This window comes from Myodes glareolus, chromosome 5, assembly GCF_982192425.1.
Source record: "Myodes glareolus chromosome 5, mMyoGla1.1, whole genome shotgun sequence".
In the NCBI taxonomy this organism is placed as follows: Eukaryota; Metazoa; Chordata; class Mammalia; order Rodentia; family Cricetidae; genus Myodes; species Myodes glareolus.
Window position 1 is genome coordinate 77,983,549 of NC_142030.1, and position 144,179 is coordinate 78,127,727.

The following is a 144,179-nucleotide window of genomic DNA, read 5'->3' on the forward strand; positions in this document are numbered from 1 at the left end:
TTCTGCTGTTTACAAGAAACACACCTCAACCACAAAGACAGACACCTACTCAGAGTAAAGGGTTGGCAAAAGGTTTTCCAAGCAAATGGACCTAAGAAACAAGTGGGTGTGGCCATTCTAATATCTAACAAAATCGACTTCAAACTAAAATCAATCAGAAGGGATGGAGATGGACATTTCATACTCATAACAGGAACAACTCATCAGGAAGAAGTCTCAATCCTGAATATCTATGCCCCTAATGTAAAGGCACCCACATATGTAAAAGAAACTCTTCTAGAACTCAAGGCAGTCATCAAACCACACACGCTAATAGTAGGAGACTTCAACACTCCTTTCTCACAAATGGACAGGTCAATCAGACAGAAACCAAACAGAGAATTAAGAGATTTATTGGAGGTATTGAATCAAATGGACTTAACAGACATCTACAGAACACTCCACCCAAATAGGAAAGAATATACCTTCTTCTCTGCAGTTCATGAAACCTTCTCGAAGATTGACCACATACTTGGTAACAAAGCAAACTCCCACAGATACAATAAAATATTAGTAACCACCTGTGTCTTGTCAGACCACCATGCATTAAAATTAGAATTCAACAACAACGCTACCCCCAGGAAGTCAACAAACTCATGGAAGTTGAACAGTCAACTACTAACTCACCCCTGGGTCAGGGACGAAATTAAGAAAGAAATTAAAGTCTTCCATGAATTTAATGAAAACAAAGACACAACATACTCAAACCTATGGGACACTATGAAAGCAGTGCTAAGAGGAAAGTTCATAGCAATAGGTGCCCAACTAAAGAAAACGGAGAAAGCACACATTGGAGACCTAACAGCACACTTGAAAGCTCTCGAAAAAAAAGAAGCTGATTCACCCAGGAGGAGTAGAAGACTGGAAATAATCAAACTGAGGGCTGAAATCAACAAAATAGAAACAGAGAAAACAATCCAAAGAATCAATGAATCAAAAAGCTGGTTCTTGGAGAAAATCAACAAGATTGACAAACCCCTATCCAAACTAATCAAACGGCAGAGAGAGAACGTGCAAATTAATAGGATCAGAAATGAAAAGGGGGATATAACCACAGACACAGAGGAAATTCAGAGAATCATTAGATCTTACTACGAAAGTTTATATGCCACAAAGTTGGAAAATGTAAAAGAAATGGACATTTTTTTAGATAAGTACCATATACCAAAGTTGAACCAATAACAGGTGAACAATCTAAATAGACCTGTTAGTCGCGAAGAATTAGAAGCTGTTATCAGAAATCTCCCTGCCAAAAAAAGCCCAGGACCAGATGGTTTCAATGCAGAATTCTACCAGAACTTCCAGGAAGAGCTAATTCCTATACTCCTTAATGTATTCCATAATATAGAAAGAGAAGAGTCATTGCCAAACTCCTTTTATGAAGCTACAGTTACCTTAATACCAAAACCACATAAAGACACAACCAAGAAAGAGAATTACAGGCCAATCTCACTCATGAACATCGATGCGAAAATTCTCAATAAAATCCTGGCAAACCAAATCCAGGAACACATTAGAAAAGTTATTCATTATGATCAAGTAGGCTTCATCCCAGAGATTCAGGGCTGGTTCAACATACGCAAATCTATCAATGTAATTCATTATATAAATAAACTGAAAGAAAAAAACCATATGATCATTTCATTGGATGCTGAAAAAGCATTTGACAAAATTCAACACCCATTTATGATAAAGGTGTTGGAGAGACTGGGGATACAAGGATCATACCTAAATATAATAAAAGCAATATACAGCAAGCCGACAGCTAACATCAAATTGAATGGAGAGAAACTCAAAACCTTTCCACAAAAATCAGGAACACGACAAGGCTGTCCACTCTCTCCATACCTCTTCAATATAGTGCTTGAAGTTCTAGCAATAGCAATAAGACAACATAAGGAGATCAAGGGGATTCGAATTGGAAAGGATGAAGTTAAACTTTCGTTATTTGCTGACGATATGATAGTGTACATAAGTGACCCCAAAAACTCTACCAAAGAACTCCTACAGCTGATAAACACCTTTAGTAACGTGGCAGGATACAAGATCAACTCCAAAAAATCAGTGGCCCTCCTATACACAAATGATAAAGAAGCTGAGAGGGAAATCAGAGAAACATCACCTTTCACGATAGCCACAAATAGCATAAAATATCTTGGGGTTACTCTAACCAAGGAAGTGAAAGACCTATTTGACCAGTTATGTTTTAAGGGGTTATTTATTTTAGGGGGTAAAACTTACATACACCATAAACTGTCAGAAAGGGAGCCTAGTTGCTGGAGCAGGAGCTGGGAGCAGGAGCCGAGACCAAGTGCAGGAACCAAGGGGGCCTGATCCGGGATCTGTGGCTCTTTTTAAAAGAGAAATATACCACGCCCCAGTGGGCTGGTATTTCAGCGGCTATTGGCTGACGGAGCGGAAGGCGCTCCCTGCCGCACTGTGGGCTCATGCTTCAGCGACTATTGGCTGAGGCAGCGGAAGATACTCCCACAACAGATATCCACTGAGGAAAATTTTTCTAGCAAATTGTTTTTCAAATGACTTAAATCTTTATGATCATATCTTTAATTGTGTAAACCAATGTTTCTCTGATACAAAAAAGTTCATTTTAAATTACTACATTTTGCTTCATTTTAAAAATAACTGTAAGTTTGAACAAACACAGTATATTTGTAATTTAAAATCATTTGGTGATAATTATAGAAATTATAGGATTCACTTATTAAAAATGTCATAACAATACAAAAAAATGAAATAAACATATTTGATGAGATTGTTTTTTGTGTGTCTAGAGTGCTAAAGCTTTATCCCCTGACTCATTCAAAAATACATCGTTTTTGGAAAATGACGCATAAGTGAAGACAATGACTATTCTCTCTCATGTTAATTAATTGCCAGCATATGTAAAATTAGATAACATTTTTATGAAACTATTGTTTTTATAAAATATATGTGAACTAGAATAATTAATACTTCTTATTTAGAAAAATAAATTTCAGGAGATCTATTGCAACATTTTCCCTTCAACAGAAAAGTTAAATAAAATCATTATTACCTTGAAAATCATTTTTAAAAAGATCTCCTCATAGAGACATGAAATGACTGAGTTTGGTGTGATCGGATCAGGATCGCTATAGAATATCTAGGGAAGAATCTTATATTTAAGTTCCGTACGGTACAGCAAAGATAAGAAACAGAGAAACCTTAGTGGCACCTCTACAAATTATGTTTCTGTAGAGACTTCATCAACTATTCTTTTTGGTTTTGTAACATGCTATGTAGGCATGCACAGATTTGAATGACTGCATAATTCAAAGAAATGGTATGGTTACCAATCTAGAGGAAGTGAAACCTGGGAGAATGGAGCCAATAAATGAAGTGGAGTAGCTCATGCAATAGCCAAACTTAGTCAGAGACCCAGATAATTTATATTCTAAGGAAGGGTGAAGAAAAGTCATATGGTTAAAGTCTTCATGAGTTCAAGCTGGATATCATCATAAGGATAAGTCACATGTGGCAAAACACGTTTTTCCATAGAGACATATAAAGGACAGCTTAAATATTTAATTGAATAATATCAACAAACAATCAAGCAAACTCACTTCTATCTAGTACAATTGGGAAGGGCACAAAAACACATTCTAAGAAAAATTTTGTTTTTAAGAAATTAAGGAAAAGATTCTTGTCTTATTTCCTTGGAGTGTTCTCACAAGCATGCAGAATTCTTTTCACACAACTCCATTCTCATACACTCTTACACCATATTCAAACATGCTATATTTCAATCAACTCAGATCAAACTACTCATATATTTATACAATATATACAATAATGGGCATTAGAATACCAAGAGGAGATTATAAACACACAATTCACATTGCTCCTTGTGATCTCTTAACCTTTTCTTATGAAACAACGATAGCTAATTACTATTTCCCTAGAAAAATATTTTTCAAAATTTATCATAATGTAATCAAAGATTGTAGAGTCCTGGCCTTTAAATTCAGTTTTTCATAATTCTCCTCTTAAATATGTGTTAATTCAATGTAGTGAGAATATTTTTATGACACACTATATACAACAGTTTTGGAGAAGCTCCTTCTCTTAGCATTTCTCAGTTGCATGTAATTCTTGTAGGGTTGAGGCCTCCTGGGCTTTCCCCCATCCAAAAAAAACATGTCTAGTGCTGTTATTTTTGTGCAGTTCATATTTGGGCAGTCATGATGGTGAGATTATAAGGCTATAACCTTTAATATTACTGGTAGATATAATCTCACAGCAAGCTCTCTGATTGTCTGACTATTATAATCTTCCTACTCACTGAAATAGACACACCAAGTATTTCTACTTTACCAATAGTCATTCTTGAAAACATACATACAAGTAAAAGTATGTAAATTGAGATGGTTATATTTATTCATGTAGGAATGTATATAAATATAAACATATGCATACAAACAGATACATCTATAAATATACAATGCTTGTAAAAATACTAAGGAATGAAAAAGCTATGAATTTGCAATATCAAGGAATGACAAGGACTGGAGTAGAGAAAGGGAACAAGATATGTAATAAATTTATTGCAATCTCAAGACACAAAAGAAATAATAATTAATAATGATAAATAATAATAATGACAATAATAAGGCTGCAGGAGCTCGTGTCTAGAGTTCCAATGACTGAGAGGCTGTAAAAGGAACATTGTCATGAGTTCAAAGAAAAAAAATGAGATACCCTGTCAGTTCCAGGACAACTGTGGTACAGTGTGAGACCTTGTCTTGATCTTCATTTCCCTTAAATACATCTTGATATTTATTTATCAAATTTTCTGAGTTATTTTACGTGTACTTTATTTTGATGTTAAATTTTCCAATAATAACTCAAATAATCTTATATCCTTTGAATTTCTTATACTCAATTTAAAATATATTATGAATACTTGGGCAATAGACAGTCGTTTATATTTGCTGCTGTTTATTCTGACTTCTTAGTTAAGTGAATGCACAATAGATGGATGGATACAGAAAACAATGGTGCCCATTGGGATGCTAATTAGTTATAAAGGAAAATGAAATGTTATCATTTAAAAAAATCCATGCTCTATAATTGTGCTTGATGTCAGGTTTTGATGACTATCTTAAATGTCGTCATAGAACCTTCATCCAGCAAGTGATGGAAACAGAGGCTGAGACCCTCAGAGGAGCACTGGGCTGAGGTTTCAAAGTCCAGTTAAAGGGTGGGAGGAGTGAAAATATTAGCAATGATACCCACTGAAACAGTGCGCCTAAACTAATGGGAGCTTACCAACTCAAGACGGAGAGGGAACAAACCAGCAGAGCACCAAACTAGACACTTGAATGTGGGTGATAGTTGCATGGCAGTGACACCAGGATATCCCTGCTACTTCTATTGGCTTTTTAGTAAATAATTCCCTTTTCATGGATACCTTGCTAATCCTAGATATAGTAGGAAGAGCCTTCGATCTTCCCCAAAGCAATGTGCCTTATCATCTCTGAAGAGAAAATGGGGGGCGAATGGGGGGGTAGGGGGAGGGAATAGGAGGAGAGAAGGGAGTGGGAACTTGGGCTGGTATGTAAAATAAAAAAAAATGGTTTGTTTCTTTAAAAAATAAAATAAAGAAACTTTGCTAGAGTAAGAAAAAAAGTAAATAAATAAAAAAGAAAAAAATCCATGCAACTAGAGAATATTAATGGTACGGGAAATAAACAAGATCACAGAGATGCTTCTTCTACTTGATAAAAAAAGAAGAAAGAAAGAATGAAAAAGAAAAAGTAACATAATAAGAATAGTACCTAAAAAGTCGACTTGAAGATTAAGCAGTGATTACTTGTAATATGAAACTGCTCATTTGTTTCCAAGCTACCCAGACCCAAATAAAAACAAAGAAAAATATATTAATTACAACATTGTTTGGCCTATTAGCTCAGGCTTTTAACTAACGAACTCTTACATCTTAAATTAATCCATTTCTATTAATCTGTGTATCACCACAAGGTTGTGGCTTACCCAGTAATGTTCTGTTCTGGTGACTTTCTCCTTCGGCAACCAGGGCATCTCTCTCACTTCACCCACTCTCTCTTTCTCTCTCTCTCTTAATCTCTGTTCAGATCTCCTGCCTAGTTTCACTGTGTTAAGCCATTGGCCAAAACAGCTTTATTCATCAACCAATAAAGCAACACATATACCGAAGGACATCCCACATCAGTTACTTGAGTAGGAAGATGAAAAATGTAAGGATGAGAGAAGTGAATAACTGAACATTGCATATTCTGTAGGTTTGAAAATATCACCCATAAATCTAATAATATTGAAAATAATTGTGTTAATATAAATCTTCCTTTAATGATTTTTATTTTACTTTAATGTCCCATTTTCATGAGTAGCTCCATGACTAGGATGCATATTATTTATCATTTACTCCTTTCATTCCTGGTTCTATGCAAATGTATTTTTTCTTTTCCTTCTATATTTCACTCTCCATGCTCTTTGAAGTAAATATTTCACTAGGAAGGTAAAATTTGTATTCCCCCTCTCAAATACCTCCCCACACATATAATTTGTTGTTACTTTAGCAATTGTTGATCTTAGTGTTTCTGTGATGCTCAGGAAGAAAGTCAAAGACTTCTGTGTACTGGGAAGATCTCTAACAGAGTTATATTATTCAGCTCTATATTTTTATTTCTATTAATATTTTCACAGACAAGTATTTATCCAATATTTGTCTTTTTCTTAGTCATAATAATTCACTCCTCATTTGAACTGTTTGTGTCTTTTATGGTTGATCAAGTACCCACTACTATCTTATGTGTAATTCCCTCTGCATTTTAATACTAAGAATTAGTTATTCAAACCAAGAATTAGTTATCTGTCTATCTATCTATCTATCTATCTATCTATCTATCCATCTATCTATCATCTATATTAGTATATTGTATTTATAGATTCTACTTCATTCTTGTCTTAATTCCCAAAGCTGTCAATCTACTTTTACACATTATACTTAAAACATAAATATTTCTTAATTGTATAAAAATATCATTTTATCAGAACTGAGTAGCCACATCATTGGATAAGCCTGTTTGCTGAAAAGACTGAAGACCTAAGTTTGATCCTTGCAACCCATGTGACGGGAAAAATAATCAATTCTTCCACCTCGTCCTCTGATCTCCACATACTTACTCTGGCATGTGCACCCAAACACAATCCTACAAAGAATTTCATAAATGTGAAAAAATATTAAAATTCAGTGTTTGAAAATCTTGTATTTTAATTGATATGAATACTCAATTAATTTGAGAATCACAGGTGTTAACATTCAATTTCTTTTTTTATAATTTTTTTATTATTTATTTATTTATTTATTAAAAATTTCCACCTCCTCCAGCCTCTCTTTTCCCTCTCTCTTCCCACCTCCCACTTCCTTTCATTTCACCTTCCAGACAATTATATTAATTAAATCTATCTTGTTTCAGACCACATATATTTATAAAATGCAGATATATTAATATATATTATGATAACACATAAATGTCTACAGTAAGTTTTGGATTATTTTGAAGAATAATATAGGTTTTACTTTCAATATGTTAAAAAGTAGCAACTTAATGATGATCAATAAAAATATATCTGTTCTAAGTTCTAAAAAGAAATAATTTTTATCATATAATTCCATAAAATTTGGATCTTGAAAAAATATAATTGTTACATAATCTTATCTTCAGTCTATAGTTCTGTACAATTAGTCCAAACAGGACACAGATGGGAAGCTCTTTTTTATATTTCAGAGTGGGAATGCATCTACTTTAATCCTGTCTTCATTAAATAGCAGACACTTTATCGTTTTCCTGTTACTTTCTTTCAAATTTGATGCCATCCAATTATCTCTCTCTTTCTGTCTTTGAATTAACATGCATTTATATGCCCATGTAAACTGATTGACTTTCTTCTACAATCTTTGGAGACTAAAAGATTTCAGAAACATATACTTATGTATAAGCCAAAAAGATATAGTGAAGTTTGTAGAAATGAAGAAATATTAGTAGTTCAAAAAATTTAAATAGTAGGGTTTCTTTTCCTCTTTTTATTTATTAAAAATGTCCACCTCCTCCCCACCACCTATTTCCCTCCCACTCCCTCCACTCCCTCTCCCCCTCCCTCTCCTGTCCTAAGAGCAGTCAGGGTTCCCTGCCCAGTGGTAAGTCCAAGGTCCTCCCCACTCCATCCAGGTCTAGGAAGGTGAGCATCCAAACTGACTAGGTCCTCACAAAGTCAGTCCATGCAGTAGAATCAAAGACCAGCGCCATTGTCCTTGTCTTCTCAGTCATCCTCCATCATCAGTCACATTCAGAGAGTCCGGTTTGATCACATGATCCATCAGTCCCAGTATAGCTGGCCTTGGTGAGCTCCCATTATATCAGTCCCCCATCTCAGCATGTGGATGCACCCCTCATGATCCTGAATCCCTTGCTCACGTTCTCCCTCCTTCTGCTCCTCATTTGTACCTAGGGAGCTAAGTCCCGTGCTCCAATGTGGGTCTCTGTCTCTATCTCCATCCATCACCAGATGAATGCTCTATGGTAATATGCAAGATATTCACCAGTGTGGCTATGGGGCAAGGCCAGTTCAGGCACCCTCTCCTCTGCTGCCCAAGGAACAATATAGGGGCCTCTCCTTGGACCTGGGAACCCCTCTAGAGTCAAGTCTCTTGCCAAGCCTAACATGGCTCCCTTAATTAAGATATCTACTTCCCTGCTCCCATATCCACCCTTGCTCCATTTTAACCATCCCATTTCCCCAAGCTCTTCCCAATCCTCCCCTTCTCCCTTCTCCCTCCCCATCTTCCCTTACGCCCACCCCACCCCCACCCCCGTGTACCCAACTTTTGCCTGGCAATCTTGTATACTTCCAATATCCAGGAGTATAACTATATGATTTTCTTTGGGTTCACCTTCTTCTTTAGCTTCTCTAGGATCACAAATTATATGTCCTTTATTTGTGCCTAGAATCCACTAATGAGTGAGAACATACCATATTCATCTTTTTGGGTATGGGTTATCTCACTCAGTAAAGTGTTTACTATTTCCATCCATTTGAATGCAAAATTCAAAATGTCATTGTTTTTTACCACTGAGTAAAACTCTAAAGTGTATATACACAGAAAATGTACTAAAATATTCTTTTTTTCATTTACTATATGAAAAATATATAGGATTAAAAAAATCATTTTACTAGTGGCTGACTAATTATTGGGCATATACCTATTATTTTATTTTCTAAAACAATAAGCATGGTTAATAATATTAGGAATTAGCTTATTCACAATAGAAACTTTGGATATATATATTCATATTTCCATTAATTTGTTTTTTTTCCAAAAATATTTTTAAAGATTTCAAATTTTCAACTGCATTTTTTTTGTCATATTTGAAAAGTTTTCATCTTCTGAAATATTCTAAAATTGGGAGACCGCTTTTCTTTAGTAAGCACAAAATTGGTACCAGTCTGTGCAATATAACAAAAGTATGCCCTGAAGACAACAGTAACTGTAGATTCAGTTAACATACCATTAAGTAAAAGTGTCCACGTTTACTTTTGCATCCACTATTCTCCCTCCCACAGCTTCAATCACTTATTCTGTCTGTTTCAATATTCACTGTAACAGGCTATTAAATTGGATCCTTTTACTTAACTTTCATAAAGTTTTTTGTAGGCCTATTTGTACAGGTGAGAGTAATTAGTAATCGTCAGTCTCCAATCAGCAATTAGCTCCAATTAAGGCTTGCCAGCTGCTCAGTCTTGCCTATGCTGGCTTCCTTCATGTGGTTGCCAAAGCTGGATCACAAGTTAAGATAAAAAATTTTAGAATCATTCATATCTCATCACTCTGATGTACAAACTTTTTGATTACACTGTACCTCCCATTTTCAAAGCTAATTGTGTACTGTGTGGGGTCTCAAACACATGCAGCTGTAGACCCATCAGTATCCAGGTGCATGAATTAGAGAATAACATATCTATTTCAGTTTGATGGGAACGACCCAGCAGAAAGAATTCAAGTAAGGCAACGGTCGAAACTTTCATAATGTAGCACGAAAATTGGAATCAATGAATATTGTCTGAGTTTCAAGTGATATTAACCCAAAGCAAACAAACTGTTAACTTTTGTTATTGTCACAAAATATCCAGTAAAATCAACTTGAAAATAGGGAAAGACTGATTTGGCTCACTGTTTCAGAGTTTCAACTCATTGTGGAAGAGTCTCCTTAGTTTGGTGTTTTGTCAGTGATTGTCATGGCAACAATGTAGAGTGGGGTAAAATATGTAAACATGATGGCAACCTGGAAGCAGAGAAAATAGGAAGGAACATAATTCCCATTATCATGTTAAAGCATACATGCTGCTTTAGGACGTCCTCCAGCTAGGCCTGATGTCAAAGACACTGCATCACTTCTCAGTAGCAACTGAGCCTTCAATCAATGTGTAGGCTTTTTTGGAGATTTTTGCAAATTATAACCTTGCATAAGTGTAAAACACAGATTCATGAATGAAAGTAAATCATTACAATAAAAATTAATATAAATGCAATGAGATAGCAACTACTTTATTGCAATAGGGGTGAACACACTAGCTAATGTGGAAGGCAAAGAGGAACAGATAAAAGAAAGCAGGAACTCCTTACATTTTAAGGCCACATGCAATTGATTTTTTTATTATTTTCAATATTTATTCGGTTAAGTCCATACAGAGAACTTTCAGCTGAAAAGGTCTAAATTGAATTATAAGAAAATAGAAACAGATGTGAAGTGAGAATATTTTTAAATATTAAACACTTGCTAAAACCCTTGACAACACTGTTGCGTTGGAAGAGTCTAATCCATATTTTTCCTTCAAAGATGTAAGATGTTGGGTGTTGAGTTTAGGACAGTGAGTCATAATATTAGTTACTTATCTGTTTCTATGCTGAAAATACACAGACAGAAATAACTAAAGAAAGAAACAATTCATTTTGGTTTATTATGTTCATAGAATGATAAGCAGAAGAAGAGTGAAGCTGGCTGATGACAATTTCATTCACACAGGAAGCTGGCATAGAATAGGAAGGGAGTGGGTGAAGCTGGTAACCTTCTTGTCTTCCCTCATAACCCTAGGCTCCACTCCCAAAGATTCTCTAACCTTCATAACAGCACCAGCAACTTCAGTCAAAATAAGACTGTGAGGACATTTACTATTCAAGCTTCCACAAGCATTTTGAGATTGTGTGTATGTGTGTGTGTGTAAAAATATAAAACATAATCTGAGAATGCAGCTCATTGATAAAGGAGTACTTTTCTAGTGTATGAGGCCCTGAGTTCAAGTCCCAGGAATCACACAAGGCACAGTGCCTACGTCTCTAATTACCTTTATTGCCTCTGAATGTCAAGGTCATTTTCAACATTGTGTAAAAGCCTATTTCTCTTCTGTTGTGTTACCTTGTTTTGTTGTCACACATTGGGGACTATGTTTGGGGGTCAATAGTTTGCCATAATACTTTTTAAGTATTTAAGTAGCTATGATAAAAATCACATGAAAATTAAAATAAACAACCTTTTCAGTGTAGTTTCTCTATCACTGAACACATTATACTTTATTAGTATAAAAATATTATATCCAATTCAATAAAATTTTTCATTATTACTAAATGATTATGTTACAGAAGTTTTAAATGTTTCCTCACAATAATTATTTCACTTTAAATATTATTTGTTATTGGTTTAGGTCTTATTATTTATTATTTATTTATATTTTATAGTGTTTAAAATAAGATGCAGCAAATTTATTATTTGTAAACAAGAGGGTGACTGAATTTTTTGAGTTAATCTTGTAAACTACCACATTACTGAAGGTGCTTATCACCTATAGGAGTTTCTTGGTTGAGTTTTGGAGATGACGTATTTATATTATCATATCATCTGAAAATAACAGAAGTTTGACTTCTTTCTTTCCAATCTGTATCCTCTTCATCTCCCTTTGTTGTCTTATTGGTCTAGCTAGGATCTCAAGTAGAATATTGAATAGACACACAGAACAAGTGGACATCCTTGTCTTGTTCCTAATTTTAGAGAAATAACTGAGTTACTCTTCAGTTACTTTGATGTTAGCTGTCATCTTGCATTATATTGATTTTATTACATTTAGCTATGTTCCTTATATCCCCAATCTTTCTAAGACATTTATCATGGGGGAGTGTTGGATTTTGTCAGTGGCTTTTTAAGCATCTAATGAGATGATAAGGTGCTTTCTTTTTCCTTTCAGCTTGTTTATATGGTGGATTACATTGACAGACTTTTTTTTATGTTGAACAATGTCTGTATCTACTGATGAAACCTACTTGATCATGGTGGATGATTTTTAAAGTATTCATAAATTTGGATTGCCATTCATTAATCATTTTTTACATCAATGTTCATGAGGAAGACTTGTCTGTAAATTTCTTTCTTTTGTTGCACCTTTGTGCGGTTTGTGTATCATAATATCTGCAGTCTTATAAAAAGAATTTGGCAATGTTCCGTTTTTTTTTTTTTCTATTCTGTGGAGCAATTTGAGGAGTACTGGTATTAGCTTTCCTTTATTTTTGGTTGGGATACTTTTAATGAATGCTTCTATTTCCCTAGGAGTTATAGGTTTATTTTAATTGTCTGGTCTTTATTTAATTTTGTAATGTGGTATGTGTTTAAGAAAATTGTCAATTTCTTACATTAATATCAACAACTCATAAATGGGACCTCCTAAACTGAAAAATGGCCTAGTGGTGGTGGCACATGCCTCTGATCTCATTACTCAGAGAGGCAGAGGCAGGCAGATGTTGCATAAGGAGAAGCGGGCTGTGTTCCTGCCCAGATCCCGGCTAGCTTATCCCCAAAATAATTACACGGAAACTGTTATTCTTTTAAACACTGCCTGACCTGTTAGTTCTAGCCTCTTATTGGCTAACTCACACATCTTGAGTCACATATCTAATAATCTTTTTGCCACCATGAGGTTGTAGCTTACTAGGAGGATTCTAACTCATGTCCATCTTGGGTAGGAGAAGCATGGCGTTTGCCTGACTCTGCTTTCTTTCTCCCAGCATTCAGTTTGGTCTAGTCCACCTACCCGTGCTCTGACCTACCAGGCCAAGCACTTTTCTTTATTGACTAACCAATGAAACAACAGATAGATAGAAGACACTCCTACATCATTTCCCCCTTTTCTGTTTAAACAAAAAGGAAGGCTTTAACTTTAACATAGCAAAATTATATATATAACAAAACAGTTATAAAGCAAGAATTACAGTTACAATATTTACATATATATTATCTTTTATCATAACTAAGGAAAATTCTAACTATAACTAACCATTCTTCAAATCCATCAAAGACTCCAGTAGGATATAATACTACCTAAGGAAACAAGAAATAAGCAACTTTAAAACTCTAGAAATGACTGAGACATCTCACTGTCTGGACAGTCACTCAAAGTTTTTTTGTACCATTGAGGCATCCATCTTCAACCTACAGGCCCATAGTATCCAGCAGACATTTCCATGAAGCAGGAAAATTTAAAGACAGTTCAGTCAGATTTTGCTGTGTCTTGCAGAATATCTTGTAGACTCTTTCATAAATCAGGAACCCAAAAAGACCATTTCACCTTTAGGCAAGTTCAGCAGTCCTCTCTCTGCGGGTTCTTCATGTCCAGTTTATGCAACAGTCCAGGCAAGAGCAGTTTCTTGCTCAAATTATTCATGAAGAAAGTGATAATATAATTCGGACAAGCTGATTCCCAAATAGGAGCACCATATCACTGGGAAATGTCCTTGGATTACAGCATTTTGTTTTGGAACAGATCTGCTAGATATGGGAACCAGTTTCCTCTGTTTCTTCAGTAAACTTGAGAAACATGAAAGCACATTTTCATTGAGATTGCTTATTGAAATCTATGCACAATTATACAAGGATCCAGAATATTGTACTATAATCTAATCTAAAATAATGTAAACCAAATTTCTTTGACTTCATTCCTCAAATGTATAGAATAATGCCACATCCTCATCAGTGACCCACTAAAATTACTAAGACATTTCCTATAATTTCTGGTTTATACAGTTTTGGAACATGTTCTGATATTAGAAGATAATGTTACAGTAAGCTATAAAATTTTCTTCAGAGAAAACTGAGGCAGAGAAATCAGAAAAAAATGAGGGTAGTCTATGAGAAGAATGAGTTCATCTCTAGAAAAGAAAGGACATGCCTGTCAGTAGTAGATTTGTTATGAGAAATCACATAATCAAGCGACAGGAACTCAGCATGTATAATAAAACAAAGCACAAAGCACACTGTTTCCACACAACATGAATGGGGGGGGGTTTCTATGGAAATGACCGTATTTTTCCAGGGGACTTTAGTTCCTAACTTTGAGAACAAGGAGTAAGTACAGTGACATATATACAATGTTAAGGGAGAAGTAAAACAAAAGATGGCATCTTGTGATTTTTATCCAGTTAGAACACCTTCAAAGCAGAAGAAAAGACAGGCTCAGATATACAAAACAGAATAAGATAAAATAAAAACCAACCATAAAAACAACAACAAAAAATAGGACCTTTGTTATTAAAATAACTACTTTTCAGTAAATTTGAGGTAAATATTCAAAAAATGTCATAGAGCAGAAAATCGAATCAAGAATTCAAATACAAATTTAAATTATAATAAAGAAAAACAAAGAAAATAAGAATGTCTTTTGTTAATTGATCTGAAAATAATACTGTACATAAGCAGCCATAGTTTATTATATAATTTTGGCATTTAGGGATGAAATTAATAATAAACATTTCCTTAAGAAATAATAGGAGTCTAAGTATCCTGCACCATATGTGAAGCAATATCATGTTACTTTAAAGTATGCTTAAATTAGTTAAAATGTATACTACACACTCTAGGGAAGGCCTGGAAAAAGGCAATAAAAATAACTGCACAGTGGATGTAGCAATAGAACAGATGAAGGACAGAAAACTTAATTAAATTAAGGTAAGGCAAAGATATTTAGACAGAGGAAAAGAAACAAAAGCAACAGAAAGAATATAGAGTGTCTACTTAGAGAAATAATGATCAAATTAATGTAAGAAATGCATCACATGTTTAAGCTTGAATTATATGACTATTTCATATGTACAGGGATTACCAAAATATATATCAATGGATTTAGCAATATGTTACCTTTGAAAACACTTTAAATGTAAAGGTTCAGATATTTAAAATTCAAAGAGATAAAGGGAAAAAATTGCATGAAATTAGGTAAAAGAGAGTCTTCTGTGTTAAGGCAGACACAAGACTTCAGAATGCAGAATGTTGAGGGAAGAAAGGGAAGGGAAATAAAGAATTTAAAAGAGGTAAACTATAGGCAGAGGCTGTTTATTTGTTTCCCAGTCACCCAGACCTGAAATAATCACACAGAAACTGTAATAATTAAAACACTGCTTGGTCTATTAGCTTATGCAATATATATATATATATATATATATATATATATATATATATATATATAGCCCTTACATCTTAAATTTACCCATCTCTGTTATTCTGTGCATCACCACAAGATTGTAGCCTACCAGCAAGTTTACAACAGACATCTTTCTCCTTGGCAGTGATGTGGCATCTCTCCAATTCCGCCTTCTTTCTTCTAGCATTCAGTTTAATTTTTCTGCCTAGATTTACTCTACCATGCCACAGGCCCAAAGAAGCTTCTTTATTCACTAAAGGTAATAAAACATATTCACAGCATACAGAGGGGAGTCCCACATCAGTAAGTTTTAGAGTACACAGACACACAAACATACATACAGACAGACAGACAGACAGACAGACACACACACACACACACACACACACACACACACACACACACACATGTTCTCCTCAAAATTTAACAGTTGAAACTGAAAAGGTATGGTGACACACACCTGTAATCACTCTTCTTGGGAGTCTGAGGCAAGAGCATTGAATTCTTAATCAGCTGTGGCTACAGTGCAAGTTTGAAACCTACATGCATGACAAAGTGAGACACAATTTTCAAGTATTGAAACCAACCGAACAAGCAATTAATATCAAAAAATTAATAATTAATAACTTAATTAATTAATATTAGCTGAAATAGAAAGAAAAATCACATCAGATATCATAATCAAAGGCAATCAGGACAGGAACTCAATCAAACAAGGCAGGAACCTGGAGGCAGGAACCGGCACAGAGAACATTAAGGAATGCTGTTTATTCAGCCTGCTTTCTTATAGAAGCCAAGACCACCAGCCCAGGAATGGCACCCACTCACAACAGGCTGGGGGCACTCATAAAAATGACAAATTAGGAAAATGTCTTAAATGGCTTGCCTACAGCTGGGTTTTATACAGGCAACTTTATCAAGGTTACTTTTTCCCAATAACTCCAGCTTGTGTCAAGTTGACATAAAAATAACCAGCACATGCAACTTGCTAACTCATTCTATAATGATAGCACTATGTTATTATAAAGGGAGATAGAACTGTGTTAGAGGATAACTAGTGGTTAAGATCTCATAAACATAGATTCAAAACATCTGACTAAATTGTTAAGTGACTCTATCAATGTATAGAATGAGTCCACATCAAGTTAGATAGTGTTCTGTGTAAAATGTTGCTTCAGAATTAAATACCAAGTCTAATGTACCACTGATAAGCATGCTAAAGAAACATAATCATCTACTATCAATTACTAGGGAAAAAAAACTCTGCCAAAGTCTAACACCCAATCATAGAATGCAAACATAAACATTTGAAGCACTAGCAATAATCAGTAGCCAGCACAGTATTTAAGATCAGTATTAACCTACAGACAAAGTTATCATAGACAAGGTAATATAGATATGGTGAGAAGTCAGTTGCAGAAAACAATGATATAGTATCGTCTGTACCTTTACAGGCTTCGACTCCAGTAGGCTGTCATCTGGCAGAAAATACTTGCCCTATGGAAAGCCTTTGATTATTTCAACAAACACTGTGGCAACATTTAAACATCTCTCTGGAAAGAAATGAACAAAACAAGCAAAAATTAACCTAAACACAAACATATTTTTTATTAAAATTGTTGTGAAGTATATAAATACATATCCATGAATTCATGCTGGTATGAATAAATTATTGCTAACTAAATAACTGTATAAGAAGTTATAAATTCATTCAAAGCAATTTTGAATTATGCATTACGGCTTAAGCTCCTCCCTGAACACGCTGTTGCATAATTTCTTACTTCTTGTGTGTGAGGTGTACAAACAGTCCCTTCAAAATATGAATTATATAAACAAGAAAAAAATAGAAGACAGAGGAACTCTGAAGGAAAACCTGACAAGCATCTCTTCTGTAAGGTGATCAAACTTAACATCAACAATGGGAAGTCACTAAAATACCTACAAAATGCCTGTCATGTTCTCTTCAGAACTGTCATATCCATAAACAACAAGAAAACACTGAAAACCTGTCAAAGCTGAGAGAAGTCTAAGGAGACAACACAAATTTAATATGACATCTGGTGTGGGATTCAGGAATGGAGATGGGCATTTGGGTAAAATTAGTTAAAGAGTTTTTAAAAAACAGACTAATGTATGGCACTTTAATTAAGAAAAATGTTCTAATGAATTTCTACTAATTGTATCAAATGAACTGCATGGCTATATATAATGACTAAGACCATCTTGGCGCAGGAAATTTGATAACATTCTGGGCTGCCTAAATTCTTTTAAGTTTTTAGAAAATGCTTGTATCTTTCTAAACTATGGTTGTTCTCATGAAAGAAAACTACATGCTGAAATCCTATACCAAATTTAAAGTTTCTCTTTAATGGTATTCCATACTGAATTTAAAAGCTCCATCAAATCAATATTTCATCACAGCAAGGACATTTTTCCTCAATATCTTTTAATTCTTCTTTGCAGAAATATAGTTAAGAATGGGGATTAAAGGCTACTTGAACAGTAAAAACATGCAGAATAAATGATAAATACATTGTTTACTTCTATACTACATTGTTCCACATGTGTTGAGTTGTTGCAAAAAATGTTCTCTTAACTCATTATAATAAAATGTTCACACTGTGGCTAAATAATTGTGGCTAAAAGGACATACTTTATATCATATATAGAACATGTATTAGTAAAATTACTATTGATACATGTATGAAAGCATCTCAAATGATTGAAAATAAGATTGCCATATCATCATGCAATCTTTCCTTTTGATCTCACCAGAGGGATTTTAAGTCATTTCATCCCAGAAAGTACCCCCTGTGCCATATCTTCTGTAGTGCTGCTGACAATAGTCCAGTTGTGAATTTAATCCAGATGCTCAGCATTGGATGAATGGGGAAGAAAATTTGGTTACAACTATTATTAGAGAGCTGGAAGCAAAAGGTTACTTTTTTTTAGTATTTGCAACAAAATATCTCAAACTGGAGAACACCATCCTATATGAAATAACCAGGCAAAGGCAGCCCCTCATGTTTTCATGTGCAAGGAGAACTCAAAATTTCTAGAAACGAATCTGTAAGCAAAGACTGTGACAAATGGGAGGATTATTTAGGTCAGGTGTCAGATACAAAAGTCTCAAGCAGGGGAGTTTTGTTTGTGATGCATATCCACTTAATAGCACAGTGAATATTGAAGTTACTAAAAGGTTTGATCCAAAACATTTTCAGGCATTGATATATTGGCTGTTTTAAGATAGTTAATCAATTTTATTCATAAACCATAATATCAAACTTTGGTTCAAATGAAACATATAATAATAAGTTATTAATGTAGAATAGATATGTTAAAACATTGAATAAAGATGCTGAGATGCCATGTTCAGAGAAAAAAAAACTCAGAATTCTTTTTTTTTTAAATTTCAGGTTTTTTTTTATTTTCCATCCTGGCCACAGTTTCCTCTCCCTCTTTCAGTCCCAACCCTTTCCCCAACCTCCCCTCTGCACTGTTCAGAAAGGGCAGGCCTTCCGTGGGTATCAACAAAGCTTGGCATATCTAGTTGCCATAGGATTAAACACCTCCCCTTGTTTTAAGGCTGGGAAAGGCAAACCACTATGAGAAATGGAATCTCAAGAGCCAGTCAATTTCTCTGGATATCCTCTCACAGGAATTCCCAGAGGTGGATCTCCTTCTTATTCGTTAACTTTTATATTAATTTAACCCATATATATCCATCTGTATATCACCATGTGGCAGTGGTTTATTGGTAAAGATTCAGCATGTCTTAATCTGGTGGCAGATCTATGGCATCTCCTGACTGTGCCCTTCTTTCTCTCAGCATTCAGTTCAGTCTTTCCTGCCTACCTAAGTTCTGCCCTATCAACAGGCTAAGGCGGTTTCTTTATTCATTAATGGTAATCACAGCACACGGAGGGGACTGCCACATCAAGGGAGTGATGTTAACTCTTCTTAAAGGTCTGGCTTCTATTAAGTTTTAAACTTTCATAGGAAAATGAAATAAACTCATTAGTAACATTTTAAAAGCTAACATAATGCTTGAAAAAATTGTCCACTACAGTTAAGATAATTTATTAAATTAAAATTATTTATTTATAAAACCTGTCTCTCAAGACATAATGCGACTCAGTAACCCAGGCCTCTTTTCTTGAGTTTACCTGGCTTTTCTTTCCATTTTTTCCTCACTTTAGCAAGCTCTCTTCCAATTCACTTTCTCAAGAACTACACTTCCAGGCTGGTTAATGAATTGTGCCAGATAATGAGTTTAAAATAATAGAGCATCATACAATAAAAAGAGCTACATATCAAGAAAATAAATGCTTCTTTTATGTAGATCTTACATGTGAAATCAGAATCTTGAATTGCATGAGCTATATTCAACTTACCCTCTCTACACATATCCAGTCATTTTATGAAATTTGGCCAACTGAAGCAAGCAGCTGCTCTAGAGTCATTTACCTGAGGTGATGTTCTATGATGCTACAGCCAGTCAATAGGTCACTGGCCTCCAGGCCACTAGAGAAGATATTATGATACAATGACCAAAGAAAAATGGAATCAGAGGTGTTTTAACAAATTTATTTGTTATTTTCCCCTTACTTGTGACAAAATTCCTAACAAAGTGACTCAGAGACCGAAGGATTTAGTTTAAGGGCAGAGCATGTCTCAAAAAGGAAGTGATCTATAAAGGTGAAGGAGGATCCAGATGTGGGATTAGGAACATGAAGACCATCTGTTGATATTCAGTCTTCAGTGAGAAAGTAGGAAAGGGTGAACATCTTCTCTTCTCAAATTTCCTAATTTTATTCAAATTAGTTTCATTGAGGGTGGACCTTACTTCCTCAGGTCAATCTCTCTGGATATCCTCTCACAGGAATTCCCAGAGGTGGATCTCCTGGGTGATACTTAATTGTGTCAAGTCAATATTACGGAATAACCATCACATTAAGTTCCTGGAAAGTTAAAGGTTTATTGTGTGCACAATACAAGTTGGCAGGTACCTCATCAAAGCAATTGGCACAGCAATAGCAAAGGGAGTACCCCATCCTTCTAGAGAGCATTATTTAAAGGCAAAACCTAAAAAAGCTATACTACCAGGTGTAGGGTTACAGGTTCCTAAGGTTTAGAACCCCTGATTGGCTGGCATTTGTCTAGGGATGTCCTGGTAAAAAGCAATGGGTGTGTGGTAGTAGGTGATCCTATCTACAATGATTGGAACATTAGGAATTTACTTTAGATGGTCTGTTCCTGGGTGGTGTCTGGGTAGTCTAAGTTTGTAGTCTTTATTGGAACCAGGTATTACCATAGGGTAAATTTCTGAGACTTAGATCTCTATTGAGCTTGTCATGTCTAGATCCTGCACCAGGCAAAGAAAGAAATATAGAGGTATGAAGGATAGTATGAAAATGGGTAAATATGTGGAAACATTAATAGAAAGTAGATGAGTAATGAAATAGTTCTATAGTAATATCTGTACAACTGACTATGTGTGTCTTTATCTATATAAACATATACCCATATGTGAATAAAAGCAAAATAATGGCATTTCTCTTTAATCTTTTGATTTTTTAACATTCAAATATGTATTGATTGTCTGTAGTATATAAAACATCTGTAGACTTTGCACAATATGAAATCACTATCATTTTTCTACTGTATTAAAACTTAGTAGTTATTGCACCTTGGGTTTTAGTTTGCTGTGTATCAGTTTAAGCATCAAACTTCTATTTTATTCTTCAACATTGTAACCTTCCTGAAAAATCATTTTCTACTCTATGGTTCATTTAAATTAAGCAATCTTCTAGTGCATTATAATTATTTATTTTGGAAATATATCATTTTTATACTATCACTAGGCTGTATTCTTTGTAAAAGTAAGTCAATATCTAATTAGTTTTTCTGGAATTACTCTTATGAATCATATTAACATCAATACTAGAAACTATTATTAATGTAAAATAATCGCTGGTATGTTAATGTTTGTCATTAACACTATAAAGACCTAGTGAGAATTATTCTAAGTATATATGTATTTGTAGCTCTAAGAATACAATAGATTTTATAGCATTTCTAGGCATGTTCATTAATCCATTATTGAATAGAATCTTCCACAATGTTTTGTTAATTCAGGTTTCTGGTTCTGGATCTGATACACCACTATGTGCAGTAGTTGAGGGTATTTTTTTCTTTTAATTTATAGTTCATTATTTTTATAAATTTCATTTTAAATTCCAACCACAGTTCTCCATCCCACCCCTCCTCACACACTTCCCTCACCTATCCCCAGCCCACCTCACATCCACTCTTCCCAAATGTTAAGGATTCCAATGGGGAGCCAACAAAATCTGGCACACCTCCACCCCTGGAATTAAGGCTGAGCATGGCATCCCACCAAAGGGAATGAGTTCTAACAAGCTAGCTCATGAACCAGGGATAGTTCCTAATGCCAGGGGCCCTACAGTTAATCCAACTACACCACTGTCTCCCACCTATGGAAGGCCTAGTCTGTTCCCATGGAGGCTACACAGCTGTCATTCTAAAGTTCATGAGTGTCCACAAGCTTGGTTCAGCTGTCTCTGTAGATTTCTCCATCGTGATCTTGACCTTCCTTCCTCATATATTTCCTCATTACTCTCTTCGACTGGATTCTCAAAGAACTGTCTGGTGTTTGGTTGTAGATATCTCCCTCTGGTTCTGTCAGCCGCTGATTTAAGGATCTATGAAGACAGTTGAGATAGTCACCAATCTGATTAAATGGGAGGCCAATTTGTTCTCCCTATCCACTATTGCTAGGAATCTTAGGATCATTTTTCTGTATTGTTGGGATTTCCCTGAGTTTTAGTAGCAATGTAGTTCTGTCATTTTTTGAAAATTCCATCACACATAAGAGTTAGATTCAGATGAAGATAAGAATTGTAACACATCTAAGAAGAGAAAGACAGACAATTTAAAAGAGAGAATCATAGATTATAAAATAGAGTTTTAATATAGAACTGAAGAATACAATATTCTTTCTTAGGAGAAAGCTATCTTTAAGTCTTGCCTAACCAAAAGCCTACCAGGCTTCTCCTCAGGCTTCTGCAGTTCGGATATAATGAAATGCTATACCAATATCATACTTTCACATCTTACTTTTACTTATTCTACTGTGTAACCACCTAGGTAGAATTATTGAATGGTTGAAGAGTTGCTATATATCAGCTGGAATAAGGAAACCTAATTTCAAATTCAGTGACTTGTTTGGTCATTTTCAATATTCAGGCTGCAGTCTGGAGGCTTAGCTTAGAAAATTTCTGCATTCTTCTAGCTGTCTATTGAACTTGGTGTCTCTAGGATGTGGTGATTTAGGCTGACTCACAGAATGATGGAATCAGCATATTTAAAGTTTTACACTGTTGTTTGTTTCTTGGACTATGGAAGAATAAGTGTGCATAGACCCAGAAGCATCACAAGACTCGATTAATGCAGATCATAGACCATCTGGATTGGGAGAGACAAGGAGAAGAAAGTCTTCCTTGAGAATCATTTCTTATAATAGGCTGTTCATTTTCCCCCTTAAGATGCAAAATGCATTCAACACAAAGAAAAGCCATTCATAATCCGTCATCACAGTAGTGCTTAGTTTTAAAAGTCTTACATACTCGGTAACTAAGGTCTCTCATTATCTCCCCTCCCCTCTCTTCTGGTTTTCTTTAATCTCTTCTGCCTCCAGTTTCCTTCTTCCTCTCTAACTTCTAACTTATCTGACCAAAAGCCTACCAGGCTTTTCCAGTTCAGATATAATGAAATGCTATACCAATGTCATACTTCCACATCTTACTTTTACTTTGTGCTCTTTTCTTCTTCTGTCTCTTTTTGCTTCTGGTTCCCATTCGATGAACAGCATTTGTCTGAAATATATTTTGGCATGGTATTCTACCTCACCACAGATCCAAGGAGAAACCAAGGCACCATGACTTGGAATCCTTGAATATTTTGTATTTTGTTTCCTTAGATAAAGTACAGGATGAAAATTAACTAAGAGCACACAGCTTTCTTCAGACTGTAGCTCACAGGACCCATCCATCAGATTGGTAGGTAGAGCTTCTCAGCAGTGAGGAGTCTCTCTTTTGCCATTGTTAGGTACCATAATTGATTTGACCAATAAATGACCTATATGGTTAAGTTGCTCATATCCTTTGACAGGGCTATACCACTACACATTCCATTTGAGTGCTTAAGGTCAGTAGAAAGACCTGGAAGAAAGCAAATATCGCAGCATTTGGTGTGAAAAGAAACACAAGACTTCACCTAAACTTTCTCCATTGCTTGGCACCTTTGTCCAGATTTATCAATTGGGTCTATATTCTTCAAAAGATACTTCAGATTGAGGCAGTGTGCCATCTGTCTTCTCATGATAATGTGAATGTGAAGGTGTTTGTTCTGTTCTGCCTTTTCTTCTTGAATGATATAGCTTGATGTCTCCTCAATGTCATTTTCAAAAATCTTACTAGAATAAAAATACAGAGTTGCAGAGTCTACTTCCAATAGGTCCATCTATGAAGTATCTTACTTTCAGGGATCATTATGGAAGAGGGGGCAGAAAGATTATAAGAGCCAGAGGAACAGGAAGTTTGCTGGGAGACAGTGTCATGAGCCGTGTTGGGTCTAGTGTCTTTTGACTCAGTAAAATAAAAACTTATAATTGTCTGTGGTTGTATTTCCTGCCAAGACACAGATGAAGGTAGGGAGGGTTGAGGACTGTATAGTCTCTGAGGTTTCATATATGATGTAGGAGGGTCATCTGTCAATGTGTTACTTTCATTGGTTAATAAATAGACTACCTTGGCTTTTGATAGGACACCAGCTTAGATAGGTGGAGTAGACAGAACATAATGTTGGGAGAAAGAAAGCAGAGTCAGTCAGACACCATGTTTCTCCTGCCCAAGATGGACGTGGGTTAGAATCCTCCCTGTAAGCCAGGATGTCGTGGTGGCAAACAGATTATTAGATATTGGTTAAAGTAAGAGGTGAGAATTAGCCAATAAGAAGCTACAGATAATGGGCCAGGCAGTGTTTAAATGAATACAGTTTCCATGTAATTATTTCAGGTAAAGCTAGCTGGGAACCAGGGAGCCAGGTTGTGGGACGCAGCCCTCTGTCCCCTTTTTTCATCACATATAGTTGAGTCTTAGGATGAACAGGTGGAAAGAGGCTATCTGGCAACTATCTCAGGCCATAAGATTGTAGATCGACTCCATGATTTGTGTACTAATCACTCTAAGCTTTGTCCCTTTTATTTGTGTCTATCTGATCTAGATTTTCCATAATATAAGAGTTCTGGTTCTCCTAAAAAAATCACTTTGGCATTGGGAGAAATGGATGGTGATCTTACCATCTTTCTTTAACTACTATAGTAACTGTCTGTTCTGTGAAATCTTGTTCACTACTTTGTCAACTTGGGAAATAAGTAATGTTGTCACAGAGAGATCAGATAAATCATCCGATTCTTCTAACACATAAGTTAGATCAACATTTCTTAACCTGAGGCTGTGACCACCTTTACTTACATGAATAGGTTCTCTAGGTCAAGTCTACTCAATCATTCTCTGAAAAGACAGAAATGTCTAAAAATTTATACTCATATATTCTGCATATCAAATATTAACATTATGACTCATCACAATAGCAAAATTACAATTATAACATAGCAAAAAAGAAATTTTATATTTGGGTGTCACCATAGCATGAAGAACTGTGTTAAAAGGTCACAACAATAGGATGGTTGATAAATATTATAATATTATAGTAGACAGATAGACAGACAGGAAGATAGAGATAAGTATGAGCTCTGTGATCTGCATGGTGTTACGGTTTCATTCATAATCTTTGTATTTCCACAAATTTGCTTCCCTGAGTTAATAGTTGCTACTTGTGTGAGGCTATGAGAAAGGTTCTAGAAAAGTGTGTCACTAAGTAAAGTGTTTCCTGGAAAAGAAGCATAAAGATCTGAGTTTTATTCCCAGAATCCACAAAACAACAACAACAACAAAAAATGGGTATGATAGTATGATTTTTTTCATAGAGAAGTGAAGACAAGCAGTTTCTTGGTGGTCATTGACCAGTCAACTGAACTTTTCTGTTGTGTCCCAGGTCTTATTGAAAGACTTTTCAAAAGAAAAATAAATAAAATTAAATAAAAGGAACCTAAATAAAATGGAAGGAACCTAAGGAATGACACCCAAGGCTAACTTCTGGCATACACATAAACAGGGACACAGTTAGACACACACATGCACACACATCCATACACACACTTTCAGATACATACACATACATGCACACATGCATATTTATACACATATACATATACATGTACATACTCAAATACATACATACACACACATAAAATAACAATAGGTGTAGTTGTGTTTTTATGCTAGAGAGAAAAGACAAGGTAGGGACCTTATCTTTTATTTTACTGATATTTCAAATGAGATTCTAATTAAATTGTCTACAATAAATATACTAAAACTATTCTACACGTATATTTGTAAAATACAAGTGAAAAAAATTATATCTAATTCTCCATGATTGACTCCCTAGGTCAAGTCTACACAATAATTCTCTGAAAAGAGAGAAATGTCCACAATTTATATTCTTAAATGTAACAGTCAGTAGCTCTATTTAGATACTGAACAATGAAATGATCTGCTGTAACTGAAGTACTGATTTATTGTTAAGGTATTTGAATTGCTGAATATGCCCTGCTGCTATTTATATTAACTGTCATAAAAGTCATAATTTCTTAGATACAATCCTTTAACCTAGAGCAGAATGTAGATGTTATCTTTGTAGTTTAGCCTGAATGGCTACACATACTTTATCAATGTACTGACTAAACAAAATAAGGTAAAGGTACTGGTGAAATGTGTGTTTGCTTGCTTCCATCACAAAGTTTCCCAAAATGAGTATATTCAAACATTACAGAGGTAAAAGCCATGATGTGGACACCCACTAAGACAGTTTATTTACCTGAGCTAAATGGGAGGTTACTAACTCCAGGCAAACTGGGAAGGAACAAGCATAGGACCAAACTAGAGGGTTTGATTATGGGTGTAGACTGAGGGGGCCACTGGAAGTGGCACAAGAATTTACCCCTACTGCTTGTATTGGTTTTTTGGAACCCATTTTCTTTTGATGGATACCTTGCCCAACATAGATATAGTAGGGAGGGACTTGCTTGGAACTTCCCCAAATCAATGTGCCTTACCCTTTCTGAGGAGAAGATGGGAGGTAGAATGGAGAGTAATTGGAGAGAATGGGAGGAGATGAGGGAGTGGGAACTGAGATTGGTATGTAAAATGAAAAAAGATAGGTTTTTAACTAAAGAAAATAAAAGAGACATTACAGACTTATTTTCTCATGGCTCTGGAGGCCAGATGTCTAGGAAAAATTGTGGACAGGTTTTTTTGTTTGTTTGTTTTTGCACTATAACTTTAGATTTCAGACTTATCCCTATTTATTTTAAAATAAGATTTAGTTTTAGTTTATTTATGAGTATGGATACCTGCAGAGGCCAAACATAGTGTTAACTCTCCTAGAGCTGGTATTGTAGGAGGTTCTGAGCCACTATATGTGGGTACTGGGAATTGAACTCGGTTCTCTGACAGCAGTGCATTTCCTTATCTACTAAGCCTTCACTCTGTACTTCTCCCTACATGTTTTTCTTTAATCTTACTGTGTGTATGCTAATTAACTTGCCTGATAATGTCACCCTCCAAATTCGCTTAGGGTCATTTAAAATAAATTTCTTTTCACTATAATAACCTTTGCTAAAGGCACTAAATTCAGATACTGTAAGAGTAAAAAAAAAATGAATTTTGAGAAGATACAGTTTTGTTCATTAAACCACCTGAGTCATTTAGGAATTTTTACACAGCACAAGCATTTCCAATTTGGCTGACAGGATAAACCTTGCTTCAGTTACCTGCTCCAGTATAGAAGGAAGTCTTCTTTTTTCCCCCAAGCTGGAGAGGTGGGAATCAGTCTTCCATCATTCTCTTAATAGGGATGTCTCTAGAATGCAAATGTTTCTTAGATTATTAAATAGTAACATTCATTCACTATGTAAATCAGTAAATTTTCTTAGGCTTAGAATCAGAACTTGTATTCTTTTGTTTCTGCCCACTGATCTTTGGCCACGAAGATAAAGAAAAAGATTAAAGGAGTAAATGGTGATGTGATGCAGAGTACTGGGTTCATAATGTTGAGATAGGATGAATATCAGTTTAGAGCAAGATAAACATTTGGGATGCCTCCTGTAACTGACCCATCAGGTTTCCCATCCTGTAAATTGAGCATAATCAAATGAAAAGGCAATTCCCTTTACCAAAGGGAAAGAAAAGTTAGTGCATACAGCTAAAACCCATGTATCTGCAATATTTATAGTGACTGGAATGAAATTAAAGAGGTTATGGAGGAGTTTCTTTGAAAGAATTAACAGAAAAGATATTCATCTTACAATGCTTATTTTGTCACAGAAGAACTAACATAATTAGTGAAAGCCAATTATTGGAGGCAAAACAAAATTATTTTATTAGGTGTTTTAGTTGGGTTCTGGTTTAGTTTCATCATTATTGAAAGTAAGGGCAGCACATTAATGTTTACTGAGAGATGTATTTAGATAACTTTAGTTTTAAATTATTCTGTAGAATTGAAGACAAATGCCTTGTTATTTTACATTAAAGAAAGTAGCTACAATTGAAGTGTTTTGTAACCATGTATATTCCTAGTCTTCATGAATTGGAGAGCACAGGAGATTTGCATAATACTATACTTAAGATTCCTTCTTATGCCTATGTTTGTTTTTCATTAAATATGTAAGATCCTCTAAAACCCAACATGCTGCAGTCTGAATTACAAATTTTCATTTTTTATTCCAAAGGTGCACACAGGTAAGCATGTTCCCCTAGAGAAGTACTGAATTCAGTCACTAGTGAATCAAAAAAACTTGCATTGTTACTACTTAACTATTACTTAGGTATCAGTATTGTCCAAAATTCAGTGTGCATTACTCATCATCTGTAACATAAGTTCCATTAGATTAGATAATGATATGCCATTGTGAATCTGTGAATTCTGTGAATTCTTTCACATCAAAGGCCTCATTGCCTATTTGATTTCAAGCCATGCATTGGACATATTATTATGAGATTTTTGAATTATTATGAATTTTGTCATTATTCTTATATATTTATGTTGCTTTCCTGTTGTTGAGACAAATTCCCATTTGATTTGATTGTACCCAATTTACAGAATGTATAGCCTTTTGTATCAATCAGTATAGCGGGCTCAATTTTTTGTCATTCTCATGATGCATACTAAGGTTAGGTTTTTCAGAATCACAAAACAATTTCTACAAGAAAATAAAGTGATTTTGTAAAAGTGATTTCTTAATTTTCTTAACAAATACCATTTACTGTTTCTGTGTATCCCTGACTCTCTCCATTTCTCTTTCTGTCTCTCTGTCTCTGCCATGTCTTTGTTGCTATCTATGTGTGTGTATGTGCATGTGAATATGTACTCACACACAGACATCTGTGTATGTAATCAATATTAGTCTAAAATTATCATTTATCACAGTTTCACATGGTTTCATTTTAACTTCAAAAATGTATAATTGACTTCATAATTACTTTAACACTCTCTGTGGATAATGTAATAACTGAATTCCATCCTCAGAATGCTTGGTTTCTTGACTATTTTAACAAAGAACAGTATTTGATACCACTTTAGGTGATCACCTACCTACTCAAGACTGGACACTCAGCAGGGGTGCTTAAGAGACTACAGTGTTTGGCTGAACCAATGTCCCTATGACCTCCATTGCTGTTGTAGCTTCTTTTACAGTGTGTCTTAGTGACTGCTCAGTCATTGCAGTGACTGCTGTTCTGCCAGCTCTGCCATGCAGCTGTCCCTGGTGCCTCCTTGCTCTATCTATTCCTTTTTTGGTGTTTTTTGATTAGCTGGTATTACTGCAAGTATTCAAGGGAAGATCACTCTAGAAAACACATTTTTGAGATCTAGCCTTGGACCACCAAAGAAGAAAGTATGGGTAGTGGCTCCCAGCTGATTCATTAAATGAGCCTGGGCATCTGTTGAGTTTGAACACTAACAGCCATTTGTCTGAACCAGTCACAGCTTTGTTTCTTCACAACAGTCACAGTAGTCTCTTTTCTAGACCCCCAGAGGAAGTGTTTCCCTTATTGAAAGGATGGTAATGGTTTTAGAAACACCTGGATTTTATCTGAGCTTGCTAGAAGAATGTTCGCTGCAAAGTTTTCAGGCAGCCGATGCTGAGGCTCTACCTTCTCTAGCCAGGCAACCAGATGCAATCTTTCGTGGTTGAGTTAAGGTATTCATAGACCTGTCAAGATGACAGTGCACTAGGTGCAAAGGATGATGGCTCTTTTGGTCAAGGAAACCTAGGTAGCAATGGGGAATCAAAAGGGACTATAATTTCCCATCTCCAACATGTTAGCTTATTTGCATGAAGTGAAAATCAAAGGAATGCTTACTATACAAATTGAAAGAACATAGCATTAATAGCAATTGCTATTTTAAAAAACCTTAATCATGTTTAATACCTGCCCAGTGTCTCGGGGACAATCATACTAATTCAGAAAACTAGCCTAAGGGGCCATATTCTGTTTGAAGTCTTCCTAAGGTTTGATTAGTACCTTGTGAATTAGTTGCACAGAAAGAGATCCATAAAAAGCTAGATATTACAAAATGCTTCTGTACGTTTCTTGTTACTTTTAACTTACAAAAGAAAGTAGTCTACCATCAGGTTTATAAGATATTATCATTTGAAAAGATGCTTTAATAAAGGTCATAAAGTGACAGTAGCTGAAGATGCAACGTCTATGAAACAAAGAAATAATGACACAGCAAATGGAAGTTGAAACTGTTCGTATTCAAATGACAGCCAATGGATATAGTTGAACTTTGGAGAAAAAAACAAAAAGAGAGTGCTGATGAGGAGAAAAAGTAATATAGAAAATTGAAGGAGAAAGAAGAAAGCAAAAAGGAGAAATATAGGACCAAGCGAAAATATAGAAAAAAAAAGAAGAGGGAAGAGGAGAGAGAATTTAGGCTACATAATTAAATATTAAGTCATGAGCACACATTTGCTATGACACAGCAAGATATTCTGGTGTCTGATGTCTTGGCTTTATGGTTGTAATGGATTTTTCTACCACTTCATTTGTTGGTGGTAAAAGAAGCTAACTGATAGTGTCTCTGAAACTTCAGTTATCTTCTTTTGTACTCAATGATACCCCCAAGCTAAAATTCCCATGAAAACAATGTGTTCAGTCAAGACAACAAATATAGCTTAATTCGGTAAAAATAACTCTTTAATGCCATTGTTTGAGTATGTATCATGTTTTATCAACATTACTGAACAAATGTGAACTTAAAAAGAATGACATCACCGTACATGTCAGTGTGGATAGGAAAAAGCCTGTAAGTCTTCAAACTCCAGAAAGGGCTATAGACAATAAGAGAAACAATGAATAAATGGGACCTACTGAAACTGAGAAGCTTCTGTAAAGTAAAGGACACTGTCAGTAAGACAAAACGGTTACCTTCCGACTGGGAGAAGATTTTCACAAACCCCTCATCAAACAAAGGTCTGATCTCCAAAATATACAAAGAACTCAAGAAACTAGACACTAAAACTCTAATTAACCCAATTAAAAAATGGGGTACTGAACTGAACAGAGAATTCACAACAGATGAACTTCGAATGGCCAGAAGACACTTAAGGTCATGCTCAACCTCCTTAGCGATCAGGGAAATGCAAATCAAAACCACTTTGAGATACCATCTTACACCTGTCAGAATAGCTAAACTCAAAAACACCACTGATAGCCTATGCTGGAGAGGATGTGGAGTGAGGGGAACACTCATCCATTGTTGGTGGGAATGCAAACTTGTGCAGCCACTGTGGAAATCAGTGTGGCGGTTTCTCAGTAAACTGGGAATCAATCTCCCTCAGGGCCCAGCAATTCCACTCTTGGGAATATACCCAAGAGATGCCCTATCATACTACATAAGTATTTGTTCAACTATGTTCATAGCTGCACTATTTGTAATAGCCAGAACATGGAAACAACCTAGGTGCCCCTCAATAGAAGAATGGTTAAAAAAAAGTGTGGAATATATACATTAGAGTTTTACTCAGCGATAAAAAACAATGACATCTTGAATTTTGCATGCAAACGGGTGGAAATAGAAAATGCTTTACTGAGTGAGGTAACCCAGACCCAAAAAGAGGAATATGGTATGTACTCACTCAGTAGTGGATTCTAGCCATAGTTACACGCCTTTGAGCCTATAATTCGTGATCCTAGAGAAGCTAAATAAGAAGGTGAACATGAAGAAAATCTTATAGTTATCCTCCTGGACATTAGAAGTAGGCAAGATTGCCAGGCAAACTTGGGTGCACGGGGTCGGGGGGTGGTGGAAGTAAGGGGAGATAGTTCGGGAGAGGGGAGAAGGGGAGGATTGGGGATGGCTTGGGGGAATGGGAGGGGGGAGGGAGGAAGGATGGTTATGGGAGCAGGGAAGTTTATATCTCAACTAAGGGAGCCATTTTAGGGTTTGCAAGAGACTTGATTCTGGAGGGGTTCCCAGGCCCAAGGAGAGGTCCCCAGATTGTACTCTGGGCAGCAGAGGAGAGGGTGCCTGAACTGGCCTTGGCCCATAACCATACTGATGAATATTTTGCATGTCACCACAGAACCTTCATATGGTGATGGATGGAGATAGAGACAGAGACACATATTGGAACACTGGACTTAACTCCCTAGGTCCAAATGAGAAACAGAGGGAGGGAGATCGTGAGCAAGGAAAGCAAAATGAGAGGGGGCCTTCATCCAACAATGGATGGAGATAGAGATGGAGACCCACATTGGAGCACTGGAAGTCAGGACCGCGAAGGGTGCATTCACCCACTTATACAAGGGGACTGATCGAATGAGAGCTCACCAAGGCCAGCTGGACTGGGACTGAACGAGCATGTGATCAAACCGGATTCTCTGAATGTGGCTGACATGGGTGCTGACTGAGCCCCCAAGGTCCAAATGAGGACTGAGAAGCCATTGACAATGGCACTGGGTCTTGTTTATTCTGCATGGACTGGCTTTTTGGGATCCTGGCCTGTTTGGATGCTCACCTTCCTGGACCTGGAGGGAGGGGGGAGGAACTTGAACTATCCACAGGGCAGGAAACCCTAACTGCTCTTGGGAATGGTGAGGGAGGAGGAATGGGAGTGGGGGGAGCGGGAGGGTATTGGGAGGAGGGGAGGAAGTGAAAAGAGTGTGTTCGGATACTTGAATAAACAAGTCTAATGGGGAAAAAATGGGCTATAGGTAATTGGGAACATCTAGGAATGGGAAAGTGGTCTTTAACAGGGAAGAATATAACCATTGGTATTTTAGTGAGTTCAGTGTCAAATAACCATGAAAACATGCATATAAATAGCATCATATAGACCAAACAAATTATATTTAAAATATATGAATAGGTATATTTAGGGATATATACATATGTTCATGCAATATCAATTAATTAAGAGACTATGATTTTGAAAGAATTCAGGGACAGGTACATGAGAGTGTATTGAAGAAGGAAAGCAAAGAATTGTTAAATTATAAAATCAAAAAAGAAATGGAAATTAATTTAGAAAATAAAATACAATAGTATTAAAAATCATCATATAAAACAATTTGACATTTGTATTATTATTTACATTGCAAACATGTATGTGTGTATCTTGGCAGAGGCTGCTTGTTCATTTCCCAGCTTCTCCTACCCAAAATAACCCCACTAAAACTATAATATTTGCAACACTTCTTGGCCTACTAGCTAATGCATATTTCTAGCTAGCTCTTACATCTTAAATTAACCCATTTCTATTAATCTGTATATCGCCACATGGTTGTGGCCTACCAGAAAGTTTCCTTCTGGCATCTGGCATCTGTCTCCTGCTGTGGCTACATGGCTTCTTACTGACTCTGCCTACTCTCTCTCTACATCACTGTTTGAATTTCCCACCTGGTTTATGCTGCAGGAGCTCCTTCAGCTCCTTCAGCCAATAGCCTTTAAGATATCAGTCCACTTGGGCGTGGTCTCCTTTGCTGTTAAAAAGCAGTGGCAGCCCTGCTCTCTCTCTCTCTGTCTCTCTGTCTCTCTGTCTCTCTCTCTCTCTCTCTTTCTTGCTTCTGGATGTGGTTCCACTTCCATCTACTAGACTCTGTTCCTGGTCACTCAGAGGGCTGTTGTCTAGGACAGTAATCTGTAAGTTTTTTTCCTTAATTAAATAATCCTTTTATTAAACATAATTCCAAACTGGTGTGGGGTTGTTTTATGACTTATGTCTACAGCTTTCCTCTGTTATGCCATTGGCTGAAGGCAGTTTTATTCATTAACCAATAAAAGCAACATATGTGCAGAAGGACTTCCCATACCATGTGTATGTGTGTGTTTGTGTGTGTGTTATGAAGCCAGAGAATGATGTTAGGTATGCCACTCTAATTCTCCTTAAATTTAAATCTGGAAAATGGGGTCTCTGACTGAACCTGACGCTAGAAAACAGTCAATAGACTCAGGTATTCTCCTGTCTCTCTGACCCACAGTGTTGGGATTACACGTGTGCTTGAACATTTTTCAAAATTTTGTGTGGGTATAGAACACTGAACTCAGGTTCTTTTTATTTATTTATTTTGTGTTTTTTGAGACGGGGCTTCTCTGTGTAGTCCTGGCAAGTCCTGAAACTTACTTTGTAGATCTGGTTGGCCTTAAAGTCAGAGATCTATCTGTTTTTGCCTCTTGAGTTCTAGGATTAAGAACATATGCAACCAATGATTCCTGTTTTCATAGCAAGCAGCCTTTCTCAGTAAGATATTTCTCTGACCCTAATCAATACATTCTTGGAAGCCTGTTTCACTACTGCCATTAGGATGTAGTCAAAAAAGAAAATGAGAAGGACTGGTAAGGATTAGAAAAAAATGAAGCCCGATGTACAGCTACTGGAAATGTGAAATAGTAGAGTCCCTATGAAAAAGAGTATAAAAGCTTCATGCTTTATTAATCATAGAAGTTCTCTATAACCAGACTGTCAAAATGGATCAGCAAGCAATTACAGATGCCCCATGAATCTGATAAACTGATATCAGTTCTGAAACCTGTGGTGAAAGGATAAAGCCAACATCTGAGTATTTCTCTCTGACTTCCACAGGTGCAAAATGGCACATATATACATATTATATTACATACACATGCATGTGTATATTAAATACAAATCCACATAGACATATATATGCACACACTTATAAATATTAAAAATAAAAGCACACATACTTCTGAAACTCTGTGTTTGTACCTCTATTTATTAAAAACAGGAACTTGAAGAGGTGTTTATATATACATGTCCATAGATAGCATTACTACTAAGCACCAAGGAGTGGTAGCAACTCATTTGTGTACTAGCATATGAATGGACAATCAAAACATGATTGATATTCACAATAGAAAGTTATTCATCTTGGAAAAAGTATATTCTGACACGTGTTACAAAATATGTGAATCTTGACAACACTGTGCTAACTGACAAAAGACTTTCACAGCAGGGCCATTTTAAGCTGTTTATGTGGTATATGCTACCTCAGTACAAATTCAAATTCATATAACCAAAGGAAAATAAAGGACAGAGATATGGGTGGCAGGGACTAGTAGGAGGAAAGAATTGACACACTTGCTCTAGAAATTCAAGATCATGGGACTGCAGAGATGAATCAAGTATTTGAGAATGCGTATTTCTCTTGGGTAGAAACCACGTTCAGTTAACAGCACCTACATAGAACCAACATGTTGGAACTATAGTTCCAGGAAATCTGACACCCTTTTACCAACTCTGAAGACATCTGCACTCAAATAATAAGAGCAATTTTAAAAAAATTAGATTATTTCTAGAAGTCAAAATATTTGCAGGACACTGTTAATGTACTCACTATCACTTACCTGATTTTTAACAATAATTAATGTGATAAATATTATGGTACATATATTTTTCCACAATTTTCTTTCAAAATATAAGATTGGGAGACTTATTGTTGCATGGATTAGTGACTAATGCAGAGAAGCATTACTGTACAAAGTGCTCAGAATAAGCAAAGACAAAACTTATATTTCAATCTCTCCCAGCCAAGGCTTAAGGAACATCCAGGAAATGGCAAGAATGGAAAAAACAGAAGATGTAGATGAATGCAGTGAAATGCTGTCCTCGGGACTCGACAATGCACATATACATAGAACGCACAGCATCTGGAGTTACATGCAAAATATTAATTCATGTAAAAATTTCAACATGGAATAGGGAGAAGTTCATGAGTTTCCACCAGTGGTATGGGAAGTCCTTCGGTATATATCTTGCTTTTATTGGTTAATAAAGAAGCTGCTTAACATAATATATCCAGAAAGAGAGAGAGAGAGAGAGAGAGAGAGAGAGAGAGAGAGAGAGAGAGAGAGAGAGTCAGGGAAAAGCCATGCAGCCACCACCAGAGACAGATGCCTCTGCTGAAGCCTGCAGAAAATTTGTCAGAAGGCCAATGCCTCAGGTGAAGGACAGATTAATGGAGATGGTTTAGTTTAGGATATAAGAGCTATTTGAAAAAACATTAAAGTTATTGGCCAAACAGTATTGCAAATAATTTAGTTTCTGAGTGATCATTTCAGTAGTCTGAGTGGTGGGAAACGAACGAGCAGTCTCACACAACACACCAGTTTCTGATGGCTGCTTTAGGAAGGTGAGTCACTTTAACAGCAGAGCCACTGGTAAGGTCTCCTCGACACAGTGAATGATGCCACCTCTTTGCACATTTGACTGGCATATTGGACCCTGTGAGGATTAACATAAATAATAATTAATTGTAGAAGAATGGTATAAAGTTTGGAGGGCAATGTAATGAGAGGTTCAAAGGGGAGAAGGAAACTAAAACTTGGAGGTGTGAACATGATTGAGATCCATTTTATACATTAATGAAAATATCAAAGACTACTTTTGCTTCAGAGTGTAGAAATAAGCCATGACTGTAAAAATACTAGATCAGGGTTCCAGGACAGCAAGAACTGTTACATGGGACACTCTGTCTCTAAAGAAGAAAGAGAAGGAGAAGAAGCAGCAGCTAGATCATAGGCTAAATAGTTTCCCTAGTTTGAATTTATAGCTTCCTCTAAGATCTATAAAGTAATTGTTTGCCCTAATTGTTAGAATGACATTTTAAATAACTACTAAAAGTGTTTCACTGGTTGAAGGCTATTTTACCCATTTGTGCTGCATATTATGCTATCAAACACTATTTCTAAGAAAAGCCAAAGCCAATTTATGACAATATTTAGCAACAGACTGACATATCTATTTGTGGGTATGTCTTTTGGGGTTAATAATGCATAGATGTTAAAGATCAGGCACTAGGATCATCGTCTGTGCACAGTCTGCAGATCCAGATGAAAGCACACATGTGTAACTTTGATCTTAACTGAGGGAGAAATGTCACACTGTTCAGAACCCAGCAACTCATTGGTTGAAATGTCACTTCCTCTGTGGAGGAAATGTACTTATTGCATTTATAATTCACAGACTATATGGAACCCGCAATGCTCTCAAGACAATACAACCAAGTTTTTAGTTAGAAATATATTATATACACTTATTATGATAATATATTTTTCATTTTCATTGTGCACCAGGACAATTGACCTATTTCTCCAAAAGTTTAAAGGGGAATTTTCCCTGCTTGTGTCTAATTAATAAAAGTTTCTATTTTCAAGTAAAACATTTTCTGAGGAAGAAGAATGAACTTTTTATGACTTATTCAGTGTAGACATACATCCAGTTGTCACTGAAATGAATTAAACTATGTATCAATAAAATCTTTATATATGTTTGGAATTTAATTGTTCATAAATAAAGGAATATTATAGACAGCATTAAGTGCACTCCTTAAATAAGAGGTCTTATTAAGATCTGTATTAGGTATCATAGGTCTATTCTTACAAGAAAAAAATTGTTTAAAATTGATTGATTTTTTCAACATATTTTAATGTGAATTAAACTTAATATAATATTAACAGTAAATTAAATATAATTCAGGAAAATGTTGAAACATTTCATTTTATTATATGTATGTGTTCCTCTGGGATTTATGTTGTTTATGTTCATGTGTGTATACATATGGTTATTATACCAAATTAGCCTACACACCTTATACAACCTATATTCCTCAATATTATACACTTTATATTTTGATATCGAAGCTCTCATTGTACCTAGAATATGACACTTTGGCCAGAGTAACTGGCCAGCAAGCCTTCTAAATATTCCTCTTTTTGCCTATGTTATTCTAGGATTATAGACACAAGCATATATATATATATATATATATATATATATATATATATATATATATATATATGTATGTATTCTTTATACTGTGGGCGAAATGAGCTTATAGCTTCACATTTCCACAGTGAACATTTCATCCATAGAGCCAGCTCCCTAACCCAACTGATATATTTTGAATGCAATTTGACTATTGGATTTACAAAGAAAAGTCACAGCTACAACAAGACACTGAATTTTTAGTTATTTATTAAATTAGAAATCTTTCAAAAAATAGACTTATAATACTGTGCTGTAGTTTTGAGAAGAATATGTGTATAACAGAAATTCTTTGTTATTTCTACTTATTCTTTCTTTGCCACTAGAACTCTGACTTTGATCAGTTCATAGCCGTAGGCCTGAATTGGATTTAAAACTAATCATTACACTCTCGTTCCTTTTGTCATTTGAGAACTCTCCCAGCCTGCCTTGCAACCACAGATGTCCAGCTGTGTGTGTTCTAACCACTGGTTTATAAAATTGGTATTCCAATGTGCTGCAAGTGTTACAAAGCTCTCAAAAAATAAGGGTAGGAGTGTTTTTAAAGGAGTTAGAGCAGAGGAGCAACTTTAATCCCTGTAGTTATGTTTCTGTTCACAAAACTTGTTAGTGGCAGGCAATGGTTCAGAGTGCTCAACAAGGAGTCTTTCTTGGATACTGAAAACACAGTGAGAAGCTATGCTGTGTTTGGTCAAAGAATAGTTGGAAATGAAGCAAAATCCTCAATATATGATGCTCACAAGGTTTGCATTTAAATAATTTTATCTAGTTTCATCATTTGTGTTTAATGAACCCTAAAGTGCAAATATGTTAACAAAAGTCTAGCAAACCTATCAGTGTATGTTAAAAACTCATGAATTAAGGTTTTATGGAATAAATTTTAATTTATATGGAACTTAATGCAAATATCTTGTGGCCACTTTGATTTTAAAATGCATACTTAAAACTGGATATATTTGTAGAAAAAAATAAAAAGTTTTCAATAGGACTACCATACTTGTTTAAGCTCTGTAAACAAGAAAATATGAGGTTTAATGGGTTACAACATGGATTTTAAAAGCATCATTATTAAAATGAACAAAAATCCTTAATAGAGATGGGATGACTGCTCAGTGAGCAAAGTGTTTGCCTTACAACCATGAAGCCTGGTGCTCCATAACCATGCTGCAATGTAGAGATACCACGTATGGAAGTGTGTTGTTATCCTAGCTATGCAGAGGTTTGTGATCAAGGAAACACTGTTGAACTTCTCTAACATCCACACACATGCTTAGACATATACATTGGCACCTGTATACACATTCATGGTCATGAAAATACATGTATACATACATTATCCCCCCTCACATAAACATTGATATATATATGTGAATATAAATATTGAATTGAATTCTTCTTGTACTTCTCCTTCCCTGTAATGTATTATTCTACAACAAAAGTCTTCAATGAAACAGAACTTTAAGCCAGTATCTTGAGATACTTAATTTTCTTTAACTTTTGAGATAAGAAGATAATTAAATTAATCCTTTCTTTTCCTTACTTTATGATCTCCCATTATTCTCTTCGTGAATTCTTTCAAACTCATTGCTTATTTTTTGAGGAATTCATAATTCATAAATGTCTATAATACATTCAAACACATATATCCTATATACAACCTTATCAGTAACTTTTAACCTGATATTTATTCCTGTAATGTATATTACAGGTAACAACTAACTTTATTTTTCCTTCTTTGTCAAACTATCTTTTAGTATGGGTTTTACATGTACATGTTCTTATAAATATCCTCTTACTGAGCTAAGACTGATAATATTTTGAAGATCAATTTTCATTTGACATTTCCTAGGTTTATATCTTATTAAATAAGATAGAAATTTAAATTTCATTTTTGATAAATGAGAAGCTCACTTCAATAGTTGGAGTCTACTTTGGATAACATTGAAATCAGATTAAGTATTAATATCAGATTAAAAATGAAAATAATTTGTGAAATTTCATCTCTTTTCTAAATAAGTGAATTAATAACTAAATACATCTAAAGTAATTTGCTGAGTATTTGTTTCAAGCTGTCCTAAATAGATTATAAGAACCTGTAGTCATTCCATTTACTATATTACATAAACTGAAAAAGCAGGATATTGATGAAACTTTTCAAATTACTTATTTATATGTTTATTTATATATGTATGTATATATTATGAATTTATTTAAGATCCTGACTGTAGCTTCTCTTCCCCCCTTTTCCTCCCAGTCCTCACACTTCAGTCAAGCTCTGTTCTCTTCCCCAATCCACATCCCTTACATTTCTGCTTTAAAAAGGGAGGATTTCTATGAGTGTCAAAAAATATGGCATATCAAATCTCAGTAAAACTAAGTACCTCTCCATGTTAAAGTTGGATAAGGGGACACAGTATGAGGAGCAGGGTTCCAAAAGTTAGTAAAAGAGTCAGAGACAGCCGTTGTCTCTAACAGTCCCATAAAATGACCATGCTTTACTAGAATCTTTTCTAAATACATCTTCATTCCTTTATTACTTAATAATATGAGATCACTTAAGAGCAACAAGGGCTCAGTTTAGTCCTATTTTGAACTCAAGTTGACTAGATGTTTTTGTTTCCCCAATGAATTTTTTCATATGCTAGAAAAATTTTGCTTCTTCATATTCATAGAATTTATGGGTATAAAATTTTTGTGGTGTGGTATGTTTCCTACTGTAACAAAAATTATAACCTTCCTACTATAGATGATAACGTGATCATTTGAAGAAATATCATGATGGCTGTCTTCTGTACAGTTTGGTATAGTTTACATGCCTTTTTGATAAATGGGGCCTGCCTTTAGAATAAAAAGATGCATTCAAACCTGATGACAAGATAAAATATTTTTGCAATCTCTGAACAGAGTATTTATGCGATGAGTTTGTAAGTAAACTGTGACAGAATTTTCAATCTTTTTTAACTTTGATAGGTGACGAAATTGGGGATCTGTTGTCAACCTTAACAGAAATCAACAAAATAGAAACAAAGAAAATAAGACAAAGAAACAATGAGACTAAGCTTTGTTCTTTGAGAAAATCAACAAAATCAACATTTTTTATTGAAATTAAACAAAATTCTAACATAATTCTAAAAGACTTAAGTTGGAGTTCTAACATAATTCTAAAACACAGAGAGAGAATATCCAAAATTAACAAAATCACAGATGAAAGGGGACATAACAACAGACATGAAAGAAATTCAGAGATTCATCATGTCAAACTTTGAAAGCCTGTACTCTACAAAATTGGAAAACTTAGAAGAAAAGGACCATTTTCTGGATAAATATCACAAAAAATTAAATCAAGACCAGATAATCAAATTGAATAGACCTATAACCACTAAAGAAATAGATACAGTCATCTAAAGTCTCCCAACCAAAAAAGCCCTGTACTAACTGGTTTCAGCACATAATTCTACAAGATTTCCCCCCAAAATTACCAATACTCCTTAAATTGTTCAACACAATGGAAATAGAAGGAACACTGCCAAACTCTTTTACAAGGCTCCAATTATCCTGATACAAAAACCACAAAAAGACATTACCAAGAAAGTGAATTTTAGACCAATCGACCTCATGAACACTGATGCAAAAATAGTCAATAAAATACTGGCAAACCAAATCCAAGAACACATAAAAAGTCATCCACCATGACCAAGTAGGCTTCATCCCAGAGATGCAGGGTTGGTTTAACATATGAAAATCTATCAACGTAATCCACCGAATTAAAAACAAAACTGAAAAAAAATGCATGATCATCTTATAAGATACTGAAAACCCCTTTGACAAATTACAACACAAATTTATAAAAAAGGTCTTGCAGAGATTAGAGATACAAGAAACATACCTAAACATAATAAAGGCAATATACAGTAAGCCAACAGTCAATATTAATCTAATTGAGAAAAACACAGTGATCACACTGAAATCAGAAGCAAGTCAAGCTTGTCCATTCTCTCCGTATTTATTTAATAAAGTACTTAAGGGTCTAGCTAGAGCAATAAGACAACAAAAGGAGATCAAGGGAATGCAATTAGGAAAAGAAATTAAACTCTATTTGCTGATGATAAAATAGTTTACATAAGTGACTCCAAAAATTCTACCAAGGAACACCAACAATTCATAAAAACCTTCAGTAATATAGCAAGATACAAGAATAACTCAAAAAATCAGTAGCCATCCTTTATACAGATGATATGTGGACTGAGAAATGAATCAGAGAAACATAACCTTTCACAATAGCTACAAATAACATGGAATATCTTGAGTAGCAATTCTAACCAAACACCTGAAAGATCTGTATAAAAAGAACTTTAAATCTTTGAAGAAAGAAATTGAAAAAGATGCCAGAAAATGGAAAGATCTCCCATCCTCTAGGGTAAGTAGAATTAACATAGTAAAATAGCTATCTTACCAAAAGCAATCTACAGATTCAAAACTTTCCAATAAATGAAAAGAAGAGCTACAATGGTGAAATAATATACAGGTGCTATCTTTTGCAGTAGCCACTGTTTTATTGGAAAATGTAGATAAGAAATATGAAAGGAGGACAGAGTAGTACAGAAGAGAAAAAGCTAAGCATGTTCAGGGAGTAAAATAGTTACTCCCCACCCCCAAAGTAAATGGTGAACATGATTTCTTTCCTTTCTCTTTTTTCTATTTTCTCTTGTAAAAAAAGTATACTGAGGATCAATATTGTTTTTCTCAGTGTGTGACTCTGGTGTGACTGATTAAGAGATACTAATATAGAACTATCTCAAAGAATGTCAGAATCAATTTGTGGAGCAAGAGGAAAATCAAGTAGAGTTGTGGTCTTCCCTCTCCTTCACAAGACTTGCAGAGGCAAATAGTGGAATACATGTGGAAAATTGTGGTCAATGCCCTAGGATAGTAATGAAGGAAAAAAAAAAAGTCATTCAGAAAGGCTGAGGATTTCGGAGAACTAAAACAGACAGTGCCTTCCATTCATGTCGCTGTACATACTTTTAATTTTTCACTAAACTAGTGAATACAAGTTTAGTGAGGTGTTATTTTCCCCAGTGCTATAATTGAGTAATGCTTTAATGTTGTTTTTATTTTAAATACTATTTCACTGAGTCATTGATCCCTGGATGAGATCACATTTGATCAGAAGACACTATGGTAGGTCTTCTGATAATCTCCCTACCCTGTGCACTAGAGAATAGTTATATAATACTCACCCGTGAATATCTCACAAACTTGAAAAATCAAATGAAAAAGGAGCAAAACCAGACATTAAAAAAAAGTTTGATAGAGGAAACCCTCACACGGGGTAGAGGACTGAATTTTCAGAAACCATAGAGTTGCTGAGTGATATACTCCTTTAAGGAATACCACAGACAAGGTCCTATAAACATGTCCCAACGAATTCATTTATTGACAGATTTAAACATCAGTAAAACCATTTCTTTAGTCTGTCATCAGTGCTCTGTGTTGGGTGAATAGGTGTTTGCTCACATCGTTCCAGAAAAAAAAAAAAATTAGATGATGTTAGTTATCTTTACATTGTAAATTAGCATTTCCTACTTGGTCTTGTCTGTGCAAGGAAAATATCTTCTCTCTCCACAACAAAAGAGACATCAACTATTGAAAACACCATCTTCAAAATGGTTACAAACCATAAAAAACTTGCAACAGAGGATGTCAGTATGTTGGCATTTGTGACCACAGCACAAGAGGTACCCACTGCCTGCCAACCACCTATTATTCCATTCACTCGCTTTAGAGGACAGACATATAGATATTTACATTTCCCCAAAGGTGCCTTGGAAACAGATGGCTGAAAATGGCCCTGTTTATTTCTCACTGTGTAGCATCCAATAACATTAGAATTAGGAAAAATTATGACTCAGATTTCTATGACAAATCTCTTCCACTATTCCATGTTTTAGCTTCCATATTATACTTAGGTCATTAAAAATCTTAAAAGGAAAAATGGTCACTCTTTTTCTGTCTTTCTCTATCTGTGTGTGTGTGTGTGTGTGTTTACATGCATTTTGCATATATATGAGATAAAATGAGCAAAGTTATGTGTCTTGGAGAGTTATCAAAAGTAATTGTTTTAGAAATTAAAGGCAATCCTCTTGAAGGTATTGTGCCAACAATGAATTAAATCTCCATTTTAAACCCTGGACATAGAAAACTTCCTGCAATTCACTAGACAAAAAACAGGGTATAAAAATATACACTACTCAACACACTTATTCTATTTTCCTATATATTTGCTTCAAATCATTTATTTTTGTTGTTCTTCATGTGTGTGCACAATTTAAAAATATGATGAAAATAATTCATAAATAAATTCTCCAGATTCTCTTAGTTCTCATAATAGTTTTTATGATTCCAACAAAAAACAATTAGCCTTCAAAGATAATTATAGAGTCACACTATTGTTTCAAAACTTTGGTTTTCTCTAACTGAATGATTGGCTTATTTGCACAGTTGTATGTTTTGGCGATGTTTGTTTCTTTTTGTTTTTAGTCTCATTTATTTTAATTTTCTTCCTGAATACCTATGAAATATTTTTGATTTGTCTTTGGAATTATGGTGAATATATATTTGAAACTCAACACTTTATTGGTGACTCTGTGACCTTATACAAATTTTTCTGCCTATATTACAGACTCAATGTATTTTCATATACATAATATCAAAATTTACCTCATTTTCTGTTATAACTGGGACTTCATGTCTTCTTAATTTATTTATTCCTTATTTTTTGCTATTACATCTTCAACTTACCACTTTATTTCTATTTGCCCTTATATTTCCTACATCATGTTCTGTGAATTCTCAGAAATTTGCAAGGATATGAAATTTATGTGCCTTGAGCCATCAAAGTAGAAAATAAATTCAAAATAATTAAAATTTCATACCAGTTAAATAGCTCAGCTGTTAAAGAAGCTTGCTACTGAAACTGACATGCTAGTTCCATCTTGGTGTCCCACACAGAGGAAAACAAAAACAGACTCCCATGACTTTGCCTCTGGCCTCCACATGTGCCCCATAGTATACATGTATGTGCACACATAGGGAAAGAAAAGATAAATTTAATGAAATATTTATTACATCATAAATTTTAATGATAAAATTTATTACATAATAAAAATATGATGGTTCATGGGAAATGGAGAGTCAAGTTTCTTTAAAGATGCCCTTAAGATATTGCCCATACTCCAGTAGGTATCACCACAGCAAGGTAAATATTTAGAGCACTTAGCAGACTCAGTGACTTAAGGAAAAACACAAGAAATTAAAAAGGAGTGGTGGTATATGGCATAGGGAATGTACTGGAAGGAATAGAATGGGGTGTATGTGACCAAATCCTACTATATGAATGTATGATATCTTCAAAACAAAAGAAATTGAAAGATCAAATAATTGAATGGTGTTTCTCTTTTTTTCTTTCTGTTGAACTAACTGACTATCTAATAATAAATCAATTTAAAATTTTTTTATAGAATGATCAAGAAAAGCATGTTTCATTATAATCATATCATTTATGAGTTTTGATATATCATTTCTTTGGGCAAAAAATGAGGCCAAATGTATTAATCACTTTTGGAATTAGCTCAAATAACTTATTTTTAAAAGGCAGGATGGTTTATTTCTTGAATTCTAAAGCATTCACTTAAATTCAATATGAAGGTGGTATAATCAATATAATTCCCTTTCTAAGGGAAATAAGGGAAAATAAATTTTCCACAATGATAAAGCAACTTTCAAACCTGGATATTTGTATATGAAATTCAAAGTTTGTCGTAGTCACAATCAATGAGGTTCCCTAAGCCTCTGTATATGCCCATTCAATGCCATCTCACCTAATAAAGTTCAGTTCTGTCAATCTGTGTTTAAGAATTCCTTAGCAACACCTTGCAAGTCTCCCAGAAAGACACAATCAGGCTAGTGACCACAGGTGACAATAATACACCATGTCCTGAAATCTTACCTTGACCTTGGCATTTCAGTTTTCAGTAGAAAGAGAGGCAGTCAGTCATGTCAACATCATTCACCTGGATATGGAGTGATTTAATGGAAAGTAACAAATTCATTAAAAGTCTTGATGGCTGTTCTAGAAGCCTTTTCTGAAATAGGTTTGATAAAGGCCTTTTAACAATAGACTCACAAAGTAAGTAGGACATGTGAGAGGAAAGAAAACATGCTGTAGGGGATGATTGATGGGGCAGCTCTGAACATTATCCTTGGGAAACTAGGGAAAGAGTGGACAAATCAGTAGACCCTGAAGTTCACAAACTAAAAAAGCTAAGACCTCTGTCTTTGCAAATTGGAGGTTACACGTTACTCAAACTTTATGATGCTGCAATATTCAGTTTCCTTGGGTCAATGGCAAAATTTTCCATACTTTCAGATTTTCCCTTTGGTAAGTTAGTGTGCTAATTCACATTATTCAGACTTCCATGGTAAATTTACCATAAAATTTGAATATATTATTTTGTCTTAATGTTTGCTTTTTGTTTTAAAGAGTGTTCAAAATATAGGAGATTAATATGAGAGAACAAATAACAGGCTACTGTTTTGCTATTGAAAATTATAGTAAAAATGTTTTTCAATGCATGTTAGAGTTGTAAAAGTAAACACAGCATATTAAAATTTCTGCATTAGAATTCAGTACAGTACTTTTTCTTAGTAATATATTCACAGTCATCGAATTTCCCACTTTATAATTTCAAGCACATTTTTATTCAATATGAGAGAATTGGTAAGAAGAGTCATTACAGTTTGATTTATACAACTGTGTTTGTATGTGTGTGTGTGTGTGTGTGTGTGTGTGTGTAGTATTTGGCTGCTTTGCTGCTATATGATAACAAGATAGTCAAATGGTGATGTCTTTCTGCAATGATCAATAAACTCATTTTCGTCAAGCATTGCTTTGGCAGTTGTTATGATTCAGCAATTAACAGAAGTTTAAATGAACGCCATGAATATCAAACACCTAATCATGGTGTCAATAAATATTCATTACTTTTTTCATTTCTAAAACAGTGTAATACACTCAAATAGAAATTGCCAAAACTGCTTGGAATAAATATCCAGTACAATTTGTTAAATTGCAGCAAAACTATCCAATGAGAATTTCATATATATATTGTTTATGTTCCTCTTCCTGCCCCATCTCCTCCACTTAATCCACTACTTCCCACCCAGCTTTATATCCTCACTGTTGTTAACCTTATTGAGTACAATTAGTGCTAGCTATATACTTTTGAGTCGGCATCCATTCACTGGAGCATGCTACAAAACAAAGAGAGTAAAACATAAAAGGTTTTCTTCAGATCTTGTATTACACTTGTAACAGACACATTTAAAAAATATCCAGTGATTCATCATATCTCAAAGAGGATTTCAAACATTTAATCTTTTCTGTAAAGGTCTTGGAATAATTTTAGATAATTAAACCACTGCTCTAAATCTAAGAGAAAGTACTCTTGTAATTTCATCCTTTTGGTGTAGTATATTTAAGAGGTTAACATGAAATGGTTTTAAGCCATGAATCCACAGGTTAACAAAATTTTGACTGTAACTTGAGTTCCTGTTTGACATTGAATCTGTTGTGTATCACACCATACAGTAATGGTAGCTAGACTTATACATTAAGTATTTACTTCAGTGAGATGCCTATGATACGTAATAATTCAAAATCAGTAGTGATCATTAAGTCTAAACTCCTGAGTATCTACATCAATGCCAAAACCACAAGAAAAATTTTATTTGCTTAATTTCTAAGTGTATTCAAATTTGAACAATAGATAATGGCAAGCTATAAGATATAAGACATTTAAATAAAAATATTGGGGGAAAGATGGAGGAAGAAGAAAGGAAGTTCATTTAATTTTGATTATAAGCAAACCAAATGTTAATACTAATTCTTTGATTTCATCCCCATCACTACCCACCAACAACATCAGCCTTGCTTATTTGGGAACACTCCAGACTCAAATCGAGGGATTCGGAAACAATAAGTACTTATCCTATAGACTATACTCTTTAAAACTTTCCCAGCTTTATAATGTACCAATCCTGTTATCTTTAATCAATGTAGATTATGGACTTTCTATTCCCTAGTTACTGTTATAAGATCTTACCTCATTTTCCAACTGCTGTTTGACCTTGCTTCTGGAAACTGTAGGAGCTTATATTAAAGCATATCCCCAGTCTCTCCAACACCTTTATCTTAAAAGGGTGTTGAATTTTGTCAAATGCTTTTTCAGCATCCAATGAAATGATCATATGCTCTGAATGTGGCTGACATGGGGGCTGACTGAGAAGCCATTGACAATGGCACTGGGTCTTGCTTCGTCTGCATGGACTGGCTTTTTGGGATCCTGGCCTGTTTGGGTGCTCACCTTCCTGGACCTGGAGGGACAGGGGAGGAACTTGGATTTCCCACAGGGCAGGAAACCCTGACTGCTCTTGGGAATGGTGAGGGAGGAGGAGAGGCAGTGGGGGGAGCGGGAGAGTATTGGGAGGAGGGGAGGAAGTGGAAATTCTTTAAATAAATGAATAAATAAGAAAAAAACAAAATAAAGCATAGAACTCTCTCTCTCTCTTTCTCTCTCTCTGTCTCTCTCATTTTTCAGTAGTTTCTTTAAAGTTTGGATAACTTATTTTTAAAGTGTTCTCCTATTTTTATGCTCATATATTACTTTTAAAAAGTGAAAGTGATCTTAACTACTTAAATTTATTGCTTTCAAAAGTTTTATCCTAATATAACTCAAACTTTTCCAACAAGATGAACAAATTTAAAACCAATAATAAATAGCAATCATAGTATTTTATTTAACAATAAGAAAAATATACAATTAATATAAAATATCACAAGAATGTTACTAATAATTGAGATGCCAGTGAAATGTGGCTAAATACTTTAGTTTTGATCTAAAGAAGTTCTAAAGATTATTACAATTATAAATATTCTTTAGTAACATTAGACACATGTAGGTGGTATGAGAATCTGGGACAGGAGATCCAACAACATCTCAAAGAAAAGATATGCTCTTACTTTGTAGACATTACAAGAAAGGCTCTCTGAATTTAAAATGTTAATGAAGATACAGCATTGATTTTCTGACCATAAATACATACTACCTTGAGCCTGGGTCAGAAGAATAGTAATCAATCCTGTCTTCCACCTACCATGGAACTACTATGTGTTACAGGTTTAGCAGCACTGTATAGGTGATAGATAGGATAGAAGACTGGAACTCGGGGAACCTCAGGCCTCTGATAAGGGTGAGTGGCAAAAATAATTTTGAGCCATTAATACCATTTTGTATAATGTTTTTCTGGTGGAAAACGAGACATAGTTTATTACAAAAACTGTAAAATAAGGCCAATTCTGCTTTAGGAACATAAGAAAATAATTCATTTTATGACAGTTGAGCTACTAGGTCAGAGAATGTAGTATCAATTTACTCAGAATGTCATGTCCACTGCATAAACAATTATAAACAATTACATCAGCATTTATAGTCACAGAAAAGAAAGTCACAGAGTCAATGTTTATTCAAATTTTCTCGGTGAAGTCACAAGTAGGCAGGCAAGTTACAGCAAATTGTAGAAATAGGTACAGTTTTAGATGTTGTCTGTATCACACACACACACACACACACACATATATATATATATATTTCTTTAGGGTTGATGTAACTCAAAGGTATCATATTTAGTCATACATTCCAATAGATGATTTATACAGCAATGAAAAGAATATTAATTTGAAGAGTCTGATTTTTGCCAAAGACACCACAGACAATTTTTTCTCCTGACCTAAAGTTTTTCTTGTCTCTTCAAACATGGGTTTCTGCTTAGTCAGTATCCTGTAGTCTATAATATCGTTTATATATACACAATTTCTCCAGAGAACTTTACTTGATTGGCTAAATCTGTGGTCCTTATGTTATGGCACAAAGTAAATTTTAATGTAAATAAATAAAATTATTTTGAAATATTTGAACTCAATAAAAATTTTAACAAGACATGCCATAGTATCTATAAATATATGAATTTTTTTGTAAATGGATGTGGGTGCCGGAAGTTGTTGCTTTAAGCCTCAATGTACATAAGATTTAGACAAAAAATGAAAGCAAAAGAAACATTGAAGTCTATCTACTTCAACTACTGTGGGTTTCCCTGTGGAAATGAATGTTAACTTTTCTAGAGGAGAAAGGGTTTTTATATATTATATTATATTATATTATATTATATTATATTATATTATATCTATGCATATATGCACATGTCTGGTATTGAGCTGTGAAATGAGAGTATGAGAGTATGGTAAACAATGAGAACAAAGTTTCTCTTTTAGAATTAGAGTTTATATAAAACCTAAAAATGACTAGAGTAAACTATATTTGAGAATAGTAGAGTTTGAAAAATCAGTAAATAGTATCAATATGCAACAGGTTATTATTAGGCCCCAGACTATAATCTTCATATAGAGATATGAAAATATTTATATATAAGTCATGTGATTGTATAAAACCTGTAATCCCACCACCTACATGAATGTATGAAGCAGAATCAACATGAGTTTGAGGTTATACTCTGAGGCCAGCATACTTTTTCCTCAAGAAAGAAATGTAAATGAAAGAATAAATAAATATTTCAAAAGAAGAAAAAGAAAAGAAAATTTTTAGATAAAATGCATGGTATTGGTGCTTTATTTCGTCTATTAATAGAAGAAAGTAAAAAATACCAAGAAGAACATGCAACCTTTTATAATGAAAACATTTGAGCAAGAAAGTATAAGACAAATAATCAAAATGAAAAAAAATATATAATCATGATTGTACTGTCTTCTATAGTATGGATAAGTGTCCCCAAAAGAGTCACTTATTAAAGTTTCCACCTGAAAACTGTGGCACCATTGGGAAGTAGTACAACCTTAAAGAGATAGAGAGTAGCTTCAAGCTTTCCACTTACATTAAGATGAGCTTTCATATTATTGGAGAACTAGTTAGTCCTCTCTGTTTCCCAGACACCATGAGGTAAATCAGCTTCCTCTGTCATGTACTCCAATTATTGTTACCTTGCTATAGACTCAAAGGCCATGGAGTTAGCCATTGTGAACTGATGTTTTTGGAACCATGAGTCAAAATAATCCTATCATTCTGAAAATGGTGATTTCATGTATTTTGACACAGTGAAAGAAAGCTGGGCAAGTCAACCCTTTAGACAAGCAAAGAGAAACTTATCTGTGATTTAGAATTCAAAATGACGTGTGCAGTTTGTCTGTCATTAATCCAGGAGACCAGCAATCTCCACTTAGTGTGAGATAAATTTAAGGACTTCCATTCAGAATCCAGGAAGGGAAGAAGAGAGCTAAATAGCTGCTACATTGGAGAAACCTCCATAGTTTCTCCGCTCTAGTTTTTAAGGCCACACGAATGGTCACCATTATGTTAAGGACATGTTTTTCTATGATAGTGCATTGAAATCTTCCTCCTTGAACAGAATCTCAGTTAAATTATGAAAAGTAAATAAGATAAAGCTCATGAAGGACATGACCATTGGACCTGAAAATATAGGATAATCAAAAGTCTGAGAACTGGAAATCACTTATCAGGAAACTAAGGAGACATGGTAATTGAATGTACTGGATTAGTCTGGTGGACTTCCGAAACAAAAATAACATGAGGTTACAGAGTGAGATGTGAGGAACTGTGAATTAATTACAAGATTTAATTAAAATATACAATTACCTGATTAATTATTTTCACCAATGGGCTGTACTAATATGCATTTTATGAGTAGAGTGTATATATTAGGAAGGTGGAAGTTTTCTAATAACCTTCACATTGTTCAAGTTTCAAACTTTTCTAAACAAATGTCCTTGTAATTTCATACAATGCTCAACATGATACATATACAACGTCATCTTTATATTTTACTACCCATCCTTTTCTCAGTCTCTCCAGTCAGTCTGTCTCCATAGTGAGCCCCATACAGGCTCAACTCACAGGGGTTTCTGAATAATTTTTTGACATGCGTTTGCTTGACTCGTATTATTAGTTCTCCCGTCTTTGTCAAAAATAACAAAATATATTTCTTTTTATAGAAAAAATTCTTATTATTATACACAAAATAAATACTCCCTTACATTTCATCTTGGGCATACCCATATTTATTGATCAATTTTACTATACCAAATAGAATTTATTAGAACTGGACATGTTATACCTTTATGTGTCTATTTATCTAAAGTGTGTTTGCTTCTGCTATGTAATAAGCAGCATGGAGCCAAGGATGACTGCTTATTCATCACTCTATGTATGCCAGACTTAAACATAACCTGCCAATGGATGACATTGTTCAGTCACTTAGTCTCATCAGCATGAGACTGATGAGTCCATATGAAATTTCTGTAGTTACCTATTTACGTAATATATGTAATATGCATATGTGAAATACTTCTTATATCAAAACTTGTTCCTCTTTTCTTTTTTACCTTTTATTCCAGTGTCATCCATTACATCTTGACCAGTGCTTCTTCTCATCTCACTCATCCCAGTTTCTTCCCGCACCTCCCCTCTCCATCCCAAGTATAACCACCAAACATGGCTTTAAAAGATCCTTTAAGGGCTGCTTCCTGGCACTCTGAGCCTGAGATGTGGGCTCAGCTGGGCAGGGGCAGTTCCTGTGCTTTGAGAGCCTGCCTAACAGGCAGGCCCTGAATCACCTCAGCCACATTCCTGGCCAGCAAGAGACAGTGATCTTCTAGCAGACATCCATTGGAGGAGGGATGAGGTTTCTCCTGGCCCAAGGGCTTCAGCTAGGAGGAATTCAGACTTTCCCCACCCCTCTCGAATTTCTGGTTGCCCTGCAGTGGTGGCTATACCCTGCAGAGCTCTCCCGAATCCCATCCCAGCCCTCATCCAGGTACACCTCCCTCACTTTCTCCCCTGCCCCTGGGGCCACAAGATCTCCCCAGAGCTGCTCCCTGGCACTCTGAGCCTGGGCTGTGGGCTCAGCCGGGCAGGGCAGTTCCTGTGCTTTGAGAGCCTGCCTAACAGGCAGGCCCTGAATCAGCTCAGCCACATTCCTGGCCAGCAAGAGACAGTGATCTTCTAGCAGACATCCATTGGAGGAGGGGTGAGGTTGCTCCTGGCCCGAGGGCTTCGGCTAGGAGGAATTCAGACTTTCCCCACCCCCCTCGACTTTCTGGTTGCCCTGCAGTGGTGGCTATACCCTGCGGAGCTCTCCCGAATCCTATTCCAGCCTTCATCCAGGTACAACTTCCTCTCTTCCCCCCTTCACCCTGGGGCCACAAGATCTCCCCAGAGCAGCTCCCTTGCGCGCTGGGCCTGGACTGTGAGTGCAACCTGGCAGGAGAAAGCGCATGTGTTTCAATAGACTGCCTGAGGGAAGGTAGACCTTCTGTCAGGGAAGTCCCTGCCCAACAAGGGAACCTGACCTGGTACCAGAAGATCCAATATAGAGCAGTTGAAGGAAAAGTAGGGCAGACGCCAAGGCAAGAACTCCTCCAACAATCTAAAAAAAACATGAAATCACCAGATCCCAACCACCCTACAATAGAAGGACTTGAACCACTTAATTCAGAAGAATTGGAAAAAAATGCCATGATGAAAGCAATAGAGTCCCTTAAACAGGATATGAATAATTCCCTTAAAGAACTGGATGAGAAGTACAACAAAAGGATTGAAGAAATGAGTAAAGAAATGGATGAGAAGTATAACAAAAAGTTTGAAGAAATGAGTAAATCCGTGAATGATACACTGGGAAACCAAGAAAAAACAATCAAACAGGTAATGGAAACAGTTCAAGAATTGAAAACTGAAATGGAGGCAATGAAGAAAACACAAACGGAGAACCGGCTGGATATGGAAAATCTAGGTAAACGAACATAGACTACAGAATCAAGCATAACCAATAGGATACAAGAGATGGAAGAACAAATCTCAGAGTCTGAAGATACCATAGAGAAAATAAATGCTCAGATCAAAGAAAACAGCAAATCCAACAAATTCTCATCACAAAACATTCAAGAAATCTGGGACACAATAAAAAAAACAAATCTAAGAATAATAGGGATTGAAGAAGGAGAAGAACTGCAGATCAAAGGCCCAGAAAATATATTCAACAAAATTATAGAAGAAAATTTTCCCAACCTAAAGAATGATATTCCTATGAAGGTTCAAGAAGCATACAGAACGCCGAATAAACTTGATGAAAAAAAAACATCCCCTTGCCATATAATAATCAAAACACAAAACATACAGATTAAAGAAAGAATATTAAGAGCTGCAAAGAAAAAAGGTCAAGTAACTTATAAAGGTAAACCTATCAGACTTACACCAGACTTCTCTATGGAAACCATGAAAGCCAGAAGGACCTGGATAGAGGTACTGCAGAAAATAAAAGACCATGGATGCAAACCCAGACTACTATACCCAGCCAAGCTATCATTCACTATCAATGGAGAAAACAAAATATTCCAGGATAAGAAGAAATTTAAACAATTCGTAGCCACAAACCTAGCCTTACAGAAAGTAATAGAAGGAAAATCAAAACCCAAGGAATCCAACATTGCCAACACTGCCTACAATAACTCAGATATCTAGAAATCCTTCACGAGCTTAACTCAAAGAAGGGACACATACAAACTCTATCAAACAAACAAACAAAAAATAATAATAACCAGAGTCAACAACCACTGGTAATTAATATTACTTAATATTAATGGACTCAATTCACCTATAAAAAGGCACAGACTAAGAGATTAGATATGAAAACAGGATCCAACATTCTGCTATTTACAAGAAACACACCTCAAACACAAAGACAGACATCTACTCAGAGTAAAGGGTTGGGAAAAGGTTTTTCAAGCAAACGGACCTAAGAAACAAGCATGTGTAGCCATTCTAATTTCCAATAAAATTGCCTTCAAACTAAAATCCATCAGAAGAGATGGAGACGGACATTTTATACTCATAACAGGAACAATTCACCAGGAGGAAGTCTTAATCCTGAATATCTATGCCTCTAATATAAAGCCTCCTACTTATGTAAAAGAAACACTTCTAGAACTCAAGGCAGTCATCAATCCACAGACACTAATAGTAGGAGACTTCAACACTCCTCTCTCACCAATGGACAGGTCAATCAGACAGAAACCTAGCAGAGAAATAAGAGAATTATTGGAGGTATTGAATCAAATGGACTTAAGAGATATCTATAGAACATTCCACCCAAATAGGAAAGAATATACCTACTTCTCTGCAGCTCATGGAACCTTCTCGAAAATTGACCACATACTGGGTAACAAAGGAAACTTCCACAGATACAAAAAAATATTAGTAACCACCTGTGTCTTGTCAGATCACCATGGATTAAAGTTAGAATTCAACAACAGTGCTACCCCCAGGAAGCCAACAAATTCATGGAAGTTGAACAATCAACTACTGAATCACCCCTGGGTCAAGGAAGAAAAAAGAAAGAAATTAAAGTCTTCCTTGAATTTAATGAAAATAAAGACACAACATACTCAAACCTATGGGACACTATGAAAGCAGTGCTAAGAGGAAAGTTCATAGCAATAGGTGCCCAAATAAAGAAAATGGAGAAAGCACACATTGGAGACTTAACAGCGCACTTGAAAGCCCTAGAAAAAAAAGAAGCTGATTCACCCAGGAGGAGTAGAAGACAGGAAATAATCAAACTGAGGGCTGAAATCAACAAAATAGAAACAGAGAAAACAATCCAAAGAATCAATGAATCAAAAAGCTGGTTCTTGGAGAAAATCAACAAGATTGACAAACCCCTATCCAAACTAATCAAACGGCAGAGAGAGAACTTGCAAATTAATAGGATCAGAAATGAAAAGGGGGACATAACCACAGACACAGAGGAAATTCAGAAAATCATTAGATCTTACTACGAAAGTTTATATGCCTCAAAGTTGGAAAATGTAAAAGAAATGGACATTTTTTTAGATAAGTACCATATACCAAAGTTGAACCAAGACCAGGTGAACAATCTAAATAGACCTGTCAGTCGTGAAGAATTAGAAGCTGTTATCAAAAATCTCCCTACCAAAAAAAGTCCTGAACCAGATGGTTTCAATGCAGAATTCTACCAGAACTTCCAGGAAGAGCTAATACCTATACTCCTTAATGCATCTCACAATATAGAAACAGGAGAATCATTGCCAAACTCTTTTTATGAAGCTACGGTTACTCTGATACCAAAACCACACAAAGACACAACCAAGAAAGAGAATTACAGACCAATCTCACTCATGAACATTGATACAAAAATACTCAATAAAATACTGGCAAATCGAATCCAAGAATATATTACAAAAATTATCCAATATGATCAAGTGAGCTTCATCCCAGATATGCAGGGCTGGTTCAACATACGCAAATCTATAATCCATCATATAAATAAACTGAAAGAAAAAAACCATATGATCATTTCATTGGATGCTGAAAAAGCATTTGAGAAAATTCAACACCCCTTTATGATAAGGGTGTTGGAGAGATTGGGTTTACGAGGATCATACCTGAATATTATAAAAGCAATATATAGCAAGCCGACAGCTAACATCAAATTGAATGGAGAGAAACTCAAAGCCTTTCCACTAAAATCAGGAACACAACAAGGCTGTCCACTCTCTCCATACCTCTTCAATATAGTGCTTGAAGTTCTAGCAATAGCAATAAGACAAATAAGGGGATCAAAGGGATTTGAATTGGAAAGGATGAAGTTAAACTTTCGTTATTTGCAGACGATATGATAGTGTACATAAGCGACCCCAAAAACTCTACCAAGAACTCCTACAGTTGATAAACACCTTTAGTAATGTGGCAGGATACAAGATCAACTCCAAAAAATCGGTTGCCCTCCTATACACAAAGGACAAAGAAGCAGAGAGGAAAATCAGAGAAACATCATCTTTCATGATAGCCACAAATAGCATAAAATATCTTGGGGTTACTCTAACCAAGAAAGTGAAAGACCTATTTGACAAGAACTTTAAGTCCTTGAAGAAAGAAATTGAGGAGGATACCAGAAAATGGAAAGACCTCCCCTGCTCTTGGATTGGGAGAATCAACATAGTAAAAATGGCAATTCTACCAAAAGCAATCTATAGATTCAATGCAATTCCCTTCAAAATCCCACCAAACTTCTTCACAGACCTTGAGAGAACAATAATCAAGTTTATATGGAAAAACAAAAAACCCAGGATAGCCAAAACAATCTTATACAATAAAGGAACTTCTGGAGGCATTACCATCCCTGACTTCAAACTCTATTACAGAGCAACAGTGTTGAAAACAGCTTGGTATTAGCATAACAACAGAGACGTCGACCTATGGAATCGAATAGAAGACCCGGGTATTAACCCACAAACTTATGAACACCTGATTTTTGACAAGGGAGCTAAAGGTATACAATGGAAGAAGGATAGCATCTTTAACAAATGGTGCTGGCATAACTGGATGTCAATCTGTAGAAAATGAAAATAGATGCATATATATCACCATGCTCAAAACTCAGGTCCAAATGGATTAAAGACATCAACATTAATCCGACCACTTTGAACCTGATAGAAGAGAAAGTGGGAAGTAGTCTACAAGATATAGGCACAGGAGACCACTTCCTAAGCAGAACCCTAGGAGTGCAGACAATAAGAGAAACAATGAATAAATGGGACCTACTGAAACTGAGAAGATTCTGTAAAGCAAAGGACACTGTCAGTAAGACAAAAAGGCTACCTTCCGACTGGGAGAAGATCTTCACAAACCCCTCATCAGACAAAGGTCTGATCTCCAAAATATACAAAGAACTCAAGAAACTAGACACTAAAACCCTAATTAACCCAATTAAAAAATGGGGTACTGATCTGAACAGAGAATTCACAACAGATGTACTTCGAATGGCCAAAAGGCACTTAAAGTCATGCTCAACCTCCTTAGCGTTCAGGGAAATGCAAATCAAAACAACATTGAGATACCATCTTACATCTGTCAGAATAGCTAAACTCAAAAACACCAATGATAGTCTATGCTTGAGAGGATGTGGAGTGAGGGGGAACACTGATCCACTGTTGGTGGGAATGCAAACTTGTGCAGTCACTGTGGAAATCAGTGTGACAGTTTCTCAGGAAACTGGGAGTCAACCTCCCTCAGGACCCAGCAATTCCACTCTTGGGAATATTCCCAAGAGATGCCCTATCACACTACAAAAGCATTTGTTCAACTATGTTCATAGCAGCACTATTCGTAATAGCCAGAACCTGGAAACAACCTAGGTGTCTCTCAATAGAAGAGTGGTTAAAAAAGGTGTGGAACATATACACATTAGAGTTTTACTCAGCGGTAAAAAACAATGACATCTTGAATTTTGCATGCAAATAGATGGAAATAGAAAACGCTTTACTGAGTGAGGTAAGCCAGACCCAAAAAGAGGAACACGGTATGTATTCACTCATAAGTGGATTCTAACCATAATTAAAGGTCTTTGAGCCTATTATTCGAGATCCTAGAGAAGCTAAATAAGAAGATGAACCTGATGAAGATTATTTAGTTATCCGCCAGGAGGTAAGAAATAGAGAAGAGTCCCAGGTAACCTCGGGTGCATGGGGGGGGGGGGGGCGTGGGAGGGTTGTTGGAAGGGGAGAGGGTTAGAGAGAAGTGAGTAGGGGAGGAATGGGGAAAGCTCGGTGGACCGGGATGGGGGGGAGGGAAGAAGGATTAATATGGGATCAGGGAAGAATATAATTCAACTAAGGGAGTCATTTTAGGGTTTACAGGAGACTTGATTATATATGGGATCCCAGGTCCAAGGAGAGATCCCCAGATTGTTCTCTGGACAGAGGTGAGGGTGCCTGAACCGGCCTTGGCCCATAACCATACTGATGAATATTTTGCTTATCACCATAGATCCTTCATCTGGCGATAGATGGCGATACAGACGGAGACCCACATTGGAGCACCGGACTGAGCCCTCCAAGGAGCAGAAGGACGAAGAAAATGAAAAAGGAAATAAGGACTGCGAGGGATGCTATCACCCACTGATACAAGGGGACGGATCTAATGAGAGCTTACTAAGGCCATTTCGACTGGGACTGAACGAGGACGTGGTACAACCAGATTCTCTGAATGTGGCTGGATTCTCTGAATGTGGCTGGCCTGGAGTCTTTCTGAAAAGCCATTGACAATGACACTGGGACTTGTTTCCTCTGCATATACTGGATTTTGGGAATCCAGTCTGTTTGGATACTCACCTTCCTGGACCTGGAGGGACGGGGGAGGAACTTGAACTTCCCACAGGGCAGGAAACCCTGACTGCACTTAGGGACGAAGAGGGAGGAGGAGAGGGAGTGGGGGGAGTGGAAGGGTTTTGGGAGGAGGGGCGGAAATGGAAACTTTTATAATTTAATAAAATTACTTTCTAAAAAAAATCCATTAAGACTGGATTCTCTTATATCATGGCTTAATGTAGTAACCAGGTAGAAATTAAGGAGTCCCAATAACACGCCAAAAGAGTAAGTGACACCCTCATTCCCATTTTGGGAGTCTCACAAAAACACCAAGATACACAACCATTAAGCATATGCAATGAACCTAGCTCAGCCCCACATAGGGTCTGTGTTTGTCACTTTAGTTTTTCTGAGCCTCTATGAGCTCTTCCAAATTTTTGTCTTAGCATTTATGTGTGAAAAAAACACAAACAACAGTATAAAAACTCTTTATCCCCAGGTTTGTCTTCCCAACTTAATAATTTTTTTTTGTTGTTGCTGTTGTTTTGACAATGCTGAAGGTTGAGTCCAGAGTTGTGACTATGCTTGTGCATGCTGTCTGAAAAGAAGATTTATAGCAAAACTTCCAATGCTAATTTTCTCCTTGATTATCTTTAATTTCCACGAATTTTGCACAGTTGAGGTTTGCATTTTATATCTGTACAGCACTTTATAGTACTTCCATTATGAAATCTGCATGAGGTATAATGCCACTTGCAGAACAATGTGGATCTCAATCTGGAATATGTAATGTTTAAGCCTGTGACTGAAGTGGAATATGCAGTTTAGCAAAATGTAGTAAAAATGTTCATGAGCTTGACAATAAAATCACAATAAAATATTATTGTCAAGCAGACTTTTAGGATTCATCTCAGAGGCATCTTGAGTGTATGCTAGAAAAGAAACGCTTTACTAATACCCAGTTCATGAACTCTACCTTGCACATACACAGGCAAAAAAGACAATTGGGTTACATATTAGCATGACAATTTGGATGTAATATAAAAGTCCTAGAGGATATGAGAAATGAGAAATAAAATAATGTGTTTCCTACTGAGTACTTAAATCTGTTTTAAACACCAAATGAACCCATCAAATTTCATTTAAATTTTTTCCAGCTGTAAAATGTTGGAGAAAAGCTGTGTTGCAGACTCATTGTTAGTCAGTGGACAGAATGAGATGTAAAACGGGTGACCCCGAAATGCTTGTTATTGGGATGCAGACCTGGGTGACATCTTGAATATTCTTTTACACAGTCTTTCCTTGTAACTAAAACTGCCACTGTGAACAAACAGAGCACTGACAACTTTGAACCATCATTTATATGCTTCATATAGATCAAAATCACCTCATATTTCCTGAACATCTGTCAGTGGTGAGGTTTCCACAGAAATTCACAACACTAATTTAGAGCTGCCCAGTTGCTGAGTGTTAAGTCTTGAATCTGACCTACTTGGTTTTTATGAAAATATAAGGCACTGGTGAATACTACTTTTTTAGGAAATATTAATGGAAAACCATGCACATTTCTTAAAAAATAGTATCAGTCAAGAATTATAAATAAAGTATGTACTCTATGGATAGAAAGTATGTATTTCTATGGAAAGAAATCTCTCAGAAGCTGTTTGAAAAGTTATGAGGTAGATGGGTTTCATTTAAAATATTAGCTGTTAACATACCCTTTGTGGTGGTTTGAATAGCGTGTCCCCCACAGACTCAAGAGCTCAAATGTTTGGCACATAGGGGTTGGTACTGTTAAGAGGTGAGGCCTTAAAAGAGTTATGATATTGTTGCAGAAAGTAAGTCACAATGGGGTGGGTTTTGAGGTCTCATACACTCAAGCTGTACCCAGTGTGACACATAGGTTTTCCTACTGTTGCCTATGAATCAAGGTTTAGAACTCTCAGTTCCTTCTCTAGCACCATGTCTGCCTGCATGCCGTCCACCATGATGATAACAGGCAAACTTCTGAACTGTAAGCAAGCCCCAACTAAGTCTCTTTATGGCAATAAAACCCTAATAAAGACACCCTTTTAATACATTTGAATAAAGGTCTATAATTACATAGAAAAGCATATAATAAATATAGATTCTCGGTACCTCTTACCCTAATTATATTTAGAATGTTCTCAAAAGAAGAAATTATCTAAATTTAGAAGAGTATTTCATATTAGCAGAAAACATTGTAGGCCTCAGTCCATCAAGAATAAACAAACAGACAGACAGATAGAAACATACACCATCTCTCATGTGTTTTTAATTTTCAAGTTTCATTGCTTATTGAGTTTATACGGCATCATAAATTATATGAAGGCTAATGATAGAAATTTGTGTTGTAAAATGAATAGTAGTTATTACAACTTCTTTTTTTCTTTTGTCTTTGTTCAAGACATTTTTCATAAACCTTTCAAAAATTGATTCTATTTAATATTCACATCGTTTATTTCAGATATTGTATTTAAAAATTCAGAATTCAACAGAAACAATGGGGCAGGTGAAATAACAGACAAAAATACAGTAAGTATTTGTTATAAATCAGAATAATGTATTCAAGAAGAAAAAAATGCTACAGGTCAGTAAGTTCAGCATTTGGAAGGCCCTGGCAGTTTGATGGAAAATGTGAGGCCAGCCTACACAGAGTACTCTAGGGTAGCATGAATCCCAAATACAATTCTCTGGTATTATCTTATTATGCTGCTTTTGTTTAAAGAGAGAGAGAGAGAGAGAGAGAGAGAGAGAGAGAGAGAGAGAGAGAGAGATCTAATGATCTAATCCTCTTACATACTTAGAGAAATGATTATGAGTTTCTTTGGCTGGAGAGATGGCTCAAAGAGTAAAAGTCCTGACTCTTCTTTCAGAGGACCTGAGTTCCGCTCCCAGAAACCACATGGCAGTTCACAATCATCTGTAGTGGGATCTGATGCTCTCTTCTGATATAAAGTCATACATGCAGATAGAGTACTTGTATGCATTAAATAAACAAATATGTGTGACTCAATAAAAAAACAGAACTTTAAGATAAGATTTTAGTTTTAGAAGTCTTATACCAACAATGACATTTCATGTTTGAATTTTTTTAAAAAAATATTTAAACTGATTTTATAAACACAATCATTTGTCTGCATGTATGTCTCTACAAAATTTTCATGCCTGTAGTCCATGGAGGCCAGAAAAGTGAATTAGATAGATCATATGGAACGGAATATGAGTTACATGTTCTACATAATGTAGAACATGAGTTACTACATTATGGGTGCTGGGAACAGAATTCAGTTCCTCTGAAGAGCAGCCAGTGCTTTGAAGCATTGAGACATCTTTCAAATCCCTCAGCACTGCACACTGGTGACGTTTTTTTTAGTTTAAAAAATTCAATTCTTATTGTATTAGATTTTCTTGAAATCATGAATTTACTTCTTAATTATATTTGGTAAGTTTGGAAAATTAAGTAGATGTGCTAGCATTCTTACTATCTTGATGCAGAAGAAGCATGTAACTCAGCAGGATACTCTAGTTCTCAATGAATACATAAAACTTTCATAATAAAAAATACATAATGATTTGATTTTTCAGATTTTAGAGCAATGACATTTTTTTATTCCCAGTGAAAAGTATTTTTAAAGGGATCACTTTTTTTAAAGATTTATTTTTAATTATGTGCAAATGTGGGTTTGTGTACATATTTGTATATTGCCACAATTGCCAGAAGAAAGCATTGAATTCCCTGGAAATAGATTAACAGACAACTGTGAGAAGCTCCCTATGTGTTCTGGAAGCCAGATTTGGGAAGGTTGTAAGAATAATTCTTGCTGTTAACCATTGAATAATCTCTCAGTCCTAAATGTATCACTTTCAAAAGTATATTTTTTGTTAAACAACAAAAAACAGGATCGAAGAAAGTTATAATACATAGTTGGTATCTTTGTATTATTTTAGGAAGATTAAAATTTTCTTGCAATTTTATTTAAATTGCCACAATTAATTCTATGTATTTTCGTAAAAGTTAAGAAAGAAATATCTCCTAAAACTCAATTTTAGTTGTAATTATTTTGAGAAACTATAAATTCTTAACTCTGTAATTTTTCTCTGATTCTACTCAATTACTGTAGAGCTAGGTCAGGATGCATAAAGTCAAGTATTTTCCCCTGTATTATAATTAATTTTCATTGAATCTAGAATAGAGAAAGGAAAATAATAGTTTTCTTCATCTTATGTTCCCATATACACAATTCAACTTATTAAAGGTTATCAGAAAAATCACTGGGTAAGATATTTAGATCAGGTCAGAGTAGCATATCAATAAATGACAGAATGAACACATTGCAAATGTTAAAGGAATGAACTCTGGACTCCTTCATCTTTGTCTCCAGTTTTTATAGATTTGGAGGCAAAGATTGATTATTTTTGTGAGGGTTTATTGGTAGAATGAGATAAGGAAAAGACCGGGAGTTTGTGCTTCATGAATCTGCTTGAACAGCTCACATTTGAATTTTACACATCCTGAGTCATTGTATTATTTCATTTTCAACCTTACAGGGCTGGACTTACTCGAGCTCATTCGGGCAATTGAAGCCTATGCAGCTTAGAAGAAGGAGTTAAATACACAAGAGTGTCTTTCTGGTGAAAAAGTCAAACTGTCTCAGCTTTTGATATTATCTATGTATGTGAGAAGTTCAGAGTGGACATCAGTCACACTTCAGTGTATGAAAAACCATAGCAAAAATTAAAATGTCAGTATGCTTTTAATCATTATGACTGTTTCACAGAAAATTGGGAATCAACTTACTGCAAGACCTAGCAATACCACTCTTGAGCATATATCCAAAGGATGCTCATGTATACTACAAGGACATTTGTTCAACTATGTTAATAGCAGCATTATTTTAATAGCCAGAACAACGTAAATGGATCTAAGCCGAAGAATGGATAAAGAAAATGTGGTAATTTACACAATGGAGTACTCTCAGCATTAAAAAAAAAATAATGACATCTTGAAATTTGCATGCAAATGGATGGAACTAAAAAACAAACAAACAAACAAACACTCTGAGTGAGGTAACCCAGACCAAGAAAGATGAGCATGGTATGTACCCACTCATACGTGAATACTAACTGTAAAGCAGAGGATAAGGAGTTTATAGTCCATGCTAAGGAACAAGGAAAACCCTAAGAGAAACATACATAGATCCCACTGGGAAGGCAAAGTAGACAAAAGCTGAGAAAATTTGGAGCATTGAGAAAGGGGGAGGAGAATTTGAGGGAACTGGTTGGTTGAGATGGGGAAAGGGAAAAATGGAGAAAGAGGAAAGAGGTATCTTGATTGAGGGAGCCATTATGGGACTATCAAGAAACCTAGCACTAGAGAAATTCCCAGGAATCCACAAGGATGGTCTCAACTAAGAATACTTTAAATGATATCATAGAATCTACAGCCAGCAACTGATGGAAGCAGATTCAGAGAATCACATCAGAGCCTTGGGCTGAGCTCCTAAAATCCAGTTGTAGAGAGGGAAGAGTGAGAATATAAGCAAAGAGGTCATGACCATGATGGGCATACCCATTGAAACAGCATACCTGAGCTAATGGAAGTCTTTAAACTCCAGATTGACAGTGAGGGAACAAGTATAGGCTCAAACTAGGCCCTCTGAATGTGAGTGACAGTTGTACGGCTAGGGCAGACTGTGGGAACACTGGCTGTGAAACCAGAATTTATCCCTACTGCTTGTTCTGGCTTTTTGGAACCCATTCATTCTGGAGGGATACCTTGATGAACCGAGGTATAGTGAATAGGGCCTTGGTCCTGACTTAAAGCAAAGTTAGACTTTGTTGATTCTCCATAGAAAGCCTTAGTTAATGCGGGATTCCCCTCTGTATGCTGTGAATATCATTGATTAATAAAGGAACTGCTTTGTGCCTATAGCTGTGCTACAGGGGAACAGAACTAAGTGGGGAAAATTAAACAATGCTGGGAGAAAGGAGGCAAATTCAGGGAGAAACCATGGTAGGCCTTGACCTCGTGGTGATGCACAGGTTAATGGAGATGGGTTAAATTAAGATATAAGAGTTAGAAAATAAGAAGCTAGAGCTAATAGGCCAAGCAGTGTTTTATATAATATAGTTCCTGTGTGATTAATTATTTCAGGGCCAAGCTGCCAGGAAACAACTAGTGGCCTCCTCCAACACTTATCCTCTCTGAGGAGTGGATGGAAAATGGGATGGGGGTATGGGATGAGGGGTGCAATGGGGTGCGCAAGGTGGAGGAAGTAGGAGGAGGAGAGGGAATAGGAAATTGATTTGGCAAGTAGAATGAGAAAAAAAAGTTTTTTAAAATAAATTAAAATTTTAAAAGTTTATGAGAATAGGAAAAGGAAGAGAAAAAATGTGAAGACAACATGACCCTAATTCAGTGTTTTAGAGCATATACCCAAACTACTGCAATATCAGTTTACATATTCTGTATAATTATTTTATATTATAAAAGACTTTGTTTTACTTGTTTTTGTCCAACTTTATGAATATCAGCATAAAGCTCTTAGGAAAATTCCTCATGTTCTAAAATACGGTTTTCTTCTATTGGACATATATTTTTCTTTCAACTATGAAGTTCTTTAATAAAAGGTTGTAATGAAGGGAATGTTCACATAGGCTAGGCTTCTAGATGCCCAGGAAGTTATACGATGCTAGTATCTTGTCTAGCTAGAAATAAGACTATCTTATATCAGTTACCAACTATTGTAAAGTCTATTTTCTTCTTGCTGCTTTGTTTAGTTTTGGATTTGGTTTTTGCAAAGTGTTTCTCTTCTCTCCTCTCCTCTCCTCCCCTCTCCTCTGCTCCCCTCCCCTCCCCTCCCTTCCCCTATCCTTTCTTCTCCTCTCCTCTTGTCTCCTCTCCTGTCCTCTCCTTTCCTCTTTTCTCTTCTTCTCTCCTCTCTTTTCTGGTCCCTGAAAAGATATTTAAAACTGCATGCAGGTTCCTAACAGCACCCAGCCCTAGCTTCCATATCTGAACCATTTCATTTGGAAAGACTGTTACTTTTCCTACATGTCCTATAGATACATTCCCAAAGGCCAAGCTGCCAAGTGCGCTCTATGAAAAATAAAACAAATTTCTTGTCAGGTCAAAGAGAAAAAATTCTATGCTAACCCTATTATAGCAGCTTAAACTTACAAACTCCCCCCAATATTGGTACAGTACAAATAAAGAATCATTATCTCTTTGTAATAGAAGTATATATTTTTAGTTGATGACTGACTGTTAACAACTTTTAAACCCTGCAATTATTTCTCCTTCTGCTTGCATGACTGATAATTGGCAGAACAGAACATTTATACAATATAGTCCTTATCCATAACCAGAATCTCTCATCTAAACCTTTTATTATAACATGGATTAAATTCCAATATGGTCTCCTTCTCTCTTTCTATAATTTAGATTTAAAGTGTACCCCACAGGTCATTGTATTGCAACAGTTCTTGCCAAGATATTGGCACTATTTTATGAGGTTATACATCCTTAGATTTAATGACTTTGTATGAGTCACAACCTTTATTGACAGCCCAATCCTACTTCCTGTTTTGAGAGCTTCCTTTTCATTGAGATGTAAGCAATCAGGTACCTGGGCCCTAAAATGCATTAGAGTTGTAAGCCTACAAGTCTTCTCTGCTATGGTGGAGTACATCATCTCACACTATAAGCCCCAAAGCATCCTTTTCCCCAAATGTTTTATGATAGGTATTTTCTAAAAAAAAGAATAAGAATGTTAACTAATACACTGATAAAAAAATTTTGGACTAGCTTGAGTGATTTCATTTGTTCGACCTAAAAAGCCCTATAAAGTAGGAGATAAGGCTTCTAAAACCAACATCTCTATCACTTTGCATGTGTGATGTGCAATTTCATGTGTGATGTACAGTCACAGAATCTACCCACAATTCTGGAATGAGACCCATTCTGTTACTACAATGTGGTTACAATAATAGTTTTCAAAATTTATTAAGTGTATTTAATTTCTTTAATATTTATGACTGTTTGCCTACATGTATGGTTGTAAACCTGAGCATACCTGCTACCCATGGAGGCAAGAAGAGTACACTGGCTACTGTAAAACCGAAGTTACAGTAGAAGATACCAAGTGAATTCTAGAGACCAGACCAAAATATTCTGCAAGAACAATTTTTATTAATCACTGAACTAGCTTACCATGCACCAAAATTATAGTAATTATTATTAAAGAAGGTTTGCACTAATTATCTTTCCGAATCTCACAAAGATTCCTAAATGATGCTTCTAGTTCTGTTCATTTATTTTATTTTTGAAGTTATAATTTAATTATAGTATTTCCCCCTTATATTCATTCCTCCAAATCCTCACAACTCTCTTTCAAATTCATGTGCCCTTTTGCCTGCTAGCTGTAATTTCTTGCATAAATTTATATGCAAATACACATATATTTCTGGCACAATCTGTGTAGTCCATATGATGCAACCAGTATGCATGATTTCAGGTCTAACCTTTGGTCGCCAGACTATAAGTTACTGTGCTCCTTTCTGGAGAAGGCAACCACTCTCTCCCCAGCTTTCTTCATTTGTCATTTATGGTTCTTTGACTATTTCCAAGCCCTCAAGGGCTTTTTTTTCCCATCTTGTTTGGCCTGCCAATTGTTTCATCCCTGCTCAACTAATTTTTTTTCTTCTATTTTTGCAGTGGGGAGTTCAAGACAGGGTTTCTGTTTAGCTTTGGTGACTTTCCTGGAACTTGGTCTGTGGACCAGGATGGCCTCGAGCTCAGAGAGATCCACCTGCCTCTGTCTTCCAAGTGCTGTGTTTAAGTACGTGACCCACCACTGCCAAGCTTTTACAACTAATTTCCAACTAATTTTCCAATTAATCCATCTTTTAGAAGTTTGATGTAGAAAGATATCAGGACTAGTATATAATAATACGTTCCTTAATATTGCAATACAGGACATGCTAAAGATTAGACAAGATTCCCTCAATATTCATTTTTTTCTAAGCAATGTCAAGAGTTTCTTTATGTTCTTACTAAGATAACTAAACATCTTGACGGTCTGTTATGGCTTCCCACAAGTTAACAAAGTATGCCATTACTAAAGACAAGACAATTCTACTAAGCCTATCCCAATATGGGTGAATGTTGCCTTGATGATTATGTATGTAAGGTTTGTATGTATGAGAAGTTATAAAAATGTAATGAAAAATTGATTAAACAAAAACATATAAGGCTTTGTATACAGATTTAGAAGTAAAATTATTTATACTATATGGAGATTTATCTTTAAATTTTTGAGATGGATGAATATATATAGCTGATAAGGCATTTTAAAATAGTTTTTAGTATTTTTTCTTATAATACTAAATATTTTTTTCTAGACTATTAAACAGTAAAAATTAAATTTGGGCTCATCTTTGAAATAGATTTATTATTGATTCGTAGAAACTACTAATAACTTTTTTTGCATGAATAATTTTATGCATATATATTCATAGAAATATGTAGTACTTTTCAGCTTTTTAATTGTTATTGGTTCAACAATAAAAAATGCAAATTTGGTTGAATTGATTTTTATTTTTCTCTGTTGGTACTAAAGATTTCATTATTTCAAGATGTATTTATTAACATTTTGAATTTTATCTGATTTACATTTTTTGATGAGTACTCTACTACTATGTTTAGACAAGTGATGTAGATGACTAGGTTCATACAGAAATAAAAGAGGCATATTACCTTAAATTTAACGGTTGTACTATTAAAAATATTTTCACCTTTTTTTGAAAGTTACAAAATGTCTCATAAGATGGAAAGGCTTCTCTGTTTTTCTCCCAGAACAGACTCTAACCTTTAAATGGCAAAATTTGAGTTGTCAAAATACACAGAGCAATGGTGCCCTCTTAACCTAGAGTGAAAATAATTGCCATTGGCTGAAGAGCAGCAGCAGGAGTGTGGCCGCCCTTCCGACACCTTTGATTTGGACCAGCACAAAGCCTATGTGGATGTCCATGTGAAATGACTACGTTATTGATGTTTCACTTTTTCTGGGCCCAAGAAGGACTTTAAAGTACATTTTAAAGTAGGTTTTTAGCCATTGTAATGGTATTCAATTAGTACTTCCCCTCACATTTAAAATTGTATTGTTACCTTTAGGAAAATAATTTCTAATAAAATAGGTCATAAAATTTATTAGAAACCATATTTATAATAAACAGAATGAAAAATAATTTTCCTTTAAATATCAGACATGAATATTTAAATAAAATTCATATGACATGAGTCCACTAATTGATTAGTTTATTGGCTTACTCAGAGTTTTCCAGAGGAGTAAACCATAGAAATAATTTCTGTACACTGAAGAAGAACTGAGTCAATCTTTGCACACTTCAGGCGTTGTGAACCTTGTAGTTGCTAAATTCAAAAGGATGGGGACCTGATCTTACACTGAAGACTCGGGTGATTTCTGGAGAACAACTGGCTCTCTGCCATTTTTGGAGACCTGGAAAAGTTGACATTGAAGCCACTAAAGGGAAGCAGCAGCAGTAACTGGGGTAGCAATCTGGACAGCAACAAGAAAGGACAACTGAGCAGGAAGCAAATTGTTTTCTTTATCTGAGTCCTTTTTAATCTGAGTTGCTAAAAATTGTCATAAGTGGTGCCCATATTTAGGATGGATCATTCCTCTCAACTAAGACAATCAAGACATTTCTCCACAGGTGTACCTGCATACTCACCTGATGAAGACAATTCCTCATTAACAGCTCCCGCCTTTGGTGATTTTAATTTAGAAAGTGCTGATGCAAGCATACATTATAAAATGCTTGACTCATACATTTATATGTCTCCTCAAGTTTTTATTATTTCCTTAGAGTAGACGCATTCAACATGTTGTTAACATTTTGAAAAAAAATAAGTGGATTATCATTACCTGTAGATGATGAGCAGAATTACTTTGTGTTAGTCCTATAAACATTGCAGTCTTTCCTTTTTTATTTACACAACAGATCGGTGACGTAATTGATTCGTTGTGTACCGTAAGCAGGTCAGTGATTTTAAAGCACAAATGTTGACTCATTTTCTTGCCCAGTTCTAACCTCTTGCTGGTGTCAGGTAGCTCTGGCTATGAAGCATAAAGGAAGCATTATATCTCAAAAGACTTCTGTCAATCCTGGACCATGCCTGATTTTTGTTATTACATCCACATTTTAACAGTTATGCTAACATTTTTGTTAAAATTGGAAAACTTGGTAAATACAAATGCACAAATGTCCACAGTATGATTTCCATGCAACTGTATGTTTATACTTTGTTTTTTTTTAAAAAAATCATTTTTCACGAAAGTGGACCTTTTTTTAAAGTAATAAGATTTGTATATTTCTGTAACCTAGATTAATACCGAAAATTGTAGGTTTCAATGATAGGTTGTTACTTTTATGAAAAATATAATAAACACAGAGGCAAAGTTTCTGTTTCATCTGTAAAGTGAGTAAATATCAAAGTAAACACGATAATTACTGCACATCTTCACCAATTTATTATCAATACAGGTTAAACAGATTCAAAACTAATTATTTACAATATTTATATATGTAAAATCCTTTTAGGTAATGGAATTATATAAATTTATGGGAAATTTTAATTACTTTCAGCGTCATCATGGCAATAATACTGATTCATATTGAGTGGAGAAAATGATGAATTTGTTACATATTAATAGCTTTTTTAAAAAAAATGTTTACATGGTTGAGAAAAACTGGAGGAAAACTCTTTCTGATGTTTGAAATCAAAAATGAAACTGGAAGAAATATTCTGAGTGAAACAAATCAGACATAAAAATAAAAGCACTGCATAAATTCAACGTTTGTTTAAAATCAAAATATCCCCCACCTTCATATAAAAGATCATGCAGCATAGAAAATAAATGAGGTTTTCATCTTTAGTGTTCTTGTATAGGATTTAGACATTAAACGGGGCATTAAATAAATTATTGAGTTTACAAACCCCAGTGTAAAGAGCAATGGAAAGAACGTAGGCTCTGAGAATGACCGGGTAGGGAAATGGTCTGGGTTTTTAATCCCTTTTTCTCTTTTCCTTTACTTGAACCCAATATATCATTTTCAAAAGTTAGAATGTTTAGCAAATGCCTTTAAACCTCTGTGACACGGTACATTCTTACATGGTCTTTGAAATGATCACTCTGAAACATATGCTTGGCAGCTAGTTAATGGGATTGGGTTTGAAAACTAAAAGCGTGAGTCTTATCACAGGTTTTTTTTTTCTGGTAAAATCTGGTGACCTAGGATTTAATACTGGTTTAGAAATGGATGACTCTTTGTGGTAATTTGAATGAGAAATGTCCTCCTTAGTCACTGGTACTTGAATACTTGGTTCCAAATGGTGATACTCTTGGCAGGTAAAGTGATGCAATACTGGATGAGAAAATAGGTTACTGGGGGTCGTTCTCTGAGATTAAAAGCATGAAACGCTTTCAGTTTTCTCTCCCTACTTCATGTTTGATGTATATGATGTAAGTTCTCTGCTTCCTGCTCTTATTGCCACAACTTGCTGCCATATTTCCTACCATTATAGATTCTTAATCCTTCAGGAAGTATAACCCATAATACAACCTTTTTTTCCCTCAAGTAACCTTAGTCTTAGTATTTTGCCGTGTATTTATATACAAGAAAGCATCAAAGATATGGAATAAAACTTGAAAGTTAATAACTCAAAGGAATAAAATAAATTTATAATTTAAGTTAAATAAAGTATTCAAGATCTAAAGAGAACAAAATATTGGAGAATTGGAGAAAATAGTTGTTTGAGGCTTGAGAGATAGTTCTTTGGTAAAAGTACCTGCTGTGCAATGATTAGTTTCTATTTTCGGGTGCCCAAAGCCAGGTAAAATTAAATATTGTACCATGCACCTGTGACCTGATTATGGAAGATTGATTGAGGACAATCCTGGAAACTCACTAACCCATCAGGATAGTGAAAATGGTAAACTCTGGTTTCAGTGAGAGAATCTGTTCTAAAACTAATATAGAAAACGATGGAATGGGAAACCTGTTGCTAGTCTTTGGCCTCTACATATACAGACACAGCAAGAACACGTGCACAGAGATATGGATACTCACTTTAGAGCATGTCTGAGCACACACGCATGCACATGTGCACACGTGCACACGTGCACACACACACACAGAGAGATGCACACACCACTTTCTTGAAAAAGAAAAGAAGAAAATAGCTGGTATAAAATAAAAAGATGCTTCCAATTTTATTATATAGCTATCAGACTTAGAACAGGGGAGAATATCATTTCTCAATATATATAATTTGGTACAAAAGTGGGAGCCTGAGGTTGTTTTTAAGTAACTGCAGCTGCACAGGCTGCATGCAGTGCTGAGGTATTACTGCAAGCAAACATTTTATGCCCATGGGGCTGTGGGTATAAAACTCAGGCAACAATGACTAGAACATGCAGAAGTATCACATAAAAGCAAAACAAAACTAAACTGAACAAAAACTTTTTTGCCATTATTCTGGTTTCAAATAACAGAAGGTGATTTTCATAGTCAGGGTTTACATTACTGGTGTAAATCACTGCAACCTGAGTAAATTTGGAGAGGGAAAGGTTTGCTTCGGTTTATAATTCCACACCGCAGTCTATGATCAAAGGAAGTCAGAGTACAAACACAAGATAGGTACCTGTAGGCAGGAATCATAGCAGAAGCCGTGGAGGGGATCTGAGTGCTTGGCCTTCATTGTATGCTTTCTTAGTGCAATCCCCACCCCCATAAAAAAAATGGGCTCTCACATCCCTCAGCAATCACCAATTAAGAAAATCATATGGAGGAAATGTTTTTTTCAATTATGGTTTCCTCTTCTCAGATAACTCTAGCTTATGTCAAGTTAAAAAACAACAAAAGAGAGCTGAATCCTTGTTAATTTGAAACACATGTAAACATAACTCTTTATCAACAGCCTTTCTTTTTGTTTTCATCCCTAAACTCTGATATTAATAGTAATATAAAACACGATTAATAAAAACTCAGAGAGAAAAATTGGGATTCAACATGAAGATCAGAAAAGCAAAGCACTCAGTCACTGGCTCTTACATCTCCCTCAGTCCAAAATGGTGATCCTACCTCCAAGAATCCCAGAATGAGACTGTGACTGATTGCTATTTCTTCCCGTTTTTGCATTCATCTCTAGGGCTGGAATGAAAGGTGTGTGTTACCATTGCCTTGTCTGTAAGGGTGAAAAGTGGAGTTGATTTACTCTCCGGTCTTCCAGAAAGATTTATTTATTAAAATACAAATGAAATATCTCTACATTTTCTTTGTTGTCGAAAATTAAAAAGAAGACTATAAGTAGTATAAAAAAACTGTGTTCAATGAGTACAGGCAATAAATATATCAATAATGTCTAGTTCTTTTGCATTTGACAAATTCAGAGAAAATATTCAATATCTATCCCATCTTGGTGAATACAAAGTCTTGTACCTAATTTACATTTTGCCATAACTTTCATTACCACCAAAAACTGTATTTTGATATCTCTCAACCTTATATGGTTTACATTTTTTTAGTAAATTTCTTTTCTGAGTCTAGTCAGGCAGGGAGACTATGACTATAACTATCTAGTCTTCAACTACATCAGTGACCAAAGAAGGAAATAATATTAACCGAGTAAACAGATCGTGCAAGCAGGCAAATTACAAAAAATGTGAGAAATAAGAAACAGCTGGCTGTCTGGACAGTCACTCAAATTACTGCTGCAATCTTAAGACACAGACTTTTCTCAGAAGCAGGATATTTTGTGTCCTGCTTGTCTAATTAGGACAGCATATTCTCAACAGTCAAGGCAGGGGCATTTTTGTGCCCAGTGATTTACCTTTGTCACAAAGAAAGTAAGCTCCATGTGAAGTTTCTTCGATGCCCATTATCTCCTCTGAAGTAGATTGGTGTTGCTAGGAGCAGACATGTCTCATTGCTATAAAAAAAATAAGAACCTAGGTTATTAAAACATCTTAAATGCCATATTCTGTAGATGTCTGAGTGCTTGAAGATGACCTGTCTATCTAAAATATATCTTTGTCTGACCTTGAAAACATATCTAATGTGACTGTAAGTTTGATTATAATAGGTGACTAATACTAACCTATATTCCCTTATTATTCCAGACAGTTGGTAATAATAATTTTCAAGGACTACATATTTGCATCATACTGTTAAATGAACTGTATAGGTAAAATACAATGATCAAGATTAGAAACATTTGTACAGTGTATTTTAACCAAACAATTGCAAATTTATATCAATGTACAAAATCTGTATATAATATACAAAGTCCAATCCAATGTGAAACAATGTAAAAAGTAGTTGCTTTTTAAAAGTAGATTCAAAAATCTACCCTTTTATTCTATCATATTTATACCTCCATTTTATTTTCAAAACAAGAACCTTGAATCTAATTCATTTTGTTTAGCTTTTATCTTGATCATTATTTCTATTAATTTGTAAACAACACTCTAAACAAGGACAAACATCCATAATCCATTTTGGGGGAATGAAAGCATAGTTTTCTAGGTTACTTTCTGCTGACTGGGGGCACTGATAATCTTTTGGGGACCCAAAGAAAACTGAAGACTACGATCAAGTTCTGACTGGAATATTTTGTGAGGTTAGAACATCTCAGTGAGCAGCCTTAAAGTTGTTCTGCATATAGAAGTCAAACGAAACTTCAACAGAAGTGCTCTAAAACATTGGATCATGCCTTCTTTTTGGAGATTTTTCAGGGAGTCTTCCTTGATAAAACATTATTTTTCTTAACACAGAATGAATCCACAGCCTTTTATTTCCTGTGGAAACAAAAGCAAAACCTCTTCTCCAAAGTGACATTTTTTTTTCTACTGAAATTTTGAAGTCAAGGTATTTTCAAAATATTGAGGTTGGATTAATCCACCAGCATATATAATCAAATGTCTTTTAGCAACTGTTGTTCCTTTCTCAACAAACAATTCAAAGACAACACAATGACTGACAGTATTCAGATTATCTGTGTATTTTCCATCTTTACATGGAAGTTAAGCCAGGGTGAATTGGGGCCGGGAGTACTAGTGCTTCTCCTGAACCTAGGTAGCTAGGTTTGAGTTCCAATTCCTAGAGCTGAAATTCCAATCCCAGCTCTGGCCTGAGCTGGTAGTTAAAGAGCCTCAGGCAAATAGCTTTTTTTTTTTTTTGCAAATTTGTGCCCCAAAAGTTTGGTGCCATATGATGCACAATTAATAAAAACTCAGAGACAAAAACTGGGGTTCAACCTGAAGGTCAGAAAAGCAAAAAAGCCAGCCACTAGCTCTTACCTCTGCCTCAGTCTGAAATGGTGATCCTGTCACCAGGAATCTCAGAATGTGACTGAGACTGAGATGTGTTTCTTCCCATTTTATAATCCTCTATAGGGCTGGGATTTGAGACATGCACCACTGGTATTAAAGGCAAGCACTGCCTGATTTCTATGGCAAACTAATGTGGCTACTAGGATTAAATGTGTGTGTTACCACTGCCTGGTCTGTAATGCTGACTACTGGGGCTGTTTTACTCTCTGATCTCCAGGCAGGTTTTATTTATTAAATTACAAATGAAATGCCACTACAGTAATATTTCAATATCAATCACACTCTGAACTATAAAAGTTCCACAGACTTTAACAATCTAAAAATTTTAAAAGTTCAGTCTCTGAAATATCCAAAACTTCTAAAATATCCACAATCTCTTTAAAATTCAAAGTCTCTAAAAAAAAGAAAAAAAAACTCCAAAAATCTCTAAAAGGTAGCCTCCAGTAAATTAAAAAATAAGTTATGAAACCATTATTGTACAAAGGAACAGCGAGGGCACAAGTACAGGTAAATCAAAGCAAAACCTGTTTAATCATGTAAACACAATCAATGCAGGATGTTGGGATTTACCCACCATCCTTTGAACTCCTCCAGTGAGCTCCATTTCTTTAGCTCTGTCCTCGGCCTTGCACACAGCGTATCTCTTAGAGTCACACAAGCTCCTCTCTACTGTGCTACTGTCCTTACTAGGCATCCCATGGTAGGTCCTGGCATCTCTAAACTGCTGGGTTCTCAGCCGCAACTGGGTGGCACCTTCTCCGGTTGCCTCTCCAGGGCTCTCTTCAGGGACTCTAACTCTACCACAGGGTTTCTAGCTTCAATCTTTCACCGTTATGCCATTAATTCTGGGACTTCTGCTTCAACTGATGCTGGAACTTCATCATTGGCCTCTCCTGACATCTCTCAGCACAAATCTAGTGTTCTTTATGACCCTTTCATGTCTTTAAAACTAGCACAACCTCAGAAAATTTTACAAAATACTCAGTTACATTGCCAGCACAAGGGTTGGCTTTCGACCTAGCTGTGGTACACCTTGTGTGTGCTGATCCCGGAACATTCCTCAGATATTGTCTCAGTGGGGCCTGTATATTTCTAATCAGTTTCTGTCTTAGTTTGGATTTTTATTACTGTAATAAAAAGCATGTTCAGCTGTAACTTGGTAAGGAAAGGGACTGTTTCATATTAGAGCTCCACATCCCATACCAAGGAAGACAGGGTAGGGAATCAAGGCAGCAACTAGGAGTTAGAAACTAAAGCACAGGTTATGCAGGCATGCTAATGCTTACTATCCTGATCCTGGAGTGGGTCCACCAATAATAGGCTGGGCCCTCCCACATTAATCACTAACTAAGAAAATGTCACATAGGCTTGCTCACAATCCCATCATATGGAGGAATTTTCTCAATTGTGATTTATTCTTTTCAGATAATTCTTCTTTACTGTCAATTTGAAAACAAAACAACGACAGCAGAACCCAGGCAGAATGCCAATTATCCGCCTCCCTCAAAATAAAATGTTCTTAAAATATCAGGCTTCTTATCATATTGTTGACAATAATGCAAATTGGTAAAACCATTATAGAAATCTGTATAAAAGTTAACATAAGAAATCAAACCAGAATTATTTTGTGGTACGACCATTGTACAAATGAATAAATGATGCAAAGGAACAAAATTAGCGTATCAGGTACAGAAAACTCCCATGTTTTCTGTATTACTGATTACAATTGCCAAGAAGTGGCAACAGTTTTAACTATCTTCCAATTGAAGAGTAGATAAAGAAGTGAATATATGAAGTAGAGTACTATTCAAACATCTAAAGAGCAAATTCTTTTATCTGTAATCATATTAAAATGACCTGGCAATTCTCATGTCATTAAAAGGCCAGGTATACAAAGAAAAAAGCCACATTATATCTATGTATAAAAGAGTGATCACATTTAAACTGTGGCTCCTGGTGAATGGAGTTAGTGTGGGGGCAGAGGAGGGGAAAGGGCCTTTGTAAAGCTTATTAAATTAGAAGTAACTTCTGTAAGCTACTGCACCATAAAGTGATCACAGATTAAATGCACACTACTTTTCTGATGGATGGAAGAAAGGAATTTGAAAATCTTTAATCACAAAGAAACTATAAATACTTGAGGAGATTGCTGTTTTAAGCTTGTATAAAAGTTGTCCTCTGTATTCACATATCAAACTCCACATGTACAGATAACCACCGTGGGACTCCCCAGTCTTCTCCTCAGTAAGCCATTGAAATGAATTCCTTCACACACATCTATTATATTGGTTCTGTTTTTCTAGATAACCCACTAATGCACTACCTTATCTCATATTAAAGAGTCAGATCTAAATGAATTTAAGACAACATGAATGTTAAAATGGGAGATATCACAGAATTCCTCATTGCTTTATGTAGGCATTTTTTAAAAGAATACATCACACAAAATCTCAACAAGAAATGATGAACACCCTGAATAAGTAATGGCTTTGGTTTAAGCTTTATTAAGATAATAAAAAGAAAGATAAATCATGTTAAGTGACAAGTTTATTTTATAAAACAATGAAGACTATTTTATATAACACATCCTTTGTAGAACTAAAAGACTAAAAGTCAACACGGAGTGTTAGAGGGAAGGCAGCTCTACTATTAATCACAAAACAGGAGCACACACAGATAAAGCCTGCTCCAATTTAATTCTATTTGTCTCAATGCTACACAACAGCTGTGAAGTGTCCCTTTCTTTAATGATTATTGCTTCTTTTGTCAGTGACACCCTAGAGACATTTTGCCTATTCATCTATTACAAGTGATGCCTCAGCAGTAAGCTGTCTTTGCACGGGAACAAAGCCTCATTTCCTGTTACTCTCTTTTCTAACTCTACTTTTGAGATGGAGACTAATCAGAATTGATTCATAAGTCCATTACGATCACCTTGGAAATATGGCAACAGATGTTCAACCTTAGAGGAAATGGTTTCCTAATCGTTTGTATAGAGAGATATTTTATGCTACCCATGGGATAATTTTTCTTGCATTATCAATTCAATAAATCTGTCTTTGTCCAGGTATGTGCTCCTATCTAGTAGTCTTTGATTCATTAGGTCCTTGCAAATAATAATCACTAAAATTTAGCAATAAATATAGGTGTAACAGAAGAATATTAACTAAGAAACTATGACTGTTGTTGGAAAACTCATTATGGGGCTCATCACTAAGAAAGATTTATTTCTCTTCTCTTGGCAGTCATTATTTGTCTATAGTTCTTTATCAAGGTTTAGACTCTTGATGAGATCTTTTGTCTAATCCATGTTGACATTGGTAACATGGTAACACACCAGTGTGAGCATCTATGCTGACACCAGTAATAGGATTGTCACTGTTCAGGTCTTTTTTAGACAATAATATTGTGAGATTTTCATGTACTCTGAGGCAAATATCTGTATTCCACTAAGTCTATTTAGCATTGTTCACATGTATATGCAATTTGTAGAACAGATTGTGGATTGTGCGATAATAATAATTAAACAGAAAGAAACCATGGATTTGATAGGGAATCAGTGGGAGGGACACAAAGGGACTTAGATCAAGGAGAGAAAAGGGAAATAATGTAAATACTGTACCCATACAAATTAAATAGATAAATAATTATTCAAGATAAAAGTGTATCACAATAGGATGCAAATAGGTATACAATCCCCAAATACCTAACTTTCAAATAGATCTGTGAAAATAGATGGGAAAACTTGTCTTCCACCTTTTCAGAAGATGTCTAAATCACCACAAGCAAATTTTCATGATACTATTCAGCAGTATATTCACAACTACTTTTTACTTGGTCATAGAAGTCTTACTTTACAATATCAATATGTGTGTCACTGAAAGTTTACACCTATGTTGTCAATCCCGCAGGTAGAGACAGCATGTGACATAATCCTGGTCAGGTCTTGGTTGGTCTACTGGGTCATGATTCAGGCAGAACCATGGTTTTGCCCTTGTTCATCATTCATGTGTGTGACTTGAGTTGTTTTGGAACCACATGTTAAGTTTATCTATATTAATAGAGAGAAAATCTAGGTTTCTGTATTCATGTGCATAATACCCAATACAAGAATAAATGCATGAATAATATAATTACATTCTGTTAAAATCTGACAATACACATTAGGAAAAGAAAACAGAATCTTAGCTTTAATGACCTCACAATAGATTAGTGGACTTCTTCCAAATACTGCTTTATTCTCTCACTTTAGGTTACTCCTGCCAATATTTAATGGTTGTGATAAGAAAAAATAAACTCCATCACTGGATGGTGTAGAGGTGATATTTTCACTCATAATTTTTGATCATTTTTTCAAACTTAACATAACAAACCATTTTTGAATAAAAATATCACAAATACTATTTGACAGATGCAAATCACATTGCTGCCATTCTCAAGAGCACAGTGTGATAGAATAAAAGAAACTACAATGTAGCTTGTACTAATCTGACTTTCTTCTTTGCCAGGGGCTCTACCTTGACAATAAAGTTGCCAGTTTCACATTTGAAAAATAAGGATAAATCCTAACAGGATAGATGAGAAATAGACATAATGTGTATGGTTTAGCTATTTAGACCTGTTGATATCATGATGAATAAGTATTAACTAGATTAAGTGACTGTTATCATGGATATGGTATTAGTAAGTGAATATATTTGAGGAAATGAGTGAAAGGATGAGAATCCCAAGGATTACATATTTGAAATAAAATGAGCCAGTGAAATAAATGAGGACATTTTGATTCCTGGCATTATCAGGTAATTCCATGTTGAAATTTTCTTCTCAGATACAATAATAGATTTCAGGTAATAGACTAATGACATTATAATACCTAATTTCAGTTTCAAATATCATTTAAAATAATGCATGAACAGCTTATCAAATTAAAAGTATTTAAGAGTAAGTGTTAGGTCACCTCACACAATCTGTCTTACATCAGTGATCAATAACTATACTTCTTATCTGTAATTTTGTTTCAAATTAGAAATAATCATTGCAGTGCCATCCCCTCAAGTGTATACATTTATTTTTTTAAATATAATATATATGACATGTATAAAGCTTAAGAAACATTTTCTTTTTGGTTTGCTTGCAATTTAAAAGACACCAGTGGGACTGGATAAAAGGTTCTGTGTTTAAGAGCATTAGTTGTAGAACTGTACCCAAACTCAGTTCTCAGTATACTTACATGATTTAGTGCTTTGTGTAACTCCAGTTCCTAGGGATCCAACACCCTGCCCTGACACCTTTGGAGAACTAGGCAGGCATTATCTTGATATAAGTAGTTAGAAAGTGTTGGCATACCATTCCTTGAAAGGAGTCAAGTAAAGAGAATTCTGAGTATTTTTGAGCACACTCCAACAAAACAAAACAAGAATCTTGGGACCTCAGCTTCCTCAAATCACAAAATAGTTTTGGAAATGTGTTTTTGTGCTCCTCCGAGGTGTCGCAGGTAGACATGTGATTACTTCAGATTAGCCATTGTTGTGTGCTATTGATACTTAAATAAATATTTAAAATATTATTTATGTGTATTTGTTATTGTATACAGATTGTAAGAACTTTACTCGTGATCTTTCTGTCTGAGAAAGATAAGCTGTCTGAGGCTATGCGGTAAGATGGTTACTGCACAAGACTTTATTCTGCTTCATTTGTCAGCTCCATCCTCTGAAGGCCCACTACTCTAGAGTGGAGACAATAAACTGTCTCAAATTATATGCATCCTCAAATATTTAAGATAGTACGCTCTTCAGTGTATGTGTGAAGTCAACAAGATTGTAAAACTAGGCAATTGACACAGAATATTTTGTTGTCTGTTATTGATATACTGAAAAGAATAGTCCAGAATGAAGTGATTCATGCTAGTTAAGAATATTTATTTTGGTGTTAAAAGAACACAATCCATTCAAATTCTTTATTACATATCTTAATGAAGATATCATTTGAGGAGAATAAAACTTTCCCTTTTCTATTTTATCTCTTTTTTATTTTTTGCTTCTTTTAATTAATTTATTGGTTTTTATTTACTCTTAATTATTTACTGTTTAATTGAAAATAGTGATCTCTCATAAGTATATCCCAACTAGTTTTCCTGCCCTCCACTCCTCCTAGCTACTTCCCACTTTCCCCTTTTCCCTTCTTCAGTCATCAACTATACATGTTTGTATGTGTACGGCTATATATTTGTGTGTAGAATCATGAAAATGTATGTCAGTGCACAAATGACTGAAGGATATCCTCAAGGTTTGTACTCAGGAATGGCATCGACCTCCCCTCTTTTAAGGCAGTGTCTCACACTATCTTGGATCTCACAAATTAAACTAACCTAACACGAGACTGACCAGTGAGTCTTAGAGGTCCTCCTATCTCTGCCTCCCCAGAACTGGGATTGCAAGCATATACCACTCTTGATAGATTAGGAGTCACCAATCTGGGGTTCTTAGGCCTGCAAGGCAAGCATTTGCATTTGTACATGTATCTAAAACTATATCGATACATATGTATATCTATAACTATATATGTACATATACAGATAACCCCAGAAAAACATTTTTAAGGTAACCTACTACATTTTAAAAATTTTAGAGATGCTTCCATTTGAAATACAATGGACAGATCCTCTGTATTCTGTGACATATTATAGAGATGTAGCATAACATTACACAATTATACAATATGCTGACAAGGAAGACACAGTCATTTCCATCCCCCAATTTGCTTCCACCTTACCTTCTAAGCATTCTCTGGAAACTACTAAGTCCTTCTCCATTTCTAAGCTTGCTGTTCCAAGAACATTAGTAGAATAATCTAAAATGTAATCTTTGAGGATTGGCCATTTATACTTAATATAATTCTGTGAAAGTTCATTGAGATTTCTTCCTGTATCAATAGCCTCTCATAGTAGTCTATGATGATAAAGTTAGAGAATCACACTCTATTTAATTATAAGGCATCGAATGATATTTTAATATTTTTAGATTTGGATCATTACATGCAAAATTATTTTAATACTTGTATACATAAATATGTCTACAGTTCTTTATTTCTTCAGAATGAATCCCCAGTTCTCAATTTTTAGTTGTTAAAAGGCGAATCAAAACCCCTTTAAAATTGTTATGATCTTTTACTTCATTATCACCATTCTTCTGGAAAAGGAAGCAAACATTTCTGCTTTCTTCATTAGCATAATTCAGCATATTAGACACTATATTTCAAGGATCTATTATTCATCTACTATATTTAATTTAGGCTGCTTACATCAAAAACAATAAAGTTATGATAGTCAGGTGTAACAGGAGGAGCAGGTCCTTTTGTTCTGTCCTGGCCCCCCATCAGCTTACACCTGAAAATATCACACAGAAATTGTACTAATTAAATACTGCCTTGCCCTTTAGCTCTAGCCTCTTATTTGGCTAACTCTCACATCTTGACTAACCCATTTCTATTAAATCTGTGTATTCCCATGTGATTGTATCTTACTGGCAAGATTCTAACCTATGTCCATCTCAGACAGGATTCATGGCATCTGCCACACTTCCTTCTTCCCAGCATTCAGTTCAGTCTACTCCACCTGTCTAAGTTCTGCCCTATCAAAAGGCCAAGGCAGTTTCTTTATTAAATCAATGAAAGCAACACATACACAGAAAGACCTCCTACACCAGACAGATGATTAATTGAGCAAGAACACTCACTTATGAAAATGGTTATAATCATCCCAAGTCATTTTGTATCCTCAAATTTTAAAATTACATTTAGAGCAGCAGTTTATGAATTTTCATTCACACATAGTGATAGAATAAAATATCAAGGTGAAAAATAGACCAATAAAGAGTGACTAAAACATTTCATCAGAATCCACTGTTGGGGGGAACAGGAGGAGGGGTTGGAGGGAGAAAAATAGAATACCCTGTTCAAGTCTAATTTATTTGAATTTCAAGCACTTTTCTACAACATTAATTTTTGCATGCAAAAAGTTGGGCCCAATTTCTTTTACAGAAAATGAGATGATTGCCATTAAGGTAAATTACTTTATTCATTAATTTTAGATTCCAGAAATTTTGCTGATTTCTAATATTAGAAATACTTATTATAATTAAAACTTTTCTTCTGGATAATGGTTTTATTTTGATTACATCATTTGAGGAGTGAGAATGCAGCTCACAAAGAATCACACTTTTCATTTATGTTTTAAAAATATCTTTTTAGTTAAATACAGACAATAGTGAATAGTGAATAATTGCACTGAATATTGTTTTTACTGAGAAGAATGTTTGCCAATGTTTTCATTGGATTTTTACCCCATGAGACACTTTAATAAAATTTTCATGGTTCAGATTTGTGTTTCAAAATCGTAACTGACAATATCACTGTGACTTAAATAACAAGAAATATGGAAATGCTAAAGGAAGTTATTTATATTTATAACACTCTCAGTATTATTTTCTTTTATAAATGTTTGCTTGACTGATCTGGCTTTCTAAAGCTTGCGCTTTGTCTGGAGTTGCCTCTGGTGCTGGGTCCTCTGTCTTCTGACCTTTATCTCTAAGAACACAGTGAAACCTCCCTGAACAGCAGGAAATAAAGCCACTTTTCACTCAGATATACATTAGTTTCAAACATGCTTTCTTGGTAAAAGTTGTGTAGGAATTAAATAAAGAGAGCTGAATAGGTGACCTCTTTACTCTCAGAATGCTTTGGTAAGGTACAGTTTGGGGCTAAAAGCCTCAGGGTACATTGACATTTCACCTGGTACTTCCAAGCTTATTTTATAACAAATATTTCTTTAAATTCCATTTATTTCACAGAAATTCACTTATGTTTAACAAATAAATATTCAAAGTAATAATTGGTGATATAAATGTAATGATAAATTAACCCATTAAGATTATTGTTGCAAATCTAATATTCTACTAAAATATTTGAAATAATTACATCTACAAATTATGTAAAACCTCCAAAATTTCTATGGAAAAAAATATCTTTTTTTCTTAGATGAAATGTTCTTTGTTCAGTTAAGTCATTATTTCTTTGAAGTTAAAGTTTAAAATCTTCCAGCATTGACACTGAAACTTTATTTCACAGTCAGTGGTCAGTAGTTGATATGGGTATCTATCACTCTTCAAAATCCTGAGAATAAGCCATTAATGGATGTTTGGCCCTATATAATAAATATACATTATATGCATATATATATATATGTTTACACACATACATACATACATACATACACTTCTCCTATATGCCAGACACCCAAGGCTCTTGTAACATCATAAAGGAAGTGGAAACAATAAAAGAACTGAAGGATGGGATAGGTTGTGATAAAATGTTTTGTTAGCATGACATAGTAGTTACTTTCATGACGTCTCTGCAGCTGTGGTTATACACACAAGAGCTGCACGGGTTTAACCTGACTTTATTTCATCAGACAGCACTAATTAGATTCAGTAGTTACTGAAATCATAAGATGATATAGCATATGAGAGGAAGATGTGTATAGACTGTCTATAATATTATAAGGTAAATGTGAGGGCAGAGTTGCAGGTGGGTTTGACAAACGTATATCTGCTTACATATGCATCCAGTGTTGTTAAAGAATAAATAAAAACTAGCTTGAAGAAATAAAAAATGTGTAATATAGTAATTTATGATTTGAAATGAAATTATAGAGTAAGGCTATAATACAGAATGCTGCCAAACTCCATTCCTCTATTTATGTGTTTGTCAGAGACAAGCTTCAAAAAAATACTATTTACCAAGGTTGGGGCTTGAGGATTAGAAATATAGTAAAGAGAAAGAAGATGTATGAAAATAAAGAAACAGAAAACCTAGGATAGTGCCAGGTGGGAGTTCCAGTGAGTACCAAAATTGTCCGCGTTTAATTTCCATTTGCTTAAAATACCCTGACCCCAAAAGGTTGGAATAGGATTAAAAAAAAACTTCATTAACATAATACAAGAAAATGAACATATTAGTTGAAGGTTGGGGCTATATTTATAATAAATATTCTGTTGCCTTAGCAAGAAAAACAATGCTTATACCCAAGACCAAAACATTCTGAAGACAAATAACTACCTGGGTGGAATCCATTGTTTTCACCTTATGAGAATAGGAACTTAGTTGACTCTTTAGACTTTTGTTTTGAGTAGAAACAGATCTAGGTCTTTACTTCTGAAATACAAGGTCTGGATATTAGCGACACCTGTTGCCAATAATCTTAAGAGAGCAGAATTCTCCTATCTAAATCTAGATGGGACCTTTGTTTGAGGTAGAAACAGAAATAACCTTGAAGGAATAGAAGTTAAGTTCAACTCTCTGATCTTTGGTCAGCGCGAAAGGGCAACAACTTTGAGCAAGCTGAAAGTCTCTGACCTTAGACAAGGTTCTAATAGGCTCACATTTTGGAGCCCCCACGCGTGTTCAGTTCACTAAGTGATGTAGGAAAGAGCTTACAACAGATGAAGCGTTTTCATCCTATGCTGGACTTCCTGCGAGACAGCTATAGTGGGGCAGCGTTGAGCTGTGATCCTCAGATGAACCACTAATGGGAAGCATGCCAGGTGTCTCACTGCCCAGAGATCGGTAATGAAATGTATCAGCACCTGCAGCTTCCATCTGCAGAACACATTTCATTCTACCCCAGAGCCCTCCTGGAGAAGAGTGCTGGAACTCACATATGCTGACCTGTCCGACCGCTGCAGTTTCAATGATGCTCTTTTAGGGTTATCCACACTAGCAATACAGAGGATGCTAAGAATTCCTATATGGTATGCATATTCATTCTGCATCATTATTGTGCAACAGAAACTGGGCAATGGTTGCTTGAATTCCAAAAGTAATTTTGTGTTCACAAAACCCCCAGAGTCACAATATCTCAACAGAGGAAACGTTTGAATACTTTTAAACCAAAGTTCAACCTAGTTCATATTTTATGAAAAACATTTAATCATGTTCTGTGAGGAAAATGTAACAGATATAAGTCTAGCAGACTTTGCATTATTTGGCCCAATAATGACAAAGTTTCACAGCTGTGTCTCTCACAGGAATGACCCTCCAAGGCTGACGATAACCTTGCACTAAAAGCTACCATTTTTTAGGAGGCTTCTGGATCACAATTACTAGAAAGTGAAACAGTACAAAAACAGTCTAAAAGTTTGTTCAAACTACAGAGTTCTCTGGAAGACTAAAACCATCACAGACTTTCAGACTACAAGCAAAACATTTTTACTCAACTTTGCTTTCTTTATTATTTTTTTCTGGAATTGTTACCCAATGAAACCTCACTATGAAATTTTCCAAGTCACTATTCTTCTTTTGCCAGAATGAATAGATACTTGTTCATTATTATAAAAACATAAACTGTTTATTTTCCAAAACAATAACCTTGACTAGGAGACTTGACAGATGTCAAAATAAAAATATATTCATGTTGTGGTACCGAGTATTTGGATTTTTACCATAATTCTTGGCTTATTTAATTACCAATACCATTTCCTGTCTGTCAAACACAAAAGGAGATATCCTTCCACAGACATTTGTCTTAGCTGAGTAAATTGATGGAGACATGGTTTATCTGTGCTTTAGTTTGTGTTAGAGGAAAGCCATTGATCGATGAGAGATTACTTTAGAATCTGTTCTGTTGGCAGAAGTGAAAGTGGATCATGTGTCTTTAAGACAGTGTGTTGCTTAGCAATTTTTACAAATCAAGCCACATCTTCAACTTATTTTTTACCAAATTAATTGAAATTTAATCATGTGCCGATGTCTTTATTCCTCAAAAACTTACTGCAACTATTCAGTATTATTTCCACAAAATTTTTAACAGTTTACCATCACAAGATATCTCCTAATACATGAATTAAGAACTTATCCATACCTTTAATTTTTAAAAACACCATGTTCATGATATTAACTATCTTGCTACTAATAATTTTGCCATTTTCCAAAGTGCAAACCTAATTAATGTCCTATGTTTGAATTGCTTTTATGATTTAGAGTATCTTCCTGATATAACAGCCTAAATTTCATCAATGCTGAAACTTTGACAATTCTGAATATAGTTATCAATAATTAACTTGTAAGAGCTACAACTATGAATTTTCTTTTGTATTTAAGTTTCTCCAACTATTTAGTAGTGTACAGGCATACAAAATGTTCAAGTGTGTGATGAAGTAGAATTTATTTATATGTTGAATATGTCCTAATAATCAAAGATTTGAGTAAGATATTTGAATATTCATTATAGTTTTAATGTAAAAATTTACTGATGTAGGTGAGCCTTGTTTCTGTGTGTTGCTTTCATTGGTTAATTAATAAAAAAACTGCTTGGCCTGATAGGTCAGTATATAGGTAGGCAGAGTAGACAGAACAGAATGCTGGGAAGAAGGGAAGTGAGGCAGACGCCATGACTCTCCTCTCTGAGACAGCCGCAGGTTTGAATCCTCCTGGTAAGCCACCACCTCGTGGTGCTACACAGATTATTAGAAATGGGTTAGATCAATATGTAACAGTGAGCTAATAAGAGGCTACAGATAATGGACCAAGCAGTGTTTAAAAGAATACAATTTGTGTGTTGTTATTTCGGGTGTAAAGCTAGCCGTTCGGGAGCCAGGCAGGAATGCAGCCCACCGTTCCTTTCACAATTCACCAGGTGTTATTTCATAATAACTTACTTTGAGCCTGCTCTAGATTGCCTGAAAAGACAAATAGTATTCTTAAATTAAAGATGTAAAATAAACACTGAAGTTCTAATGACAAAATTTCCTAGGTGCCACATTTTAAATCATAACCCATTGTTTTATTTAAGTATTGTGTCAAGCGGTGACTCTAGTCTATGAAGCTCCATCCTGTGCATGAAGCATCCATTCTATGGATGGTGCATAAAAGAGTGGCCAACAACTGGTTAAAATGTAGAGGATAAGTTACTAGAAGTTCATAATGCCTGCTGCTCGATAGTTTCACTTTAATATGAAAGGAAAATTGTGCCCATTGAATCTGAACAATTGGGTGAATGAACAAGACCTGCATAATGACAAGACCAATTGACATGACAACATGGAGAATGGAAATCCCATAAATTCCCACTTTAGATGAAAAGATATAGACAATCAATGGCTACTGATAATGGGGCTATCAATTTTTTCTGGGAGGTTATCCAATCCCAAGAGGTTCATCCTTAATACACACACACACACACACACACACACACACATACACACACACACACACACATGAAATACAGTAAAAATATATAAGGAAAATATCCTGGCTTTCAGAAGGAAAGAGAGAGATGTGGGAATTTTGAGGGGTAGATAGATGTGAGAAAATGATGTGAGCACAATAGCTATATATTATAAAAGAATCTGTGAACTTCAAGTGACCTGTGCCTGCATTGGTTTCTATGTCTCCTGTTCTCAACAATGACTCTGAAAATGCCCAAGTTCTAGCCAACTACCGGAGACTATGTGAGTGTCTGAAGGCCATCTTGCTACTTTGTCCATACTGATATGGGTGGTCTTTGCTGTCACATAGAGCCATGGATAAAAGGGTATTGAATCCACTTTTAGACTAAAATGCTATTACTACCAAATATTTTATATTGACATTAATTTTTGTATATTAATACAAATTTAAGATTATTTTGTTATATTGTATGTAGATTTCTATTATGGTTCAAGATATTGTACCCATACACTTCATTCATAAACATAATGTAAAAGTTTTGAAAGCTATTATTATATACCATTTAGTATAATTGAAAAACTCAGGTTAGTATTTATAATTAAAAACAAATTTGTAGTCATTTTAGGTATTATTTCAAGGTCAAAGATATGTTATAGATAGACGGTCTTGAAATACATCAGATATATACAGAATACATAATTTAAAATGTTTATAAGGATTTTGATCACACTTAGATTCATCTGATCCTGGCATCACTAATCTACTTCAAAAAAAAAAAGATGACTGGCATTGAAGAACCTCAATATTGAGTTTGCTTTCTTTGTCAAAAAGGTAGCCACCGGGCAAAGAAACTACCCTTCCCTTGTTGTAACTGCAGACAGTATGTTGTCCAAGTTGGGGAATCAGGACATTAAAGAAAGTAACTGTTGAAATTTATCAAGACAAGGTAGAACAGTCCTACAAAATTCCTGTTTCACAGAAAAGTCTGTACGATATTCTAGGTCTATATGCTGAAGATGGATGCCCCAACAATGCAGAGGAATCTTGGGTGACTGTCCAGTCAGCCATCTGTCTCGCATTTCAACTGTATTAAAAGCTGTTTGCTCTGCACTTCCTATTTACTCAGGTAATATATCCTTCTCAGGTATATGATGGAACTGAAGATGAGGTAATTATAGTTAGAGTTGTTTTTTTAACCAAATTTAGAAAAGAAAATTACCTAAGAGACCTAAAATGTATATGATTGAGAGACAGAAAAGCTTAAATATATTACCTAAAGAAATTATTGAGGTCAAAAAGATAGTTTTGGGTTGGTAATAAAAGTTAAGATAGAAAATGAATTAGATATAAAACTCTGTGTTCACTAAGATAGGATAGATAATACAGTACTTTGTTCAAATTTACCAAATACAAATGAACTATGCATTGCAAATGTAATTATAACATGATAATTGTTCTTATTGTGTACAGTTTTACTTTGATAGAGATTAAATCTTTCCTTTTTACTTAAAATGTAGAAAGTGCTGTGGGATATTTGTACACATTGTGAAGAATCATGGCTGTAATTGGTTTAATAAAGAGGTGAATGGCCAAATGTATAGGTGGGATTTCCAGGGAGAGAAAAGAAGAGAAGGAGAAATCAAAGGGCAGGAGAAACCAGGGGACGTAGAGAGGAAATAGGAGGTGCAGGAGAGAATAATGGTAACAACACGTGATAGAATATAGGGTAACATAAATAGGCTAATTTAAGTTATAAGAGTTAGTTAAGAATAAGCCTAAGCTACAGACCAAACATTCGTAATTAATAAGTCTCCATGTCATTATTTGGGAACTTACTGGTGGGATAGAGAAAGACTCTCTACATCATTGTTCTGAAGAAGTTGGGCCCTGTGTTGATGTTCATGACCTGTTTTACCTCAGGGTGTCATAGGAATCATACATATTGGAAACCAAGAACTGTGTAAAGACAGCCCACCCTTTACCAATCCTAGGATAACTGGCCCGGCCCTTCACTAGACACTGCAGCAGGAGAGACGGACTCACCCTTGATGGGAGAACTGGCCCCAACCCACGTTACCAGTGATGGAGAGCTGGCCCAATGGCATGGACTTAGGAAAACTGGCTCTACAACTCACCTGAGGGCAGTAGTCCAAGTAGCCCAGGCTGAACAGGTCAGATACCATCCAGAAACACCTCGATTTGGCCCATCCTAACATATACCTGATCTATGACATGCTGGAGCACAGGAAAGAACTGGTTCTGCAGAAAGATAGGCATGATAGTCATAGGTTCTCCATGACTGGGGACAACTACAGGATGACTGTGAGTTTTGTTGAGGGTCCCATAATGATGGTGTGCTAGAGGCATAGACCCAGACCAAACACTCATGACAATGAGCAATTGTCAGTGGCACTGAGTGGACCAAAAGTTATAATTTTAACATACCGCAGTTCTCATTGTTGCTAGGACAACTAAAACGGTGTTGGAGAGACAGGTAAAACAGAGGAGCAAGAAGTTTGTTGTTTGTATATTTGTTTTGTTTAACTAATTTTGTGAAGATTCTCTTTTAGGATATTGCTATAGTAATGAAGGATGGTTATGGAGGTATGGGTAGGTGAGTGGGCATGGTGTAAAAAACACAAAGAAACACTAAAGAATTACGTCATTAAAACTGGGCAGTGGTGGCACACACTTTTAATCTCAGCATTTGGAAGGCAGAGACAGGCAGATCTGTGAGTTCAAGGCCAGCCTGGTCTACAGAGCAAATGCCAAGACAGGCTTCAAAGCTACACAGAAAAACCTTGTCTCAAAAAAGAAAAAAGAAAAAAAAAACAAACAAAATGAATTATATTATTAAAAGAACTCTAAAGCATTGTGTAAAGATATCTTATAGACTTACTTTTTAGTAAGTTGAAGGAAGCAATATAAAATGAAATATATAATGGCAGTGTTGATAATTTATATGGGGAGAGATGGGTCTATCAAATGACAAAGAACTGAAAGGAGAGAGGAGATAATAACATTAAAATTCTTAGAGAGAGAGAGAGAGAGAGAGAGAGAGAGAGAGAGAGAGAGAGCACTAATGTAGTTTGATTCATTTAAGTGCTAGTAATCTATTAAAAAAACAATAATTCAAAGATACTCAACAGTTCTTAAATCTGAAGAGATCAATACTTGGGGGAATGATGATCTGCCTCCCTAGAATACAGTAAGTGATGGAAAGTATGACAGGAAGATATGGTTGTAAATGAGGATACACATGACTGAGATTTGGAAAGTCAAGGTAAGATTTTGAATTTAATTTGATTATTGAGTAATATTTTCATAAAGGTTTATGAAGCACCACAGTAGAAAATAAGTTTCCCATCATTGCTGCCATAAAATTCTTTTTCCTATCGCTATATAAAGAATTTATCACTTTATCTTAAGCAACATCAGAAAGATATGAGTTTTTATTTTTCTATTTCTTCACCAAATGTAATATTTATTATAATTTTAAATCCATTTTGGAGAGAATAATGCTGTGACATTTTGTACTTTAATTTTTATTTCTTATTGATAAACAGAGTTAGCAAATCTTCAAGTTCATTTCAGCCATCTGTATGTTTCTACTGTGAAATATCCTTCAGCTATTGTTCACATTATTCTCATTTTTACTTTGTCATTTAGTTGTAAAGTTAATAACATATTGTAGATATACCTATCACACGCACATATATACATACACACACACACAGACACATATATATATACATATATATATATATATATATATGCTATGTATCTGTTGCTATATCCACTAAATTTCTCTCTGTGTCAGTTTTCCCATTCTTTCTTTTGTGTAGTTGATTCTTATTACATAATATTTATTTATTTCTAGATAAAAATAATATACTATTATCTCATTATATCAATAGAATAACAATTAAGACATCCATGTTTTGCTGCTCTATTTACAATAGACTGACTATGAAAATGGTCTCACTATCAGTCAATGGGTGAATGGATATAGAAAACGTGCTATATGTATACAATTTGAAATAAAAGTTATGAAATTCACTGACAAGTGGATATAAGTTGCAACATTTGTTCTGAGTGAGAATACTCAGACTGAAACAGAGAAGTGTCACGTATTTTGGCTTATTTGAGGATGTAAGCTTTAGATGTGTCTATTTCATACATAAGTCCGGAAATTAGTAAAAACAGGTGGTGGAATGACTTTCAAGGTAAAGAAGTAAAATACAATAATACAAAGAGTAAGTGAATAACAGAAGAGAAAGAATTAAATAAAATGGGTGATTGAAGAGTAAGGTAGAAGAAGGAATGTGTGCAAATAACTAGCACAAAAGACCTTATGGAAAAGTTTAATGAAAAACACTTAATGTGGAAGCTCCTAAAATGCCTAATTACACATACACAAATAGACGTCAGGCAAGACTATTTCTACAATTCACTACAGGAAAACAAAGAAGACCAATATCAAGGGTGATTTATCTCTATTGGAATTATTTGCCAGTGAGAAACCATCATCCTCCAAATATTATAGGATATTGCCATTACTCTTGTCTATGCCATATTGATAATGTTAATTGCATGCCTGATTTGTAAATATGAAGAAATCAGACTAGTATTGAGCCAGAAGCTTCGAGTCTCCTGGCTCAATGGTTGTTAAAGTACTTGAAGCACCACACATGTTATGAAAGGTGCAAAGTAATTTTCAATCTCTCCAGGTATGAATTCTGTAAGATATAGTAACAACCTGCCTGAACTATATGCTTGTGCATTAATGGAGTGAATATTGTGTAAGTACCCAGACACTTTCAATACTTGCTTCACGAAATGTAACACAAACTTTGCAATTCTTGAAATGATGAAGCTATGACTGGACAAGTTTTTGGCCCTGGTTAGAATCTACTGCCATTACTATTTTAATGGCATATTGTATTAAACTGATTCACTACATCTTTCAGTAATCTTTATAGATTAGTGGATCTCTCAAACCTCATTAGACAAACTTCTAGTTGCAGTAGATGGAAACAGAGAACCATAACTGGTCAAATGTAGAGAATAAGTTAATGAAGAATTCTCAATGCTATATTTGTTTCACACATGCCTAATTCCAAGACTCAGGAATTGTGGAGGAAGAGAGAGAAAAAAGACTGTAGACAGATATATGGATACATATAAGAAACTTTGTTATCTGGACAAAATTGAATAGCTTATAAATATGAAAAACTTTTATTGATTATGAAATCATATACATAATCTGGGCAAATTCAGACCAGTCGAAATGTCAACATGAAGGAATGAGGTAGGCATATAGTTCCATTCTTAGCTAATGAGATTTTATTAATAATTGTTAGTTAGTCTAAAACTCACAGAGATCTGCCTGCCCCTGCCTCCAGAGTGCTAATATTAAAGGTGTGTGCCAGCACTGTCCAGTTTATAGTACAATGCTTAAACACTAATGAAGAACATACACATACACACAAAGCCTGCTCATATTTATGGATTAGAATTGCTAAAACTGCTGAAGTGTGACAATACCTGCATCCCCCAAAGCACTCTACAGATTCAGTGGGTTCACCAACAAAATGCCATACTTTACATAATGAGGAGAGAATAATTTAAAATTCATTCAGAATCACAAAAGGTTCTGAATAGCTAAAGCAATCTTAGCAAAACAAACAAAGCTGGAAGCATCGGAAAATAGTATTTATCTTTTTAAATGAAGGGTTAGAGCTTTAGCAGCGCAGTTGTAAAGCCCTTGCTTAGAATGTGAAGAATGCTGAGCTTCATCCTACCCAATGAAATAAAAAAATAAGAAATATATAAATGTGCTACCAATACCATTCCTTTCTCTTTTTGTAATAGAGTAGCAGGCTAAAAACACAATATAAAGCTTAAAGACTTTGCAAAATATGAAGGAAACATTGCACATAATATGGCTAATTATATGAGTCATCTGCTAAATATGAGTGACATATAAAAAATATATGTTAATATACCTCTTGATCTTAAGAATATGCATACATAAATAAATAGTTGTGTACATAACAATATATTTGAATCTAAATAATAAAAAAGGTTTTTCTATAAATTCTAGCTTATGTGAATTACTAAGGAATGGCTGGAGACAAGTCTCAGCTGTTAAGATCACTTTTTCTACAAGAGTTCATATGTTAACACTTCTATAAAAGTCAGGAATATCTACAAATGTCTGTCACACTAGCTATGGAGCAGGCAGAGAAAGGAAGATCCCCGGGGCTTGATAGCTTCTATGCAAGCTATAATGTGAGTGTCAGATTTAAAGGAAAAAAGAAGTCTAAGAAAAATATACAGAGAGTAACGAACGTGGATACTGGAAGATCTTACAAGCTGACAGTGGTACACACACACACACACACACACACACACACACACACACACACACACACACCACATGTTAGGATACATAACTAAAAAAGCAATTAAGGAAAATTTAAAAAGATGAATATGAACCTTCATCTTGCGATGGATGGAGATAGAGACAGAGAGCCACATTGGAGCACTGGACTGAGCTCGCAAGGTCCAAATGAGGAGCAGGAGGAGGAAGAACATGAGCAAGGAAGTCAGTACCCTAGAGGTGCACTCACCCACTGTGATGGCGGGGCTGATCTAATGGAAGCTCACCAAGGACAGCTGGACTGGGACGGATGGAGCATGTGATCAAATCGGACTCTCTGAACATGGCTGACAAGGAGGACTGACTGAGAAGCCAAGGACAATGGCACTGGGTTTTGATTCTACTGCACGTACTGGCTTTGTGGGAGCCTAGTCTGTTTGGAAGCTCATCTTACTAGACCTGGATGGAGGGGGGGAGGACCTTGGATTTCCCACAGGGCAGGGACCCCTGACTGCTCTTTGGACTGGAGAGGGATGGGAAGGGGTAGTGGGGGGAGGAGGAGGGAAATGGAAGAGGGTGGAAATTTTTAATAAAAAAGAAAAGAAAGGAAAATTGCCATAGCTAAAACATAATGTTTTAATAATCTGAAGTTTATCAGAACTTTCTGTTCCTACCATCCCAAACAGTACAAGTATTGCCTCTTCTATTGAGAAGTGTAACCATGCCTGAAAAATAAAAGCAAAATTCACAAAATAAAGAAGAAAATTTTAAATGATATAAACGGTAGAATGATGAACAACTTTATCACAGGGTCAATAAAATTTTATCACCAAATCATTGAACACTGAAATAATGCTCAGTTTTGTATCTAGATTTTTGAAAACTTAAATTGTGATACTTAAATTCTTAAAAAATAGTATAATTTTATCTTTCAGAAGATGAATTAACTAACATATATGATTTGAAATTATATGATAAGAAAAACAGATTGGAAACCCATTCTTTTAGTAGACACAGATGTAAAGGCACAATCAAATTTTAAATATTGTTAAAGTCTTGTTCAGATGGACAATTTCACAGGGATATTCAGTGATGGTTTTCCTGTCTGTACTCTCATCATAAGTTTCCTTCCACTCTGTTCACTTTCACTGATTCTCAAGAGAAGTGGATTGTTCTTTTTCTTTCCCTTCCTTTGCATTTTTCTATTTGTTCCATCATTTTAAATTTTGGTTAATATACAATTAGCATTTGACACCTACCTGTATAGTGTGGTATTTTGAGAGGTGAGAGTGTTTTGTTTGTTTAGGTTTTGTGTTAGTTTTGACATTCATTCTGGTTAATTTTCTTTGAGCTTTGTAAATCTGTGTTTTGATTTCTGACATCAAATTGGAGATATTTTAAGTCAGTGTTGCTTCTAGTATTGCCTTTTTCAGATATCTTCCTGTATTGCTGTTACAGAGAGATTATATCTTACGTTGTTGAGTTACATACTGAAGTTTTGTTCTTGATTTTTACATGACCATGCATTTCCTAAAAGTTCGATCTTATGTAATAGATACCTTAGGAGTTGGGGTCAAAGGAATAAGGTTAATTAATGGATGGTGTGACTTGAAGAGAATATTAGGATTCCATCAATTTTTTCCCATTGTTTTCTTAGCTATTAGGTTATGTTAGTGGAGCACCCACCATTATGTACTTATTTTATGCTGTATAAAGTATTTATGTGTTGTATAGAGTGTATATGTGCCACACCATCTTTATCCATTCTTCTACTGAGGGGCACCTAGGTTGTTTCCAGGCTCTGGCAATTACAAATAGTGCTGCTATGAACATAGTTGAACAAATGCTTTTGTAGTATGTTAGGGAATCTTTTGGGTATATTTCCAAAAGTGGAATTGCTGGGTCCTAAGATAGGTTGACTCCCAGTTTCCTGAGAAACCGCCACACTGATTTCCAAAGTGGCTGCGAAAGTTTGCATTCCCACCGACAATCGATTAGTGTTCACCTTACTCCACAATCTCCACAGCATAGGCTATCATTGGTGTTTTTGATTTTAGCCATTCTGACAGGTGTAAGGTGGTATCTCAAAGTTGTTTTGATTTGCATTTCCCTGTTCACTAAGGAGGTTGAGAATGACCTTAAGTGTCTTTTGGCCATTTGAACTTCTATTGAGAATTCTCTGTTCAGGTCAGTACGCCATTTTTTAAGTAGGTTAATTGGAGTTTTAATGTCTAGTTTCTTGAGTTCTTTATATATTTTGGAGATCAGACCTTTGTCTGATGCAGGGTTGGTGAAAATCTTTTCCCATTCAGTAGGCTGCCTTTTTGTCTTAATGACAGTGTCCTTTGCTTTACAGAAGCTTCTCAGTTTTAGGAGGTCCCATTCATTCATTGTTGCTCTTATTGTCTGTGCTACTAGGTTTATATGTAGGAAGTGGTTTCCTTTGCCCATGTTTTATCACAATATTATAAGATTTACTTTTATGGAAAAATTGTGAATTCTAGGGGAAGGGATAATGTATATGTGCATATTTGTGTGTCTGTTTGCCGGCACATTTCATTGCTTTGAACTTTCAGAATATTCTATTGAAAAACTGTGGTAACAAGTTTTGATGTCGATTTGACACAAGCTAGAGTCATTTTGGAAGAGGAACCTCAATTAAGAAAATGACCACACCATATTGACCTGGGATATTTATGTGGGATGTGGGACATTTTCTTTTCTTTCTTTCTTTCTTTCTTTCTTTCTTTCTTTCTTTCTTTCTTTCTTTCTTCCTTCCTTCCTTCCTTCCTTTCTTTTCTTTCTTGGTGTGGGAGAATTGTCTGTATTCTGTCAATCATATTTTAAATAAATGCTGATTGGCCAGGCAGGAAGTATAGGTGGGAAAACCAGACAGGAAGTAGAGGTGGAGCAAAGAGAATGGGAGTATTCTGGGAAGCAGGAAGCTACCTCCCCCACTCCTGCCCAGATCACTGAAGCAGCAGGATGTGATCTGCCAGTTGGAAAAGTTACTGAGACACATAACTAACATAGATCAGAAAAATGGGTTAATCAAGATGTGAGAGTTAGCCAGTGAGAGGCTAGACCTAATGGGCCAATCAGTTTTATAACTTACAGAGATCTTTGAGTGATTTTCTTTGGGGCCTGCCAGCTGTGTGGTACTGGGCGGGACAGAAACCCCAATAAGCAGGCCCCTTCATGTTATAGATGGCACCCAGACATGGATAACTGAATCCACAGAAAGCCTGAGAAAGCTTGGAAAAGAATAAACTAAAGCATGTTTTCTTGGTGGCAACAATTCCTCAGGTCTGCTCTGCTTGCTAGTGTAAGCAAGCACTCTCATCTACGAGAGGCTTCCTGACTCAGCTTTAGCTGCAAAACCTTGCAGCTCTTTTAAGAGTCCTGCCAGGAAACACTTAAACGTGTTCATGAAAAGCTGAATGCATGCTTTTCAGTTTTCAGCCGTAGCAGGAAAAAAGCCACATTGTTTAAAAATGCTGGCTTTCTGGGCCATCATGCCAGAGCAAACTCTGACCCTTTCAAGCAAGCGGTCCTGACTACAGAGGTTTTGAGTGTTGCTTAACACTGTTGCAGCTTGCTTGCTGGCAAGGACCTTGAAACGCCACAGAGTTGTGGCGATAAACATGGCTACAGCCGGTACCTCTGCCACGAGGCTGGAAAGCTAAGGAAAGGGCTGGATCCAGCCATCAAAGTCACAGCTTTAACCATCTCCTTAAAGACTCATGTAATCAGAAAAAGAGAGATATACAGTAAAGAGAGATTCAAAGGAAAAAAAAACCTCTAAATGGATTATAGTGTGTTTAAAATATATGCAGGCTTGAAAAAAAATGTTAAAATTCTTAAAGTAAAGAAAGAAGGGGAGTAGTTGGGTGTCATGATACACACCTTTAATCCCAACACTTGGGAGGAAGGGGTAAATTGACCTCTGAGACTTCAAGGGGCAGAGGTAGATTGACCTCTGTGACTTCAATGTGTGGTAGCACACACCTTTAATCCCAAAGCCTGGGAGGCAGAGACAGACAGATCTCTGTGAGTTCAAGGTGTGATAGCATACACCTTTGATCAAAGCACTTGAGAAGCAGAGGCAAGTGGATCTCTGTGAGTTCAAGGACAGTCTGGTCTACAGAGTTATTCCAGGACAAAGATATACAGAGAACCTGTCTCAAAAAATAAAAGTAAAAATAAAAGAAATACAGGTTAAAGTAAAGACGCATAAAGATGGAAAATACACATAGAATCTTGATACTGTATGCTATTATGCTCTCTTTAAATTGTTTGAATGCTGAGGAAGGAGCAACAGCTGCTAAAAGACTTTTGTTTATAAATGCTGTTGAACTAACCCAAGATAGGTATTTTGAAAATACCTTGGCTTCAAAACTGAAGTCAAAAGGTATGTTACTTTGAAGAAAAGATTTTGCTGTTGTTTCTACAGAAAATGAGAGACTGTGGATCCATTCTTAGTTGAGAAAAATCCAAAATCCTTGATCAAGGAAGACCACCTAAGAAATCTCTGGTAGGAACAGATGGCCCAGACGTCTGAGTTCTACATCCAGAACAGATTCAATACTGCTGCCTGACATGATCAAGACTCATAGGATACTCCAGTCAGGACTTGATTATAACTCTAAATTTTCTTTAGGTTCCCATAAGATTATCAGCACCCCCAACCAGCAGGAAGTAGTCTGGAAAACTACATCCACATTCCCCAAAAATGGACTATGGATATTTTCCTTTGTTTACAAAAAAAGAGGGGGAAATGGTGTGGGAGAATTGTCTATATTCTATCAATCATATTTTAAATAAATGCAATAAGAAACCTGAGTGAGCAAGTCATGAGGAGCAAGCCAGCAACCACTTCTCCACGGCCTCTTCATTATTTCCTGCTACATTCAGTTTCCTATCCAGTGTGAGTTCCTTCAGTGATGGACCATTATGTGAAAGTCTAAGCCAAATAATAGACCCTTTTCTCCCAACTTGCTTTTAGTCATAATGTTTGATGACAGCAATGGAAACCATATAAAAAGCAGACACACCTTAAAGACTGAATTTTTATTCTGTCATGTCTGATATACCAAGGTTATTATATTCAGTCTTACTTAGTGATATGTTTAATCTCTTAAATTTCTTTGTGTTTTTTCCTACAATTTTATTTTCTTAATGACACTTTTCACCTGACTTTATAGACTGTATATTGTGTCTATTCGATCTTTTCTTGTTTTTCACATTTGTTTAAAGTATTTCTCTAGCCTGACAATAACTGACATACATAAGTCTGGCTCTGGTTCTGACTTGTACTCTTCCATCAGTTTCCTGAATGTTAGTGTGTCTTGTACATTTTTCTTGTTAGCAGGCCACTTACTGTTCCTGAGAAAAAGAAGCTCCCATCTAAAGGCCTAAAGTGCATTAAGATGACATGGAGCGAGAGGAAGCATCCCATAGCCCTGTGATTCAGTTAGTAGTTATAAAGCACCTTTGCTTAAGCTTCACAAATCCTTTTAAGTTTTCTTTATGACTAGATATATAATACAGGATGGATAAAGTAGCCCTTCTCTCATACCAATTTTGTTTTGATAGACTCATAATAAGAAATGCAATACTTAAAACTTTCTGTTTTACCTTGTTAGGTTTCCCTTATTATGTTTTTTCAATATAGGCTTTGTTAGGAAGCAACACATGTCTTAATGTATTTCAAAGTGTTTGCAATTTTCCTTCCTCTTGACTGAAGTTAGGGATTTCATTTCCCTAGAATTTGTTAAAACAACCAAGTCAATCTCTTTAAAATAAAATTTAGAAAAGTGTGGGTACAGCCTAAACAACCTTCCTACTGAAGATTAACTTCTCAGAGATGTTTCAAGTGAACTATGATTTGTGCTTCTTACCATGGAGCATGTTTCTACTGGGAAATATCTGTTGTAGTGTTGTGCACTGTATTCCCTTATTTATTCCGTTTTTAGGATAGCATTTTCCATGACCTCATTCTTCTCATATATTCCAGTGTTGCTGACTTGTCATTATTTTCAGCTTTGTATTTATTTTTGTGATACAGTAAGATTCACACATTTTTTGAACCATAAAAATCAGACAGGAAAAAAATATAAGTTAAAATTGGTAATGAAGGGGAATATTTAAACAAGAAAATAATTGTTAAAGAGCCACAGAAATGAATGTACCACAGATTAAAAAAATATGTGAATTAGCATGTCCATGATGTCAGAAAAAAATTAAGCTTATGGCTTTGTTTAATTTCCTGAAATAAAATTCATGAAAATGTAAGTCCTGATTTGAGGACTAAATTAGTTTTACCACTCTTTAATCCCTTAAGATCAAAATACTATAAAAAATTAAATTAAAGCATAAAATTAATGTTGGTTTTATCTCTGAAGAGAGATACATGGAATTAGTCATTATTATATGGTAATTTATGTAGCATTTTTGATGATTTATGAAGTTATATTATCAAGTAAATAAATATTTATTTCCATGAGTTTATGTCTTTATTCCTGTTAAATGTTTTAGACCCAAGAACATCCTAAAATCCAGATATATTTTTTGTGATTTAAAAAAAAATCTATTCTGTTTGTTACATTTGTAGTTTTTATTATACACAATTAAGAATGAACAGGGTGAACAGGTGGTGGTGGTGACACAGGCTTTTAATCCCAGAATTTGGGAGGAAGACACAGGCAGATCTCTGAGTTAGGGGTCAGCCTGGACTACAAGAGCTAGTTCAAGAACAGGCTTCAAAGCTACAGAGAAACCCGGTCTCAAAATTCCAGGGGTGAAAAAAAAATGAATGAACAGGACACCCACAGTTTAGTCTCTCTATTGTTCATAGAGGTGGAAAATGGTGGGTGTTTGATGAAAGATAAACTTGCAATTATATTAACAAAAATGACATTATTAGATATATCATATTAGGCATTTAGTTAAAACATGAAACTCCAATAATTAGATAGGAAATGAAGAATAAGGGGATATGGTTTTCAGAGGGCATTTACATCAGTGTAGAGCAGATTAAGGAACTGATGTGTGAAATATATATTTTAAAAATAAATCCAATTACAAAGAAACTGATGATACTATGCTAAATTTTTTAAAGAACAGGAATTCTAAAGAGATAATTTTTGCTTGAATGAATATATTACTTTAAAAGAAATTATATTCAAAGTAAAAAACATTATTATTAATAAACAAACATATCACTTTTTAATTTCTATATAAATCATTGCCAGGAAATAAATTTAGAATTTAATGAAAAACATATTTATCAAAATTCCTTTATTTTGAGAAATAATTTAATGCCTACATTTCCTCAATGGTAAATAATAGGAGTTGCTATGTATTTTCGTTCTACTTTATGAAAGCTATAATTTGTCAAAATTTTTAGAAGAATTTACTCTAGGAATTTAGTATGTTAGATGTCCATCTAATTTTTTCAATAAATCTAATTAAAATATACCAAAAACGCTAATAAAAATTCATCAGAAATCAGTGTCTGTGCATGGATTCTAATGAAAAGAGGTGCTGCTGAATTTTTACTCTATTTCCATGTAAATGTATTCTAATTCACTCTTGTGCTGAGAATATAAAGTATTATTCAAGTATATGCAGCAGCCTCAAGCATGGTGTACAGGAAAGACAGAACTTGAAATGTAAATGAATACTTTACTCCTTAGGTCTCACAGAGAAATCAAGAGCCTCAAATTTTGATGAAACTTCATGATACAATTTAAGAACACAGTGATAAAGATGAAATGGAATGAAATGGATGATTAAAACACTAAAGGGAAGCAATAGTATGGAATAACATAAAAATTTCTTCCTGAAAAAGAATACTAGCATAAAAATTTTTAACCAAATATGTTACCCGTCACTCCAACTTGACAACAGTCCTATTCAAAACAAGCTGGTTCTCCATTAAATATTCTATAGTCTGCCTATCTACCTACCTTTGTGCCTTCCTACTTATTTGCCTCCTTGACATCTTGCTTTCATTTCTCTCTGTTTCCACTAAGCCATTCATCTTAACCCTATCTAGGTAGCCTCTTTCTTTTTAGTACATTTGTTTGTTTATAAATTTATTTAACATACCAACTTCAGTTTCCCCTCTCTGCTCTACTCTCAATATCTTCCCTTATCTTCCTTCTAATTCCCCCACATCCAATCTTCTTCCATTTCTATTCAGAAAAAAGAAATACTTCCATGAATATCAACAAAACAGAAGTCAAATTATCATTATTCATAGATGATATGATAACATGCATAAGCAACCCCAAAATCACTACCTGTAAATTCCTAAAACTGATCAATACCATTATTCAAGTGGCTAGATACAAGATCAAATAAAAACTCAGTAGGTCTCCTATATAAAAATCTGGGGGAAAAAAGCAGAGACTGGACACTGTAGTGGCATTTCATTTGTATTTTCTTATTTATTTATTTATATTTATTTATTTATTTATTTATTTATTTATTTATTTATTTATTTATTTATTATACAATATTCTGCCTCCGTGTATTCCTGTGGGCAAGAAGAGGGCACCAGATCCCATTACAGATGGTTGTGAGCCACCATGTGGTTGCTGGGAATTGAACTCAGGACTTCTGGAAGAGCAGCCTGTGCTCTTGTCCTCTGAGCCATCTCACCAGCACCTCATTTGTATTTTCATACATAAAATTTGACTGAAGAACAGAGAGTAAAACAGTCCCAAGAGTCAGTCTTACAGACCAGGCAGCAGTAACACACACCCTTAATCCCAGTAGCCACATTAGTGTGCCTTAGAAACCAAGTGTTGCCTGCCTTTAATTCTAATGGTGAAAACAGTTATTCACAACCCTAGAGAGAAATATGAAATGGGAAGAAACAACTCACAGTCTCATTCTGAGATACCTGGGTTACCTCACTCAGTAAAGCGTTTTCTATTTCCATCCATTTGCATGCAAAATTCAAGATGCCATTGTTTTTTTACCGCTGAGTAAAACTCTAATGTATATATGTTCCACACCTTCTTTAACTATTCTTCTATTGAGGGGCACCTAGGTTGTTTCCATGTTCTGGCTATTACAAATAGTGCAGCTATGAACATAGTTGAACAAATACTTTTGTAATATGATAGGGCATCTCTTGGGTATATTCCCAAGAGTGGAATTGCTGGGTCCTGAGGGAGGTTGACTCCCAGTTTCCTGAGAAACCGCCACACTGATTTCCAAAGTGGCTGCACAAGTTTGCATCCCCACCAACAATGGATGAGTGTTCCCTCACTCCACATCCTCTCCAGCATAGGCTATCATTGGTGTTTTTGATTTTAGCTATTCTGACAGGAGTAAGATGGTATCTCAAAGTGGTTTTGATTTGCATTTCCCTGATCGCTAAGGAGGTTGAGCATGACCTTAAGTGTCTTCTGGCCATTCGAAGTTCATTTGTTGTGAATTCTCTGTTCAGTTCAGTACCCCGTTTTTTAATTGGGTTAATTAGAGTTTTAGTGTCTAGTTTCTTGAGTTCTTTGTATATTTTGGAGATCAGACCTTTGTCTGATGAGGGGTTGGTGAAGATCTTCTCCCAGTCAGAAGGCAGCCTTTTTGTCTTACTGACAGTGTCCTTTGCTTTACAGAAGCTTCTCAATTTCAGTAGGTCCCATTTATTCATTGTTTCTCTTATTGTCTGCACTCCTGGGGTTCTGCTTAGGAAGTGGTCTCCTGTGCCTATATCTTGTAGACTACTTCCCACTTTCTCTTCTATCAGGTTCAAAGTGGACAGATTAATGTTGATGTCTTTAATCCATTTGGACTTGAGTTTTGTGCATGGTGATAGATATGGATCTACTTTCATTCTTCTACAGGTTGACATCCAGTTATGCCAGGACCATTTGTTAAAGATGCTTTCCTTCTTCCATTGTATACCTTTAGCTCCCTTCTCGAAAATTAGGTGTTCATAGGTTTGTGGGTTAGTATCCAGGTCTTCTATTCGATTCCATAGGTCGACTTCTCTGTTCTTATGTCAATACCAAGCTGTTTTCAATACTGTAGTTCTATAATAGAGTTTGAAGTCAGGGATGGTAATGCCTCCAGAAGTTCCTTTATTGTATAAGATTGTTTTGGCTATCCTGGGTTTTTTGTTTTGCCCTATAAACTTGATTATACCTGGATTGAGATCAAGGTAAAAGTTAGTGGCTGGTTGTTTTGTTTTTCAGATCTTCAGGTTGAACCCCATTTCTCTCTCTGAGTTTTCATTAATCTTGTTTCAGAACACCTTTAAAATATACTCAGATAATATAAAATATCTCGGTGTTATTCTAACCAAGTAAGTGAAAGTCTGTATGATAAGAACATCAAGGTTTTGAAGTAAAAAGTTGAAGAAAATATCAGGAAATGGAAAGATCTTCTATGTTCATGGATTTGTAGAATTAACAAACTAAAACTGGCCATTTTAGAAAAGTAGTCCACAGATTCAAATCACTCCCTATTAAAATCCCAACACAGTTCTTTACAGACTTTAAAACAATAATTCTCAACTTTATATGGAAGCAGACAAACCACAATAACTAAAGAAAATCCTGTACAAGAAAAGAATTTGCAAAGTTATCACACTGATTTTAAGCTGTGCTACAGAGGTATAGTAATTAAAACCATATAAACCACATGATGTTGGTATAAAAACAGACAGGTAGATCAATAGAATCTTATAAAAGAGCCAGATGTAAATCCACTTACCCATGTACACCTAATTTTCAACAAGCCAAAAATAAAGAAAATTGAAAAAATAAAACATCTTCAGCAAAAACGTCTGTTATAACTGAATGTGGATGTGTAGAAGAATGCACACACTTTTATATCTATCTCCCTTAACAAACGTCAAGTCCAATTGTATAAAAGTCCAGATAAATAACAAAAATCCAGATACAACAAACCTGACAATAGAGAAAATGGAAAATAACTTTGATTACACTGACAAAAAAGATTGCTTTGTGAGTAGAACACTAATCACTCAGGCACAAAGATCGACAATTAATAAATGGAATGTATGAAAATGAAACATTTCTGTAATGCAAAGTATTTCATCAATAGGACAAAATGGCAGCCTACAGAATGGTAAAAATTCTTCACAAACCCCATCAGACAGAGGGTTGATTTCCAAAATATATGAAGACATCAAAAAACTAGATAAGATACCAAATAATTAGATGAAATTGGGGTACAAATCTAAACATAATTGCTATGGGACACTGTTTTATACCTTGTCAATTCTATTTTAATAAAATGCTGATTGGCCAGTAGCTAGGCAAGAAGTATAGGTAGGATAACAAGGCAGAAAATAGAGGCGGGGCAACGAGAACAAGAAATTCTGTGAAAAGGAAAGCCCATTCCTCTGCAGTCATGACCCAGCTACAGAAGAAAGAAGATGTGACTGCATTGTCAAATAAGGTACCAGGCCACATGGCTAACATAGACAAGAATAATGGGATAATATAAGTTATAAAGTACCTTCATCTGGTGATGAATGGAGATAGAGACAGAGACACACATAGGAGCACTCGACTGAGCTTCCAAGGTCCAGATGAAGAACAGAAGGAATGAGAACATGAGCAAAGATGTCAGGACCGCAAGGTGTGCATCCACCCACTGAGACAGTGGGATTGATCTCAGGGGAGCTCACCCAGTCCAGCTGCACTGGGACTGAACAAGCATGTGAACAAACTGGACTCTCTGAATGTGGCTGACAATGAGGGTGGACTGAGATGCCAATGATAATGGCACTGAGTTTTGATTCTACTGAATATACTGGTTTTTTGGGAGGCTAGTCTGGATGCACACCTTCCTTGACCTGGATGGAAGGGCACCCTGATTTCTCTTAGGATTGGAGAGAGGGAGGAAGGGGAAAGGGGAAGGGAAATGAGAGGAGGGGAAGAGGTGGAAAATTTCAAGAAATAATTAATTAAAAATAGTTAATAAGAAGTCTGAACTAATGGACCAATCAGTTTATAACTAATGTAGAATTCTGTGCAATTTGGGGGTTACTTAACAACTGTGGAAATTAGGCAGGAGAGAAACCTCAGACAACAGAATGGTGCCCAACATGTGGACAATTGCATCCACATAAAGCCTGAGAGAGCATAAAAAGTAATTCTATACAAAAATAATGGAGTAAATCATGGCTTATTATAATAGCAACACTTTCTTGATTAGACTCTGCTTGCTAGAGGCAAGCACACTCATTTAAGAGAGGTTTTCTGACTCAGCTCTAGCTGCAAAAACTTTGCAGCTCTTTTAAGAGGCTCTAGCTGCAAAACACTGCAGCTTTTTTAAAGAGGTTCTGCCACAAATCACTTAAATGGTGTTGATGAAAAGCTAACAGTATGCTTTTTGATGGTGGGAGGAACCTTCAAATGGCATAGAGTTGTGGCAGTAAACATGGCTCCAGCAAGTACCTTGAGGCTGGAATCTCAGAAAGCTAAGGAATGGGCTGGATTCAGGTCAAAGCCACAACTTGAATCCTCTACATATTGCTTAGAAATTAAAGACTCCTGTGGTCCGAAAAAGAAAGATATTCAGTAAAGTTAGAAGACAAAAGAAAAGACTTTTAAAGACAAGGAAAACCTTTAAATGGTTTACAGTGTGTTAAAATATATGCAGGCTAAAGATTAAAGTCTTTAAAATAAAAAACAAAGAGAGTAGTTGGGTGTGGTGGCACATACCTTTAATCCCAACACTTGGGAGACAGAAGCGGGCAGACCTCTGTGAGTTCAAGGTGTGGGTTTAGTGAAGATTTTTTCCCATTCTTCAGGCTGTCATTCTGCCTTGTTGACCGTGTCTGTTGCTTTACAGAAACTTTTCAATTTCAGAAGGTCCCATTTATTAATTGTTTCTTTCAGTGTCTGTGCTGCTGGGGTTATATTTAGGGAGTGGTTTCCAGTGCCAATGTGTTCAAGTGTATTTCCCATTTTCTCGTCTATAAGATTTAGTGTGGATGGCTTTATGTTGAGGTCTTTGATGCAGGATATTAACATATAGAAGAATGAAAAGGAACCCATATCTTTCACCCTGTGCAATCTCTTTGGGACTTAATGACTGCTGGAATCAGGCAGGACAGAAACCTCAGACAACACATAGTTCACAACAGAAAAGTCTCAAATGTATGAACAACACAAAAGAAGATGCTCAAGATCCTCAGCCATCGGGAAATTGCAAATCAATACAACTCTGAGATATCATTTTATACCTGTCAGAATGATTAAGACCAAAAACACAGGTAACAGCACCGTAGAGCAAGGGGGACACTCCTCCAGTTTGGGTGGAATGTAAACTTGTACAACTTCTTTGGAAGTCAGTATGACAGTTTTCAGACAGCTGGTCATCCTTCTACCACAAGACCCAATTATATCACCTTTCGTCATATACCCAAAGTATGTTCCATCATACCACAAGGATATTTGCTCAACTATGTTTATTGTAGCTTATATGTAATAACCAGAGTCTGGAAATAAGCCATCTGTCCCTTACTGAAGGAATGAATAACAAGGTAATAAGATCATTGTCCCATAGCAAGTTTTTTGGCCTATCACGTCTCGGTTCTTGTTTATCCAAGCAGTATTGAGTATGGGTTCCATCTTGGGAAGTGGCGTCTGTTTGAATCTCTTTCCTTCTCCCAGCATTCAGTTCTGTCTTCCCACCTACCTAAGTTCTGCCCTATCAACAGGCCAAGGTAGTTTATTTATTTTTTAACCAATCAAAGCAACACATAAACAGAAGGACCACCCATACCAATTGGGTATATGCCCAAGAGATATATAGCTAGATCTTCAGTTAGATCAATTTCCATTTCCTGAAGAACATTAACACTGATTTATAATTTAAGATATTTGCAAGTTAAATATTTAGGAAACTGTCAATCTACTTATAGTATTGGGATTGAAGAAAGCTTGTATGAGGGAGAACAATAGATTAGTCGGCAAGTAAATTGTAGCCTATAATTATTCATTATTTTATGGATGACATATCTAAAGCAAAAAATACAGTAGTCAAGACATTATAACAATGAGCATTAGCATATAGACATGCCTGAAATGTATTGCTGGACCTTGACATGTAGGACATACCTGTTAACTGCATTCAGAAGCCCCCCAACTTTAACCCAAGGTGAAGCACATGGGGCTCACGCATTTTACAAACACAATAATGTGAAGAGTAAGGTTGGAAGTCAGGCAAAAATGGGTCAAAGGAAGTTGGAATGCTGAAGAGATTTTGAGGATATAGGCAGATGGGATATGCTTACTAATATTATAAAGGCTTCTACATAGAGTACAGTAAACACACAGGCAGATATATAGATTACCACAGAGGCTGAACAGAAGTAGACATACAGACAAAGAGGCATATAAGCAGAAATTTTCAGGTGGGCTGGTGAGTACTAAGGCAAATTCCCTCATCTGAGACCTCAAGGCCATATTTATATAAAATGTACATGAAAGTTATATATAGGATTATATATAGGTTATATATAGGATTAATATTTGCTTACTTTGGATTCCTAGGATATCTGAGGTCAGTTATCTTCAGCTGACTCATAGTCCAATGTTAGATATATTTGACTCATCCCAGATATCTATAGCTGTGTTCTGCTGCCTGAGTTTTGATTTTCCTTACACCCTTCTTATTTCATGCTGTTTCTTACAGAATGAGAACAGAGAGTTTACTTGAAGAGTCCCCATGACTTAATGTTGGCCAGAAGCCTTTGGAGCAGTCATGATTTTATTGTTTATATGTATATTTAGAAAGATAGGATTAAATTGCTTGCTTATATTCTTGAGAAGTTTTGTATTACTTACATATTTATGGAATAGGTAGTATTCTTGAGGGAGCATTTTATTTGTATTAGGATTTATAGGTAGTATTCTTGAGGGAGCATTTTATTTGTATTAGGATTAAATGTATTATGAAGTCAATATTCTGATACTTAGACCAGACAAAGACATATAAATTTATTAAATATGTGTGTGTTTTGTGTGTATGTATACATTCTAGCATTTAAGTGCACATATGAAATTCAAATGACAAATTTTATAAGCCAATTATCTCCTATTAATACCTGGGTTCTAGTGACTGGACTTAGACAGGCTTGAAGAAAAATACCTAGAACCACCATGTCAGCTTGTTTGCTTTAAACAATAGAACAAAGGTAAATTACTTTAATTAGAGTCTATGATAGGCACTTCCATAGAATAATTGACCTCCTAGCTTCAAAATGCTTACTAGAAATGTAAGAGAAAATATGGGAAACAACAAATTCCCTTATTTGAGGCCATTCTGGATTAGCCAAACACTTACCCATGTCCCAAATAATTGCAGGCAAATTGTCAAGTCCAGACAAGACTGTAAAAGCTCTACAATAAAAACTTTTAGATGCTAATGAACTAAGTTGATGAATATATTAGAAGGTGAAAAGCTCTTCCACAATCATGAATCACAGTAGCTAATATTGTAGTCAGAAGAACAGCCCCAAGGGCTGACTGCCAGCTGAACTGTCACAGTCCCTATATTCAGTTCCCAAAGGCCCATTGCACCCTCTGTTCCTTCCACCTCATCGTACATCCCAGGTCCAGGCTCTGCCCCTAACTCCTGTCGAGTTCCATAGCTCAAGTGCAACTACACCACTCAGAAGAACAGGTGAGTGATCTGCCTGTCAGCTGAACTGACCCACTCCCTAACTCTATTCCCAAAGACCCATTCGACTACCTGTTCCCACACACTTCATTGGCCAATGCTGGTGATTGTGATGCTCAGGCACAACCACACCAATCAGAATAACAGGCCACACTAGCCAAGAAAATAGAAAATCTCTGCTGCTCCAAATGTCAAATTAACTTTCAGAAGACCAGCCCTGAACATGGATAAAGACTCCCTCATAGATCAGAGGTAATGTGAGCAGCCAGAAACCCAGGTCACATAGCCCAGAAGGCAAAGAGGAAACAGAAGCCAGAACAAAATAATCATGCAACAAATAAAAACTAAAATATCAGCACTTAGATCTATAATCATCCCTAAATGTCAGTGTAAGAATATAATAAACAACAGCTTTGGTAATATGACAAAGCTAAAGTCCAGCCATCCTATGCCATCAAGATCTGGATATTTCAACACAAATAAAGCAGAAGAAAAAGAACATTAAAAATAACATTATAAAGATGTCAGAGGTTCTTAAGAATAAATCAAACAAAAATAAATAAAGCATGGAGGAAATCAATAAGTCCCTTAAAGAGTACAAAGAAAGTAAAGAAAAACCAAACAAATAGATGAAGGAAACTATTCAAGACGTGAAAACTGAAAGAAAATCAATAAAGAAAACACAAAGTGAAGAATTTTTATAAATGACAATCTGGGTAAGTGAACAGGATTTATAGTTGGAAGCATGACACAGAATACAAGAGATGGAAGAGAGAAATTAAAGGTATTTGAAGATAATGTAGAACAAATAAGTTTATTGGTCAAAGAACATATTAAATCTAAAAAGTTACTGACACAAAGCATCAAGGAAATCTGGAACACTGTGATAAGACCAAACCTAAGATGAAAGAAATAGAAGAAGAATCTCAGTTCATAAATGCATATAATATATTTGTCAATATCATTGAAGAAAATTTTCCTAACCTCAAAAATGACATGCCTATAAAGGTATAAGAAACTCACTGAACAACAAGTATATTAGATCATAAAAGAAAGTCCACACATCACATAATAATCAAGACACTAAACATACATAATAAGGAAAATTAAAAACTGTAAGGGTGAAAGCCCAAGTAGCATATAAAAGTAAACCTACTAAAATTAAACCTAAATTACATAAGAGATTATGAAAACCTGCAGCACCTGGACAGATGTCTTATAAACTCTAAGAGGCCAGAGATATTATATACTATCCCAGACTACTATACCCAGCAAAACTTTCAATAACCATAGATAGAGAAAATAAGATATTCCATGATAAAGTCAAATTAATAACATCTATCCACAAAACCAGCACTAGACAAGGTACTGGAAAGAAAAACTCTAATCCAAGGAAGTTAACTACACCCATGAAACCTATGAAATCACAGGTAATACACACAGATTTTCTCTCTCTCTCTCTCTCTCTCTCTCTCTCTCTCTCTCTCACACACACACACACACACACACACACACACATACTACTACTACTACTACTACTACTACTACTACTACTACTACCAAGACAAAAACCAAAACAGAAATTAATGTCATTGTTCATTAATGTCTCTCAATATTGATAGACATAATTTAGCAATAAAAAGACAAAAGCTAATGAAACAGATATAAAAATAGAACTCATTTTTCTGCTGCATATAAGAAACACACATAAAAATCAAACACAAGCATTATTTCATAGCAATTGCTTGGGAAAAATATTTTTCAAGTAAAGGTACCTAAGAAGCAAGCTGGTATAGCTATTTTAATATCTACTAAATTAAATTTTAAACCAAAATTAATTAAAAGAGATGGAGAAAGGCAGTTCATACTCATAAAGAGAAAAAGTATTTCAATTCTTAACCTCTATGCCCTAAATGCCAGGGTACTTAAACTTACAAAAGAAACATTATTAAAAGTTAAATTACACATTGAACTTCACACATTAATAGAGGAAGATTTAACTATCTCACTCTCACCAATGAATGGGTCATTCAGACAAAAACTAAAAAAGAGGAATAATGGAACTAACAAAGGCCATGAGACAGACATACCTAACAGACGTTCCACCCAAGCACAAAAGAATATGTCTTCTTCTCAGCACCTCATGTAACATTCTCCAAAATTTAACATTTATTAGTCACAAAGGCAGTCTTGACAGATACAGGAAATTTGAAATAATTTTGTATTTTGAAATAATCACCTCTACCCTATTAGACCATCATGGATTAAAGCTGGAAATCAAAAAAAAAAAAAAGAAACAACAGAAAGCCTAAAAACTCATGAATACTTAACGACTCCATATTGATGAACACTGTGTCAAGGCAGAGAAAAACGGAAAGACCATTAAAGCCTTCCTAGAAAAAAAAAATGAATGCAAAACAGGCCCCAAATTTATGAGGCACAATGAAAGCGGAGCTGAGAGGAAAGTTCATAGTTATCAGTGCCTTCATGAAGAAATTGCAGAGATCTCATTCTAGTACCTTAATAGCATATCTGAAATATCTAGAATAAAAAGAATCAAACTCACCCAAGAGGAGTACATAGCAGAAATAAACTAACCGAGGGCTAAAATCAATATAATAGAAACAAAAGAACAAGAAAAGTAATCAGGGAGACAAATGATTGGGTCTTTGAGAAAAATCAACAAATAGACAAACCCTTATCCAAAGGAACTAAAAAAAAAAACCCAGAGACAATATCCAAATTAAGAAAATCAAAAAGGGTAACATAACAACAGACAACAAAGAAATCTGAACAATATGTAGACCATATTTCAAAAACCTATACTCCATAAAATGGCAAAATTTAAAACAAGTGGACAAATTTCCTAGATAGGTAGGAAAGTTGAATCAAGAGCCAATAAACAGTTTAAATAGACCTACAATGTCTAAGTAAATAGAAGCAGTCATTTTAAAATGACTTAAAAAAAAGTTCAGGGCCAAAAAGTTTTAGTACACAATTCTATGAGAAATTTAAATAAGACGTAATATCAGTACTCCTAAAATTGTACCACAAAGTAGAAACTGAAGGATCATTGCCAAATTCACTTGATGAGTCCACAGTCACCCCAGTAGCAAAACCACATAAAAATTCAACAGAGAAAGAGAATTACAGACCAATTTCCCTCCTGAGTATTGATGCAGAAACCAATTTTAAGGACACATCAAAAATTTATACACCATGATTAAGTGGACTTCAACCCAGAAATGCAGGAAGAGTTCAAACTATGAAAATCTGTCAGTGTAATCTACCATATAAACAAACTGAAAGAACAAAACCATATAATTATCACATTAGATGCTGAAAAATCCTTTAACAAGATCCAATACCCATTCATGATAAAAGTCTTGGAGAGGTTATAGAATACAAGGGACATGCACAAACATAGTAAAGGCATTTCATAGAAAACCTATAGCTAACATTAAATTAAGTGTGAAAAACTTAAAGCAATTTTACTAAAATAAGGATCAAGACAAGGCTTTCCACTCTCTCCATATCTATTCAATATAGCACTTGAAGTTCTATCTAGAACAAGAAAACAACTAAATGAGGTCTAGGGTATACAAATTTAAAAAGAGGAATTCAAAGTATCACTAATTACTGATGATATAATAGTATGCATATAAGATCCCAAAATATCTACCAGGGAACTCCTATAGCTGATAAACACATTTAGAGATGTGGCAGGTTACAAGATTAACTAAAAAACAAAGATTAGTATTTATCATTTGTGACTATGCAAATCAAAATCAGGAAAACAACACTCTCATAATAGTCACAATTAATATAAAATATCTTGTGGTAACTCTGACCAAACATGTGAAACACCTTTGTGATGAAAACTTCAAGTCTTTGAGATGTAAATTGAAGAAGATACCAGAAGATGAAAAAAAACTCCCATGTTTATGAATTGGTAAAATTAACATAAGAAGAACATATATCTTACCAAAAGCAATCTACAGAGTCAAAGAAATTCCCATCAAAATTCTAATACAAATATTTTTAGATAATACTCAGATTCATATGGAAAAACAAAAACTCTGGATAGCTAACAACTTTTTACAATAAAAGAACTTCCATAGGTATCACTAGCTCTGATTTCAATCTCTATCATAGAGCTATAGTCATAAAAACTTAATGGTATTGGCATGAGTACAGACAAGTGGGTCAATATGATCAAATCTATTGAAGACCAGTCTCAACAAAATTCATTCCAGGGTAGAACCATGAGGATTAGTATTATTAAGCAAAAGGAACAGAGATACAAGGTATACTTCACTCCAAAAGAAGAGGAGGTTAGCAATGGACTTCATTAACATGATGTAAGGAATAGACCTTTAGTCCAGGTTAAGCAGCTCCACCTCTATACCCAAAATACTAATTAACCACACCCTATGTACAGGCACTTTGAAAATAAAAATGATGATTTCTCAGAAAATTGGGGATTGATCTATCTGAAGATGCAGCTATTCCACTCTTGGCATATACCCAAAGAACTCTCCCATGGACACTTGTTCAATTATGTTCATAGCAGCTTTCTTCATAAAAAACATATCTGGAGACAACCAAGATGTATATTTTCTCAAGGGGGCATTAAACAGTTCCTAAAAGCAATGACATTATGAAATTTGTAGTTAAATCTATGGAACTTGAAAAAATCATCCAGAGTAAATTAATCTAGACACATAAAGAAACACATGCTATGTACTCACTTATAAGTGGATAATAGCTGTAAAATAAAACATGATCATGCAATGGTCCACAGACCAAGGAAGGTTAAGTAACAACAAGCAGGACCAAAATGGGGTTGCAATGCCCTCCCTGGGAAGGTGAAATAAATTTTTCTACTGGGATGGAGGCAGGTGGGGGTTGGTTGGGAACAGGATGGACCAATTGGAGGAAAGAACAAATACTGGGAGAAATGTAGAAAGGAGTTGCGGGCAGGCCTGCTTTTCATCCTGCCCGGCTCCCGCACAGCTAGCTTAGTCCCAGAAATAACAACACACAAATTGTATTCATTTAAGCACTGCCTGGCCCATTATCTCTAGAGAGTTAGTTACTGACTAACTCTCATATCTTGATATTAACCCATTTCTAATGATCTGTAGCACCACGAGGTGGTGGCTTACCGGAAAAGGTTTAGCATGTCTGACCTGGTGGCTGGCTCCATGGCTTCTGCCTCATAGCCCTCTTCCCAGCATTCTGTTCTGTTTTCTCCGCCTACCTAATTTTCTGTCCTATCAATGGGCCAAGGCAGTCTCTTTATTGACCAATGAAAATAACACAATAGACAGATAACCCTCCTCCATCAAGAAAGACTAAAGGGGGACATTTAGGGGAAAGGTGGAAACGGTGCATGGAATCTATGAGAGGAACCCTAGCAAAGACTCCTAGGAATGGGGGGGAAAGGAGCCTGAAAGCCACCTCTTACAACCAGGAAAGTCCTTAAGTGGAGACATTGGGATACCATCTAAGCCACAATGTTTGACCTACTGTTCGACCTGCATGAAGAGTGTTCTGGGAAAGAAGCTGGGCAGAATTCTCATCAATAAAGGAAAGATTTCATGTAGCAACTGATGAGAGCACATGCAGAATCCCACAATAAAACATTAGCCTGAGCTTGAAGAGTCCAGCAGGAAATGGGTAAAGGAAGCCTTGGAGGAATCTGAGAGTTCAGGGACAACTTGAGAATAGGGATCATAAAATCAACTGACAGGGACTCAGTGGGGCTTGAAGAGATCAGTGAGCCTGTAAAGGCCTAATGTAGGTCCTCTGCATATTTATTGTGGCTGAGTAACTTTGTGTTCCTGTGGAATTCCAAATAGTGAGAATGAGGCAGTTTCTTACTCTTTTCCCACTTGTGGAACCCTTTTCTTCCTACTTGGTTTCCTCATCCAACCTGGATGTAATGGCATATGCCAAGTTTTATTGTAGTATGTTATACTGCATTTGATTGATGTACTTGGGAGGCCTGACTTTTTCTGATGGAAGACAAAGGCGCCTGAATCTGCAAGAGAGGGGAGGTGGAGAAAAAGACTGGGAGTCGGAAGAAGGGGAAACTGTGGATGGTATCGGATGCAATATATGAAATATATGAAAGAAGAATAATATAGGAAAAAGAAGAAGTAATATTGTAAACCTGACCACCTTATTAAAATCATCCTAAAGTTTCTAAACAAAGCCTTTCAAAATTCCAGGGCTGCTTTTTTTGCAGATATTTAAAAATACTAAAATTTATATAAAAGCATGGTATGAAAGAGGAAGGACAGACAAACAGACCTGAGCAAATGAATGTTTTAGTATCATATCCTATTGCTAATTGTTCTACAGAGACATAGTTATAAAAATAGCATGGCCCAGCACAAAGACTGACAGGTATATTAATGCAATAGAATAGTGGACTCAGATATAATCTCATGTAACTTCTACTATCTGATTTTTGACAAAGACACCAAAAATATACATTGGAGAAAGGGCACCATCTTCAGCAAATAGGGCATTGGAACTCATTTGAATTAAATATAATGGAAGGGGAAATGATGTGTCTTTTATTTTTAATCAGGAAACCTACAGCTATATAGCAATCTTATTATTTTTAGGGCAGTTCAAAATGTCAAGTCTACACCCAGGGTCAAGAGACATCACTCACGATCCATTCTTTTCACCAGCTACCACAGTCCTTCAATTTAAATTCTTGCCTTTTATAAGCTTCCTAGAACGAGAAAGTGACCTACCCTAAATGACCTTCAAATTGTCTACTGCTAATATCTATCTCTCTAACAATTTGGTGTAGAGAGTGGACACTGCTGATGTACAGACAGGGTTATGGATCTCATTTAATGTAAAATCCCTCTTATATTACAAAGGAAATACTGTTCTAAAACCTAAAAGAGACTAGTCTAAGGCAAAATGTGGATAGAAAAACAACATGCTTAAGGATGTAAGGATATTGAAGGAATAGCTGCCTCTACTGTATTTTTCAGTATCTATCACCTACCGTCCCATCCATTAGAAAGTTGAAATCAGTTAGTTACCTGCCTTCTTCATTTATAAATTTTTCCTTTAGAAATCATGATTATCTACCTTCATCCTATATTTTCTCTTCTGTAAAACTGAAGAGACAGGGAACTTTGATGATCTCATACCTTCAAGGTTCTCTCTCCCCCGACAATATTTCTATTTCCCTTTTTGCCCATATTTCCCCAATCTTTCTCTACAATTCCCCATTTAAATCTAGTAAATGTTCATCAATTTCCCCATGTGTTTCTTTTTTCAATTGCTTTATTTTTCTTTATGATGTTGAAAACCAGAATAGTACTCTGTGATTCTCCTAACAAGTAAAGTTGTATATAAATATAGTCACTTTTTCTGCATCTCAGATATAATTAACCAAGCACATTTTCTTGCTCTCCATATTAGATTTCTTGGTAAATTCATTGTGTTCTACTGGCTTAGTCACATAAGTAAATTGTGCCACCATTTTGAAATGGAAGAACAGAATGAACATGCAATCTGAGAGGATGCTAGCAACGTTCACTTTTCAGGAAGCTCTTTCCATGCACACATCACAAAACAGAAGAACTGAGAAATGTAAGAACCAGGGAGACAATTTCTTGTTTGAAATCTAACGTTGTCAGTCAGAAGCTCCCATTTCCAATACAAGAGACAATACACATCTTTTGCAAATCTTGGTTAATAAAAAATAATAATATCCCTTTCTGATGTTTTGTTTAGTTCAGACCCTCAACAGATTTCATAATTCATTACTCTGTTGTTGAAATTGAAGGTAGTTCTATTCACTGATTAAAATGTTAAGATATTAAGAAACATTGTCATAGATACAGTCAAAAATAATATTTTAAGCTATTTTGCTGTCATATAATCTGAGCAAGTACAAACATGGAATTAATAAATATGCCATGTCCCGCATAAATATGAAAACTACCCTCTTTATAATCTAAAAGTACAGAATCTACTATACAAATATTCACATTGGAGAACTTAAATTCAATTTTAGTTTGAACTGTTTTGTAAATAGAGGCAGAGCTTTTCTTTTGTTCTGATTACCTGGTCATAAATAATCACACAAAAGCTTATATTAATTACTGAATGATTGGCACATTGTTTAGACTTATTACTAACTAGCTCTTATAACGTATATTAAGCAATTCTGATTAATTAATTAATTAATCTACTTTTTGGCACTTGACTTTGTGACTTTACCTGTTTTCTAGCTTCTAGTTTCTCTGGCAACCTGCTTGCATCTATGTGACTCTGCCCTTCTCTCTGTATTTTTTTATTTGGCTTTCCCACCTAATCTTACTTTGCATTGTTATAGGCAGAAGCAGTGTCTTTATTAGCCAATGAGTGGAATACATATTCACAGAATACAGAAAGATTATCCTACAGCATTGTTTGCTTTGCTTAACTTTGTAAAACACATTTATTTTCAGACTATGTACCTTGACTGAATCCTGACACCTTCTCACTCTTTATTAGCTCTTTGAAAATCTCTTGCCATATGGTTTGGTAAAATTCACCCCTCTTCCCAACTCTTTCTAAGTCCAAAACCTTTTCTATACCAACCTATCTTTGTGTGTTCATATTCCCATCACGTTGGATTTGTGTTGCTAATAAGGTCTTAGATGTGTGGCCTTTTCGAGCATGTTCAATCTAAGGGGGTTACATACTTAAAGAAAAATTCCAATCCTTATGACCTAAATGTAGCACTGCACTCCCACCTACCTACATCATTTTGGTAGAATTTTGCTGGTCTTGAGTTTGCATAGGACTTGTGTTTCTCCTTGACTTAAAACAGTGCTAGGTCTGGGTTACAATTTGTGCCCGCGGCCTTGTGGGCCTTATGTCTAATCAGAAAGTGTCAGATCACTTCTATGGCATTTGCTCCACTCTTGCCCAAGTGGAACTGTGTGACCAGACCTGTTATTGTAGTTCTCAGAATTCAGATAAGGATAAAAGCAATGAGTAATCGTTTCCTCTGGTAGCATCAATAGAAACTTCCTGCACTATTAAAGCAAGCCAGTAAAAATGAATCTGAGGGGACCAAGAAGTGAGTGACCAGCCATGCTGTGGGATACCCCACTCTCTAGGACCTCCATAATGTGATAAAACCCTGGGACCCTCATAAATCTGACTGGGCTCTCTAGCCAGCCAGCAGGAGAGTTTCTTACATGTAGGCTGCCCCAAAACCCACTCCCATCTGCTGGACCCTGCAATCTATTAACTCCATCCCACCACCAAACTTCCCTGTCCTCCTGCAACCTTGCTTGAACCCTGAAACAGAGATTTCTACAATACTGCTAGGACTAAGAGGCAAGTGAGCAGCCATGTGACAAGATACCCTACTATCTAGGATATCCATAGTGGGACAAAACCCTGGTCCCCTCCCCCAACTGCCTTGGCTTCTCTATTCAGCCAGCAAGAGAGTTTCCTTCAGGTAGGTTGCCCCATACCGACCTCCATGCACCAGACCCGGCAAGCTACTAGACCCATTCTGCCCCCAAACTCACTTATTCTCCTGGAACATTGGTGGAACTCTGAAACACATCTTGCTACAACACTGAGGGGACCAAGACAGAGGACCAGGAGAGAAAACCAGGAGAGAAGACAAAGAAAACAGACTTAGAAAGACTTCAGTGGCTCCCTGAGACACAGAAATTGATAATACAGAGAAGACAAAGAACAATTCCCAAAGGTTCAAACAGCAATTGCAAAGATTGTTCCAAGACACACATATTCTGAAAGTTCTTGAAAGAAGAGTTGGGTAGGTACCAATGCAAGAATTCACAACAACTTAAAAACAACATAACACCAGAACCCAGTGGTCACACAACAGGAAGACTTGATCATCCTAACCCAGAAGAAGCAGAAGAAAATGACCTTAAGCGTAAATTTATGAAGATGATAGAGACTGTTGTAGGGAGAGGCTGCTTGTTCGTCCTGGCTGCCCACCTAATTTACCCCAGAAATAACCACAAAGAAATTGTATTAATTAAAACACTACTTGTCCCATTTTCTCTAGCCTCTTATTGTCAGACTCTCACATCATGATTTAATCCATTTCTATTAATCTGTATATTGCCATGTGGCAGTGGTTTACCAAGAAAGATTCAGCATGTCTGACTCTGGTGGCTTCATACCTTCTCTCTCTCTCTCTCTCTCTCTCTCTCTCTCTCTCTCTCTCTCTCTCTCTCTCTCTCTGTCATTCTTCCTCCAGCATTCTGTTCTGTCTTCTCCATCTACACCTAATTTCTGGCCTATCAGGCCCAAACAGTTTCTTTATTCATTAACAAATAAAAGCAACACACAAACAGAAAGACCTCCTATATCATTTCCTATTTTATGTTTAAGTGAAAAGGAAGGTTTTAACTTTAACATAGTAAAATTACATATAACAAAAAAGTTATTAAGCAAGAATTACAGTTACAATATTTATATCTACTTTATTTCTTATCATAACTAAGGAAAAGCTATAACTATAAATTCTTCAACTTCATCAAAAACTCCAGAAGGATATAATATTACCTAAGTAAACAAGAAGTTCATTGTAAGCAACTTTCAAAACTCTAGAAATGACAGAGACATCTCAATGCCTGGACAGTCACCCAAAGTTCTTTTGTAACATTGGGGCATCTAATCTTCAGCCCACATGCCCAAAGTATCCAGAAGAATTTTCCATGAAGCAGGAGATTTCAAAGACAGTTCAATCACTTTCTTCTGTATCCTGCAGAAAGTCTCCTACACTCTTTCATGAAGCAGGCACCTCGAAGGATCATCTTACCTTTAGTCAAGTTCAGCAGTCATTTTTCTGTGGGTACTGCATGTCCAGTTCAACATTTAAGGCAAGAGCAGTATCTTGCCCAAATGTCTAACCAACTCCATAAGGAGCCTCTTCAATGTTCATCAACCTTTCAAAGTAGCTTGGTGCTGCCAGGAGTAGACATGTCTTATTGTCATGAAAAGTCCTAAGTTTTTAGAGCATTTTAAATGACATATTCTGAAGGTTTCTGAAAGATTTGAAGAATACCTATCTAACTGAAATATACCTTTATACATCTAGAAAAATCTAACATGACCACAAGCTTGACTATTAAAGATGACTCTTTATTAACCCATATTTCTTAATTATAAATGAGCTACACAATTACAATACCTTAATCAATATCAGAAAAATATATACATACAACAAAGTTGACCTTAAATTTGCATCAATAAACCAAGATCCAGGCCAATACAAATTATTCATACCTATATTGTATCTCCCTTTAAATGTAAATAAACATTTATAGACAATATGTGGGAATATGGGTGTAGTTTTGTCCATACTGAATCATGCTGTTTGGGGTGCTGGTTATCAGTTCTTTCATTGTGTATCTTGTGTGCTAGATTTATCTCAGTCAGCCTTTGGGTGAAGTAATTTTTTGGTGGTGATCACAGTGACCTTTCAGGGGGTCGTAGTCTATCATACTATTTTGGTCTAGAAGCAATCCACAGATTCTCAGCTTCTGTGAAAACAAAAGAAGAATCTCTTTTCTAAAAAAACTTATCCTTGACCCAAATTCTAAAATCAATATATCTTTACAACATACATGCTGGTTTAGCTTAGGAGCCAATACAATGAAATTTCTCTCTGTGCTTAGCTCCTTTACAGTCAAAAGATTCAAAGAAAACACAATAGTATGCATAATCCAGACTCTCTTTAAATTTTCCATTTTTATGTGACTTGTTTCTACTCTGACTTTTTAGTATTTATTTTATTATTTTTACTTCTTTAATCTATTATTGTCTGTACTCTGTCTCTTTAAAGACTTTACCCTTTTTTAAAGCATTAACTTTATTTTATGACTCTGTATATTCTTTTTCTTCTCTCTCCCCAGCTTATGTACATTTATCCAACACTGTGACCCATTTTATTTCACAGTTGTTTATTGTCTTAATATTTCTTTAAATTATATAGGTATTAAGAATTATATATCAATAATCATCTATGTTTGTCATGCTTATTGTTAGACTAATCAGGTAATTTAAATACATAGAGATTATATTCTGCATAGAAAGATAATCTTCAACCACTTCAAAGAGCTGTAGAAAATGCCATTTAAATAACTTAAGGTTCTTTTGAAGTGAAACACAATTGTTCCTGAAGCACTGATCTATTCCCAAGAGAATTTTGAGCACTGAAGACACTCTACTAGGTGCTTGTTTTTTTTTTCTTGACATAACTGAGCTTTGGGCAAAAAAATGCCCATGCCTCAAACACTGACAAGATACATAGTATCCATAAATAGATAAGCAGGACTGTTAAATCTTGCCAAGACAGGGTAAGACAGTTTTGAAAATTTTCCTGTCTTTGAAAATGGTCTGTCAGTTATTCTAGGCCTTAGCCAAAGTTGGTTGATTCAATGTTACAGATGAGACTTTGGGTCTCTGTCATTTGTTGCACATTTTGGAAGTTGCTTGATTGCACTTACTGTTTACTCAAGTAATATTATTTCCCTTCTCAGATCTTCAATGGGTTTGAAGACTAGATAATTGTAGTTACTTTCCTCTCATGATTTGGCCAAGTTATTTAGCTTATAAGATTTAAACTAGTTAGGATAGGATAATTATTGAAGATATTTGTTCTTATTGTATATAATTTTGTTTTAGGCTTGGATCACTCTTATTTAAACAAAAGGGGAGGTGCTATAGGAAGCCTTATATGTTATAGTTACCCACCTACTGGGGTGTGGTCTCTCTTACTATATATGCTGACTCAGAGCGTGCATTTGCCCCTTCTTCTTCTCTAGTTGTTCTTTTGGATTGAAGGATTGCTGGATTTGATCTCTGTTCTCCGTTCAAGCAGAGAATCCTGATATGTGAGTTTACCCCTAAATAAATAATCATCTATTTCTCAATTCTGAGCTAGTGTAGGATTTCTGAGCTAGTGTAGGATTTCTTTTAAGCATCCACTCCACAGGAGACTTTTAAAAAGGAAATGAAAATTTCCCTTAAAAATGGGGGAAAAAGAAAAAAAAACAATTGAAAGAAATCAATAAATCCCTCCATGAAAACTAAGAAAAAAAATCAAACAGTTGAAGCAAACAGTTCAAGACTTGAAGACTGAAAGGGAGGCAATTAAAAAAAATGAGGGAAATCTGGATAGGGAAAATCTGGGTAAAATGAATAGGAACTACAAAGGCAAATATAAGCAACAGAATACAGGAGATAGAGGGAAGAATCTCAGGTGTTGAAGATACTATAGAGGAAATAGATTCATTGGTCAAAATAAAACATTAAATCCAATAAGTCTTTAACACAAAACATGCAGGAAATTTGGAGCACCATGAAGAGACCAAACATCAGAATAAGAGGGATAGAAAAAGAACTCCAGCTCAAGACACAGAAATACACAAAATCATAGAATAAAACTTTCCCAACCTAAAGAAGGATATCCCTGTGAAGGTACAAGAAGGTTATAAAACACCAAATAGACTGAATCAAAATAAAAAGTACCCTTGACATATATAAATCAAAACCCAAAACACACAGACTAAAGTAAGAATTTTTAGAACTGCAAAGGAAAAATTGTCAAGTAACATATAAATGTAGACCTACCAGAATTAGACTCAACTTCTCAATGGAAAACATGATAGCCAGAAGGTCTTGTGCAGATGTGCTACAGATACTAAGAAACCATAAATGCAGGCACAGACTAATACACCGAGCAAAACTTTTAATCATCATCGATGGAGAAAAGATATTCTATGACAAAAAATGTTTGTCTATGATTTAAAAAATATATGTTCACAAACCCAGCCCTACAGAAAGTAATAAAAGGAAAACTTGAACACAAAGAAACTAACTGCCCCCCCAAAAACATAGGCAACAGATAAACTAATACCAGGACTTCCCAAAGAAAGAAAACACACAAACACTACTACCAAATGAAAATAACAGAAATTAACAACCACTGGTCATTAATATCACTTAATATCAATGGACTCAATTCACTGATAAACTGACACAGGCTAAGAGAATAGATAAGGAAACAAGATCTAACTTTCTGCTGTATACAAGAAACACATCTCAACCTCAAAGTCAGGCACTACCTCAGAGTAAAGTTTTGGAAAAATGTTGTCCAATCAAACGGACCTAAGAAACAAGTGGTATAGCTATCCTAACATCTTATAAAGTAGATTTCAAATTAAAAAAATTAGAAGAAATGGAGGACACTTTATACTCATAGCAGGAACAATCCATCATGATGAAGTCTCAATCCTTACCATATATGTCGTAATACAAGAGAACAACACATGTAAAAGAAATATTACTAAAGTTTAAATTGCACATCAAACCCCAAACACAAACAGTAGGAGTCTTCAACTTGCCACTCTGTCCAATGGACAGGTCAACTAAATAGAAAGATCACAGAGAAACAAGATAACTAACAGATGTCATGAATCAAATGGACTTAATAGGCATCTATAGAACATTCCACACAAACACAAAACAATAGAGTTTCTGCTTAGAACCACATGGAACCTTTTCTAAAATTGACCACATACTCGGTGACAAATCAAATCTCCACAGATACAAAGAAATTGGAGTAAACCCCTGTGTCTTATCAGGTCATCATGATATCTGTTAGGATTTAACAACAATCTTAGAAAGCCTATAAACTCATTGAACTATTGAACCACCCCTGGGCCAAGGAAGAAATGAAGAAACTAAAGATTTCCTTGAATTCAACAAAAATGAAAGCACAACATACCCAAACCTATGGGACACTATGAATGCATTGCTAAGAGGAAAGTTCATGGCACTAAGTGCCCACATAAAGAAAATGGAGAAAAATCAAACTACATGGACTAACTTTCTGGGAGCTGGGTTTGTTTGGATGCTCACCTTTATAGACCTGGATGGAGGGGAGAGGAGCTTGGACTTCCCATGGGACAGGGAACCCTGACTGCTCTTAGGACTAGAGAGGGAGGGGGAAGTGGGAAGGAGGAGGGAAAAGGGAGGAGGGGAGGAGGTGGAAATTTTTAATAAATAAATTAATTAATTAAAAAAAAGAAAATGGAGGAAACTCATGTTAGTGACTTAATAACACACCTGAAAGTGCTAGAACAAAAAGAAGCAGATGAAAGCAGGAGCAATAGAAGACAGGAAATTATCAAATTGTGGGCTGAAATCAATAAAATAGAAACAATGAAAGCAATACAAAGAATCAGTGAAACCAAGAGCTGGTTCTTTGAGAAGATCAACAAAATAGGCAAACCCTTATCCAAACTAATCAAAAGGCAGAGAAAGGACATCCAAATTAACAAATTCAGAAATGAAAAGGGGAACATAACAGCAGACACTGAGGAAATTCAGAGAATCATTGGGTCATACTGCAAAAACCTGTACTCCACAAAATTGGAAAATGTAAAAGGATTGTGTGATTTTTTTAGACAGATACCACATACCAAAATTAAACCAAGACCAGGTGAACAATTTAAATAGGCCTATAAAATGTAATGAAATAGAAGCTGTCATCAAAATTCTTCCTAGAGATGCAAGGATGGTTCAACATGTGAAAAATCTATCAATGTAATCCATCATATAAATAAACAGAAAGAAAAATATTATAATTTCATTAGATGCTGAAAAACATCTTACAAAATCCAACACTCCTTCATAATAAAGGTCTTGGAGAGATCAGGGGTACAAGGGACAAATCTAAACAAATTAAAGCAATATGCAACAAGCCAACAGCCAACATCAAATTAAATGGAGAGAAATTCAAAGCAATTCCACTAATATCAGGAACAAGACAAGGATGTCCACACTCTCCATATCTCTTCAACCTAGTTCTTGAAGTTCTGGATATATCAATAAGACAACAAAAGGAGATCAAGGAGAATCAAATTTGAAAGTAAAAGGTAAAGCTTTTATTATTTGCAAATGATAGAATATATATATGAGACCCCAAACGTCTTCCAGGGAACTCCAACAGTTGATAAATACCTTCAGTAATGTCTTCAGGTCTTCAGTAATGTGGCAAGACATAAGATCAACTCTAAAAAACTCAGTAGCCCTCCGATATACAAATGGTAAAGAAGCTAAAGCAGAAATCAGGAAATATCACCTTTCACAAAAACCAGAAATAACATATAAAATATATTGGGGTAGCACTAACCAAGGAAGTGAAAGTTCTATTTGACAAGACCTTTAAGTCTTTGAATAAAAAATTGAAGAGGATACCAGAAAATGGAAAGATTTCCCATGCTCTTGGATTGGTAGGATCAACATAGTAAATATGGAAAAGTGAAAATTTTGATTGGTATTATTTATAAAGTAATAAAAAATTAAATATAAAAATTTAAAAAAGAAATGAAGCTTTTAGATAATTAGGAGGTTTGTTTCTCCATGTAGCATGATCTGAGTATATATTACCTTCTGAAATTGGGTCTTACTTTAAAGTTATAATGTATAAAAAATAGAATTGTCTATAGCCAGTAATGTTCCAATTTAGGGATCTTACAATTCTAAAAGAGCCAATATAACCCTGGCATTGGTCGTTTGATTTGTTACCCTGTCAGGTCTAGTAAGTGCATTGTTACACCCATTGTAAAGCAACCCTATTTTTTCAATTTCTGTCAAACCCTCTTTCTGTATGTGTGAAAATTTCTGTTGGTCATTTCTCTCTCATAGCTATCTATCTATCTATCTATCTATCTATCTATCTATCTATCTATCTATCTTTCTATCTCTATCTCTCTATCTCTCTCCTCTTTCTTTCTCTCTCTCAGTCTCTCTCTATGTGTGTTTGGGTAGAACTTTAGAAATATTCTATAACACTCATTTTCCATATCATTGTTTTTCAAATGGTCTATAGTTCTTTAACTCTCTCCATTTTCCATCCTGTACCCTTCCTTCTCTCCCACTATCACCATTTAATTCTCCCTACTTTAATATTTCCCCTTAATACTCTTATACCTCTGAATTTTATCTCTTCTCTCTTAAAAGACAACTTTCACAATCCCTTGCTAATAACTTGATCTCTATGGCTATTCATATACTTACATGAAGATTCAAATGAGAATCAAGAAACTCCCACATTTCTTTAGCTTTCTAAGTCTTGTAATCTGTTTGTCTACTTCAAAACTGGAGTGTTTCAGTTTGGTAGAAATAAATATAAAGTATTATATTCTTTTCTCTGGCTTTTGAGTTTTTCTTTCCCATATTCTACATTGTTCTCTGAATACTGGAGAGGATTTTATATGTCTGAGAAAGTTATTTGATGTATAACTGAATACTGATCTACTATGTCAAAACAACAAATCACTTATTCTCAGCAGTTTAATTGGTTATGAATCTCTACAATAACTACTCTGTACTGCTGAAAGGCTTTCCCGTTAAGACTATGACTATAATAAACATTGGAATTTGACTCAACAGCATTATGATTTGTAACAGTGTTTTATTTCTCAGATATGCTGGATACTCTATTTCAAATCCATTAGTTATAATTTCTTCAATTCATACAGATGCAATTATAAATTTGTGAGCACTTGTGGGTTTGAATAATTTAATCTTATGGAAGTCTACCTGCTTTCTACTTCAGTAAGTATCAGCTAATCTTAACATTCAGTAATTAAAATGTTAGGGATATCTAATATAAGATGAAAAACACTTGTGTTTGTTATTTCATCAAAAAGCGATGTCAGTTATAGCAAGACGAATGGTAGTTACTTTCTTATTTGGTGTTGTAGTCCTGTTATTCTCTCAGTTCTGTCCCATTTCCTTGTCCGTGGGAAGCCCATCATGGTTTCTGTACACAACCACTTGATTGAAGTTATCATAAGAGACAAGTGAGAAATGTTAACCTACCCCACCTGCCTCTGGAATAGTCACTACTATTCTTATTGACTATGCCATAGCTTTCTTCGCTCCATCAGCCTTACACAATTACTAGAAGGCTCCATGCCAGGCAAATGTTCCATAGTCACAGAAAACATTGTTATAGTGTAGAAATATACATAGCATACTCACAACAAATACATATCTATAGATTCCTTTGGCAAGCTGCATCAGTTTTACCTATTATACTTTTATTTTCCATTTCTTTTACCTTTTGGTGAACAGTTATTCAAATTTTAAATCACAGAATTAGGCTTTTAAAAAAATCCAGAAGCTCTATTTTTGTTCAAATTTGGCAAATTTAGTCATAAATTGTTCTGACAAAATGCTTGGGCATACTTTCTTGATTTTTGGAATCCTTCTTTTATTGATTTAGTAATTTAATAACATGATTTTCATACTAATCGAAGTAATTCAGGGGTGTTAGCTTCCACTATGGGCATGAAAAAGCCATGGAAGCCCCATTATTTTCTTGAGATCCAATTTTGGTGACTTCTTTTGGAATTATTTTGTGAACAATTTTATTAGGCAAAGAAAACTAAGCATCAAACATATTTATGCACATTCTCCTTTCCTCAGCAAGGAGTGCATTTCTTATATTGTCATCTACATCTTAATATCCACAAGATCTCTGCTGGTAACAAACTAGTATAGAAATGCCTCTTATGTAACAATTCATCAGAAGCTGATCTCCCTCATAACTCAAATCACAGTTTTATTTAAAATACTGAAGGATGGCTGGCTATAACTCTTGACTCCTAATCTCCTTAGTTTTGAAAGATTGTCATTCGTCCACATGTCACATAGTTTTGTAAGTCAAATTGTAATTATGTTTTTTACATTCTTTTTCCAAAATTGTTTCTTAATTTAGGAGTTCACTTTGTTGTAGGAAAGCCAATCGTTTATTTTCTGGCTACCCAGACTACCAGAATAATCAAACAAAACTGTATCAATTAAATCCCTGCTTGGCCCATTAGCTCTAGCTTCTTATTTGCTAACTCTTACTTCTTAATTTAACCAATATCCATTAATCTGTGCATCAACATAAGGTCATGGCCTACCAACAAAGTTTCAGCATGTCTGTCTCTGGTGGAGTCTTCATGGCCTTTCCCTGAATCTTCCTTCTTCCTCCCAGCATTCAGTTTAGTTTCCCCTGCTTAGATAAGTTTCGTCCTACCATAGGTCCAAAGCAATTTCTTTATTTATGAATGACAATCACAGAATACAGAGGGAAATCCCACATAAATCCACTGAGATACTCTTGTCATATTATAATATTAACCCCCTCACCCTGCTCACAATTCATGTCTATTCAGTGTGCAATATACAGACCATACCATTTAGCCTATCAGAGATATGCTGCAGCATTGTGTTTTGTTTAATCTGTTGGGAATCCAGTTTAATTTCCTTTAAAATAAGTGCACAACTGAAATATTTGCTCATCATTTTAAATACTCATTGACTATATAAGCCTATGTTATTCCTATCCATGTTTCTTGTATAGTTTGGATATGAATTTCTTATACATGTGCAATTGGCATCCAATATTCTATTCATAGCACAGTGGTTAAGTTTTTATCTTTAGTCCATATATCACATTTTGTCTGTTTTATTTTCCTTTTCATGTGCAGTACACAACATGAGAAGTCTTCTTACTATAATCTTGTGCAATTATAGATAACAATAGTAACCTATATATTTTATAAAATTCAATGATCACACTATAATGATCTATAAGCCAAACATTTTTGTCAAAATTCATACTTATAGATATTATTATAAATACTATTGTGTGCTTCTTAAGTATATAAGGCAGTATGAATATGACTGAATACTTCACACATGTTGTTGAAACATCAATGGCAAACTCATACACTCAATTCATACATTTTATGTTTTGTTCTCATGTCCTTTTCCCTCTGGAATGTTTAAAAAAATAATGAAATAAAAGAAGACTTCACTAGTTAAGGTTAATGGAGATCAGATAGAAGGGAGAAATCTCCAATTCTTATTGACCAGAATATCTCATGCAATGCAATGGAGTTCTTACTTAAACTGAAACAAATATACATAGTAATTGATAAATGCATATAGTGTGTGATAAACTCATTGAAATCATCAAATTCTCAAAAATGGTAATATCTCTGAAGCTCATACAAATTCAATAAAACAATCTATGCTTTGCTGATATATCATCAATTTGGATGAGAAAATTTATATGTTTTAGAAACTTAGAATTTAAATTATATCAAAATTAAAATTGGTTCAGGTATTTATTTTGTCCTATTTTTTAATTGACTTTAAAAAGTAATTATCTATTGAACAAAGCCTTTTGGTAGTAGAGTATAAAATATTACCCTCAGCTTTATTTTTACATTTCTAATTGCCTGTTTAAAGATAATTCTATTAAGTTGTTCTGGCTAGCCTTGATCTCATTCTACAACTTAGGCAGATTCTTAACATATAGTTCTCCTAGTTCAGCCTTCATGTGTTTTGTTGTTGTTTGTTTGTTTGTTTGTTTGTTTGTTTGTTTTTTATAGAGAATACATTGGATTGAGTTGCAGAGGTAAAGCTTTGCAAAAATGCATACTTGACTGCTATCTTTCTTAAGAAAGGCATTGATTATTATATTTTTAAGATGTAAAAGACTTGGGGAACACTTTAAGAGTTGCATATTGCAGTGATTTTCACACTTTTTGAGATATACTCTTTTAGGCTTAGGTTGAAAGTAGTACCATGTAAGAAGGGTAGAGACATGCCTGAATTAGCCCTGTGGTGACAGTTTTCTGATCATTTGACAAATCTTGGCCCAGGGAGTTACAATTTAACAAGTGAAGTAGTAAATATAGAATATTCCTTTGAAACATAAAATCCCTGTAGAACAGGATTTATAAGAAATCTGAAGGAAATTTACATTTCAACACATTGTTCAATTCTATTTCCCACTGAGGACTTTCACAGAACAATTGCCCTTTGGAGAGTGCTTTGCTGTAGTAAGAGTCAGTGGCAAAAAAATTCCTGCTCCTAAGCCACATTACCAGAGCATGCTGAAAGGACAGTAGTGCAGACCAAAGTCACTTTGTTAAGTAACACTTTCTAAATTTTGATGCTGTGGGAAAAAATAGAAACTGTAAGTTTAGTAAATCAAAGCACAGCACCTTCATGGATTCCATTTTCTATTTATATGGTTCATTGGGTCATTTAAGAAACCTCTTATCTTTCTTTAATATATAACACAAACAAAATAACTTGGATAGACACATTAAAGTTATAATAGAAAAGGAATGCTGAGAAATTACATATATGCAAATAATGTGAACTTCATAAAATGTATACATTGTAATTAAAAGTAGATGACATTTATGGGGTGGGATATCTTTATTTAAAAAGGAATATTTTATTGAATGTTGATACATTAATCCACAGTATTAGTATCTAATCTATCACCTATCATGTTTTTCATCTTTTATTCTTTCTAATTTTACTGTCATACTAGTCCCACCTTTCACTTTCTACTCTGCCTCTTTCTCCCTCTCTACTGTAATACCCACTAAGTCAATTTAATGTGTTCATATTTTCATAGATGGGGTACAGCCTAGTACAGCAACATGGTAGCCTCTCAGAGCCTGTATGCTTAAAGAAAAGTAACGTCTCCTATTCTAATAGCCATGAATTACTAGGAGCTCCTAAGATAGAACCGGAATTCATGAGCCTCTCTCTCAGTCAATTCATGATTTTGACTGGCTTGATATTATACGAATCTTGGGTCTTATTTATGGATACAAAATATCTTTCAATAAGTTTAAAATACATTTACTCAGAAAAATACCTTGAACTTTTTAATATATATTCTTTGGGCAAAAATTATGCAAATCAACTTACACATATCAATTGATATTTTCTCACAAACTCAAAAATCGAAGTTTGGTTTTTCTCTCAGTATGAGTAACTTTCAACTTATAATCTTTACCATGTTAAAGTCTCAATTTATATGTCTAAAAACATGTTATTTGCATTAGAGAAATTACCTCTTTTAAAAGACTCAACAAATGTTATAAATGCACTTTATAAATCTTCCCATTTTATAAATTATAGTTTAAAAAACAACAAACATAACTAGCCATTTTTCAAACACACCAAAATGCTTTCTAATTTGTCAGGTAATTTTCAGCTTTATTTGGTTGGAACCTTTTACAGTGTTTGTTACATTATTTAAAAAATTATTAGTTTTTTCCAAATTCTTTCTGATTGAGCAGATAACATGTAACTGTTCTTATCTCATGGTTTATACTTAATTATAAAGGATCATGTCACCATCCAATATAGAATGAAAATGTTTACATTGGAAACAATTGCACAATTTCATTCATTATTTTTAGTACATAAATCTTGTGATATATTGATAAATCCTGAAACTAACATATATATTCACAAAAAAGGGGTATTATTGGTGCATATGAATATAACTTGCATACCACTAAAACACATGAAAATTCAGACATATAGTCAGAGTCAGTAAAATTTGTTGCCTTTGGAGCATAAATATGATCTTCTTCCACCAACTGAGGTTCCTTCATTCCTTCTATCTCCTTTTCTACAATGATCTCTGAGGTTTGAGTGGATGCTGTGGTAAACCTGTTCTTTTTAAAAGTGAGCATTTCACAGTCACATTCTCCTATTCTCTTTATGTGGCCATGTTATGTGTTACTGTAAAATAAATCACAATCAATTTCAATCAGAACTTTCATAGATGTGAGATGCAATAATCAGTGGGTATAATGCCACCAGGAGTTAGTTTAATATCATGTCCATTAAGCAGCATCATAATAGTAGAGTATTTTTTTAAAGTCTTATAGGATTTCTATTCATAGGTTCTTAGTCCAACTATAGTGACTGGTATGAATTTCATCCTGTGGATTGGTATTTGAATTCAATTAGAAAGTGATTAGTTACCCCCATGAGATTCATAGCAATATTGCAACAGTGTGGAGAATTCTCTTGTACACTGAAGATTTGTCACTCATATTGGTTTAATAAACCACTGATTGGCCTGTTGTCAGGCAGGAAGTATAGGCAGGACAATCAGACTAGTAGAATTCTGGGAAAAAGAAAGGCAGAGAGTCAGTCATCAGTCAGATGCAGAAGCAAGATGAGAATGCTGCACTGAAGAAAGCTACTAAGCCATGTGATTAAGCATAGACAAGAACTATTGAATAGTTTAAGTTGTAATCCCTAGTTAATATTAATCTGAAATATAAGATAAACAGTTTATAATTAATAGAGTCCTCTGTGTGTTTCTTTGGGAGTGAATGGTTGCAAGAACTAGCAGTACCAAAGCTTCCATCTCCAAATGCTGCCCAAATAATTGGCAAGAATTTCCACATAAAGTGTAAGATTGAAAATAGTGTGTGAACAGTTGGATAAATATTGTGAGGAAAGAAATGTTTAAAGGAGTTGAAGCAATGATGCCTCAATGATTTGTGATAACCATATTGTCATTTGCAGCAAATTATGAACCCATGATTTCTACAATTTCTGAAATGGTACTAAAATTATTTGTCTAAATAGTAATATTTATTTCATATTACAATTAAAAGACATCTGAGAGTCCTTCATGCCATAGAGTTTAATGCTCTACATGTTTAAATTATTTTGGGGGTATGTTGTATATTTAATATATTCCTTATCTATATTTCCTGATGTTTACACAAGGTCAGGTTATTTTTTAACGCAAGAATGGATCTTATACATCAATACATTAATTCAAGATTTTTCCTAGATGCTACATGATTACACTAAAGCCCAAACATTTTCACAATATAAGCCATAATAACATTGAGGAATGATATATTAAAATATTGTCTGTAAAGAAGAATTTCAGGGAAATAAATTACCAAAAAACATAGTGAACACAATGAGAAGTTTTATTAATAAGTTATTTAGAAAATATAGATAGTATAAACTAAATCCCATTCCAAATATCAGAGAGATATTAAACATATTAATTTTAATGTCAGCTTATAATTAATAAAATATTGTTTTTATCTTATAAATTAATGTAAATTTATGCAAGTTAAACCTGGAAAGTACTTTTAAAAGCTACAGTATTTTTGAGGAATGTTAATTTTTTCCTTCTCAAATGTTCTGCTCACTCCTTTCTACACTACATTTTCTGATTACATTTTATTTTTAGGCAAGTTATTTTCTTTTGGTTTGCCAAGTATACACATACAAAGGTGTCTCTCTTAAGGTCCTCATTGTTGTCTAGGTTCTCTGGGACTGAGATTTGTGGGCTGTTTTTCTTTGCTTTATGTTTAAAAACCACTTATGAGTGAGTACATGTGATAATTGTCTTTCTGGGTCTGGTTACCTCATTCAAAATAACATTTTCTAGCTCCATCCATTTTCCTGCAAAATTCAAGATGTTATTATTTTTTCTACTGTGTAGTACTCCATTGTGTAAATGAACCACATTTTCCTTATCCATTCTTTGGTTGAGGGTTGTTTCTAGGTTCTGTCTATAACAAACAATGCTGCTATGAACATAGTTGAGCACATGTTCTTGTGTCATGACCTTAGTCATCAGAGAAATGCTAATCAAATCAACTCCAAGGTTCCTTCTTACACATGAAGGATGTCCAAGATCAAAAACACTTATGACAACTTATGTTGGAGAGGTTGTGGGGAAAAGGGAACACTCCTGCATTGCTGGTGGAAATGCAAGCTGGTACAGCCCCTTTGAATTTCAGTGTGGCAATTTATCAGAAAATTAGGAAACAACCTTCCTCAAGACCCAGTAATACCACTTTTGGGTATTTATCTAAAGGATGTTGATCATTTTTTATATGTCTGTTAAAAATTTTACGTATTTTTCTGAGGAAGAGTTGCTCAAGTTATAAGACCACTTCTTAGTGTTTGCCATTATTTTTACTATTAATTTGGAGAAGGTCTTTAAATGCTTTTCAAATTAACAGTTTACCAATTATATGACTTAGAAATATTTTCTCCTACAGAACTGGTTACCTACTGTTTGCTATTTGGTCTTCTGTTCTTTGAGAAACATTAGTTTCATTTTTCCAGATTGATCGTTTTTAATTTATTGCCTGTTGTTTTGGTATGATGAATCCAAAACACCATTACACAGATAGCTAAACCAACTCTAGAAATTTCTAAATACAGTTATTGCATTTTGCTCACAAATTTATTTGGAATATGATATGTGAGACTTCTAATTGATTACTTGTATTTTTGTTTGCATATTCATATTCAATGTTTTATATGTTGTTTATTGACGAGAATATTCTTTTCTCTTATTTACCCTTGGAATTCTTTCTAAGGTCAGCTGATCATTTGTACTTGAGACAATTTGTGGCTTTTCTATTCTGATTCATTGTTCTATAAACTAACTACCTTTATGAGAATGAAGATCACTGCAAGGACTATTGCTACTTAACTATGTACAGGCATATTCTTCATATCATTTGCTGACTGATTTTCTTTGCTTCTACTCTAAGTTTTGTTTTTATTCATCTAATTTCACAATGATGTTTGACAACAGGTTATACACAAGACAAGCTTAAAACTGTCAGGGTTACCTATACTTCAAGAGAGAAAGTGACAAACACATTAAATTCAATTAACATTTGCAAACTTACTAAGTCAAACCTTAACAATTAGTCTGATTGATTTTCAAAAGCAAAAGAGAGATTTGTAAAATCACAATAGAAAAACAGTGAGATTTGACTGTTCAGAAAATTGTGTACACATTTAGCAATCAAACATGGACTTAATCGGAGGAGGCAATGGTTGGATATTCACCATTCATTGGCATTTCCTATCACACTCCAGAGATGAACATAGCATGAATAAACTTGAAGAGATTCAGTATTCAAGGTTTGTAATGATCTCACACCCATCAAACAACCCTTGTCTTATTTGACTCTTGCAGCTTCAGCCTTTAAAAGAATATGCTAATCACACTTCTTAGTTTTCTGGTCCATTACAATAATTATGTTTCTCAAGACAAATAAGTTGTTATGAGAATTTTCTACACCAGTATTCTGAGCTTGCATAGTACAAGAGCCCTTAGTAAAAACAGGTTCCCTCTTGTGCCAAATCGTATTGTATGTTAGGAATAGAATAATGATGACAAAACTGATATAATAGTGCAGCATAAACTCTTTGAAATGGGCAATTTATCATTTATTCATTAATAGTTGCCTTGTGTGGTATCTCATTCCTGAGTATGTTGTTGAGCTATAAAAAATACTTTAATCCTCTTTAAATTATTATGGTAAAACATAATGATTTTTGCAATGTTTTATTCAATATCAACATTTATTAAAATTGAACAATGTATGAAAGTATAGTCAGCAAAAGAGCGGTGACAAATGAGACATCTTCATTGTTAACAAGAAACCAACATAGTCATAAATGATATAAAATAATACAATAATCCTATTATGTTGTGATGTGGTATTCCCCTCTGTATACAGTGAATATCTTTTATTACCATTGGTTAATAAATAAGCTCCTTTGGCCAAAAGCAGGGTAGAATGTAGCCAAGCTGGAAGAGATATACAGAGAGAATATGCACAGTCAGAGAGATATCATGTAGCTGCCAAAGGAGACAGATGCCGGAGAACCTTACTGGTTATCCTTGAGTCTCATGGCGATACATAGATTAATAGAAATGGGTTAATTCAAAATGTAAGAGTTATCTAGAAATATGCATGAGCTATTTGGCCAAGCAATGTTGTAATTAAGATAGTTTCTGTGTCATTATTTTGGGTCTGGGCAGCCGGGACACCAAGAAGCGGTCCCTGTCTACAATGTTTAAATAGTTTGCACAATCAGATAAAACACATAGCAATGCCACTAGGTTTGGCTAAGAAAATCAGTACTATGTATGCTTGCAGTTGGGTTAATATACTGAAAGAAAGGTATTTGGTGAAATATTTGCAGTTTGGGAGAGAAATTGGGATTCTGAGTTTGAGGCCAGCTTGATCTAGGTCCACATCAGTCAAGGCTACACAGATAAACCCTGTCTCAAAAAATGACAGAATAAAATGCAAAAAAATATATTATATAAAAACTTATTAGGAGCAAGGCATGCTGGTTTGTGCCTTTAGTACCAAAATTCAGGAGACAGCGGCAAGTAGTTCGCTGAGTTTGAGACTAGGCTGACATAAAGAGCCGTTTCCATGACAGTCAGGGCTACAGAAAGAATCCATGTCTCAGAGACAGAGACAGAGACAGAGAGAGAGAGAGAGAGAGAGAGAGAGAGAGAGAGAGAGAGAGAGCGGATGCATTCAGAATACAACTACAGATAATTAGATCTCTTTCTTTATTGTTATGTTGACTGAATTTAGATTCACATAGAAGATATAATCTTATGGATATATCTTTGAGCCATATGCTTATTTTAGTTGGTAAAAGTCAATCTGAATCTGAATGTAAGTGGACCAATACCTTAAGCTGAGGTCCAGATCTAAATAAAAAAGGGGTGGAAGAAGAAACCCAAAGGAGAACCACCAGTGCACTCTCCGGGTTTTCCCAGTTTTAATCAGGGACCAAATATTCCTTCTGCTGTGTTTCTTCCACAATGGACTATAATCTGTCTACTAAGATGAAAAAACACGTCTTCATTTAAGTTGTGTCTTTTATGGTGATAAATACATTCATCAATGTTAAAAAATGGTATTTGATGTGAACCATTGGTTTGATTTTTTTTTCTTAAACATATTATGTGTAGGTCTCTGGAATTTTTGTTTAGAATGAATCTCAAATATTTTTGCATTTGTGGGTTAGAAAAGCCATAATCAGAGCTTAATGGATGATTCTAGTAAAAAAAAAAAAATCAGGAGTCCAGACTAATGACAAAATGACAGGCAGTCATGATTGTGCTTAGGAATTTCATAAGAAAGTGAAGATTCTTGGGAAATGAAGGTGAGCGCATTTGTTCTACATCCAGATAAACAGGCAAACAAAAAACAAAATGAATGTGGCTGTTCTCTACCAATATCTTGCAAATCTAAGTGAGAATGACAGGAACATTAATAAATAAATTAGTTTGGTCTAAGATATTTGAAAACTGTATAGCATTTAGGCTGTGAAATGATTATTTTACACTGTATTTGTTCATTTTATACTGAGACAGTAGAATACATGGAGGCCAAAATAAAGTGATTTTAACTGATAATTTCACAACTGGTGCTGAAACAAGAGAAAATGTTTTAAGAGAGCAAGACCTGTTTTGAGGAACACTAGAATGTAATAATGCAAACATGAATGAAACTTTTCATTTCAACATAGAACTCCAGAATGAGTGTCGTTAAGGTATGTATGCTGCTCCAGCAGAGCCACGTACAAAAGTGTTTTCCCCTGTTCCAACTTGAAGGAATATCAACGGTACTATAGTTCTGGTAAAAAAGTGCCAAGACAATTCCCTACTTGACAGCATAACTTCTCCTTACAAATGGTGAGGCTGTTGCAGGCAGCAAGATAAAATCATGGAGATTTACACCAAGTTTTCACAAAGCTTGAGAGAAGACAGTGTGACACACTTTCATATTCTCTTCATTGAACTTCTAGGTGTACTGTGCATGACACAGGGAAGATGAAGGCTAAATCTCAGGAGAGAGCATCTTATGTATCCGATACTAGCAATGAAAGATGCTTGCTGAGGAAAACTGTGGTTATTAAATAGAATTTTTCAATGAGAAGGCACAATTAAAAAAATGCAGTGTGGGTGGGGCCAACTCATCTACTTCTGAAAGAGGCAAGTTATTGCCATTCTATATCTTAGATTCCAAACATAGTGCTTGCCTTTCTTTCTAGGAGTAACCCTAGTCTTTCTAGGATTTTACTTTAGTCTGATGTCACACCCACCTCGCCAGCAAGGATGACACAACACCGGACTCTTCTTACTGCGGTTTATTCAGGACCCTTGAATAATCTTCTCACCCTCTTGCCCCTGGGCAAAGCCAGTCTACAGCTTAAATAGCCTCTGGGTAGACAACCTCAGCAAGCCATGCCACATGGGAAACGCAGATAGGTAGAGAAATACGTAAGCAAGCCAGATCCTTAGCGTTAGCCATATATGGAGTTGTTCACAGCTGACAGCACTCACCATTGGGAAGGTGGAAAGCAAAAACCAGCGCCACCTTTAAGGCGTGGCATCACACAGCTCTCTACAGTTCCCCCTTTTTGTTTTAAATGCAACAGACAAAAGTAGAGGCCTGATCTCTGAATATAGAAAGACATTGGGACCTTGTACTGATCCTCATTCAGGCGTCATCCACCCGAAGAGTATCAGACCAGTCCGATACCTTTTTTCAGAGGTGAGATCTAGGGTATCAACCCACATGCAATCAGGCATGCTCTTCTCTGGGCCCAAAGCAGTTGACCCTGAGTGCAGTGCTTAGCCTCACATCCTGAGGGTAACAATTTCATGGTCATCAACCATGAGTGGGGGACTGTCCTGCTTCTATCACTGTAAAGGCTTGAATAATCATGGCTGCATTGCATTGCTGAAAAAACCTAATCTTGCATATACACCACAAGCAAACCAGGGAGACCAACACCAAGAGGCCTGCTAACACTCCCAAGTCTGCCCACTCCTTTAGATGATTCATGGCGGCAGTAATCCACGATGACAACCCTGTGGTTAGTCCTGCATCCACTTGGGTAGAGTTTACTGTGACGATGGTCACCCTCAGCTGCTCCATCATGGTATCAAATTCTTCAGTCCAATTACCTAAAAGATAACTAGACAACTGTTTAGACAAATTTGCAGCACAGGTAACGTTCTCATATTGTATGCTAGTTACACAAAGTCCAGCATATTTCCATTGACAGTCTAGCTGTGCCATTTGCCAGAGGACATTGATTTCATTAGTCCTCCTTTCAGTTGTGCATTGACCCCTTTCTGAACATCCAAAGCCAATGCAGCATTGGCACAGTATGGCTCATGGAAATTGCCACAATAGTCCTGTGGGCTGATAATATGTAGGAAGAATGCACATGACAATATCCTGACCTTCTCGAAACCTCTGCAGTAAGGCACCTTGTAATCATTATTCTACCTTTTATAAAGCCTTTCTTGCCTCATCAGTCAATTGCCTCAGAGAATTTAAAGCAGAATCTCCCTTTAAAACATTATATAAGCTAACTTATCCTGACTTATCCTATCTTATCCTAACTTATCCTAACTTATCTTAACTTATCCTATCTTATCCTAACTCATCTTAACTCATCCTTCCTTATCTTAACTTATCCTAATTTATCCTAACTTATCTTAACTCATCCTTCCTTATCTTAACTTATCTTATCTTATCCTAACTTATCCTAACTTAGCTTAACTTATACTAACTTATTCTATCTTACTTCCCCTTTATTAGGCAAGACCTTCCAAGCTTTTATACCAATCTTATTAATCTGTTACTCGTATCCTGCCTGCTGATTGGCAAAACAGCACTGTTCGAGCAGCATATCTCTGTTTCACGCTGAATTTCCAGCTGCCTGATTAGCCGCAGCCTGCTCACTGGTAAACTCAAACAAAAAGGCTTTCCAATCTAAATACTGTCCAGGGCTCAGGCATGCCCAAGCAAGCCCACTCCAGTAGTCAGGTGTCATGCAGTATCTATTCAAGGCTTCCACCTGTGCCACAGTAAAAGAAGCTGCAATCCCCTAAGTTCTCACAGATTCAGCCAAGGACGTAATCACTTTAAAATTCAAGGGCTCTTCATACCTATTTCCTTGCAGATGTTGAAACACTAGATAAACCAAGAGTATATACAGCAACCTTTCAGGAGGACGTGAGTTCTTAAAATGCTAAGCAGTTCTTGAAAACTTAAGTTGCACTATGTAGAGGTAATACGGTATTGCCTGTTTACTGCCAGTCTAAACCTTCATTGCACTTTTATTATGATGATTACGATCAGTCATCAGTTTGATAGCTTGGGACACCTGTTCTTACTTATGGTTTTACAGCTTATGGTGCTGCTTTTACTTTCAGTTTGACACTCTTGGCACTGCTGTGACATTAGCCAGGCTAGCATCGACTGGGCTGGGGCAATGTTCCTTTTACCACAGCCACCTAGCAAAGCTCTGCTCCAGCTGCCTTCTAGCCTCAGCTGCATTCGTTTTAGGTCCAAACTGGTGCACGGAGTGGAGCAGAACTCAGGGAAGCAGGCTTGCTGATCTGTAACCATTGAAAGGACCCCACTTAAACAATCTTTTAGGGAATTTGGGCATTGTCAGTCTGTCTGGCTACATCCTGCTGAGCAGGGACGCTGCATTCTTAGAGGTATTTACTACAACATTGAAGGAGGTGTTGGTAATTCAAACTACATGAATCTCGAATAAATCCTTAGGCTCTCATTTTCTGTGGAGACAAAAACAGAACCTCTTTTCCAAAACATCAAATCCTTAAGCCCATATTTTAAAGTCAAAATACCTTTCTTAGCAGTTCCTAAAATCAAATGTTTTTCTCCTGTCCAGAACACAAAAGACAACACAATCAACATAACATACATCTGTACACATTTACACTAACCCTGCTTTTGTAGCAGTCATTAACCCCACTCTTGTCATGGTAATTAACCCCGCTCTTGACACAGACTTCCCCTTTACCTGGGAATTTACCAGTGCACTACCCTGCCCACAGCAAGTTCTGAGTCCAAATGAGAGGTTGTGTCCCCGTATGCCACTTGTCTTTCCCCATAAGGCACTTGTTGTTCCCGTTATGGGCCACCAACTGTCACGCCCACCTCACCAGCAAGGATGATGCAACACCAGCCTCTTCTTACTGTGGTTTATTCAGGACTCTTGAATAATCTTCTCACCCTCTCGTCCCGGGGCAAAGCCAGTCTATAGCTTAAATAACCTCTGGGTAGCCAACCCCAGCAAACCACGTGGGAAATGCAGATAGGTCCAGAAACATGTAAGCAAGCCAGATCCTTAGCTTTAGCCATATATGGAGTTGTTCACAGCTGAGAGCACTCACCGTTGGGAAGGTGGAACGCAGAAACTAGTGCCACCTTTAAGGCATGACATCACGCAGCTCTCTACAGTCTGATTCTTATTTTTTTCTTTTGAGGCTTGTTCTTGTTTTGTTTTATTTTTAATTTGATATTATAATACAAATACAATGTTTCTCTTTTCCATTTCCTTCCGATAAACACTAACTTATTACCCTGCTTGCTCTTTTATCACTAATTGTTATTCTTTGCATGTAGGTTTGTGTGTATACATACATACCACTAAGTATAAACTGTTCTGTCCAAATAATGTTGCTTTTATATATGTTTTCAGGGCTCACCAATTTTTTTACTAAAAAAAATAATTGATATGTTATTCCCTATGGCCAGCCATCTCTTCCATTCCAAGATTTTCTCTATTGATTGTAGCCAATTATTTTGCATTGAGATCTTGCAGGCTTTTCTCTGTTCAGTTTTGCATGCCTTTTTTCAGTTCACATTTGGACAGTTATGTTGGTGAGATTTTAGAGTCTAGCGTTTGATGATATAGGATGACAAAATGTCACAATGAACTCCCTGATACTCTGTCTCTTAAAATCTTTCTGCCTCTTTTCTCTAATAGTCTCTAAGGCTTTCTTGCAGGAGTTTTTATAGATGTATCCAATAAATAATTCTACTGAGAACTAATTACATGTCTCTGGTTTGTCAAGATTTTTTTCCTTATGGACAATATCTTGATTATGATTTCTGCACCTTCTACTTCTTTATGGTTTTTTGTACCTCTCATGTAATAAGGATCTCCCCTCTTTCCATGTGAAAACATAGAAGGAAAATACATGAGGTAAAGCTTTGTGTCCATACACAAACAGTGAGCCTACTTCCTAATTTCAAAACCCTTTTCATGGAACGCAAAGAGGTGAGATGGCTTCCTCTTAAAAATCTTCTTGCTCTGAGACCAAAAAAATAAAAAGAGGATTACTGTAACTTTCAGGTTATCCTGGATTCTAAAGAAAACACTAGTCCAACTTGGGCTGCAGAGACTTCTATCATAAACAAAGAAATAAAGGGATATCACATCTTATATGTGTTTTAAAGCTACTTTCTTACCTTGATGAAGTAAATCAGGCCTGTTACACCAACACAA